The sequence below is a fragment of the Nuphar pumila genome, chromosome 5, assembly GCF_984573655.1.
Source record: "Nuphar pumila chromosome 5, dmNupPumi1.hap1.1, whole genome shotgun sequence".
Lineage (NCBI taxonomy): Eukaryota > Viridiplantae > Streptophyta > Magnoliopsida > Nymphaeales > Nymphaeaceae > Nuphar > Nuphar pumila.
The window spans coordinates 95,836,514-95,980,692 of NC_143253.1; the positions used below are offsets into that span (position 1 = coordinate 95,836,514).

The 144,179-nt window shown below is 37.3% G+C and overlaps 2 protein-coding genes across 2 annotated transcripts; one reads left to right on the plus strand and one right to left on the minus strand.

The window, feature by feature from the left end:
* Positions 1-586: 586 nt before the first annotated feature.
* On the plus strand, positions 587-3,286 carry LOC149837863 (uncharacterized). Its single transcript, XM_090008138.1, has 5 exons — positions 587-746; positions 1,740-1,942; positions 2,048-2,242; positions 2,381-2,448; positions 2,902-3,286. The coding sequence occupies exons 1-5, from the start codon at positions 587-589 to the stop codon at positions 3,284-3,286; spliced, it is 1,011 nt and encodes a 336-aa protein (XP_089864264.1).
* A 44,326-nt stretch (positions 3,287-47,612) lies between these two features.
* Positions 47,613-88,020, minus strand: LOC149837864 (uncharacterized). The gene is made up of 7 exons (XM_090008139.1): positions 87,666-88,020; positions 77,664-77,717; positions 77,548-77,630; positions 71,570-71,673; positions 48,858-48,924; positions 47,885-47,977; positions 47,613-47,795 (listed from the first exon to the last, which is right to left on the minus strand). The coding sequence occupies exons 1-7, from the start codon at positions 87,949-87,951 to the stop codon at positions 47,613-47,615; spliced, it is 870 nt and encodes a 289-aa protein (XP_089864265.1). The 5' UTR covers positions 87,952-88,020.
* Between the last annotated feature and the right edge of the window lie 56,159 nt (positions 88,021-144,179).

A 144,179-nucleotide genomic window follows, 5' to 3' on the forward strand; every position in this document is an offset into this window, starting at 1 on the left:
AACATCTCGTTCTAAGAAGATCATACCTAGTGGTCCCAAGAAGGGTGGGCTACTAGAGGTAGGCCCTACTGATGCGATTTAGAGTAAGGTTGACATGCTTGCGCATAAGTTGCATCAACTTCTACTTGGACCATCCTATCAGCAGACAATGTGTACCCTATACTCTAGTCCAACACATTATATCATTGAGTGCCCTTCGGTAGCTCAGTATCCTAAATTTGTCCAAGAACAAGTTTAGGCCACTAAGGGATTCACCAGAACCATGCATAATCCATTTTCATCTACTTATAATCCACAGTGGCGAAATCAACCCAATTTTTTATGGAAAAACCCACAGATTCTAGTCCCTCCCACTCAGCAGGTTAGACCCAACATTCTCATGCAGACATATCAGAGGCCTAGTTACCCTCAGTCATCCTCTACTTATCCCTCAATTATACCTCAGGAGCTTCCACAGTCATCATCTTTCGAGGAGAGACTTCTCCAAGTATTTCAGAAGGTGAAAATCTCCAATCAAAATGCCTTCGAGAAGTGCAATCAAGTGCTGAATACCCATACATAGTCTATTGTCAAACTTGAGACACAAATGGGTCAGTTAGCAGAGGCATTGAGTAGGAGGACTGATGGTAGCTTGCCTAGCCAGCTTGTCATGAATCCTAAGGGCAAGGAGCATAGTTCTGGAGGCCTGTACATGACCGATACATTACAGCAACATGCCAAAGCAATTATGGCTCTTAGGAGTGGACGTTAGTATCATGTCGAGCTGAGACAAAGCACAAATGAGCCAGATATGATCATACCATCTACTTCATCTCAGTCATCTCCCTCTGATGAAAACAAGGATAGAGGTGAGTCTTCTCACAACGAGAAGGAACCCCCGATGTATATTCTCAAACCACCCTATCTGAAGACCTTAGAATCTCCAGCAGGCATAGGAAAACAAGAAACTAAGGTGCAGGACATGCTTAAGATCTTTAAGCATGTACAAATCAACCTACCCTTGCTAGATGTCATTCAACAAGTACCGACATATGCCAAATTTCTCAAGGAACTATGTACATAGAAGAGGAAATCTAGAGAAAAAGTTCCTATCAAGGTCCTTCTGACTGAGCAGGTGAGTTTGGTGCTTCAACATCAGACTCCACCAAAGATCAAGGATTCTGGTGCTTCAATTATTTCATGCGTCATAGGAAATATTCAGATAAAGCATGCATTGTTAGATCTTGGGGCAAGCGTGAACATCTTGCCAAAATATTTTTATGATTCATTCAGTCTAGGAGAAATGAATTTGACCCCGATGACACTTCAACTAGCAAATCGTTCCATCAAGGTGCCGAGAAGTATCATGGAAGACATGCTAGTGAAAGTAGAGGATTTTTATTTTTTGGTTGATTTCATTATCATAGATATGAAGAGTGTGGATAGCCAGCACTAGACTCCGATCATTTTGGGTAGACCATTCTTGACAACTGTCAATGTATATATCGATTGTAGGACATGAGTCATGGACCTATCATTTGGCAATAGGAAAGTCAGATTGAACATTTTCAATGCTGCCATAGGTCCAACTGGAGATGAGGCATGCTTCTAAATTGACATTGTACATGAGATAGTGGAGCCACAACTTGAGTTATATATGACATGTGATCTATTAGAGTTGTATTGTATAGTACAAGATAGTCAGGATAGTGATAAGATAGATGTGTCTTTAGTTGTGTCAAGTACCCATCCTTGAAAAGGGTATGTTGAGCCTCTCCCACCACTTGATGAGACCCCAACCAGATCTTCCATTGAGTCTCCTTCAGAGCTTGAGTTGAAGCCCCTTCCGGACTTACTCAAGTATGCCTATTTGGGATACATAGAGACATTGTTTGTGATCATCTCTTCGCAGCTCACTGAGGAGCAGGAGATTAGATTGATTGAGGTTTTGAGAGAGCACAAGGCAACTATCGGCTAGACAATAGCGGATCTTAGAGGGATAGATCCCTCCTTCTGCATGCACTAGACTTATTGTGATGAGGATTCCAAACCGGTACGAGATATGCAGAGGAGGCTAAATCCCAATATGAAAGAAGTGGTGAAGAAGGAGGTGGTCAAGTGGTTAGATGCAGGGATAATCTACCCTATTTCAGATAGCCAGTGGGTCAATCTAGTTCAGGTGGTTCCCAAGAAGTCTGGACTCACTATTGTGGAGAATGAAAAGAGGGAGAGTATTCCGATGAGGACCACCATAGGGTGGCGAGTATGTATAGATTATAGAAAGTTGAATGTTGCAACACGAAAGGACCATTTTCCGTTGCCATTCATCGATCAGATTCTGGAGAGACGCACCGAACAGAACTTCTATTGTTTCTTAGATGAATATTATGGATATAATCAGGTAGTTGTTCATCCTAACGATCAAGAGAAAACCACATTTACTTGTCCGTATGGCACCTTTGCATTCAGGCATATGCCGTTTGGGCTATGTAATGCCTTGACAACATTTAAGTGGTGCATGATGGCTATTTTCTTTGACATGGTGAATGATGTCATGGAAATATTCATGGATGATTTTTCAGTATACAACTCTTCATTTGGAGATTGTCTTCATAAATTGACGAAAGTGCTCAAGAGATATATGGAGACCAATCTTGTGCTTAGTTAGAAAAAGAGTCATTTTATGGTCTAGGAGGGGATAGTTATCAAACATATTGTGTCCAAGAGAGGGATAAATATGGATAGAGCGAAGGTAGAGTCAATTTCATGATTGACTCCACCTACGACTGTGAGATAGGTGCGTTCATTTTTGGGGCACGCAGGATTTTATCGGCGGTTCATCAAAGATTTCAATAAAATCTCTTTACCGTTGTGTACATTATTAGCTAAGGATCAACACTTTGATTTCGATGCGGATTGTAGGAAAGCATTTGAGTTACTCAAGGATGCCTTGACCATGACACCTATTTTGAGATCTCCGGATTGGACGTTATCATTTGAGATTATGTGTGATGCCTCTGACTATGCCATGGGAGCTATATTAGGACAGAGGATTGATAGGAAACCCTATGTCATATACTACACAAGCAGAACTCTGTCAGATGCTCAGATGAATTACACTACGACAGAAAAGGAATTGCTTGTAGTAGTATTTGCATTGGACAAGTTTAGGTCCTATTTGCTTGGCTCCAAAGTGGTTGTCTATTCTAACCATACTGTATTGAAGTATCTTCTTGGCAAGAAAGACATCAAACCAAGACTCATTCGGTGGGTCTTGCTACTACAAGAGTTTGATCTCGAGATTTGAGACAAGAAGGGTAGTGAGAATGTAGTAGCTGACCATTTATCTAGACTGGTCATGGATTCTCCTGAGGAACAGAGACCGATCAATGATTCTTTCCTGGATGAGCAAATCATGGCAGTAGGAGCATCACAGTCACCATGGTTTGTTGATATTGTGAATTATTTGGTGACCAGGCAGGTTCCTACGCATTGAACTAGGAATGAGAGAGACAGATTTTTCGCGCAGGTGAGAAATTATTAATGGAATGAACCAACATTATTGAAGTATTGTGCAGACCAGATTATTAGGAGGTGCATCCTAGAGGAGGAGTATGAGTCTATTCTTTAGTTTTGTCATTCCCTATCTTGTGGAGGTCATTTTAGTAGTAGGAAGACTGCCGACAAGGTTTTGCAGTCTGGATTTTATTGGCCGGTACTCCACAAAGATGCACATGAGTTTTGTAGAAAATGTCTTCGATGCCAGCAAACAGGGAACATGTCTAAGAGGGACATGATGCCCATGCTCTAGATTTTAGTAGTTAAGATGTTTGATGTTTAGGGCATAGATTTCATGGGTCATTTCTGCCTTTATTCGACAATGTTTATATTTTAGTGGTGGTTGATTGTGTATCCAAATGGGTAGAGGCTATGACCACCAAAACCAATGATCATAGAGCGGTGCTTAAGTTTATTAAGCATAATATTTTTAGTCGATTTGGTGTACCGCGAGCAATGATTAGTGATGGCGGAAAGCATTTTAGAAACATACAAGTTGCTTCTCTTCTGAGGAAATACTCTGTACAACATAAGTTCACCACTCATTATCATCCTCAGACCAGTGGACAGGTTGAGGTTTCAAATAGGAAGATCAAAATAATTTTAGAGAAAACAGTTCGCCCAGACCGCAAGGATTGGTCCCAATGCTTGGATGATGCATTATGGTTGTATATGACTGAATTCAAAATTCTTATTGGCATGCCACCGTTTCAATTACTCTTTGGGAAAGCATGTCACATTCCTGTAGAATTAGAACATAGGGCTTATTGGGCAACTAAAAAATTTAATTTTGATATGGCCTAGGCTGGCAAAGAGTGTCGATTACAACTCAATGAGCTAGAGAAACTTAGGAATGAATCTTACGAGAGTTCACAGATTTATAAAGCTCACACCAAAGCATTTCATGATAAACTCATAAATCGAAAGGTGTTTGAGCCCAGGCAACAAGTGTGGTTGTTTAACTCCCGACTTCAATTATTTCCAAGGAAGTTGAAATCCAAATGGGATGGACCATATATAGTGAAAACTGTATTTTCTTTCAAAGCAGTGGAGATTAGAGATCCTTGCAACCACAAAGTTTTCAAAGTGAATGGGCAAAGACTAAAGCCCTACTTTTCTGGAGATGCACAAGCAGAAGAGTGCGAGGAAATTGTGTTCATTGAGAGTTTTGATTGAACCAGATGATTGTTTGCATCATAGTATAGCTAAATTAGTCATAGGATGAGTGCTTTTGTTTATTTTATTTATTTTGTGGTTATTTCTTATTTCTTATTTGTTATTTTATTAGTCATTTGATCTAATATCTTGTGCTAAAATGATGATTATTTTTTATAGGACACAAGGATGGAGAAGCAAGTAAGAAGTCAACTTCATGTCAAGTTCACAGAAAATCATACACCTGAGTGTGCACGATGGTAGTGCATGGACATGACAATGGAGTATTCAGATGAGCTTCATCACATAGTCAGATTGCATCTATCATTGTCTCAATTTATAATTGTTTTTATGGCACATTCATACATGCATATAGTTTCATATAAGCATGAGGGAGTGCTGCTGAGGACAACAACATTTATTTTTTTAGAAAATCAATTTCCAACTTTTCATGGAATGTCTCTTGTAGGATTTGACATATGCTTAGAATTTTAAACCCCATGTTCAAATTTTTTTTTTAAAATTGATCTAAAAGAAGTGATGGTTTGTATAGATTTTGATGAAATGAGAACATGTAATTGTTGGAGTCTTGATAGAATTACTTGTATGACAATGTATAGTATAATATAAATAAAAGTAGTGAAAACATATATTGTAGAGCAAATGTAGTTGTTCTAAGTCTTCTAAGTTGTTACTTGAGTAGTGGAGATAGGCACTAGTTGATGTGTTTCGTTTTTGCGAAAAGAGGCAACTGGGCGGTCCAATGCTTTGCTTAGACATCGTCAGTGAGGCCTATCAGGTTTGAGTAATTAAGTCTGAGAGGTGTTTTACACCTGATGCCCTAAAGTCGCCTGGCTTGAGAATCATCGATCTCAAGTTCGCTACATGGACCCAATAGAAAGCCTAATAAGCGATGACATTGCATACAACAAAGGCTACATACACTACAAAAGTCTAAGACCTAGTAACTCAAGTTATTAAGGCCGATAAATCTTTGTATTTGGTACCATAAGGTCATCTAGCCTGAGAGTTATCACCCCAATGCTCGTTAGAAGGGTTACGAAGTCTGATGATGGATGTAGAGCTCAATTGAAAAAACAGAGATTGAAAGAATAATTCATTGCTTAGAGTGAAAGAAAATTTTAAAATATGCAGAAATCATACAAGGAGAGAAAGATGACGACAATAAGGTGTTCAAATTTCTGAGAAGAAATATAGAATATAGATGATTGCAAATTTTAGAAAAAATATTTGTATTGTGGGGGTGCAGCTTCTTTTCATATGTTATCTCTTATACTTGCATAAAATGAAAGCTAGAATTGATTAGTAGTTAGTTAGTTTCAGTATGTTTTTAGTTTTGGTGTTGCTCGAGGACTAGCAACATTCAAGCATGGGAGAATATGATAATGCATGAAATATATTATAAATTAAGCATAATATGTAGGTCATTATCCATATTTTTAGAGTTAAAACCCATGATTAGGTTGATTCAAGTCATAGGAAGCTACATTTTAAATTTCGTCCAATTCCGAGTTAAATTGGTGAAGTTATGGGCTTTTTCGTGTAATGGAGCGAATTCTGGTATGATCCAAATCCAGACCCATATGAGAATAACAATATTTTGGATCTTGGATCACATTGAACCAACCCAAGATCCATTCACATTTTTTCAAAAGGGGCACCCAACAATTTATGAGAATTTTTGAGTGTTTCTAAAAATACTTTTTCATAAGAGTGTTTTGAAAATTTTGAAAAGTATGAAGCAAAAGGTGGGGTGCCCTGCCCCTCATTTGAGTTTTTGTCTAGACTTTGATAAAACCTCCACAGCACCAACCACCCCATTTCCGCCCTCCACCACCATTTTGTTGCACCGAGGAGTTTTCCGTGTGTCCATCAATTTATGAGAATTTTTTAGTGTTTCTGAAAATATTTTTTCATAAGAGTGTTTTGAAAATTTTGAAAAGTATGAAACAAAGGGAGAGGGGGGGGGGGCTCATTTAAGTTTTCGTCCAGACTTTGAGAAACCTTCACAGCACCAACCACCCCATTTTTGCCCACCACCACCATTTCGTCGCATCAAAGAGTTTTTCGGGTGTTGCGTCATCGAGGAGATTTTCGGGCGTCCTCCATTCCTTCTCATGTTTTTTTTTGTTTTTATTTTTTTGTCAAGTTTCCTCTAACTTTTTGATTTTTGTGTGCAGCACTACAACAACCATTGAAGGAGCTTGATCTTTGCACCGAGGAGTTTTTCGGGTGCTATCCGGTCGAGGAGATTTTTGGACCCTCAAGCGAGCTGAGGAGTTTTTCGGGCTAGCTCTTATTTTCCACCTACCATCCTTTGAACCACTGACCATCATTCTTTCCAATGAGTTGCTGGAAGTTGCATACATCAGCAAAGACTTAGAAGAAGTCGTGGGAGGCCTCAAATCTTGAACCAAGTGCAGATCATTCGGTAAGATCCACGTCTCAGTGTTTTCATCTTCCTTTTCGGTATTTTGCAAAAAATCAGCTAGACTATGTCTAGCCATTTTTTAATCTTCCAAACATTTTTTATTCTAATTTTTTTACAGTAATTGCAGTACATTAAAACCAAGTTTTCCATGTTCTAAGATCGAGTTTTGTATTATTTTAATGTGTCGATTTCTTCATTTTTCTTTTTTTAGCTAGTTCTAAAAATTGACAAGACATAGTCTATCCATTTTTGGTGTTTTGCAAAGTTTTTTTTGCAGTTCAAAATATCTGAAAATCATGTTTTTAATTTCCTAAGATCGAGTCTAGTTAGTGGTTAGTGTAAATAAAAATCTGTTTTTTCTTTGCTTCATTTTTTTAGTTAAAAATCAATTTTTGAATCTTTTGTAAAATCGAGTTTCAAAGGCTGTCATCTTCTCCAAGAGGACGACAACCATTGTTGGTTTAGTTATGCTTTCTTTTGTCTTTAGTAAATCTACTTTAATTTAGTAATTGTTTAATTGTGTACTTAGTGTGTTTAGGTTATAATTTTTTGCATTAGTCAGTAATTAGTGATTGATTATAGGCATTTCTTATTTAGTCAATTAGCATTTATGCTTTTTTTAGTCAATTCAAATTTTGCCCATGCAGTAGTTAGTTTATATGGCATATAGATTAGACTGTATTAGTTTATCTTAGTAGAATTTTAAGATTTCAAATTTTATTGAAGGGCAATTTGAGAAATTCAAGTAATAGGCATTTTTGGTGAATTTGGGTAGTTTCTAAATTTTGTGAATCCATTTGGGGAAAGTGTTGGGCCTTCTTGAAGATGCCAACCAAGCGGATCTCCTCCTCCTTGTAATTTAGGTAAGTGAACTTGAAATTCAAATCCCTTACCTAATTTCACAGTGGTTTGATTTAATAAGGAGATAACATCTTAATTAAGGAGATCATCTCCTTAATTAAGAAGCTAATCCAAAAATGTGTGGGCTCACTTGGGGCTGGCGTTTTTGGATCAACAAAGTCAAGGTTTTTCTTTTTAGGCAAAAATGTATGGACCCCATCCTAATTCTTATTTAGTCAATTAGCATTTGCATTTGTTTATCTTTTATTCTTGAATTGAATTTGAGAATCAAAATTTTGGTCATTTGCACTCATCATTTTGTGTAAAAAAATTTAGAGTTTTAAACTCAAATTGGTTTCATTCTTTGCATCCATGTGTCCTTTGAGTGGAGACCAAAAATGAACTCATTCAGAGTTGATTTGATTAGGTTTTTAAGCATTTTTCAAAAACTGGTTTGACAAGAATTTAAATTTCGGGATAGACAATTTCCAGAATTCAGGTCTTCTTTAAATGTTTATATATGGAGATTCTGAACGAATTTTTAGATTGTGTAAAAAGGGTTTGATTTCTGCACGTGTTAGGAATCCAACAAAACAAATTTCATAAATTTTGGATTCCATTTGACCCTTTAAATCATGTATTTTTTAAAGTCTGACAGAAAGTTATTCCTGCACTATAGTGTGGGCAAAACAAATATTTTAGTAGTTAATTAAATTCTTGTAGTTTTTCGTACCTTTCTGTAGCTTACATAGTTTAATTACAGAATTTAGAGTAGTCAGTATTAGAATAAATTAGTTGCTTTATTAGAATTTACATCTTAGTGTAGTTGTAATTTAAATTACAAATTAGTTATAGTAATTCTTTTTAGAATTAATTTTAGTTATCTTTCTGAATTAGTTAGTAATTTCATTAACTAACTTGTGTTTTTTATTTTTATTGGTTTGCGAGCATGCTGCAAGTCAAAAGGCGTATTTACGCCGAGAGCGTGAATGTTATAACTTAAAAAAGGATGAAAATACCCTTGTGGACTTGAAGGAGTGCTTGAGTAGCGTAGTTTAGAGTTTTATATTTTTTAGTTAATTTTTATTCATGTTTAGTGTTTGAATTAATTTGTACTTTTCGTTGTAGACATTTTAAAACATTAATAAAGTGAAGTAATTAGATTTAATATTGAATATTATCCCATTCCTTGTGGATTCGACCCATACTCACCATGCATGTGGAAGTTTGGTTTTTATATATTTGGTTGGTGATTTTCCAAAATATTTATTAAAATATCTTTTTAAAATCATCATTGCAAAAAGAACAACCATGGTCAACTACAACTTCCTTATTCTTTTTTCTTTTCTTAAATTTGTCTTTAGATGTAACTGTCAAGTAAACATTATTTGTCTTTTCTTGTTTCATCATTTTCTCTTCTTGCACACAATTTGAAATGAGCTCATTTAGAGTCCATTTTTTCTTTTGGCAGTTATACCTAACCTTAAATTGACTATATTATGCAGGTAGATATATTAGAACTAAATACACGAGCATGTTCTTAGACAACTCTAACTTTAGTGCCTTCAGTTTTGAAGAAAGATGAGACATTTTCATAATGTACTCCCTTATGTTTCATTTACCTTTATACCTCTTTGAAACAAGACTCGAAAGGAGAGTGGTTGTCATAGCTTTTTCATTTTTAGCAAAATGTTTTTCAATTTTTTCAAGGAACTTTTTGGCATTAACCTCTTCAGAAATAACGTCTTTGAAGGTTTCTAGAATTGCACATTTTATGATCATAAGACTCATGCAATTGAATCGATCACATTTCTCATAGTTCCTTTTATCCTCAGTGGAACTTCTATATGTGAGATCAATGGGTTGATCCTCTCAAAGTGCAAGGTCTAAATCCATACACTTAAGAACAATCATAATGTTCTCTTTCTAGTTTTTGAAGTTTGAGTTATTCAAAACAAGGATTAAATTGATATTTGCAAATATTGAAAAAGCAGATGAATTAATTAAATCAAGAACAAAAAAATCCACAACATACTCACAATTAATATACATATTTACATGCATTGATTTTAATTAATATGTTTCAATCAACTCATTTTAGAATATTAGACCCTTATTTTGAAAAGAATACCATAATTCAAATTTAATATGTGATTACATGCATATGAACAAAAAGAAAACGAAGCCATAATCCAAATAAGGTTGAAAAAATATATCTAAAATCAACCCTCTAAAGGGACCCAAAATGCATACTTAATGGCTTTGACCTTATAATTTTTTCTCATTTTTTTTTACATCCATAGCCATGAATTGAGGTCTGGTCCATTAGGTCGGCTCGGGTCGGGCTAGACCCGACTTGCGGGTCAGACCACAGCCGACCCGGGTTGGTCCCCGCAAACTGGATCGGGACCAAGCCCGACCGGCCATGCACCGCACCCTGGTCACCTGATGACGCCTAGGGAGAACCGAAAACCCCAGTCGCCGATTGTCGGTACCTGATCACCCGACAATGGCTGGGGTGAATCGAAATCCCTAGCCGCCATCATCGGGTGCCAGTCGGCGTCCGACGAGGGTGACCAACCGAGGGGGGGGGGGTTGCCAACACCCCTTGGATGCCTTAAAACAATGGAATGGTTGATCAGCCCTTTATCTATCCGAAACTGAAAGGGGACAAACCAATCAACCTCTCCTTCACCCAAACACATTAGTAGGAGGGCCAGATCGGCCCTCCCTCCGAGACTAGCCGAATGGCATGAGTAGGGCCATTCGGCCCTCCTCCACCTACACCCTAACGCCAAATAAGAAAAGAAGGGGGGGGGGGGAGGGATCCAGCCCCTCACCGAAATTGATGAGAGACCAGGGAGGACTGTCCGATCCTCCCCCCATCCTCAATATCTGTGCAGGCACCCGACAGTGCCTGCGCCAAAAGCCCGGATGACGTTTGGCAAATCGCTCGACGTCGTCTGGTCTCCTACGCTACCAAAAGGGTGTGCCACCCTAGAGATGCTCGTCAGTCCCAACAAAAACCCATCTTACACTGCCGACTGCGGTGAAAATAAATTTTTTTTATATTAACGACTCTTAATGCTAACGGTCAAAGGAAAAAACCGAATCTGATGGAATTTCGATGACCCAACAAAGAAACAATGGCAAAATCAAATATTTCAACGATTTAACAAGAACAAGAGACTTTGATATCAATTGTTTGGATTCCTAATTAGGGAAATCATATTTCTTGATCTCTAAATTTGTTCATGCTAAATCATTGGAAAGATCATAAATAAACAAATAAAACATAAAGTGGAAGCATACCCGAATCCATTGTTGCACTGGTAGATTTTGATGGGTTAGATCTTTCAAAATGTCTATAGGTGGCCTTTCCTTCTTCTTTAAACCTAATGAGAGAGGGACAATTTTCTTTCTTGATGGGAGGCAAAAGAGAACAATCACTATATATATATATATATATAGTTTTGGAGACCATAACCTAATTGTAATCACCCTATAGTCTTCTTTCCACTTCAGCCCATCATAAAAATCGAAAACTGACATATGAGGGCACATAAGGTATTTGCACATTATTATAACCATACTTTATAAGATGTCATATGGCCCAACCATACAATATCACTTTATATGGGCCTTCACCTTAGACAGTTTATAACGTGTGATCAATTACATATGTAGGGCCACATAAAATATCTAACAAAATGTGGATTTATTTGTTTAAAGAGCAGTTTTAGACTCGTAGTTGCAACTTGCAAGTAGGGAGCTGCATGGATTATATCCTTGAAAATAGTTTATGATTTTTTGTACTTTATGGGTTTGTTTTCTTTTCTTTTTTACACCATTACACTATTTTTGTTTCGAGCAACTTTGCAGAATTTTGCAAGGGGTGTCCCTTAGAGCTTCCACGGGGAGTTTTAGTTTCTTTGTTTTCTCAAACTGGGTAGAAATTTCAATTTTCACTCTGTGATATCTATTGGATTTTTTTTGTGTTTTTGGATTTTGACCACTAGGGCTTGTGTGATTGCAGGTTATCCCTTCATTGAGGCAATCGGTAAAGTGGGTTCTTAACCCCGTGGAAATGAATTGAGATGCAAAGGCTTCAAAAAGGACAGAAGTGGCATTTGGATGGGCTTTGAGAGATGCTTATCATGAATGATGTGAGTGGGAATTTTAGAATAAACATACTTGGGGTTGGAAGTTGAAATAATGCCTTTTAGTCTCTCCTTCTTTGTCCTTGCTTCTTGTGTAGGTTTGTGCACTTTTTAAATCATAATCGTGGGCAGTAGATTACTGCTGTAATGTACTGGTTTTTAATGGCATTGCATAAACACCAAGAATTGGTACAAGTCATTTGATTTGGCATTGTATAACTATTGTGGATATTTTGAAAACACTGATTTTTATTTTGATATTTTTAGAAGGTTAATGCAATAATGAAATAATACTTAAATACTTTATATATGGTTTTATATTTGGTACAATCAATTGTACCTATAATCTACTTTGAATCTCATGATGCAAGTTGTTTTGATACAATCTAACCTCATAGATGTGTTCAGCATGCTCGATTTAGCAGGAATCAACTCTTGGATCATGTTTTTTTGATAAAAAAATGTTTTTATGAGCCGCATTAAGGGCAAAAAACCAATTTGATATTCATATTCAGGTCAAAAATTCATATTTGGGGCAAAAAACCAATTAAATATCCATATTCGGGGAAAAAATCCAATTTAATATTCATATTTGGGGCAAAAATCCAATTTAAGATCCATATTTGAGGTAAAAAATCATATTCAAGACAAATATCCAATTCAAGATCTATATTCGGAGCAAAAATCCAATTCAAGATCCATATTCGAGGCAAAAATCTAATTTGCGATCCATATTTTGGGCAAAAATCCAATTCTACATCCATATTCAGGGCAAAAATCCATGATTTTAGACATAATTTCTTAACTGGATCTATATCCAGGCCAAAAACCATAATAAATTTGTTAAAACATGTAAAATGGTAGAAGGATCGAGTCATCGACCTATTATCCATGATTGTCCAAGTTGTCTCTACATCATCATCAAACAACAAACATTTGGAACATAGCATTTGGGTACGGTCCAAACAAATGTTGGATTTGGTACAATTGTTAGAGAGAGAATATAGAACTCACAGATCAAGTCTATCAGCTAGGAGTCGATCAAGAGTCAGATTTTTTCTTGGGGTTAACAAATAGATAGAGATGACTTTGGGAAAGTCATTACTTTTCCATTGGCAGCAATCACGCTCTCAACGGTTCTTTTTTCTTCAACCTATGTCTGGGTCAAGAAATCAGTACTAATTTTTGTTTCCCTACCGTAACACAAATCTCATGGAATTTGTGTTTTGATGTTAATTGGAAACTCGAAAGGTAAGGTGCCCACATGCAAAAAAAATAACTTTTTCTCATCATTTACAAGAGTGAAAATGTTAATGGGTGCCACGCTAACAGTAGGCTTTTGCATTTACGAAATGATCTTTTTTTTGAAAGGCAAGCTGGGGTTAGGCAGACCCCACCAGTTATTATTAAAGGTACTACTGAGGTTTGAACCTGCAACGCCCCACCACTAGGAGATGGGCACTGACAGCTGCTACCAGCCACGCGGAGCCCCCCATTGAATCCCATTGTGAAAAAGATGGTGGGAAGTTTGTTCCCGAAAAGAGGTGGAGTCGGCAAACCCCAAGATTCAGCATGTTTGTTTGACCCCCCTCAAAAAATGCTCATTTTCATATGAAACACATCTGTTTCATATGAAATTATCGTGAAACAAATGCCCCTTTGTCTAGGATTCAACCAAATGAAAAAAAAAGATGGAACAAAACATTGATTATGTTCATGTAACAATTATACTAAGTTCAATGTTTGTTTGGACAGTACTCAAATGCCGTGCTCCAAATGGCCATTATGTGATGATGATGTGCGGATAACTTGGATAATTATGGATAATGAATTGGATTATTTTGTTTTGAATCATATGACCCTATCCATCCACCATTTTACATGTTTTAACAAGTTTATTATGGATCGGGTCAACTCCTTACCATATCGTTTTCAAAACTGGCCATATCATTTCCATCAAAAACTTCCAACTCTCCACTTACACCACAACAGCACAGTCAACGAAACCCTAAATTACAAAGACGCAATTTAACCCCTGAAATCCAGATAGTCAAGATTGATTACAATGTCAGAAGAAATCAAACAAACAAAAAATCCCCCCGCTAATCAAGTTTAAACTATGGCAAATTTTATCACATACAACAAAGAAAGATCACTATCTGCAAGTCAAACCATATGAAATTAACCCATATTACCCAATAAGTCAAAAAGAGATTAACAAGGAAAAACAGAAACCAAATAGAGATAAAAAAACTTAGTGTAAACAAAACCCCAAATCCATCACCACCCAACATATTGATGGATAGATGGTGATGACAAGTAGTAGGATATGGCGAGAGAGCTAACAGTGGGCGAGTGGGAGGGCTTTGTTGAGGAGCGTGGAACAGCTATTGATCTTAAGAACGAAGAAGGGGCTGGGCAGCCATGCCTCCGCCCCTCCACCGGCCTCACGTCCCCCCGCTGCTGCACAGGAGAGAGATAGAGAGAGGCATAATTGGGTGCAATGGACATTAGACATTAGTGCTTTGTCCAAGATGGACCAGGCACGACCCAATCTCTCTGCCTGGGCCCTACACACCGGATTTAGGACTGACAATAATGCTATGCTTGGACATGGGGTGCAACATTTCAATGGACCCAGGGGCGTAGCTAGGATTCATGCAAGGGGGGGGGGGGGGGGGGGGGGGCAAACAGGCGCGTAGCAAAAAAAAAATGGTGTGACAGTCTGGGGTTCGGGGGCAGTGCCCCCCCCCCCCCCATTTTTTTTTGAGATAAAATAAAAAATGGCTACAATTATTAATAAAAATATATTTCATATGGACAAATCAAACTATTTGCTGCAGTCAGGGCTGGGCTACCAAAATGGATAAAAATCTATTTCATATGGAATCAGGGCTGGGCTTTTAAAAATTTATTTTTTTTTATCCGGGAGGCAGGACTGGGCTACAGCCCAGTTCTGCCCCCCCCCCCCCCCCCCCCACCAGCTCCGCCTATGAATGGACCTCTTATTCAAGCCTAGCGGATAGCCAGGCTGTCTTGAGCCTGAGCATGTTAGTGCTCAGCCAGACCCAACTTGGCCGAGTTTCCCTTCACCCTTGGGCAAATCAGCTTGAACGGATCCAAGCCGAACCTGTCCTGATGCCTAACGCTATTGCATACATGTAAATAACTTGGCCCACCACCAAGTGATGATTGAATACTCCATACATATTTTGTTAGAAAGGAAAAGCCAATTTTTGCATGTTACACACAAATTTTCATTGAATTAACAATCCCCAAATTGCTTGCTTGCACAAAAATTGTGAGGATCCTAAGGATGAGTGGAGCAAAATTTCTCAAGGGAAACAAGAAAAACGTTTCTGGAAACAATGAGTTAGCAGTTAAGTAGATTTGACTTTCCGTGTCGGAGGTCGGCGGAAAATACTAATGAGATCATCAAAACCCTGCAAGCGAAAAAAAAACATTAGATGATTATGTAAAAAAGTTCCTCTTGAAAAAGAGTAACTGTTTGATGCAGAAAGAAGTAAAAAATACCCTTGTGATAACGAGGCAGCAGAAAAGGAGAATCAAGTAGCATCCTACCGCAAGAAGTAAGAGCAGATCAAATGTCACACTTGCCACCTGCAATTCAGAAACAAGCTCAGCCCATCAATTTTTAGATAGCACTGCAGGTTGGACACCAAAATGAGTTTGGATGAAGCACAAAACTTTCTTCCTTCTTTGGACCGGATGAACAAAGGGCAAAGGGAATTTTGTGACTAGTAAAACATGATTTATTGCTTTTGTACTAGAATCTGCAAGTATTAGCAAGAAGAATAATGTACTTTAGGTGATGTATATTGATCATTGCCGAGCTGCAGATAGGACAATACAGTTGCAAGCATCCAAGAACCCTAAACCTAGTCCACATAGGTCAGCTGCATCACTGTCAGTGTCACATTTTCACTACCTAATTGAAACGAGGCAGGTGAATCCCAATGATTCACATTCTGAATACAAGATGCAGTAGTGTGTTCGGCATGGAAACCAGCACAAAATACCTTTCTTTCCTGAAAGTATGTCCTAACAGTCTTTATTACCTAATGGAAGATTGGTATAGAAAGGTCAGTGTACTAAAAATACATCTACGGTGCTGCAGATATGTTAATAGCCAGAGCTAGTGATAGGTTCCACTTCTCACAGATGGAAAAAAGCCAGTACCTGATATATGTGAAGTTTGGCGCTTATCAAATCATAGAAACTGAAGACCCCATCAAGCGACTCATGCTGCATGCTTACTTCAGTAATGTGATCAGAGAGTTCCTGAAAAAAAGAAAAAAAAGGCTTTTGCTTGCATAAAGACTAATTGACAGAAAACCAATAGCATCATGTCCTTATGAATGACAGAGACAGTATACAGAATAAAAAATCCATATATATTCACTGTGTTCCACAGAAGCATCAAGTTTATCTAATTTACAAACAATTGAGAAGAAGCTTTGTTTAGCTTTTGCAGCAGTATAGCCGTGTATGAAGTCAATTAACTGTTAATTCTCCTTTTGACTGTCCCTATTAAGAGCTGGTGCTGGCATTATTAAGGAGACACTCTCACCTTTCCCAATCCATCCAAGCTAAACATATCACGACAGGACACTTCAGAAAGAAGTTGGAATGAAAAGGAAGATATGTTCAAAATAAGTACTCAGAAACACAGGTTATAAACAGTGTATAGTTACATTTTCCCTCCCCAAGCTGGTAAACATTATTAGTTATATGCAATTTGGCATAGTATGAGGCCAAGTTTTATATTTGCTAGACATCAGTCTACATGAGGATTTCTTGACACCTAAATTGTGCATGGACATGTATACCTCTGTCCCAACTTATCTACAGTACTTGCATGCAGATTTGCACTCACAAGCACAATGTGGTAGCTCTTCCCTGCCCAACCTAGTCCAGCTAAATAAAAAGTTATAAAAGAAGGAGAACTGAACTTGAAAATTGGAACTGAAGAACGAATTTGTCACTGTTCCATTTATAATATGATGTCAGCATAGAATTAAAAAATATATATCATAATTACAATATTATTGGTAATACAGGTCAAAACCTGCACCTAACCCAGGTACAGAAACTTGAATGAAGCCCACCCCTACTAACAGTCATTGCAATATATTTTTAAGTTTGTACAACTCTAATTTTCATAAACAATTTTCCTAAGCTAACATCACAGGAAAGCTTGGCTTGTTTCGGTTTGAGAATTTGCTTATTATGTGCGTCTCTGCAGGAACCAATTTGTTTGGTTCTTTAATGCAAAAATTATAAATATGCCTGCAGTCCTCTAGGTATATCGCCTGCAGAGCAGTTGATATTACCTCATATTTTGTTACTCCTGCAATGCTTCTTTTGATCACTTCACCTAGGCCGCTCAAATACTAATCTCACCATTCTCTCCAACCATTTCCCAAATGTTTTCCAGTCCCCTATTGCAGAAAAGTTTGCACACAATTCACCTTTTTAACTGACACTAAAAATGGTTTGCAAAGTCTTTTATAATGCCTTTGCCAATTCTCAGCCTTGTTCAGATAACCCTATATTGGAACACTTTTTACCTATGTCACATAGGTGCGAGTGCAGATGCAGATACCGGTGCAGGTCCGGAAGGTGTGACATGGCAATTTAAAAAAACTTAGGTGCGAGGGTGCATGTGTGTGTATAGGTGTAATGTTTGCTACCCTCGTGGGTAAGGAACCCCTTAGTGAAAAAATGTAATATTTTTATTTTTTTTTTTCATTTTTTTGCACATCTGATGCTCCAGATGTGATCTACATATTAAGTTTAGTAGAAACTAGAAACTGACCTTTGGATCATGTTTTTCTGTTGTATATGTCAGCTTTTATGAGAGTTGAAAAAATCAACAGTCTACAATGTACCAAAATTTCAAACCTCAAAAACATATTTTTTACTTGGAAAATGTATGATCCAAGGGTGATTCCTACTATTTTGACCATGTTGAACACATCCATGAGGTCAGATTTGGTCAAAACAACCTCTGCCTATGAGTTCCAAATAGGGGGTTCTTTACCCACGAGGGTAGCAATATATATATATATATATATATATATATATATGCATGAAACTAATGAGCTAGAAATCATAGGTGCAAGTTGTATCGACTCAATCTAACCACATAGATATGTTCAGCATGGTTTGTTTGCCCAGGATCAAGCCTTGGATCATGCTTTTCTGATATAAAAATGTGATCTTTTGAGTTATGATTTTTTGGCACATTGTGGGCCATTGATTTTTTAGCCCCTTTAAAAACTTAATTACTTGTCATAATTACATGATTCAAAACAAGTTTCTTACTAAATAAACCATGTAGATCACATCTGTAACATTTGATCTACAAAAAAATAATTTTTTTTGAAAAAACAAGTGATTTCTAGCTCATTAGTTTTGTACCTTCATTAATAGCCAATATTAACCCATATATACGGGTTTATCTAACATTAAACTAGTTGTGTTTAACATTCTGTAACAAATATCGCGATATTTATAAAAATCTCGCGATAATATCGCAAGAAATTTCCTGAAAGTTTAAAACGGCAATTTCTCGTGAGATTTTCAATCCATGACAAATATCGTGATATTTATCATTTTAGCAGATATTTATCGCGAGATTTTCATTTTTAAATGTGTTTTGTTTATATTTTCCTATACAAATTATTTTTTTTTATATTTTTTAATTGATTTTTTATTGCCAAGATTTTGCCAAAAAATGCGAGATTTATGAAAATTTTCAAAATCTCCCAAGTTGTTTTACTCCTAAGATTTTTCTGTTTCTAACTTTTGTCACTATGGTTTAACATTAGCTACATTCAACCATACTGAAACTAACTAAAATACCCTTAAAACTATGTCACATGGGTGCGGGTGCGGGTGTGGGTGCGGGTGCGACACGGGTGCGGCGCAATTCCAAAAAATTTGGACACGGGGACTCGGCTATATATATATTAAAAAATATATATTATAAATATATATTTTTTAAATATTATAATTATATATATATAACAATAAATTAACACATAAAGATTGTAAATTTTAAAGCAAAAAAAAAGCAATTCTTAACAACACAAACTTACCAAAATATAACACATAAAGAAGCTTGTGAGTGTGATAAACAACAAAACTTATCATAAATCTGCCTCATCGTCTGAATTAGAAGGAATAACAGGATCGAGGTAGTCCATGTTGAGAGTATGTAAATTATGTTCTCCCTCCAAGTCAAAATCTTCTGGATTTACATCCCAATTCTTGGATAGTCCACAACTGCATCAAAAAATCACTATATTAGTATCTAACTTAAAACTTTGAATACAAATATGAAATATTTAAATACAAACTTTGAATACAAAGAAAAAAAGTACTTATACTCTTCTTTGGCGCGGCGAGAAATTAATCGTAGATTTGAGTGAACATATACCAAATCCTCTGCTCTTTTACTAGTGAGTTTGTTTCTTTTAATGTTGTGAATTTGAGCATATGTACTCCAATTTCTTTCACAACAAGATGATGTAGCAGGTTGGGATAACAACTTCATTGCAAGACGTTGCAGATTTGGTGTCTCTGATCCATATGTTGCCCACCAATTAAGGGGATCTTCCTCGTCCCTTGCCACAAGTGTTGCTAAAGAATCAAATCTTCCAGTAGAAAACTTGCCAAACTCACTATTTACAACCTTAAACATGTGAGGATCATTAAAAACTCTTCCCAAATATATCATTCTATTTCTTGATATCTCAGGATCTTCATTTGGAGAAACACGACCAACACCTGCTGTCAACCATTTTTTTGCATAGTATTTTGGATTGAGAGAGTGTGCCATGCAATGCAAAGGTGTATTGCTTTTATCCCATCTTCTCACTAAAACTTAATGTACATGATTGTAAAATTCTGAATCATCAAGTGCAATATCTTTCTTCTCATGTTTAAAAATGATACTTTGAACTTTTTCAATCATATTGTCCCACATTTCATAAATTCTATGAAGCATGGGTACATCTCTGTCAACTTCTCTCAGCATTTCCCAAATAGGCTCTGTAAATTCAACAAAATATGTAATTTTATCCCACCAAAAATCATCACAGATGCATTTTTTGATAGCTTGAGTCTTGACATCATCTTCAGTACGATAAAAATCCCAATCTTGATCAGCCACCATCATCATCAATGCATTCTTGAGTTGCTTAATTCTTTTTATCATAACAATTAGAGAAGCAAAACGAGTTTCAGCAACTTTCAGTAACTTGAGATCAGAATGCCTATTAAATATAGAAAGGGCATGATGATGGTTTACAACAAAATTTCTAATATTTCGAACATCATGCTCTATTTCATCAATCCATAAGCACATTTCATGTGCATGTGCATCATCTTTTGATGGATTGCATATACTCTTAAGTGCCAAATTTAAACCGTGTGCTGCACAAGGAGTCCAAAAAATATGTGAATATGTATCTTCACTTGCCAAATTCATTCCTGCACGACTGCAAACTGGAGCATTGTCAGTAATGATTTGCACCACACTTTCTTCACCCACTTCTTTTATCACTTCAACAAATAATTTCTTTAAATATTCAGCATCTTTATACTCTCCAGATGCATCAACAGTCTTCAAAAAGATTGGCCCATTTAGTGAGTAAGCAATGAAGTTTATCAGTGGTCGCCTTTGTATATCAGTCCACCCATCAGAAACAATCGACACTCCATGTCGTTTCCATGCAAATTTTTGGGTCTCTAGCAAGTCTTCATTTCTATTTTTTTCCTCTACAAGAATGATTGTTCTTAGTTTTTCTGAACTAGGAGGCACATAACCACTCAAATTGCAATTAGCCAAAGATGTAATCATATCTTTCCAGTATGGACTTCTAGCTACATTAAAAGGAATTGAGCTTGAGTAAAAGAATCGACCAATCTTTTTATCAATTTCTGCTCTTGCCATGTTTTTGAATGACGCTTGTATTGTTTTATTGCTTTCCATCTTTCTTTTCTTTAAAAGTTCTTCTTGTGTATCACTAGCAGTAGGAAAAGACAAATTAATCGAATCGCTTTTCATCTCTGCAATTTTCTTCTTTTCAGCTTCCTCTTGTTCTTTTTTTAATTGCTTTAACATGTCTTTGTCAACCCCAGAAGATGCCCTAATTCCTTGACCACGAATATGCAAAAGATGTGCTTTCACACGCGTATAAGAACCTGTGAAAACAGTCTTACATAGATTACAATGAAACTGCGCATTCCCACCACCACCCCTACTAGCTTTTATCCCTTTTGTCACAAGCCTCCAAAGTGGTTGAGAAACATCTAATTCAAGGTTAGAACTTGAACCAAATGTATTGACACTACCGCTAGAACTCGCCATTATATCTGAAAAGTGAAAACTGAAAAGAAAATAATTAAATAAGTAAATAAAATAAAGTTAATAAAATAGGGAATATTGGAGGGGCCGAGCCCCTCTTCTGCGAGCAGAGGGTGCAGGGAGGGGGGTCGAGCCCCTCCTCTGCAAGCAGAGGGTGCAGGGAGGGGCCGAGCCCCTCCCCTGCGAGCAGAAGGTGCAGGGAGGGGGGCCGAGCCCCTCCCCTGCGAGCAGAGGGTGCAGGGAGGGGGGGCGAGCCCCTCCTCTGCGAGCAGAGGGTGCAGGGAGGGGGGCCAAGCCCCTCCCCTGCGAACCGAGGGTGCAGGGAGGGGGGCCGAGCCCCTCCCCTGCGAGCAGAGGGTGCATGGAGGGGCCGAGCCCCTCCCCTGCGAGCAGAGGGTGCAGGGAGGGGTCGAGCCCCTCCCCTGCGAGCCGATGGTGCAGGGAGGGGGGCCGAGCCCCTCCCCTGCGTGCAAAGGGTGCAGGGAGGGGGGTCGAGCCCCTCTTCTGCGTGCAAAGGGTGCAGGGAGGGGGCCGAGCCCCTCCTCTGCGAGCAGAGGGTGCAGGGAGGGGCCGATCCCCTCCCCTGCGAGCAGAGGGTGCAGGGAGGGGCCGAGCCCCTCCCCTGCGAGCAGAGGGTGCAGGGAGGGGGGCCGAGCCCCTCCTCTGCGAGCAGAGGGTGCAGGGAGGGAGGCTACGAGCAGGGTCGACATACCTGACGGAGGGGGAGACGGTGGCTGCCTGTCGCCGGAGTTCGGATCGCCGGCGTGGTTGCCGGAGAAAGCTGCAGGGGCTGAGGGGGAGAGGCAAAATCGAGAGGGTAAGCCCCTCTCCCTGTCGATAAACCCCTTTTAGGGTTCGGCTGCCAAAAAAAATTTGGATCCGGGTCGGGTTTGGACCCGACCCGACCCGGATCCAAAACAAAATTTAAAACTCGAACTGGACAATTTTGGACTCGGTCAAAGTTGACCGAGTCCAAAATGTGGTCGGACTCGGCCCGGACTCGTTGACCGAGTCCGACTCGGAGTTGACCGAGTCCGGGCCGAGTCCAAAGCCGCACCCGAGTCCGTGCGTGTCGACGCGGGTGCGGCAACCCTTTAGCCGAGTCCGTGTGACATAGCCTTAAAAGAATGGTCCTTTTTAAAATGCATGGTAACTTTTTTGGGCATTATAGTTCTTTTTGAACTTAGAGAGAAATGAAAAGTCAAACACCTTTTTCAAAATAGTAACTTTATAATTTATCAAAGTTAATTTTTTACCTTAAAAAATAACCATGTATTTTAAAAAATATCATTATTTTAAAGGCATTTCAGTAAAGTTGAATCCATCTAATGTTAAATACAACTAGTTTATTGTTAGATTAACCACATATATATACATAGAGAGAGAGAGAGGGAGAGTAGAGGGTATAGCTTTCTACTCCTTTTCGTGTCTACTGCGATCAGACGGGGGGGGGGGGAGGTCTGAGTTGTTTTTCGCAAATTTGACCCCACAACATTCGGCATGGTTGACACTTGGATCATTTTTTTGTTAAAAAAAAAACATGAGTTTTTAAGACTTGGATATTTATAAAAATTTTACACTGTCGATTTTCAAACCTCATAAAAACCTACCAGTGTGTCGGAATCAAATGATGCAAGAGTTGATTCCTATAAAATCAAGCACGTAGAAAGCATATGCATGGTTAGATTTGAGAAAAACAACGTAAAAAATCCTTCAAAAGCCTTGTAGGATGCAGTAGTCAGCTACCCTCTAATATATATATATATATATATATATATATATATATATATATATATATATATATATATATATAGTGTGTGTGTGTGTGTGTGTATTCATGTATTTATCTATATAATATAGATAAAACCGGACTTGGTTAGGGTTAACCAAATCCAATTTCGGACAGAAATAGACCTCAATGCCATTGACCTCAATTGGCACAAAGGAAGTTGTGTCCAAGTGTCACACCTACATTGGTGTGGGTGCCTTACCCTTTTAGAAGTGTCAATGTTACATAGATTTTTAATGATCTTGGAAGTTGCTGGTTGTGGTGCAGGGAGAGAATAAAGTTCACTAAAACAAATCATAGACAAAAAATTTATACATACATATATATGTATATAAGGAGAGAGAGTAGGTGGTAGCTGCCTACCACTTTTCTAGCCTACCTCCAGCCTACCGGGCTTTAAATTTTTTTTTTTTAATCTGACCATACAGATGTGATCTGCATGTTTTATTTTATAGGAATCAACTCTTGGATCGTCCGATTCCGACACACAAGTAGGTTTTTAATAGATTTAAAAATCGATGGTCTACTATTTTTATAAATATTCAATGCTTAAAAGATCATGTTCTCTATTGAAAAAACATGATCCAAGTATCATTTCCTAGCAAATCGACCATGCTAAACACATCTGCAGGGTCAGATTTGCGAAACCCCCCAAAAAAACTATTCGCTGGTAGTAGGCAGCTACCATTTTTCCATTATATATATATATATATATATATATATATATATATATATATATATATATAGAGAGAGAGAGAGAGAGAGAGAGAGAGAGAGAGATGTGTGTGTGTGTGTTTTGAAGTCAAGACACGACATTAATTTACGAAGTCTAGAAAATAAGAGACATTATTAAAATGGCAACATATACACCAACCATGTCTAACATGCCATGTAATGTCCCCCAAAGACAGCTCAAAAACCATATATTCCATGTAAAACAATCAATATTAAAAAGAAAACAAGAAGGAAAAAGAACCCAGTTAACAAAATGTTCCAAATTCAAATACAACACTTTTCACAATAGCTTTTTCCATTTTCAGTAAAAAATTCATTGGAAATTTGCTAAAAGGTCGAAAAACACATTGGTTTTGGTTAAGTTTCTTGCAGAGGACAAAAGATCAGGTCATCTCTACTAGACATGGTTAATTCAGTTACCAAAATATTTTGGTAGATGTGAGAAGAACCAAAGATAAAATCAATAAATATTAGAAGGGAATGAATGTGTTGAATCATGCTTCATATGTGATTACATAAACACTCAAGTGAGTCCAGTAATCTCCAGTAAAGAACAATTTCAGACCCTAAATTGATAAAAGAACCTTTTGATGCTCTGTAAGAATACAGCATTTTTCAATAAAACCGCAGGAGATTAATTCACAGGTCCATAACTCCTATGAAAAGGCACTTGCAATTCATGACTACAACATCCATCTATTATATATTCAACCAATTTTAACATACCAAAGACTAAAAGCTGCTAGAAATTGTAGAAAAGGAAATCTGTGATGTTTAAAAAGAAATGAACATCCTTAAGCATAAGATGCAAATGCAGAAGACATGCATATACAAACATGTACACCACTGGATGTTTTAACAATCATGGAACACCCATTGTCCAAAAAAAGTGAAAGCACAAACTACATACATGATAAAACTAGCATTAGCAGGTAAATATAACAGCAGACAAATACAAATACATAATTTTAATGCTTTTGTTCATGTATGCTAGTTTTGACATCTAAATGCCACCATTATACGAGCAAATGATTCATATACCACTGGCCTCCAAGACAATGGACTTATTTTCTCTGCAATATAAAACATTCTTGCCATCGACACATATGTTAAGGTTTCTTTACCATATGTACAGTCTGCAAAAAATAGGCAATTATCAGTGTGTTTAGCAGCTTACCATCAAAATTGCCAGTTGTATGGAAAAAAACGAAAAATCATTCTTTTAAGTATTCACAGATGAAGCCATAAGCAATCCTACCAATATATGCTAACCAGCAGAAAAGACAAGCCATCAACAAATAAGAATAATTCAGATGAAAACAGTGGGTGAGAAAACCTTCTTCAATGCTAATATAAATGGATCATTCTTTGATAGAAATGGTGTTACTCGAGGTGTCCTTGACAAAAGGTCCAGCCACAAGCGTATGTAGGAAGGGTTAACAGCTAAACTACTACCATCTGCAAAAATTTGAACTTTTGATTGCTCGTGTCCATATATGTGCCTCTGGAAGGAAAAAGAAAAAAAATAAAAGGGGAAAAAGATGGCAAGAAGGTGTCAGGGCATACAAAGCAGAAAGTAGAATGATAGTGAACAAAGCAAAAGTAGACCCAACAATATAAGCAGTACTATTCATGAACCTTGTACATTTCTTCAAATCTTAAACTCCTAAGCGACAAGCAAGACCAGATACAATAGCAGAAAATTGTAGTATTAATGTCAATGATTTTAAATATCGTTCCAGTCTGCTACTAAACTTAAAACTGGTTACTGGTACAGCCAATTTCTCAAGTATGTAGGTATTGTTTAGTTTTTAACTTTTTATTAATCTCTTAAACTTTGTCATGGACCCAAATCTAAAAGGTCCCAAAAGACAGAATATCTGACATGTTATCTTTCCAAATATATTGTTAAATCGTCTCCTGATGTGCCGATAAAACTCCATTCTAGATTACCAAGTTTGTAACTTACAGAGTTACATTATCTTTGACCAACCATCAAATGAAAGAGCATTAATATTTGGAGAATTCTTCTTGAAACTCTGGAATGCATTCATTATCCAACACTCCATCAAAGGTTTGGTCCACCAGAGTAACTTTGGACTCTGGAATGAATTCATTATCCAAATCAATGCCAAAGCCATTATCCACTAGAGTAAAGATTGCAAGTGAGCAGGACAAGCCCTCCATCAAGGTTTGGTCCACAGTAACTTTGAGAAGCAGCACACTTGCACAGGATTTTCTTCATGATTGTGTGAATTCAGGCCCCCCTCCAAAAGCTTAGGTTACTATAAATGCCTGTATATGGAACTGGGTCACTCCAAGATCATACTTCAATTTGCTCTTTGAAAGCTTAAGATTTTCTTTCTTATTAAATCCACAATACATTTCTAAAATAAATAGATAGCAATTACCATGTCCAAATAATTCATATACTTATGGAAGCATCTCAATATGACAACCAAACTACTAGTCCACACTCATTACAAATAAAACACCGCTGCACACCTGCGGGGTGCGAATACAGAGCTTTCATCCCCTGCTATCTACCCTCATAGATGATTCAATTGAGAAATGAATAAGTTCAATAACTGAGACAGAGGTTGACTTTAGGAGTTCACATGATAAAGTGACACATTAAATATTTTATGATACAAAGATTCAAAATGTTAAAAAGTGTAACTATATATAATATAATAGATATTATTTCTGTATTGTATTTTCATTTTTATTTTTTTTTACTTTTCGTTTTCGTTTTTTATATTTCTTATTTTTGTCTAGTTCACATTGAACTAGATACTTGAACTAGTCAAGTTTTGACTAGTCAAATGTAGTCGTTGGAGCTAGTCCAACAGATACAATTAGAGCCTCTATAGAGAAACTAACTACGGAGGAAAATAGACTTAAGAAGAATACTCTAAAGAATGAAGAAGATTTCGTTCTAGCCATATCTAGACCGGAAAATTATGTGTGCACTTATACGTTGCCTCACTTTGGTAGACAAAATAGTGATTATGACAAAAGAAAAGTCATTTGCCACCATTGTCATAAACCGAGGCAATATAGGCATCAATGTCCTAAGTTAAAGAGAAGAAAAGAAAATAAAGTTGCACCTGTTGGTTCGGAATCAAAAGATCAAATTAATCAAGATGCACCTGTATCTATGGCACAATTAATGGAGATCCTTCAACCTCTTCTCAAAAGAGCATCCTCCTCAACCGAAGCCTCAACCGGAGCAGTTGTCTCATCCATCTCCGATTCCGGTAACTTTTCTTGGCTCTTTGACTCTAGTGCTTCTTTTTGTATGACCTCAAATATCAATAGTTTGTTCAAATGTCTTGATAATAACTCGAGTGTGTCAAAAATTTTCACAGCAGATGGTACATCTCATCAAATAAAAGAAATAAAATTTTTGAAAACCTTCAAAAATCTAAAAAATTCTTTATTCCAGAAGTTAGATATATTCCTAAACTAAATCTAAACCTTTTATCTGTTTCTCAAATATCTGACTATGGGTGTAATGTCTCTTTCTCTTCTCATGGTTGTTAGGTACATGATCGTCAGTCAGGGAAGATGATTCGGGAAGGCTATAGAGGATGACTCTATTATATAAATTCTTTAGAATTACCCAAGAATGTCTTTTGCTATAATGTTCCGAAATTAGATTTGGATTTATGGCACAAAAGACTTGGCCATCCTCGTATATCCAAAATTCAACACTTTCTAAGTTTTGAAAAATTTTGTAATTTTGGAAATTTTGCTTGCAAAGATTGTATTCTTGAAAAAATAAAAAGATTACCATTTCATGATTTCATCTAGACCATTTGAGTTAATCCATTCGAATGTTTGGGGTCCCGCACCGGTAATATCAAAAGGTGGATATGCATATTATGTAATTTTTTTTATGACTTCTCTAGGCATACTTGGATATACTTTCTTAAACATAAATCAGAGGTCTTTTCATATTTTCAAACATTTCACAAAATGGCTAAAAATAAATTTCAAAATGATATTTTTATTTTTCACGTTGATTCAGGGGGACAATTTTGTCAAAAGAATTTAAAAACTATCTCAATTTTCATGGCATTACACATCAAAGATCTTGTCTATACACACCTCAACAAAATGGTTTGGTCGAACGAAAACATCGACACATTATGGAAACCACTAGGACTTTATTAATAGCAAATCAAATTCTAAAAGATTTTTTAGCAGAAGCAACCCTAACTGCTACCTATCTCATTAACTGAATGCCATCTTTTTCTTTAAAAAATATAACTCCAATGAAAAAACTTGTCAAGTTATCTCCTGATTACTCCCGATTGAGAGTTTTTGGATGCAAATGTTTTGTCTTCACCAACAAAAATGATAAACTCTCTCATTGGGCCATTCCTTGTACCTTCTTAGGTTATGCAAATAATCAAAAAACGGTATAGATGTTATAATTTAAAAAATGAAAAATTATGTGTCGAGAAATGTATCATTCCTTAAAAAAAAAGTTTTTTTGATTTTGAAAAGACTAAGGAAGTAACCAAATATTCCTTTTTAATAGATTTGACTTTCAAATCTAATGAATATGACTATGAACACGACCTCGACGATGATCAATGTATTGTTGATTCTGAACATAATATTAATGATGAAGAGCAAACCCATAGGGACACCAGTTTACAATATCACAACATAGAGAATCCAACCTTACATGTGCATTGAAAAAATATTCTGAAGCACAAACTAGAAGGTCATCCTGAGTCTCTAAACCTAAGCCACACGAACTCGACTAAAAGGTCGACGCACCCGCGTCGACACAGGTGCGGCTTCGGACACGGTCAACGCACCGGGGCCGAGTTCCATCCACATTTTAAACTTGGTCAATTTTAACTGAGTCTATTTTTGTCCATTTATTAAAATTAATTTGGACTCAGGATCCGGACCCGACCCGGATCCAAGACAGTATCGGGGTCGGGGCCCAACCCTTAAGAGGCTACGCAGGGGGAGGGGCAGACGACAGACCCCTCCCCGTCGATCGCTCCCTCTCCCCCACTCGTCCCTCGCTCCTCGTCCCCTTCAGGCTCGCTGGCGACCGTAGCCGTCAGCCATCGGTCCTCTCAGGTATATGCCTCCTTCCTCTTCCGTTCTTCCCGCCCCCTGCCTCGTTCGTGTTTTTCGACAGGCCCCTACCTCGGATCTATTTTCCGGTAGGAGGCTCCTCCCCCTACCTCAATTTGTTTTTTCAGCAGGGGGCGAAGCCCCTTACCTCCGTTTGGTTTTTCGGCATAGTTTTTCAGCAGGGGGCGGAGGCCCCTGCCTCGGATCTGTTTTCCGGTAGGGGGCTTAGCCCCCTGCCTCAATTTGTTTTTTCGGCAAGGAGCGGAGCCCCCTACCTCCGTTTGGTTTTTCGGTAGGGGGCTTCGCCCCCTACCTCAGTCACAGTTTTTCAACAAGGGGTGGATCCCCCTGCCTCTGTTATTTTCTGTCAGACACACAGTGAGAGGGGTGGAGCTCCTGTTACTATTTTTTGAAATGTTTATTATTTTTATTTACATATTTTGGTGCGTACTGCATACGATTTTGTGTTCAGTTTTCAGTTTCACTTTTCTTTTCAGTTTTCAGATATAATGGCGAGTTCTAATGACAATGTCAATACAGTTGGTTCAGGTTCTAACTCTGAATTAGAAGTTTCTCAACCACTTTGGAGGCTTGTGACAAAAGGGATAAAAGCTAGTGGTGGTGGTGATAATATGCAGTTTCTTTGTAATCTACGTAAGATTGCTTTCACGGGTTCTTATACGTGTGTGAAAGCACATCTTTTACATATTCGTGGTCAAAAAATTAGGCCATCTTCTAGGGTTGACAAAGACTTGTTAAAGCAATTAAAGAAAGAACAAGAGGAAGCTGAAAAGAAGAAAATTGCAGATATGAGAAGCGATTCGATTAATCTGCCTTTTGCTATTGGTAGTGATGAACAAGAAGAACTTTTGAAGAAAAGAAAGATGGAAGACAATAAAACAATACAAGGGTCATTCAAAAACATGGCAAGAGCATAAATTGATAAAAAAATTGGCCGATTCTTTTACTCAAGCTCAATTCATTTTAATGTAGCTAGAAGTCCATAGTGGAAAGATATGATTAATCTTTGGCTAATTGTAATTTGAGTGGTTATGTACCTCCTAGTTTAGAAAAACTAAGAACAATCATTCCTGCAGAGGAAAAAAATAGAATTGAAGACTTGTTAGAGACCAAAAAATTTGCATGAAAACGACATGGAGTGTCTATTGTTTCTAATGAGTGGACTGATATACAAAGGCGATCACTCATCAACTTCATTGCTTACTCACTTAATGGGTCAATCTTTTTTAAGACTGTTGATGCATCTATGGAGTATAAAGATGTTGAATAATTAAAGAGATTATTTGTCGAAGTGATAAAAGAAGTAGATGAAGAAAGTGTGGTGCAAATCATTACTGGCAACGCTCCAATTTGCAGTCGTGCATGAATGAATTTGGCAAGTGAAGATATGTATTCACATATTTTTTGGACTCCTTGTGCAGCACACAGTTTAAATTTGACACTTAAAAGTATATGCAATCCATCAAAAGATGATGCACATGCACATGAAATGTGTTTATGGATTGAGGAAATAGAGTATGATGTTCGAAATATTAGAAATTTTGTTGTAAACCATCATCATGCACTTTCTATATTTAATAGGCATTCTGATCTCAAGTTACTGAAACTCGTTTTGCTTCTCTTATTGTTATGATGAAAAGAATTAAGCAACTCAAGAATGCATTGATGATGATGGTGACTAATCAAGATAGAGATTTTTATCGTACTGAAGATGATGTTAAGGCTCAAGCTATCAAAAAATGCATCTGTGATGATTTTTGGTGGGATAAAATTCCATATTTTATTGAATTTTCATAGCCTATTTGGAAAATGTTGAGAGAAGTTGACAGAGATGTACCCATCCTTCATAAAATTTATGAAATATGGGACAATATGATTGAAAAAGTTCAAAGTATCATTTTCAAACATGAGAAGAAAGATGTTGCACTTGATGATTCAGAATTTTACAATCATGTACATTCAGTTTTAGTGAAAAGATGAGATAAAAGCAATACACCTTTACATTGCATGGCAGACTCTCTTAATTCAAAATATTATGCAAAAAAATGGTTGACAGAAGGTCTTGGTTGTGTTTCTCTAAATGAAAATCCTGAGATATCAAGGAATAGAATGATATGTTTAGGAAGACTTTTTAATGATCCTCACATGTTTAAGGTTGTAAATAGTGAGTTTGAAAAGTTCTCTACTGGGAGATCTGATTCTTTAGCAGCACTTATGACAAAGGACGAGGAAGATCCCCTTATTTGATGGGCAACATATGGATCAGAGACACCAAATATGTAACGTCTTGCAATGAAGTTGTTATCCCAACCTGCTACATCATCATGTTGTAAAAGAAATTGGAGTACATATGCTCAAACTCACAAATTAAAAAAAAACAAACTCACTAGTAAAAGAGCAGAGGATTTGGTTTATGTTCACTCTAATCTACGATTAATTTCTCGTCGCACCAAAGATGAGTATAGGTACTTTTTTTTCTTTTGTATTCAAAGTTCGTATTTAAATATTTGTATTCAAAGTTTGAAGTTAGATACCAAGTCATATTTTGATGCAGTTGTGGACCATCCAAGTATTGGGATGTAAATCCAGAAGATTTTGACTTGGAGGAAAAACATGATTTGCATACTCTCAACATGGACTACTTCGATCTTGTTCTTCCCTCTAATTCAGACGATGAGGCAGATTTATGATGAGTTTTGTTGTTATCACACTCACAAGTTTTTTTATGTGTTATATTTTGATAAGTTTGTGTTACTTCAATAGAATTACTTTTTTGTTTTGCTTTAAAATTTACAATCTTATTATTGTTATATATATATATAGCCGTGTCCCTGTGTCCAAAATTTTTGAAATTGCTCTGCACCCGTGTCGCACCCGTACCCGTACCCACACCCATGTGACATAACTCTAGAGTCTAAACCTTCTGAAAAATTTGTGTCTTACTAATCTTTTTCACCCACATATAAGGCATTGCATTAATACACTCATATATAGAACCTAAATCTTATACTCAAGCCAAAAATCATACAGAGTGGGTAGAAGCCATGAAGGCAGAATTAGAAGCATTAGAAAAGGCTAACACTTGGACCATTCAAGATATTCCACAAGCAAAGAAACCTATAGGTTCTAGGCAGGTTTATAAAGTCAAAACCAAGAGTGACGAAACTCTTGAAGGATATAAAGCCAAATTAGTGGCTAAGGGGTATTCGCAGGGGTATGGCATTAATTACGAAGAAACTTTTGCTCCTGTTGCCCGGATGACCACAGTCTGGACACTGATAACCTTAACCTCTATTAGAAAATAGCTCATATTTCAAATGGATGTCAAAATTGCTTTTCTCAATGGACACTTAGTTGAATAAGTTTATATGGAAGCACTTTCAGGCATTAGTATCATAGTAACAAAAGTTTAAAACGACAATTTCTCATTTGTGAATTTCTCGGAAGATTTTCAACTTTTTGAATATTTTTCAAGTTTTTTTTCGATAAAATCTCGAGAAAATATAAAAAATCAAATAATTTCTCAAAAAATTTAAAGAAATCAAATAAAAATAAACTAATTACACAATTAATTTTATATAAAAAATATAAAATATATTTTCAATTCCACTAACCATATCATCCATTGTTACCTTAACTCTCTATCGGCAGTAAGCAAAACTAATCAACAAATGATTTCAAATAAAACATCATTAAAGCAAGCACGTCTACAAGAAACCTTAAATTTCAGAAAACCAGTGTCTTACCAATCTTATGCCCATTATATACATGCAAAAATGGATGCCCAAATGTTCAAATCGACAACCCCAAAATGCCAAAGAAGAGAAGAGGTTTCCTTCACGCCAATCAAGGAAAATAGAGTTTCCCATCTTGGCATTGAGACAAAAAAAGAACGAAGGAGCCTCTCTATTCTAATGGGTGAAGGCATAGCCGCATAGAAGACGATGGAGATATAGGCGAGGAGTGTGGTGGTGACGGAGTGACTAGCGCAATGCCGTCCCTCTGCGCTGCTTGGCTCCCACACGACAATAGCCCCAACCTGATCTCAATGGCGCACACCATGGACAACACGAGGAACACACACCCCATCACCAACCCGAAGCACCATGTTGTTGATGCGTACCCTGAATGCCTCCTCCGCATCGGCGTTGTTGAGAATGTTGATGGCCAGCTTCAACACCTGCGCCACCAAGAGGAAGAAGTTGAAGGACACAAAGACCGACAACTTCTGTGCCAAACATTGTGCCGATATATCGCGAGATTTACAAAATCTCGCGATATTTTCGCGAGATATTGTCACAAACGAAAAAATCGCGATATTTTGTAAATCTTGCAAAAAATTATCGTTTTTAACTTCTAAAATATTATTCGCGAAAAAAATGCGAGATTTTCGTAAATCTCGCGATATTTGTCACTCTGATTAGTATTCTTAAGGGTAAAGCTCTTCGTTTAGAAAAAATCCTTTATGGCCTTAAACAGACACCAGAAGTTTGGTATGACAAGTTTAGTCATGTTATGCTTGATATTGAATTTAGAACTTGTTTAACTGACACTACAGATTTTTAATGTAGAAATTATTATTCTTCTCCTTTATGTGGATGACATGATCATCACCGAAAGCGACAAACGAAGAGTTGAAAACATTAAAAAACTTCTTAACAATTATTTTGAAATGACCGATTTAGGTTTATTGAGATATTTTTTAGGAATTAAAGAGGCTTATTCTCCTCGAAGATATTTATTATCTCAATATAAGTTTGCTTTTGATATTGTTTCCAGGTCTGAAATTACAGATGATAAGAGGGTAGATACTCTAAAAGTTGTCAACATCAAAATGAGAATCGATGACGGAGAACCTCTTGATGATCCTACCCCTTACAGACAACTTATTGAAGCTCTTTTTTATCTCTCCATTACTAGACCTAATATAGCATACGCTCTACACACAACTATTTAGTTTCAGCACGCTCCCACTTCTGTTCACACGGGAGCAGTTTTGCGTATTATTAGATACATCAAGTCTTTACTGTTACAAGGCCTCTTGTCTGATTCATCCTTATTAAATTTAATTGCTTACACTGATGCTGATTGGGGAGGTTACCCCAATAACAGGCACTCAATCACTGGTTTCTGTGTTTTCTTAGGTGAATCCTTGATTTCGTGGCAGTGAAAAAAGTAACACAATGTCTCTCTTTCATCCATTGAAGCTGAATATCAAGTCATGGCCACTACAACAATAGAGGTAGTTTAGCTCAGAAGACTGCTGGATGACATGGGAGTTGACATGACACAAGCTTCACACATGTGCTGCGACAACAAGAGTGCGATCTATATTGCCAACAATCGAACATTCTATGAACGCACCAAACATATTGAAATGGATTGTCACTGTGTCAGAGAGGAGTATTGATCATGCATATTTTATTCATGTTTTTATATATCTTTTATGCATGATATTGCACATAATCAATGTTAAAAGCCCATGTCTAGTCGATTTTGATGCATTGTCCTACAGGAGAGCTTTGTGTCGCATTTCATCGAAATTAGAGCAAAAAATAAACAATTTTGAGCGAACGGATCAGGTAAAATGTTAAAACTCTAGATTGACCCACTTGTGTTTTAGAATATTTTAGTTTTTTGTTTAACATGTTTTTAGGAATAAAATTTTAAAATGAGGCTTTTTGAAAATCTTTGAAATTAGAATCTTTTTTAGAATTTTTTTAATAAAACCACTCTTAACCCTAACCCTTTATTATAAATAGTTTTTTTTAGAGAGAGGGGGGCATCTTCCCTCGTTGGAATTCATGCCCCTCTCTCTCTATCTCTCTCATATTCCCTTCTTCCTTCTTCTCCTTCCTTTTTTTCGCTTTTTTCTTCCTTCTCCTCTCTTGGATCGGAGGTGCGTGACACGTTTAGAGAAGAGGGGAGATCGCTCTTTCTCTTCCCAGTCCGTCGGGAGGTGAACCCAAGTGTTAGAAAGTGACTTGAAATACATTGGGTTCAATAATGAACCCATATCTATGCACGTGAAGTGCAAATATACCCATTAAAGGGAAACAACATAAGCACATAATGTGCTAACACATAAAACCCATAAAAAGGGAAAAATATGACATAAAGTCATAAGTTGCATATCATTGAAGAATAATGGCGAAGGGGTAAAAACCCCATTACAATGGAGCATAAGCTCCCTCAAGAAGTGAGAAAATACAAAGGGGAGAGCCCCTATTTATAAGCAAGAAAAGGAGCCACAAAGGGGGCTCCCAAGAGAGTCGTTGGGAGCCCCCAACGGTCACATATGTGACCGTTGGAGGCTCCCCAACGACTCTTTGGGGAGCCTCCCTATGTGGCACAAAAGCCGAAAATTAAAAGGAAAAAAAGAAGAAAAATAAAAAATAAAAAATGGAAAATTACAAGCAATATTCCAAAGTGGAATATGCGCAAAACAGGAATTTACAGAAATACCCTTTTGGGGAAATAAAGAATATATATTTATATTCATATATATAGATATACATATACATATATATATGTATATGTATCTATATATATATGAATATAAATATAAATATATACGAGATTACAAATGACGATAATACACATATTTTAACATCCCCCCTCAAACTTTGCGGGGGAAAACCCGAAAGTTTGGAAAATCAAAGGGAAGTCTTGAGACGAAGTCCGATTCTTCAAAAGTCTTTAAGGAAAAACTCCATCTTCATCACAGTTTGAGCTAGGTCTTCAAGTCCAATTCCCCATCGATCGAATCCATGATGCATCTAATGTTCCACATCTTTAGCGATCCTGTAGAGAATCAACAAAGAAACAAGTAAAACATATCCTTGCACTTTTACTCAAATGGACCATTTCTAACTAGCATAATTATGGATGACCTATGTTAGAAATTATGCAAATTATGCAGAAATGACATTTAAAGTTTCAAAATCATACATCATGTTAAAACAAACTGAGCGGAAGCAAATTATGCAAAACTAAATTGCAAGAATGCATAATGCATTCATAAGGTCCAACATTGGACAAATATAACCCCATAATGGGGAATAACAAAAAGATCCATGAAGGGATACCACAAGAAGCCTACGAAGAGGCATAAAATACATGTGCTTTATTGAATGAGAGCCCCAAAAAGGCCATAAAGAGCATATGCATATACTTATCATTAAATGAATTAATACTCAAAGAACTCATTAATGATCATGCTTTAAACATGTAATGAAGTCCCAAACAAGAGAAACGAAGTCTCCAAGCATACTTTAGGCAAAATAAACCCAAGAGTTCACAAGGTTTTAAAATCATTTATGAAAGTTATACTTAATTGACAAAATCCAAATTTTGCATATAAGGGTAGCAAAAACCATAAGCACTTAATATATAGATTAAATGCTAAGAAATCAACTTGATATGTATATCAAAAGGATGATTTACTTGAAAAACACAAGTCATGAATGGAATTTTGCAAATTTCAATAATAGTTTATTCATTACAAACAACTTCCTCATTAGTCGTCCAAAACCCATAAATCAAGTGTATAAGCTACTAGATCAAGAATATAAAACCATTAAAGGCAAAAGACACACACAAAGGTGTGTAAACGAACCTCTTGTCTACATATAATAATACTTGAAATAAGTGCATCTACGACAAGAGCAAGAGAATACATGCCAACATGGACTAAAAAGTATCTCTTGTCTACGTAAAAAATACACTTAAAACCAAGTATGTTCAGCTACTAGAACAAGAGTAATAAGCCAACCATGGGCTAAAACATAATACATCTCTTGTCTACATAAGATGACACTTGAAATGAGTGAAATAAGCCAACCATGGGCATACATCTAAGCGACTAGAACAAGAACACAAACGCCAACATGGACTAAGATCACACACGATGGTGTGAATCAACGTGTCTTGTCTACATATAAGATCACTCAAGACAAGTGTGTTCAGCTACTAGACCAAGAGAGCAAAAGCCAACAAAGGGCTAAAAACACACGAAGGTGTAATAAAATTCTTGTCTACATATGATGACACTTAGATAATGGGCATAAAAGGAAAGGACTTTTGAGGCAATAAAGCTTGTAATGACAACATATAAATAAAACCTCGAATGAAACAATATTCCTTTTTAAAAAAGAATACTCATAACAATAACATTTTGGAATAAATGCATGTAAAAAGTATCTTCAACAAGATACTACAATCGATAAAATAATATTCTTGAGAACAAATGTGTGAACATACACACACCAAGAACACTTGTGAAAAAACACAAGAACACATGTGCACAACAAGCACAACATACGGAATCACAAATGTGCAAGTGCACTCATAAGATTCTTAAACAAATAAAGGTTGGGCTATAATCCCAAAACACTTTGATTTTAAATATACCTTAAAACATTTAAGGTTTCAAACACCATATATCCATCACATTTACATAGAGGCATCCATAATATCAATGGCCACAAGAGAAAAAATGAGTGACACACTCATAATTAGAGATCAAATAACAAATCATTTTAGAGTCCCAAGGTGCCCATAACTCACCTCAACAACTATCTATAATATGGAAGGTGGACAATCTAAAATGATACAACACGAGGTGCCCATAACTCACCTCGACAAACATCTCTAATATAACAAAAATAAGGCCAAATAAATGATGCATTAAATAACATGTGATGGACAAATATAAGTGCCACAAAAGGGCAGTAACCACATAAGGAATCATTTTCCAAATAAAAGTTTTTACCAAGAGGACCGATTAACAAATTGAATCAAAGGTCCAATATAATCCATCAAAACAATTTTGCATAAACACGAATTATGCTTAATCTTCAAAAGAAGTCTTGTACCAAAAAAGACTTATTAAGCAACAAACACAACAACATAAAGAATTCATCAAGACAATCAAGCTTTTAATCAAAGAAATCATAAGAACCGTAATGGTTCACAAAGAAGGCTTTAACACAATACTCAAGGAAAGAATATTAAAAAAACACTTGAAAATTTATAGATTTGGAATTAAATCCCATACAACAATTTTAAAATATTCTTTGATTGTGATGAGATATGCGGACACATACAAAGTGCTATAAGCACTTACAATGATTTAACAAGAACTCAATATCTAAATTCATTATATTTTTCACAAAAGAAATGTGCATAAAGGCTCTATAATGCAAAAAATGTCTACGAAGAGACAATACACATGTAAGCACACAAGGCTTTATAAAAGATGTGCACGAAGGCACTCATACAATACTTGAACAAATACACACCAAGGTGTAAACAAACATGCACTAAGGCATGTATATCATAAAAAAAAAGGGAATGCATACAAGCGCAAAATATTTGAGAAGCAAATGTGCACAAAATACAAAAATACACAAAAGTGAGCAAGTATGCACTTTATAAAAAGAGCAATGCTTGAAATTCTCAAATTTTAATTATGTAATTACATGCTTGATAAGTGCAATTGAGGACAAAGAAAACCATATTATGGCCAATGTAGGCATCTTTAAAGATATTATTAAGAGGTTTTGAAACCTTATGAAAAATACAAACCAACAAGTTTATAAGGATGAAAAATGAAATCATTTATACCAAAAAGGATGTAATAGATGAACTATGCACTCTATGTGGGAAATTCCTTTTAAAACAATCTTTCCTAATGGTTTATCATAGATAATTTTTCAAAAAAGAAACATTGAAAAACTTTTTAGGAGTTCTTATAAGTCATCATTAACAAGAACTACTTTAGGATTCAACAAAGATTTTAGATGTGAGAGATTCTCATATAATGATTATATCAAATTTTTCAAAAATGCACTAAAATCCATAATCAAGAGGGAAACTCGAATCAAATTAGGGTTCATATGAGAGTTAAAAAATTTTAAGCAAAGATCATTATTTTAGCAAGAGATCATATATATAATTTTTTAAAAGTTAACTTATAGGTCAATCATGAAATATTTATATAAGAACTATAAATCTCACATAATTGAAGGTAATTTTTAAAAACATAAATTACTATTATATGCGATGAGTAGTTCGAGAAACACGAATTTTATATTTGGACAACAAACGATTTCACCAAATTTAAAAGGAGATATTTTCAAAATATATGAGCACACGAAATGTGAAAAGAAATAATTCAACTATCATGACCATTAAATGAACAAACTATATGCAAGAAACATATTTTCAAATACATAATACTTTTAAGAAAAGGGATACATACCTAATAACTTCAAAAGCATAATACTTTAGGAAGAGCAATGAATACTTCACCATTTCTTGAGCGACACGCTTTCCGTTGCACCAAAGGACAACCCCATCGTGACCATTGCTCTGATACCATGTTAGAAAGTGACTTGAAATACATTGGGTTCAATAATGAACCCATATCTATGCACGTGAAGTGCAAATATACCCATTAAAGGGAAACAACATAAGCACATAATGTGCTAACACATAAAACCCATAAAAAGGGAAAAATATGACATAAAGTCATAAGTTGCATATCATTGAAGAATAATGGCGAAGGGGTAAAAACCCCATTACAATGGAGCATAAGCTCCCTCAAGAAGTGAGAAAATACAAAGGGGAGAGCCCCTATTTATAAGCAAGAAAAGGAGCCACAAAGGGGGCTCCCAAGAGAGTCGTTGGGAGCCCCCAACGGTCACATATGTGACCGTTGGAGGCTCCCCAACGACTCTTTGGGGAGCCTCCCTATGTGGCACAAAAGCCGAAAATTAAAAGGAAAAAAAGAAGAAAAATAAAAAATAAAAAATGGAAAATTACAAGCAATATTCCAAAGTGGAATATGCGCAAAACAGGAATTTACAGAAATACCCTTTTGGGGAAATAAAGAATATATATTTATATTCATATATATAGATATACATATACATATATATATATGTATATGTATCTATATATATATGAATATAAATATATATATATATACGAGATTACAAATGACGATAATACACATATTTTAACACCAAGGTGTGTCTCTTCTCCCCCTTTTCTTCATATTTTTAGTTATTGTAATTTGCTGCATATAGATTAGTCTTCATTAATTTCTGCACCCATTAGTTTGTATTTTTTGTTAGTTTGCTGCATAGGTTAGTTTTTCTGATTAGATTATTTTCACATTATAGTTTAGTTTGTTTTTACTTGTTTAAATAGAAAACACAAAAAAAAGGTTGAGTTTTAATTCTAGATCTGTCACTCAGATCTGGTCGACCGATAGACTGCCAGCACAGATCGATCAGCAAACCAGATCAGGTTACCCTGATCTGCCGAGCCATATCAACCTGTTCTGCCAGCAGATCTGCCAGCAGATCAGTCGGTTGATCTGCCAGCCCCACTAGATTTGCCAGCCCAGACCAGGCCAACCTGATTGACAGTCGGATTGCCAGCCGATTAGCAAACCCAATCTGTAGTCAGATCGGGTAGGTTGATCTGCCAGCAGTCGATCTGCCAACCCGATCACCCATCTTGATTTGCTGATCAGATTTCAATAGGGCACGACTGATCCTATGTGCTCAGTATTAGATTAGCATAGTAACACATGATTTTGCTGCATATTGAATTACAAATAAAAATCATGAGGCTACTATGTTAAGATACTACAAAAAAATGAATTTCATAAACTAATACCTATCACTAAACTAAAATGAAAATGAATAATAACAAAAACTGAAGCACACAGTCCAACTCAACCGTTGCCCTGCTAAAGCATGTTCTGATTAAATCTGATCAACTGTCAGATCTAGCCGATTGATTGGCTGGACCCTGGCTCTCTCTCTCTCTTCTCTCCTCTTTCATCCTCTTCCCTTCTTCTTCCTCTTCTTCTCCTTCTTCTTCTTTCTCCTCTCTTGGATCAGAGGTGCGTGACACGTTTAGAGAAGAGGGAAGATCGCTCTTTCTCTCCCAGTCCGTCGGAGGCAAACCCAAGGTGAGTCTCTTCTCCCCCTTTTCTTTATATTTTTATTTATTGCAGTTTGCTGCATATAGATTAGTCTCCATTAATTTCTGTATGCATTAGTTTGTATTTTTTGTTAGTTTATTGCATAGGTTAGTTTTTCTTATTAGATTATTTTCACATTATAATTTAGTTTGTTTTTACTTGTTTAAATAGAAAACAATGAAAAAAAGGTAGAGTTTTAATTCTAGATCTGTCACTCAGATCTGGCCGACCGATTGCCTGCCAGCGCAAATCGATCAGCAGACCAGACCAGGCCACTCAGATCAGGTTACCTTGATCTGTCGAGCCATATCAGCTCGTTCTGCCAGCAGATCTGCCAACAAATCAGTCGGTTGATCAACCAACCCCACTAGATTTGCCAGCCCAAACCAGGCCAGCCTAACTGTCAGTCGGATTGCCAGCCGATCGGCAAACCCAATCCACATTCAGATTGGGCACACTTGATCTGCCAGCCCGATCACCCATTTTGATTTGCTGATGAGATTTTAAAAGGGCACGACTGATCCTGAGTGCGTGATTCAAAATAAATAATAATTGTTTTCGATTTTTTTTGTCCATGTATCTGTTTTATTTGATGCAACGACGCCAAAAATTTGATGCAACTTTCTTAAAAGTATTTTTCAAAAGGGATTTTCAATAAAAATAGTCAGTGTAAACCGTGCATCAAATTCTAAATAACCGGTGCATACTAGTGGTAAAGTCTAGGTCGAACTCAGGGAACGAGTTTAACACCTCGTACTCCAAACAAAACAATCTTTATTGCCTTTAAAAAGAAAGTAAACAAAGCACACTAAACCTATTATAAAGGATCCGAACATAAATAAATTTATTACAACCCAAATTAAATAAATGGCCTAAGGCCCTAAAAATAAAAAATAAAGAAAATTAAAAATCGCAGGGCTTCGTTTGCTCGCGATCTAGCTCCTGTTGTCCACGTGTGTATGGCCCTAGTATGCTTATTGCAGTTGCGTTCCAATGGAAATAAAAAAGCTCATGCCCACCCGCAAAACTCAAAACCAACACACAAAAACAACTAGACTCTCTACTCTAGTTGTGGTTACTTGCAATAAAAGAATTGAATTAAATTTAAAAAAAAATATCTATATGTATCTAAATCTAAGAAAAGAAAAAAGTCTAAACTAAAAAAATTTGTTTAGCACACGGCTTGCCAAAGCATGATCTCCAAAACCAGATTTTTATTTGTAACTCAATATGCAGCATAACCGTGAGCTACTATGCTAATCTAATATCGTAAAAAAATGAACTAATAATCTGTCACTAAACTTAACAAAAACAAGTAAAAAAAAATTTGAATCACGCACTCAAGATCAGTCATGCCCAATCGGACTGCAGATTGGGTTTGTCAATCAGCTGACAATCTGACCGTGAGAGGAGAAAGAAGAAGAAGAAGGAGAAGAATAGGAAGAAGAAGAAAGAAGAAAGGAAGAAGGGAAGAGGAAGAAAGAGTAAAGAGGAGAGGAGAGAGAGAGAGAGCACCAAGGTCCAGCCAATCAATCAGCTAGATCTAACAGTTGATCAGATTTAATCAGAACATCCTTTAGCAGGGCAACGACTGAGTTAGACTATGTGCTTCAATTTTTGTTATTATTCATTTTCATTAGTTTAGTGATAGGTATTAGTTTATTAAATTCATTTTTTTTTGTATTAGCTTAACATAGTAGCCTCACGGTTTTATTTGTAACTCAATATGCAGCAAAACCGTGAGCTACTATGCTAATCCAAAAATGAAAAAAAAAATGAACTAATAATCTGTCACTAAACTTAACAAAAACAAGTAAAAAAAATTTTGAATCACGCACACAGGATCAATTGTGCCCTATTGAAATATGATAAGCAAATCAAGATGGGTGATCAGGATGGTAGATCGACTGCTGGCAGATCAGCCTGCCCGATCTGACTGTATATTGGGTTTGTCGATCGGTTGGCAATCCGACTGGCAACCAGGCTGGCCTGGTCTGGGCTGACAAATCTAGTGGGGCTGGCAGATCAACCGATTGATCAAGTATCTACACGACACCATTGATCTGCCATATGTCACATCAGAATACCAATTATCAGACTTCTTCACCAAACCTCTCGCTACTCCCAGATATCACTTCCTCTTAAACAAACTTTCGCTCATTGTAGCGTAAGTTTGAAGGAGAGTGTTAAAAAGTATAACTATATATAATATAATATATTTAATATAATATATATTATTTTTATATTGTATTTCCATTTTTACTTATTTTTCCTTTTTTATATTTCTTATTTTTGTCTAGTTCACATTGAACTAGATACTTAAACTAGTCAAATTTTCACTAGTCAAATGTAGTCGTTGGAGTTAGTCCAACAGCTAAAATTAGAGCCATTGGACTAGCTCCAACGACTCTATGGAGCTTCTTAGAAGCGCCTTTCTCTATTTTTTTGTGTATAAATAAGGGTTGATCCCCCTCTCCATTGTAAGCATGCTTTCATGCATTTTATATGAATAAAATAAAGTGTATTATTTTATCTTGTGTTCTTCCATTTATGCCCTTTTGTGGGTTGTGATTGTAGTATCTCCAAGAGACACCTATTGTAAGCTTTTGTGCTTTTGTGGAAGATCACCATTTCATTACACAGAATCTACATAACTCATAATTGGGACTGGTTTACTCCTTAAGGATAAAACATACTTTGCACCCTACGAAGACATAAAAAACAAATGGTAGCTTTAATTGTTTTCTTTACTCTAAAAGTGAGGAAGAAGCACAATAATAATAATAGGTCACAGTGGTCACCATGAATTCCAAAAGCATGCCAAGATGTTCATGCTGGCAAACATCTCATAGGGAACGTGTGAATATTTGAAAAGGACTTCAAAGAACGATCAAAGCTTCTCTGCTTCAGACATCATGGGATTCCCAGCACTTCCACTAAGTTTGCCATTTGCACATAAGAGAAGGGCACAAATCCTCAAATTCATGAATTCCCAAAACATAAATTCATGAATGCTACTAAACTGCATCACTAATATCAAGAATATAATGCTTCCTTAAGTGTGCTTAGCTTAAGATTTGTCTTTGCCTAAACATAGGGATGTAAACGGGTTGGACTCAGATAGGATCTAGGCACTACCGAGGTTGACCTAATCCAGATTCAGATATTAGTTGGACTCAGACTTGGATTCAGATGCAAAACTCAATACTGAATCCAAATCAGATTATTAATCAGATCCAACTTTGGCTACCGGATCCAACTAATCAAATTAGAGTTCAGGTCAGATGTTGGATAATATCCGATGACATCTCTACCTAAACATCTTATTGCTTTTATCAACTAGCACATATGAAGGGACTTGTACACCTTAAAAAATTTCAAAAAATAGTTAATCATTTCACTTCTAGTGGATTTTTTTTTACCAGTAACAACTAAAATTTATGGAAGTCACTCTGATAGCAGATTGCACAGTAGTCAACTTTATATTTTTTAGCCATATAATTCACCAAACTACAAAAAGAGGAATCTTATTCACTCAAAAGTTACTTACTGCAAGACTTTCAGCAACCAGCTTGACACCTTTGATGACTGCTGTTTCATTTATTGAATGTCTGAAGCAAGCCAGGAGGGAAAAAGAAGGAAAGAAAAAGATTAAGAACATTTAGCAACTGCTGTCAAGAGAAACAAAGATATTGTCACAGAAGATATTTTTAAACCCTCACCTGGTGCCATATATGCCTCCAGTGTTCTCAAATAGATCAGGGGCAACAGTGAGTTCAGAAACAGTGACAGCGGTAATTCTTTGTCTTGAAAACTGTTCATGCTCCCATGCTACCTACATCAGCATGTTTCACAATGTTCAATAACAAGTTTAAAAACAAAACAAACATATAAAAGAATAAAACATTACTTATGAATGTTAGAATCAGGAAGAAGACCCAATTATGGCAAGATGATCTATATTTACAAATACTATGGTATTATACAGGGAGACAAAAAAATAAGTAATAGAATGAATATTATCCTATATTGTCGTAGCATTTCTATGTTTTATTTTTCCATATTCTAATGGATTGGCAGAGATAGCCATAGCGCTCCAATTTTCACAATACAACAAGAATCTCCCTATATTTTGATGCAAAGAAGTAAGATGGCTATCCATAGGATCTCGGCTAAAACTGTAGACATGCTACGATGTTCCACTTCAGTCCTCAAACATGCCACAATTATTATTTTATTGCTATGTATGTTTCTTTTCTTAAATCTCATTTTGTTCATATATTATTCCATCCTTGGTGACTACTTGTCACTGATTGCTTTTGCTTTAATAAGCATACATCTTTCATTTAAAAATACTTAACATTTAGTGGACCACATGGGAAATTAATTGACATGGAGTTTTCAAACCAATCTGCTTGACCTGATTAAAGTAACATCAGATCCAGCCTATGTCACATGGGTGCGGGTGCGGCACTTTCAAAAAAGCTTGGGTGCAGGGGTGCGGCAAAAATATAAAAAATTATATATATATATATATATATATATATATATATATATATATATATATATAAAGTCCAAAAGTTGGACATAAATGACCCTGGGTGCGTTGACTGCACCCAGGGTCAGGGTGACCGCATCGGGAGCGGGTGCGGGTGCAGGTGCGGCACCTAGTTGGAGAGTCCCTGTGACATAGGATCCAGCCCATTTGTTGTTAGCAGATTAAGGGTAGCATCAGATCCATCCCATTTGTTGCTAACAGAAAACAAAAATCAGCTTACTTCTGGTATCATTTATTTGCAAGCTGGATGCTAACGAGAAGCATTTAAGGGGGAAGCCATGTTCTCCACATTTGTTTCTCATCTGCCTTCCCAAAACCCAATAGATCATCTGCAAAGAGGACATGTATTAGGGACAGCAGAATAGCAGGCCAGGTATCTTTACTCCATTTACAAAGCCCTCTCTGTAGCTTTCCTTGATAAGCACATCTTGTGCAATATCAAAATTCAAAAGAATGGTTGAAATAGGATAGTCCTGGTGCAATTGGTGTAAACCTCTATTCATTAGGAAGTACAAACTACTCTAACCATTTATAAGCACCGAGACTGTTGCAGTAGAAAGGATATTTTGAGCAATTGACCCAAACACCAACCAACTCCAAACGTTAGATATCTTAAGGAAATTCCAGTCTACCAAATCAAAAGCCTTTTAGAGATTGACTTTCAGCATAAAAACTTTGATTTTCCTATTGCAAATGTAATGAATTGATTAATTCACATAAATTACACATTAACGAATACGCCTGAAAGGGAATAAAGGCTTGATGATTTGGTGACATTAAATAAGGCAGCATTTGTTTTAGTCTTTCAGCCAGAACCTTAGAGATCATTTTGAACCGCTATTAAGTAGGGAAACGAGACTGAATTTATCAATATTATCTGCCACAGAGCATCTAGATAGCATAATCAAGTGTGATCTGCAAATCACCTTCAGCATACTTCCATGAACAACACTCTTGAAAGACCTTCATGATGTCCCCTTTGCAAGCAAACAAAAAAACTTGGTAAAATTTAGTAAATAGTTGAAGAATCCAACTAAAAGAGCTGGATTTTTCAGGCATAGGGTGGCTGGAAAAAAGTGGGCATGCTGGCGTCTGACATGAACACACTGTTTGACCATTTCCGGCAACCCTATCGTATGTACACAACATGAAATTGTTTCAAGGAACACAATTTATGAATTACCAGGTTGCTGCCTCACCCAAATGGCAGTTCGACCTGATTCAAAAGCATAACTCGCTAAATCCCATTTGAGATGAGGTTTAGTGTGGCATCCAAATGCCCCATTAAGGAATTACTGCACATTTATTACATATGAGAATGCCAAATCTGGGATGCTACATTTTAAACATAATGCAAGAAGCATTGTGAAAAGAATCAAGAAGTTCATCACCATGGCAGAATAATAGCCATACAAAGTTACAAGAGACAATGGATGGTCATGAAATTGAAAACTTATGCTTGCATCATGCTTACTCGTGAATTTGAAATATTAATCTTTTTATGCTTGATACCGATTGTCATTCCCAATTCTTCAGCAACACTTGCAAAGCTCTGCAACATCATCATTATCAATTGAAGGGATTCCTTTACATTTAATTTCAAAAGCATTCCAATGAATGTGATGACAGCGGTACAACTTACTTCATGAACTTGCTTTATATACGCATTTTCTGGGGGCTTTGATACATGAAGCCATAATTCGTTATTCCAAGATCCAATGCTGTTCAAGCAAATAGCATAATCAATACTCTCACGTATGCGTTGGTCAAAACTCCTAAGCCACTGCATATTATGATTACAAAAGATTTAGATTAAAAGCACAAAAAATTTACTAGAAATGCTGAAATTAAACAATAAAAACTATAAGGAAAACCATGCCTTCAGGGTCCCATTGTAATTGTAAGGCCCACCAGATGTTAATCCAAAGAGTAAGTTGAACTTTCCTCTCGTCTTTCGATTTGAATAAAGGTGAGAGAACAGCCTGGCTATTTCCAGCAATGCAACTACTCCACTTCCATTACTATCACTTCCTACGGAGAGTGCCTAACATTTTTAACAATGATAAAATATATGACTACTTAATAGTAATTGGAGGTTCAAGTGAACTAACAAGTTACAAGTTGCACACTTACTGGAGCAGCACCAAATGTGTCGTATGATGCAACAATAGCAATAGTTGGGAGCTGAACAGCATCTCCCTCCCCTCTTGATCCTAGCAACCATCCCTGATACATTTTCATAATTGTCAAATGAAGTCAACAAATTAATAAATAATCGCAAACAAATGTTTTGACATGTTTCATGGCCTTAGTGCCCATTTGTGGAGATATTGACTGTAATAAGAAAAATAACCACCAGAATCCAAAAAATTCAATGATCACACTTTCATGTTCTGTAGGGATAGGAGAATATCTGAACATGAATACACAGTTTTCCTTGTCTTTGTGTGTTCTGACAGCATACAGGATTTTGCTGAACAATCAGATCCACCACCCAACTCATATGATATATCCAGCATTAAATAACGTGATTCCCATGTTCCAAGGGTTATCAAGCCTCGGATCGGATACACTTCTATAACATATCTCAGGTTGGCACTCAGCACCCAAATCCTTTGTCAAGGGAGCCAGCCAAACATGTTTTCTACATAGCACCCAAGGAAACATGGGAACACACGTGCATGTGCAGCACAGATGCTAAGACTTTCCTAAACTCCGCACCTCAACCACAAAAAATGCACTTTCAAATAAAACATTAAAAACAATTGGCCATTTTTCTGCACTAAAGAGCATTTCATTATGCTAAATCAGAAAGTTATAGAAGCTTGATGAACATAGTATCAGCCTGGAGGGCAGAATAAGCAAACAAACAAATAAAAATAAGAATGAAGCTAAAATTCATGATTAAATTTCTGCAGTAAAGGGAAGTTCACTAAGCTGGTAAAGGACAATCATACAAAGTTCCATAACATAAGGGCAAAATGAACATAATCTTCATTCCATATCAAGAAAGAAAAACTGTTGTCCTTAAGCAAACATATTTAAATGCATGTGCGCACGAGAGAGAGAGAGAGAGAGAGAGAGAGAGAGAGAGAGAGAGAGAGACCTGAATATTCGTGAGCAAAGGAGATGCGAGTCTCTTAGGGTCTGGAGCAGATAAAACAAGTTTGTATCTGCAACATTTAACATGCATAAAATGAATGCACAGAAAATAGTGTAGCAAAATTTCAAAGAAAAAATAGCCACTTGGCAGCAGTAATCAGAGCAGAATAAATTTAATTGATGTACAAATAACCAGAACCATCATGCCATGACAAATAGACTGGAATTGTCATGACCAACAACTTACAAATCACAAATGTCTCAAAAATAAAATGTGCTAAATGTATCAATTAAATCTTCAAATAGTATTTTACGGATCAAAAGAAAGTTAAAAGATAACAAGATTGAAGGAAATTGTAAACAAGCTAATCCTGTGATAATTTGTATCCTATGTCACATAGGTGCGGGTGCGGGTGGGGGTGCGGTGATACAGCACTTTAAAAAATCTTGGGTGTGGGGGTGCGTGAGGGTATATATATACGAAATCTCGAACAGACTTGGTTCTGTATACCTAGACTGATTCAAACCTGGGTTTACTTTGACCCAGGTCTGAATCCGACTGAGTCAAAGTAAACCCAACAGACCCAGGTCCAGAATCCAGATACGGTAGAAGAAAAAAGCAAAAGGTATAAACTTCAACAAAAGAAAACACTTCTTTTCCCGCTCTTCACAGCAAAATTGTTAAAAAAAAGAAAATCTGAGGTGTCAGCTGTTATTGATTTAAATTTCAAAAAGAAAAAACATTAAAGGCAGGCAGGTTACAGCAGGTTGAGGATGACAAGTGTCAGTTGATGTGACAATACAAGGGCCATGTATCTTCCTTCTTTTGACAATTTTTTTTTTTGAGATAACTCTCTCATTCTCTCTCTCTCTATTCCAGCGAGATTAAGAAGAAAGAGGAGGATGACCCAGCCCTCTCTCTCTTTGTGTGGGTAGGCATCTCTCTCTCTCTCTCTCTCTCTCTCTCTCTCTCTCTCTCTCTCTCTCTCTCTCTTGACGTGTTTGCGCACCGGGTGTGGCACCCGCGTCAACGCGGGTGCGAGGGCCCTTTGGGTGAGTCCCTATGACCGTTTGTATCACATGCCAACAAGAGCAACAAAAATAAATTTACAAAACAAAAGCTCAGAGAGAGTGTTAAAATATGTAATCTCATATGTAATCCTTTTTGTCTTTTAGTCTAGTTATGTTAGGTTAGACATTATTTTTTATGTTTTTAGACCATTTTAGAGCTGTTGGGAGCCCATCGACTCCCTCTAAAGCTCTTCTTTGTGTAGTATAAATATGGGGTTGTTCCCCCTTGTAAAGTATGTTTTTTGAAGGGTGTTTTCCCATTTGAATAAAAGACTATTTTTCTATTTTGCTTTGCATATCCTTTTTCGGCTATATTGTATGAACCCTAGTGGTTCTTGTGAATATTGCTTATGAACCATTCTTGGTTCTTATGAGAGGTCGTTTGTGTGCATGATTTGAAGATTAGATCGTTGATCTCATCTTCTTTCATGGTATCAGAGCCAGATTGTGATCAAGCTATTTTTTTGGTGCATTGAGAAGCGTGTCACTCGAATTTGGAAAGGAAGTGACGTTTTTCTTAAGGATATGTGAAATTGTGATTGTGCAAAAGCTTGGAGGAACATTCGTACCTACCATCCGTGGTGAAGTACATATTATCTTTTCTCTACTTCTCCTTTACTCCCCTTCTTTCTTGTCTTTGTTATTTCTTTATCAAAACCTTGTAAAATGGATAACAATGATAATGTCACCATTAAACTCAACGATTCAAACTATGTTACATGGGTTTCAATTATGAAGCACCTTATAAGTGAAAAAGGATTGTGGGGATTAGTGAATGAGATCGATTTGGAACCTAAGCTAATTCTTATAAATACTGAAGATGAGAAAGAAATACCTCTTACGGAGGTATCAACAACAACAACAACTACGCCTTCATCCCAAAACAATTGGGGTCAGCGATATGAACCAAAAAAGAAATTCATTTGGGGTCTTCCACATGAATCCTTTTCCTCCAATCATTTCTATCCAATGCCATGTCCTCGGTGAGGTTCAAAGCATTCATATCCTTTCCTATCATCTCCATCCAAGTCTTCCTAGGCCTACCCCAACCTCTTTTAACTAATATATTTTCACATTTCTCCAACCTTCTAACTGGAGCATCATTAGGCCTTCGCCGAATATGTCCAAACCACCGTAAACGATTCTCTCGCATCTTATTTTCAATGGGTGCAACACCTACCTTCTTACGTATCTCCTCGTTCTGAATCTTATCTTTTATTGTATTTCCACACATCCATCTAAGCATTCGCATCTCAGCTACACTCATTTTTTGAATATGATGTCTCTTGACAGCCCAACATTCCGTACCATATAGTAAAGCGGGTTTAATAGTCGTCCTATAAAACTTTCCCTTCAACCGCAATGGCATTCTACGATCGCACAGCACTCCAGTTGCACTTTTCCATTTCATCCACCCAACCTTTATCCTATGATTTACATCTCCGTCAATTTCTCCATACTTTTGAATGATGGATCCCACATATTTGAAATAATCATTCACCGGTATTTCTTGCTCACCAAGCTTCACTACACTCCCATCACTACTTCGTTGCTTACTAAACCGACATTCCATATATTCAGTCTAACTCTTACTCAACTTAAAACCTCTAGCTTCCAATGTCTGTCTCCATAATTCTAACTTAGCATTAACCCCAGCTCTAGACTCATCAATCAAAACAATATCATCAGCAAACAACATACACCACGGTACATTTTCTTGAATTGATCTCGTAAGTTCATCCATCACTATCGCAAATAGGAAAGGGCTTAAAGCAGATCCTTGATGTAACCCAACCATTATCGGAAAATTGGTTGTCACCCCTCCACAAGTGCGGACATTGGTTACTACTCCTTCATACATATCTTTAATTATACTAATGTACTTGAGATAAACACCTTTCTTCATTATTGTCCACCAGAGAACGTCCCTAGGTACTCTATCGTATGCCTTCTCTAAATCAATAAAAACCATATGCAAATCTTTGTTCCTCTCTCTATATCTTTCAATAAGTTGTCTAAGAAGATGTATAGCTTCCATAGTTGATCTTCCAGGCATAAAACCAAATTGATTCTCCGATATCATGACAACCTTCCTCAACCTAGACTCAATCACCCTCTCCCAAAGTTTCATAGTATGACTCATGAGTTTTATACCACGATAGTTTGTGCAATCTTGTATATCACCCTTATTCTTATATAAAGGCACCAAAGTACTCTTCCTCCGCTTATTAGGCATCTTATTTGTTCGCCAAATCAAGTTAAAAAGATTTGTCAACCATTCTAAACCTTTATCTCCCAAGCATTTCCAAGCCTCGATAGGTATACCATCTGGGCCAACTGCCCTTCCTGATTTCATTTTCTTCAAAGCCTCTGCAATTTCTTTCTTTTGAATCTTGCGCATGAAGTCACGATTAATCTCATGAAAAGGAATGGAGAAGTCTCCAAGATCTTGAACATGACTATCATTAAATAGCTTATCAAAATAATCTCTCCATCTCTCCTTAATCTCCTCATCTTTGACTAAAACCCTTTGTGTTTCATCTTTGATACATCTAACCATACCTAAATCCTTCGATTTCCTATCTCTCATCTTTGCAAGCTTATAAATATCCTTCTCGCCTTCTTTGGTATCCAACTTGTCATAAACCTCCTTATATACCTTAGCCCTCACGTTTCGAACAACTTTTTTAGCTTCCTTCTTTGCTATCATATACTTCTCCAAATTCTCATTATCACGACTCTTAGATTTCTATAACACTCTCTTTTAACCTTAATAGCTAATTTGACATCCTCGTTCCACCATGATGTATCCTTACCTAGTGGTGCACCGCCTTTAGACTCACCCAATACCTCCTTAGCCACTTTTCTCATGCCACCCGCTATCTTATTCCACATTGATTCTGAATCCTCCTCGAGACACCAATCAACTTCCTTAACTACCTGCTCTACAAACATTCCTTGTTTAGCTCCTTTCAGTGCCCACCACTTAATTCTAGGATCTATCCTATGTCTATCCCTTTTGCGGCATTGTCTAATTCTAAGATCTAAAATTAAGACTCTATGTTGTGTAGCTACACTTTCTCCCGGTATAACCTTACAATCGATGCAACAACCCCTATCTCTCTTTCCAAGTAGGAAAAAATTTATCTGACTCGTATTAACCCCACTTTTAAATGTTACTAGGTGAGACTCCCTCTTCCTAAACCAAGTGTTTGCTAAGATCATATCATAGGACAAACAAAAATCTAAAATCCTTTCTCCACTTTCATTTCTTTCTCCTATACCATAGCCTCCATGGATACTCTCAAATTCATCCCTACTAATGCCTACATGTCCATTAAGGTCACCGCCGATGAAAAACTTTTCTCCATAAGATATCCCTTGTACTACTCCATCTAAATCTTCCCAAAATTGATGCTTAATGGAATCATCTAAACCTACTTGAGGTGCATAAACACTAATAATATTAATACTATCTGTACCTAATAGTAATTTAATAAGTAAAATTCTATCACCCTTCCTACGAACCTCAACTACATTATCTATAAGCTGACGACTCATAACAATCCCTACGCCATTCCTATTCCTATTTATTCCTGTATACCAAATCTTATATCGCCAAGGTTCTATCACTTTAGCTTTCTCACCTACCCATTTGGTCTCTTGAAGACATAAAATATCAATCTTTCTCCTACACATAACATCTACTAACTCTACCAACTTACCAGTTAAAGACCCTATGTTCCAAGTGGCTAACCTAATTTTATGGTCTTGGACTAACTTCTTTACCCCCACCCGTCCAACAAAGTGAGGGAACCCTTGCCTATTTGACACCACACCCGGGCGCCGGTGTGACGCGTCGCTTCTGGGCGACGACCTAGCAACCCTTGCCCATTTATCACTGCCTCCGGGCCTAGAGAGTACAGCGCGTCGCTCAGTAGGGAACGCCCCAACGAAATTATAAAAAACTAAAATCATTACCACTTACAAGAAAAAGTGAAAGGAATTGAGAATGGTACACGGCAAGATTATGTCTTGGCTCATAAATAACGTGGATATCAAGAAGTGTTCAAGTCTTGCAAAATTTGAACATGCTAATGACGATTGGGACTATCTTAAGATAATGTATTCTCTTAAAGGCATTTCACATGTGTGCAATCTACAAAATCAAGTTCGAAATATAGTTCAAGCCTTGAACTTCTAGGGAACAAAAGCATTAGAGAATACTACAATAGCTTGTCTGGATTATGGGAAGAGTTGGCCCTTCTCAAACCAAAGTGACATTGCCCACAAGACATAAAACTCCGCCAAAATCAAATAAATGCGGAGCACTTTTTTCAATTTATTAATGAACTAAGATCAGAATTTGAATCTACCAAGTCCATTCTTCTTCATCAAGGAAAGGTTACCTCAATAGAAGATACTATAGAATAATTGAGCATGGAGGAGAATAGGATCAAAAATAGAATCATCAAGAGTGATGATGACTCGGTTCTAGCCGTATCTAGACCAAAAAACCATGTTCGCACATACAAACCTCCAAATTATGCGAGGACGAATGATGAGAAGCATGAAAATGAGTTTGAAAAAATGAAAGTAATTTGTTACTATTGCCGAGAACAGGGACACGTGAAAACTTATTATCCAAAATTAAAGAAATCATATGAAAAAAGGTTGCCTCTATCGAACCTCCTCAAGAATCTAGTGAACCATCCATCGAAAGTTTGTCCTTAACATAATTGGTGGAAGCACTTCAACCATTGCTCAAAGGAGCATCTTCATCCACTGAAGCCGCCATCTCTTCCGTGGGTATCTTCGATCCTGGTAAATCTCTTTGACTCATTGATTCCGGTGCTTATTTTCATATGACACCAAACATTGATATGCTATCCGAATGTCATAACTCAAATGGGTCAAATGTGTTTACCACTGATGGATCATCTCTTGAAATTAAAAAAATAGGAAATTTTAAAAAAAGATTCTCAAAAAGGTTTTGCATTTCATAAGTTAGATATATTCCTAAATTTAACTTAAATATTTTATCTGTCTCACAATTATCTGACCATGGATGTAATGTTTCTTTCTCCTCTCGTGGATGTCGAGTGCAGGATCACCAGTCAGAGAAGCTGATTGAGAAAGGCCATAGAGAAGGAGGCCTGAACTACATGGACTTTTTGGACATACCTAAGAATACATTGTGTTATAATGTTCAAAAAGTTAGACTTAGATTTATGGCACAAGAAACTTGGACATCCTAGTGTATCCAAGCTCCAGTTTTTTTCAAAGCTGAAGTTTTTTTGTAATTTTGAAACTTTTACATGTGAAAAATGTATTCTTGGAAAAATGAAAAGACTAACTTTTTAAGAAAGAACCTTTGTCTCTTCACGACCACTTGAGTTGATACATTCGGATGTATGGGAGGACTCACACCTATTATTTTAGAAGGTGGCTTTATTTACTATGTAATTTTTGTAGATGATTTCACAAGACATACTTGGATCTATTTTCTTAAACAAAAATCTAAAGTTTTTTTACACTTTCAAATATTTCATAATCTAGTTAGAAATCGATTTAAGAATGCTATTTTAATTTTTTCACTGATTCAAGGAGAGAATTTTTGTCAAAAGAATTTAAGGATTATTTGAACTTATATGATATTATATATAAAAAACCATGCCCTTATACCCCTCAACAAAATAATTTAGCAGAAAGAAAGCATAGATATATTATAGAAACAACAATAACTTATTACACATCAAGTACCAAAGGTTTTTTGGGCTGAAGCCACTCTAACTACAGTTTACCTTATCAACAGGATGTCATCTTCTTCATTAAACAATATATCTCCTATTGAAAAACTTTTTAAACAAATCCCAGATTACTCTAGGTTAAAAGTTTTTTAGTGCAAATGTTTTGTTTTCTCAAACAAAAATGACAAACTCTCCCCTCGTGCTATTTCGTGTGCCTTTTTAGGATATGCAAGTCATCAAAAAGGCTATAAATGTTTTGATCTCAAAACCAAAAAATTATACATTTCAAGGAATGTGTCCTTGGAAAAAGAAAGTTTTTTTGAAAGTGTGAATTCTAAGGAAATAGATGAATTTTTTTTCTGTTGGACCTAGTTTCAAAAATTGATGAAGATGATATAGATAAGAGTCAAGAAGAGCAACTTCATATGACAAATATAGAATCATTTAGTGATCATCCAGATTGTATTCAATACTCTAGGCGAGGTAATTTAGAAAAACCATGTGCAATCGAAAAATATACTAAAGGACAGGAACAAGTGTCCACTAGAAAGTCATCTAGAGTGCCTAAAGTTCCTGAAAATTTTGTGTCATATGAGTCTTTTTTACCAAAATATCAAGCCTATATTGCTTTAATACACTCCTATGTAGAACCTTCTAACTATGATGCAACTAAAGAACAATCTGAATGGGTCGAAGCAATGACAGCATAATTAAGAGCTTTGGAAAAGAAAAATACTTGGACTATTCAAGATCTTTCATTGGGTAAAAAGCTTATAGGTTGTCGATGGGTGTATAAAGTTAAAACCAAGAGTAACGACACTCTTGAAAGGTTTAAAGCTTGATTAGTTGTCAAAGGCTATTCTCAAGAATATGGAATAGACTATAAAGAGACCTTTGCCCCTGTTGCTAGAATGACCACAGTTAGGATCCTGATAGCTCTAGCATCATCAAATAAATGACATATATATCAAATGGATGTTAAAATTAGAGCACGCACGTGTGTATTTAATTATTAAAGTCATAGATGGATATTGGATCTGGTTTTGGATCCATTGTTATATTATATCTTAAATGTATTCCATGTTGTAAATACCCATTAGATATAAGGGTATTGCTGTAAAAGCGTATTAGGGCACTCCTTTTATTTAATAACATTGATTCACGTCCGGCACTGTGAGAACGATTTCTCCAAGGCAGTTTCATTTTCTCCTCTACTTTTTCTTCTTTCTGATTGCAGCAGGCGCTGGTGGTTTATCCCTCATTTTCTGACATGGTATCAGAGCAGATCTGATCCCAAGGACTGATTTTATTCCAGAAAGTGTATCCCAGAGACTTTCGTCCTCCAAATCATCTTTCTTTGCCCTAATCTTTCTTTTTTTTCAGTTTTCTTTTCTCCATCTCAAATCTCCTTTTTCTGTTCCTAATCTCATATTGGAAATTTGTTTCTACTTAATCTGCTCTTCTTGTTTTGTTGGCATCATCCTTTCTATACGTGCATATCTATCACACATTTCGTCTTTCTTTCTTTCTTTCTGCCTCAGACGTCAAAAAAAAAAGGAAAATGTTTAATTGATCAGATCTGAAATCCTTATGGAGTCTGCATATTGATCAGCATCTTCCTTTCTCTTTAACCTGCTACTGATAAGATCGGTTTGTTTTATTGCATTATAATCAAATCGAATCATATTCAGATCTGTGTTCTTATCTCTTTTTTGATTTACACTCTTTTCTTCCTGCGTCTGTTCCTCTTCCTTATACATTCTTTTATTGATTTTGTTGCAAGTCGACAACATCATAAAGTGTCTTCCACGCCATATTGCATTCTTTCACGCCATATTGCATTGGCTGTGTGTGCATCTCATTTTGAATCCTATTGCAGCCCTACCGTCTGAGTATGCTTATACAAATTAGATTTGATATTTTATTCCAAAAAAAAAAAGGGTATTGATATCGAGAGGGAAAGTTAAAGTCTCTTGAGAATAGGAACTGCATAGAACTATACACACAGCCTGCCTCCTTTGGTTGATTTTTCTTTACTTTATTTTTCCCCTTTTGTCAATCATGGATTCTTCCTCTCAAAACTGTCTTTCCTCTAATTTCCTTGGTCAACTTGTTTCTGAAAAACTTACCACTTCCAACTTCTTGACTTGGAAAAGACAAATTCTACATTTCATTAAGAGTCAAGGTCTCTCTGAACGCCTGAATGGATCAATCTTAGCCCCACCAGACTATGTTGCACAGAAAATTAAGGACAAAAATGGAGTTGTCACTACAAGTCAAGGGTCAAATCCTAAGTATGAGGCTTGGATGAAGTGCGACCAAGCAGTCGTTGCATATATTACCTCTACTCTCTCTCAAGAGGTGTTGGTTGCTATTCCTGATGAATGTTCAACGAAAGATTTATGGGATAAATTAGTGAAGACATATTCCCAGATATCAGATGCTAGAATATTCTTCCTTCAACGTGAGTTTCAGCTAATTACGAAGGGATCTATGTCAATCATTGAATATCTGAATCAGGTTAAAAATATCACTAATCAATTGGCGGTCGTTGGGTATGAAGTGGAAGATAAGGACAAAGTTAGACAAACATTGAATGGGCTGGGGCAGAATTCCACGTATTATCAACTTCTTTATTATGTCAGCCCAGAATGATTTTCTTTGTTGGTTCATATCGCCGACCCCAATTGTTTTGGGATGAAGGCGTAGTTGTTGTTGTTGTTGTTGTTATTATGTCAGCCAGTCCTCCCATCTTTTGAAGATTTACAAGGGAAACTACTTCAGTATGAGATGACTTTAACAGGGATGTCACATGTGATTGGTGGTCAGGTTCTTACCACAGGGGTTTCTTTTGGACGTAGTGATGGTGGCTTTGGAGGCAGAGGAAGAGGTGCTACGGGTGGTCGTGGGTTGCTGCTAACTCTAAATATTGCATCGGTCTTTAGTGCCAAGAATATTCCTACCTGCTACCTATGCAACAAGCGTGGACACATAAAAGCAAATTGTTGGCACAATCCCCAAAATAAAAGAAAGTTTCAGAAGGGAGAGAGTTCGACAGTACAAAAGGAGAATTCGTCTAAACTAGGTGGAGATGTTAAGGAACTCCTTTTGGCTACTCTATCGAAGCTTGATTTGAAGCGTGACGATTAAGGAATATGGTACATCGATTCAGGAGCAGCCACACATGTCACAAGTAATGAGGGTAAGTTCTCTGCATTGACTCCTTATTTTGGTAAAAGTAGCATTGTTACTGGAGATGGATTGTAAAATCCCATAAAAAAAAAATCTGTTTGGACCCGGGCCGGGTCGGGTCCGGACCCGACCCGGGCCCCTTTTTATGTTAGGGTTTTAAGAAAAACCCGAGCATTCGGGCGCCGCTACCCACCCCCCCTTCTCCCCCTTCTCTTGCGGGAGGATTTGGGAAACCCACCAGGGGTTTCCCCTTCCGGTGCCCCCTTCGCCTTTAAGAGAGAGGTCGGAGGGCGAGGGGAGTCTCGCCTCCCTCTCGAGCTTCCTCCCCCGCGCCGGTCTCCTTCCCTGCTGCGCCCGCCGCCGACGCCGGGAACCACCCCCCCCCAGGTACGCCGTTCTTCTCTTCTCCTCCCTCTTTTCTTCCTCAACCCCCCTCCTCGTCACCTCGCCGGGAGGCCGGCAGGCTCGCAGCCGCTGCCGCAGGCCTCCCACTGCCTCCCTGTACCATCGGGGCTCCGATAGGTGGCTTACGCAGCCCCTGTCGTCCCCTTCTCTCGATGGGGATCGCCGGCAGGGGACCTGAGGCCCCTGCGACCCCCCTCCCTGTCACCTCGCCGGGAGGCCGGCAGGTGGCTCACAGCCACTGCCGCGGCCTCCCACCGCCTCTCTGGGTCGCCATGGCCCTGACAGGTGGCCTACGCGGCCCCTGTCATCCCCGTCTCCCTCTGCGAATCGTCGGAGTGCCGGCAGGGGACCGGTGGCCCCTGCGGCACCCCTTTTTGCTGCCACATCGTGCTGTCGGCAGGGGTTGGCCCCTGCCGACCTGTGCCTTCGGCAGGGGCTGGGCCCCCTGCCGTGTGGTGCTGTCGGCAGGGGTGGCCCTTGCCGACCTGTATTGTCGGCAGGGGCTCAGCCCCTGCCACTTCGTGCTGTCGGCAGGGGTTGGCCCCTGCCGACCTGTGCCTTCGGCAGGGGCTGGGCCCCCTGCCGTCTGGTGCTGTCGGCAGGGCTGGCCCTTGCCGACCTGGGTTGTCGGCAGGGGGCTCAGCCCCTGCCACTTCGTGCTGACGGCAGGGGTTGGCCCCTGCCGACCTATGCTTTCGGCAGGGGGCTGGCCCCCTGCCATCCATGTGCTTCTGGCAGGGGTTGGCCCCCTGCCATCCTTATGCTTCCGGCAGGGGCTGGCCCCCTGCCATCCTTTGCTGTCGGCAGGGGCTCAGCCCCTGCCACTGTGTGCCGTTGGCAGGGGCTCAGCCCCTGCCACTTGGTGGTTGTCGGCAGGGGTTGGCCCCTGCCGCTACGCTATGTTTAGGCAGGGGCTTGTTCCCCCGCCGCTTGTCTGTTTTCGGCCAGCAGGGGCACACCTCTGCTGCCTCTCTTTTCCCTAGGCAAGTTTGTCTTTCTTTTGCTCCGCATTATTATTAACATAGCACTGTTGCAGACCTCGCATCGGACCCTCGCTCTGGCTCCGCGGCCCGAGCCTCGTATCATCTACACGCGTAGACGCACGCAGCTGCAAGACATCCCGAGGTAGGGGAAAGTCGCACGAATAGTGTATATGAACTAAATAAAATAAGACTTCTGAGATAGAATGATTATTTTTGCATATTTGCGTATCTGAAGAAGTATGTGTTGATCCATGTTTTACTCTGTGTGATTCTTTTGAAATTGCATAATGTAAATTCTTTGGGTAGACTCATTCTAGAAAAAATCAAGTAGTTTACTTGGCATGCCTGTTTACGTGTACAATTACTTAACTCATAATTGTCTATTATGCATGCTTGTCCCTTTGAAACTGCATACTTAAGATAGATTTTGTGAAGAGACTCAAAACCACTGCAATTGCCATTATAACCAAACCTGAAGACAGGTATGATACAAATAGTACTGGGGTCATTGAGTACCTCGAAGTGATCAAGCAACCCTTTATTGATATCAATGAGGTATTACCGGCCTCCACAGGCCCATTTGCTCTTAAGGCAATACATGCATGAACCAAAAGTATCATAGAACATTTTATGTTGCCCTCTCATCGTAGTCGTATCTCTAGGGAGGTACAACCGTACTTTTGGATAAGTACGTCCCATGTGGGTTACAACGGTTGGGGAATGAGGTTGTAGCAACCTCGATGCGTGCAATTGGCACAATGCTGAGATCACATAAATGGTGACCTTTCGCCTTCACAGGCAAGATGCTCGAGTGGGTCTAATAGACCAGAGCATGTAGGATGGGGCGGCAGTTAAGAAACCCCTGTCGTACCCATCCGATCTTCACGGTTCATCAAGGGAGAGGATGGATGGTACAAAGACTCCGATGGACAGGTTGTTAACAACCACCCCACGAGCAAAAGACTCGGTTTTCCCCAGTCATCGGAGTTAGGGGAATTGGGATTACCATAAATTATCCTAGGTGGTAACTCCCAGGCACTTCTGCAGAAGTTGGATGCATCCTTGGGCCACGAATGTCTTTGGGGATTTACTCTCTTGGTCACTGACCGTCCCCTTAGGAGCGGACTCAGTCAGTCATCCGGGTTAATGAAAACACCTGACATAATAAACCCCCGGATTGGTCTCGGCTGTTTCTACGTTTCGCGTCTGTGCGTACCCACAGGCCAGTTAATATCAGAACTTAAATAATATATTCATGAATAGATATAGATGACTGAGACTTACATTGCTTCTCTTTGCACTTATTACATTTGATAGAATAGACTACAACTGCTTTAACTGCTTAAATATCATAATTGCTTATCTTATGAATGTCCTGTTTTATTTTCATTCTACTCGTGCACCTACTAGTTTGTTATGAAACTGACCCATTTCATGGGCAGGTGAGGAGTAGGACTTCACTGGTGGCCGATGGCGTGGTGCAACGTGGATTAAGATTCATTTTCTTTCTGCTGGCGGCTTGGCTCTGGGACTTTTTGGAGTTTTTCTTAGATTTATTGAACTTTGGAATAAAAGACCCATTTTGTAATAAACTGCAGATTTTAATCGATTGCCTTATTTCTTAAATTCCTTTAAGATGTTGTACATGTGAATAATGGTTTTTCAGCTAATGTACCCAGGATTGTTGACTTGTGTCCCTTTCTAAATGTCTTCCGCTGTTGTTTTTAAATATTAAACTTTAAATCTTTGAAAGGTTTTTCGATAAGGTTTTCGAAATCACAAGTCAAAATTTTGGGGCGTTACAACTTGGTATCAGAGCCAGATCAGAAAGAAGTGAATCTTGACTATTGAGCATCCCATCGCGCTGTAAGTAAGTCTTTGATATTTCATAGCATGTTTAGACTAAATTATATTCTTGTTTTATTCGTAGTACCGTTGGATATATGGATCCGGTTACTGGTTCTAATGGTATTCGCGGTAGGAGCACGCGTAGTGTACGTGGTCGTTCCGTAAGGGGGAGGGGCGGACGTGAGATGTTCGGGGCTGGTTACTGGACTAACCGCCCTCCTCTACCCATTTTTACGGATGAGCAAGGCTTCGCACTACCGGTCGCCTACCAGATACCCTTGGCAGCAGCATGGGCTGAAGTGCATGCTCGAGAAGGTGGTTTCGTGCCTTCACACATTCGGGTGCACCATCAGACACCACAGGAGTCATCGGGAGATTTTGTTCCCCCTGAGTTATCAGAGGAGTGTGGTTTCTGCGGAAAAACAGGTCACACAATGGATGCTTGCTTCCACAAGGCTGAGCATGACGACAAGATCGCAATTTCGACTGCCGGCGAGCAACAGCCACCTCCGGCAGACCCAGTGGGCGGTGTATCACCCACATATACACCTGCGACGGATTCTTCAGATTATAGCCTTGGCTCACCGGAATATACTCCGGCGACGCCCCTTTACGGGCAGGAGCCCTCCTACGATGAGCCACTTCCCTTCACCCCTAAGCCTGCAGGCGCACAGGCAATAGAAGGGAATATTTTAGGAAGTACTCTAGTCGTCCCTAAGGGGAGGTAGCACGCACCCAGTTTTGTTGGAGTCTGTGAACTCATTTATAACTGCGGAATATAACTTTTGCTTATGTACCAGCATAGCTGGGTTCTAAATATTTGACTCTCGGAATAAAGATTTATGTTATTGCCTTTGTTTCTATACTTATGCCTACTGGTATGTCTTCAGTATTTTTTATTTTTATCTTGGTTGCTTTTAAGGATGGCGGGAAACTCAAGCCACAGCATGGCCGATGAGTTGCGTGAACAGAGGGGATTCATGATGGATACCCTCAACTCCTTAGCTGAGGCGATTCGTAACCAGGGTCGTCCCCATCAGGATCCGGGTTCCCTTGCTGGGAATGCACCAACCGCCACATATGAAAAATTTCTGAAGCTGGACCCTCCTACTTTCTCTGGCAAGGTTGATCCTGACTTGGCGGAGAGTTGGGTTAAAGAGGTGGAACGGGTGTTCCAAGTGTTGTCCGTTCCTGATGATAAGAAGACGATGTTCGGGTCCTTTCGTTTGAAGGACGATGCTCGCGAATGGTGGGACACTACGCGGGAGGTGCAGTTTCCGGGTGCTGAGGTGATTCCGTGGGAGGCCTTCCGAAGGGTTTTCCTCGGAAACTATTTCCCTCCTCATGCGAGGGAAAAGAAGAAGGTGGAATTTCTGGAGCTGTGCCAGGGCAGCTTAAGTTTGAACGATTATATCGCCAAATTTCAACGGTTGGAGCGCTATTGTCCTCACCTATTCGAGGATGATCATGAGCGGGCCAGGAAGTTTATTCGCGGACTGAAGGAAGGACTCAGGCATAGGGTTCTCACCAGCATGCCCGCGACTTTTTCTGCGGCAGTAGCAGCAGCCACCCTACTGAACGAGGATTGGGAGCGTTCAAAAAGTGTGCAAGCCAAGAAGTCAACCGCGTCAGGTGGTGAGCAGAAGAAGACATTTTCCGGCGGCCCAGGGCAACGACCACCTTTCCCAGAGAAGACTGAAGCAGGGAAGAAACAGTTTCCTCCAGCAAAATGCCAGCGACAACAGGGCCCTCCACCACCCAGGCAACCGTCGAGTGATAACTGCCCCAGGTGCAAGAGGCCTCATGTGGGACAATCTTGTCCGCGGGACACTGGCGGATGCCTGTACTGTGGCAAGATGGGCCATTTCATACGCGACTGCCGGAAGAAAGCAGCAGATGACCTCAAGCGAACCGGCAACGTATCTCAGCCTCCTCGACCACCTCATCAGCAACAACAGCGAACACAACCAAGCAGTGGCAGAGAGCCGGGTCGAGTTTATGCAGCCACGGTCGATCAATTGACCAAAGGGGATCTCGTTCAAGGTACCATTCTTGTTGCTGATCAAGCAGCTTTTGCACTCTTTGATTGTGGTGCCACACATTCGTTTGTTTCAGTAAAATTCGTAAAACAATTGCATATAACGGTAAAAACGCTTGATAATGCATTAGACGTGTATAACCCCGTTGGGAAGAACACGGTTTGCACCACTTTCATACCTGAATTGGACGTAGTTGTGGCAGAGCGGCACTTGCCTGCTTGTGCTATCCTGCTGGAGATGACTGAATTTGACGTCATCCTAGGCATGGATTGGTTGCACAAGTATCATGCCAAGATCTTTTGCCGTGATGGCAAGATCGTTTTATCACCTCCAGGCTCATCGAGAGTAGAATTCAGAATTCCCAGACCTGTTCGAGCAAGCCAGATGATCTCGGCACTTAAGGCACAGAACTTCTTGCGGAAGGGATGCACTGCCTTTTTGGTTAGTGTTATCCAGTCAGATCCAATGCTCATTCCCATCAGTGAGCTTGATATTGTTCGCGATTACCCCGACATTTTTCCTAAAGAGCTGTCGGGACTTCCACCGTCTCGTGAGGTAGAATTCAGTATTGAATTGCTACCAGGTACGACACCAATCTCCAAAGCACCCTACAGAATGGCGCCAGCTGAGCTTGAGGAGCTCAAGAAGCAGTTGCAGGAGTTGTTGGATCAAGGATTCATTCGCCCCAGCGTTTCTCCTTGGGGAGCTCCTGTGCTCTTCGTGAAGAAGAAGGATGGGACTTTGCGATTGTGCATCGACTATCGAATGCTCAACCAGGCCACAATTAAAAACAAGTACCCATTGCCGCGTATCGAAGACTTGTTCGATCAGTTGCAGAAGGCTAAGGTTTTCTCGAAAATCGATCTTAGGTCTGGATATCATCAGCTCAGGATTAGGAATGAGGATATTCCTAAGACGGCCTTTCGGACGAGATACGGACATTACGAGTTCACAGTCATGCCGTTCGGACTGACCAATGCCCCCGCAGCTTTCATGGACTTGATGAATAGGGTGTTCAAGCCATTTTTGGACACCTTCGTGATAGTGTTCATCGACGACATCTTGGTGTACTCAGAAAGTCGAGAGCAACATCGAGAGCACCTAACAGTTGTGTTGGAGACCTTGCGAAAGGAACGTTTGTATGCCAAGTTCTCTAAATGTGAATTCTGGCTCGAGGAAGTCATGTTTTTGGGACACGTTATTTCTAAGGAAGGAGTGTCCGTGGACCCTGCAAAGGTGGAGGCTGTACTTGGTTGGCAGCAACCAAAGAACGCGCGTGATATCAGGAGTTTCCTTGGACTAGCGGGTTACTACAGAAGATTCATTCAGGATTTTTCTAAAATTGCGTTACCCCTGACAAAGTTACTGAAGAAAGAGACTAAATTCTTATGGGACGAGAAGTGCGAGGCGAGTTTTCAGTTGTTGAAGGAACGACTTACCAGTGCTCCTATTTTGACCTTACCTTCTGGTAAGGGCGGGTTCGTGATTTATACCGATGCCTCTGGGTCAGGCCTAGGGGCCGTGCTGATGCAGAATGGGAAGGTGATCGCTTACGCTTCTCGACAACTTAAAATTCACGAGAAGAACTACCCAACTTACGATTTAGAGTTAGCTGCAGTGGTGTTCGCACTGAAGATATGGCGACATTACTTGTATGGGGAGCAGTTTGAAGCATTCACCGATCATAAGAGCCTTAAGTACCTATTTTCACAGAAGGAATTGAATATGAGACAACGGCGTTGGCTTGAATTCCTCAAGGATTACGACTTCACCCTCTCCTACCACCCAGGAAAGGTGAACGTCGTGGCTGACGCCCTCAGCCGCAAAGCACCGGAAGTTTCGATTAATGCTTTATTTGCTGGATGGAGGTTGGTCGAAGACCTAGCCTCATGGGAACCTTTCGCAATCACTCAAGGTTCAATCGGCTTATCTCACCTTGTTGCTCAACCTGAGCTGCTTGCGAGGATCATCAATGGACAGAAAACGGATGCACGCTACGAGAAGTTGAAGGCTCAAGCGATATTGGCAGATACACCTTTTCGTCTGAAGGAGGATGGAAGTATATGGTTAAGGGAGCGCCTTTGGGTTCCTGATGACCCAGTTCTTCGAGATGAAGTTCTTGCGGAAGCCCACAAGTCTAGGTACACAATTCACCCGGGTAGCACGAAGATGTTCAAGGACCTGCAACGCAGTTATTGGTGGAACGGTTTGAAGCGAGACGTGGCTGAGTATGTCTCGAAGTGTTTAACGTGTCAGCAAATCAAGATCGAGCACCAGAGACCCGGTGGGGTCATGCAGCAGATAGAGATCCCTCTTTGGAAGTGGGAAGATGTTACCATGGACTTTATAGTCGGTCTTCCGAGGACGCGGAGGAAGCATGACGCGATTTGGGTGATCGTAGATAGACTCACCAAGTCGGCTCACTTCCTACCTATCCGTCTCAACCAATCGTTAGATAGTCTCGCTGATCTTTATGTTAGAGAGATTGTGAGATTGCACGGTGTTCCAGTCTCGATTATCTCCGATCGTGATCCTAGATTCACTTCAAGGTTTTGGGGACAACTTCAGTTGGCGTTGGGCACAAAATTAAAGTTTAGTACTGCATTTCACCCTCAGACGGACGGGTAGTCGGAGCGTACGATTCAAACCTTGGAAGACATGCTTCGAGCCTGTATGATGGACTGGAAGGGAGAGTGGGATTCCCACATCAGTTTGGCGGAGTTCACGTATAACAACAGCTATCATGCGAGCATCGGGATGGCCCCATACGAGGCTTTGTATGGGAGGCCATGTCGATCACCTGTTTACTGGGACGAGGTTGGCGAGCGAAAATTGGAGGCACCTATAGTCTTGCAACACTATACTCAACAAGTGCAGATGATTCGGGAACGACTCCGTACCGCTCAGAGTCGGCAGAAGAGCTATGCAGATAGACGCCGACGAGAGCTTACCTTCGATATTGGTGAGATGGTTTTTGTTAAGGTATCTCCGACGAAGAGCGTATTTCGGTTCGGGAAGAAGGGAAAGCTGAGTCCTAGATACGTCGGAACGTTCGAAATCCTGGAGCGAATTGGAGAAGCAGCTTATCGCGTGGCGTTACCTCCGCAGTATGCTCAGATCCATAATGTTTTTCACGTATCCATGTTGAGGAAGTATGTTCACGATCCATCGCATATCATTCATTATGATGATGTGGACATTAGAGGGGACTTGACTTTCGAAGAAAGACCAGTGGAGATCATCGACCGTCGTGACCAAGTGCTTAGATCAAAGACCATATCATTTGTAAAGGTTCGGTGGCAACATCATGGGATTGACGAATGTACTTGGGAACCTGAGAACGATATCAGGGAAAAATATCCTGACCTGTATTTTGATTCTTCAAGGTAATAGATATTTCGCGGACGAAATTCTTTTAAGAGGGGTAGGATGTAAAATCCCATAAAAAAAAAATCTGTTTGGACCCGGGCCGGGTCGGGTCCGGACCCGACCCGGGCCCCTTTTTATGTTAGGGTTTTAAGAAAAACCTGAGCATTCGGGCGCCGCTACCCACCCCCCCTTCTCCCCCTTCTCTTGCGGGAGGATTTGGGAAACCCACCAGGGGTTTCCCCTTCCGGTGCCCCCTTCGCCTTTAAGAGAGAGGTCGGAGGGCGAGGGGAGTCTCGCCTCCCTCTCGCAGCCCTCTCGAGCTTCCTCCCCCGCGCCGGTCTCCTTCCCTGCTGCGCCCGCCGCCGACGCCGGGAACCACCCCCCCCAGGTACGTCGTTCTTCTCTTCTCCTCCCTCTTTTCTTCCTCACCCCCCCTCCTCGTCACCTCGCCGGGAGGCCGGGAGGCCGGCAGGCTCGCAGCCGCTGCCGCAGGCCTCCCACTGCCTCCCTGTACCATCGGGGCTCCGATAGGTGGCTTACGCAGCCCCTGTCGTCCCCTTCTCTCGATGGGGATCGCCGGCAGGGGACCTGAGGCCCCTGCGACCCCCCTCCCTGTCACCTCGCCGGGAGGCCGGCAGGTGGCTCACAGCCACTGCCGCGGCCTCCCACCGCCTCTCTGGGTCGCCATGGCCCTGACAGGTGGCCTACGCGGCCCCTGTCATCCCCGTCTCCCTCTGCGAATCGCCGGAGTGCCGGCAGGGGACCGGTGGCCCCTGCGGCACCCCTTTTTGCTGCCACATCGTGCTGTCGGCAGGGGTTGGCCCCTGCCGACCTGTGCCTTCGGCAGGGGCTGGGCCCCCTGCCGTCTGGTGCTGTCGGCAGGGGTGGCCCTTGCCGACCTGTATTGTCGGCAGGGGCTCAGCCCCTGCCACTTCGTGCTGTCGGCAGGGGTTGGCCCCTGCCGACCTGTGCCTTCGGCAGGGGCTGGGCCCCCTGCCGTCTGGTGCTGTCGGCAGGGCTGGCCCTTGCCGACCTGGGTTGTCGGCAGGGGGCTCAGCCCCTGCCACTTCGTGCTGACGGCAGGGGTTGGCCCCTGCCGACCTGTGCTTTCGGCAGGGGGCTGGCCCCCTGCCATCCATGTGCTTCTGGCAGGGGTTGGCCCCCTGCCATCCTTATGCTTCCGGCAGGGGCTGGCCCCCTGCCATCCTTTGCTGTCGGCAGGGGCTCAGCCCCTGCCACTGTGTGCCGTTGGCAGGGGCTCAGCCCCTGCCACTTGGTGGTTGTCGGCAGGGGTTGGCCCCTGCCGCTACGCTATGTTTAGGCAGGGGCTTGTTCCCCCGCCGCTTGTCTGTTTTCGGCCAGCAGGGGCACACCTCTGCTGCCTCTCTTTTCCCTAGGCAGGTTTGTCTTTCTTTTGCTCCGCATTATTATTAACATAGCACTGTTGCAGACCTCGCATCGGACCCTCGCTCTGGCTCCGCGGCCCGAGCCTCGTATCATCTACACGCGTAGACGCACGCAGCTGCAAGACATCCCGAGGTAGGGGAAAGTCGCACGAATAGTGTATATGAACTAAATAAAATAAGACTTCTGAGATAGAATGATTATTTTTGCATATTTGCGTATCTGAAGAAGTATGTGTTGATCCATGTTTTACTCTGTGTGATTCTTTTGAAATTGCATAATGTAAATTCTTTGGGTAGACTCATTCTAGAAAAAATCAAGTAGTTTACTTGGCATGCCTGTTTACGTGTACAATTACTTAACTCATAATTGTCTATTATGCATGCTTGTCCCTTTGAAACTGCATACTTAAGATAGATTTTGTGAAGAGACTCAAAACCACTGCAATTGCCATTATAACCAAACCTGAAGACAGGTATGATACAAATAGTACTGGGGTCATTGAGTACCTCGAAGTGATCAAGCAACCCTTTATTGATATCAATGAGGTATTACCGGCCTCCACAGGCCCATTTGCTCATAAGGCAATACATGCATGAACCAAAAGTAAAAGTTGGCGTGGGAAAGAAAAAGTTGGCGTGATATGGGAATGAAACTGAAAAGAAATCTCAGCGAAAGAAAATAGAAGAAACAGAAGATGACGTTGACAGAAATGAAGTATTTCAGCAGTAGAAGGAACAAGAGGACTCGGCTGCTGTTGAAGAACAAAGGGCTCGGCTGAAGGGGGGAAAGAGATAAAACAGACGTGACCTGTTTGTAAACTCGACTAAAGGTCGGCTCGTCTGCGAACCCGGTTGTCTGAAGAGGAGAAATAGCAGGTACGATAGGTCGTGGAGCAAGCCCTTTCACGATCCCTGATGAAGAAACAGGCTCGACTGAAATAGGCCCCTTTCACGTTCCCAATGAGGAGAAAGACTCGACAGAAGGCTTGGCAGATCGTCACCAATGGGGCAGACTCTTTCCCAATGAGAAAGACTCGGCAGAAGGCTCTGATACCATGTTAAAACTGCTTTGCGTTTGTTGTTTTATCGTGAATACCGAGAAGGAGGAGGGGAGAAGAGAGGAGAGAGGAGGAGGGATTTTCCTTTGGAATCGGCAGCCACCTATTTTCTGTATGCTGCACTAAACATCATTAGAATAAAATAGGTTTACAATCACTTTTTACAATGGCAAGATTGCCCCTGGTTAGTAATGTAAAATACATTATAATGGTAGCATACACGTGCATATGTTCTATATGGATATGGATCCAGAACTGGATCCATATCCGATCTATATTCTAATACTTATGAACCATTTGTGGTTCTTATGAGAGGTCTTTTGTGTGTATGATTTGAAGATTCGATCGTTGATCTCATCTTCTTTCAAGAACAACAATAAAAGAAAACTTATAAAACAAATGTATAGATAGACTTCAAAGCATTTAGCTCAGATAGATTTCAAATCTTGATATCCAGTTCAGATAATTTTCTTTTCATTTTCCAATGACAGTAGCCACGCAATATGAAAAATCAAAAGTCCAAAGGCACAAACTTTTGACTTGTTTGACTTGAATTGTTGTCAAAATCTTTCAGCCGTAATTGTTAAAGGGGGGGAAACAATTCTTACACTATGCCTTCTTATGAAGTGCCGAAAATAATCACATTTTCCTAGCCCGGAAAAGGCCACAAAAAGGAAAGGAAAAAAACGAGCCTATTATACTCCTGAGATATCATAAATAGAACGTATATTGCCTGTGCTTCCAAACGTACAAACATATAGCAGATTCCACCTGATGTTATCTAAGGATTCCCATACTTTCAGCTGTCATTGTTAAAGGGCGGAAACAATTCTTACACTATGCCTTCTTATGAAGTGCCGAAAAATTCACATTTTCTTAACCCGAAAAAGGCCACAAAAAGGAAAGGGAAAAAAAGTGGGTGGGTGGGTGGATGGAAGTTGTGGAGAAGTGCTCAGAGCTTTCAGAAATAAAAACAAGCTTATTATACTCCTGAGATCTCATAAACAGTAAACATATTGCCTGTGCTTCCAAAAGTACAAACATATATCCGCTTCCACCTGATGTTATCTAAGGATTCCCATACTTTCACCATTTGATTCACACATGCATGTGCAGCCAGATGCTATCTAAGGATTCCCATATTTTCATGATTCAATACATGCACACACATGCATACATACACAGATATATGAATCAGGAAAGAATCAGGAAAGTAGTCAGTTCTTTGAAGCATCAAAATAAAGACAGCACGCCAAAATTTTAAAGCTTACATGACAAGAAAAGAGAAAGCAATATTCACGTGATAAAGTAACCTTCTATAGCAAACAACAGAAAAGGAAAAAAGACCAATAAAGACAACAAAATTTTGTTCTACAACCAACACGTGACACTAGAAGGGAAAAGCATTGCTTGAGCAAATTATTGCACAAACTAATATTATTGGAAGTCCCATATTGGTGATTGGGCCATCCCCTTCCTACTTGTAAGATCAGAAAAAAGTTGTAAGGTTGACTGATGCATAAAGTGGTACAGCATACAACTTTCTGAAGTCATCACAACAATGAATAAATGTGAACAATAAAATAAACACTCACCCGCCAGTGGTTGCAGTAGAAGGCTGACCAGTAGCATCGTTCTTTCTAACATCTGCCAATATGCCACTAATTTTCTCTTCCTCAAATGCAAAATATACTGGATACTGCAATAATTTAAAAACAATAATCAGAATTCCTTATTTAATGGAAGAAAATCTGCATGTACAATAATAGCTTGAATAATAATAAATGTAAAAAGTAAAAAATCCAATGGTATCAATAGAAAAATGAAACAAAATGTACATTATTTAATGCATGTGCAAGAATAATGCAGCACAGTTGAACAAAATGAAATTTCAGCAATAAACTAAACCTAAAAGTACTTTTAAGATTTCCATATATGATCATCTCCAACAACAAGCAGTTCAAGACCTCTTTCCTTAAAGCTCTCTTTCAACTTTCAATAGCCTAATAAGCCAAGATGAGCAGACTGTTGATGCCAATCTGTGCAGGAAGCAAATAGAGACAGTTGGTATGAAAACCAAGAAACTACAGCTCTACAGTTCCTTATATTAGTTTTTATCAGCAGAACCAGATACTTGTATGGAAGAAAATCCAAATCACCAGAAAAAAAATGAGCATCATAATTATCACTATGCAACTCTGTGAACAAGATCTAACCTTCTCCCAGTATTCAGGAAGAATTAACTCAATATATACTAGAATCCTCTTGAAAGCAGCCACAATATGAAAAGATTCATATGTTGTAACGACCCCAATCCAGACCCTTTAAAAATGTGGAATATTTTTTTTTAAGAGTTGTGGAAAACTTCCCAGAGACCTGGGGTCCCTACAGTTCCAATCTGAGTTGGATAACCACACACCACAAACAACTTACATTTATCACTCATAACCAATCCACTGAACTCTTTTATTAATGAATCAATAAAAATCATATGTTCAATGTCAACATAGAAATAACAACTTGCAGTAATTAAGAAGACTAAAAGTAAATAACAGTAGAGCCACTTTGTCCGCAAGTGAAGCCGTCTGAAACAAATGTGACCCTCGTATCCCCTCAGAAGCAAGTCGTCTTCACTGATCACCTGGGTCTGGGAAAAACCAAGAAAATAAAAGGGTCAGAAATCCGAGGAATTCTGCGTACAGGTTTCCCTAATGAATCAAATAAGAAAAAGAGCATAAATAAGATCCATGTAATATTTTAGAAGGATACAATTATAACCAAATTATAAGGCAATTAACCAGTTATGCCACAATAAAATAAACATTAAACATGAGGGAAACTAAGTGAATAACAGTGATTATAATTTAATCAATAAAGGCATTTGAATGTAAGGGAGACCAACATCATGCAATGATCAATGTATAACAACCAAGTGAACAGGTAAACATGCATGAACTAATGCAGAGCAAGAATATGCATGATTTATGTATAATGCATGAACCCATATTATCTTTCATTTAAGCTCCCCTCTTTCCATATGCATGTCCTATTAAATGCACACAGTTTTTAAGTTCCTCTTTTTAATTTACCATTGCCCGCGGATACACCAAACGGGTACAGTCTCCGAGGTCAAGTAGGGTTCCCGGGGTAGCTTAACACACAATTTGTATTTTATTACCGGGTTCCACACTTAGCCCTCGACCGATATCAGGAAATAGCACCATCCATCGGAACCTTGGAAAACAGCATCCAAAGTCGGGGACACCAGGGAAAACAACATCCACTGGCGCCACTTTCTTGGTATACCAAAACAAACTCACAATTGTGACTAACACACCACTCCCGGGTAAAGTGGCGGATTCTCCCTAAAACCGTAGCCAAAAAAAGAACCTCAATATCGGGTTCAGGGGCAACAAAACGCACACGGAGTTTTTGTATCCTCACGGTTTCCCCTAAACCGTAATATCCAAGATTCTCACGCTAAAGCAGGGACATCAAGGAGAAAGTGAATTACACTGTTCTTTACTTTCTTTTATTTGGTTATTAATTCATTTCTTTTACACTTGCAAATTTACATGCGAAATTAATAACATAAGCTTGCACATCAGCATGCTAAGCTTTTCACGGGACCACCGCCCATGACAACATAGAACAGTGCGGTAAAACATTAATATCACCTTTGATTTGTTGTAATGCATCAAAATAACTAAATCAGAGAACAACTGGTTCTCGAGGCTCACCCAGCCCCTGATGATCCAATTTACCATCAATGCATTCATAAGCAAAAATCATCAATCGCATGCCTCCACGCATTATTTTTCACATGCTTTTCAGTGCTCATTCGTGTATACAAATTTTTGGTGCATAAAACAATAAATTTATAAACATATGCATGAGTTCGCACATGTACAAGTTAAAGATGCATGCTTCCATTAAATGCTTTCATTCCATACACATGCTCATATCCCATGTATGATTTTATTTAGACTATGCATTCATGTCAATGCATGCTTTAACATACATGTTCATGTCACATACACACTTTGATGGAATTACACATCTTAATCAGCATGTGAACCTTCAAGTGGTGGTGCACGTGTCAATACATCAAGTTAGTGTGCGATATGCATAAGATGTAGCTTTGCAGCAAATACTTTGATTTTAGCTTAATGTGTGAGATGCAGGGAAACAAAACATGTCATGCTCTTACAGACATAGGTCTAAATATCAGGTAAGCATAAATATGAAAATTTCAAGAACTGAACCTTACACAAGCTAATCTAACTCAGCCTAAAATATTTTAGTTTAAGCCTTGGCAAACAGCCTGTATGATAACAACCGAAAACATTTACATGTTTAGCTAAATTATGATAACACCCCTAACGTTTGTGTCATACAGATTACATGGGTGTATTCCTAACAATCTTTGCACGTCCATATACCTCTTAATCACCTTGTAAATAGGTATGACAGGATGTATGACATAAATCCATTATGCTACTAAGAAATTTAACAATTATGAAGCAAATGACCACTTACACATGAATATATATAAAAAAACAATATAACCATGCAAAGCTGGACTAACGCAGGTATAATGTAGTCTTATTTGAGAAGCAATGACCCAGCCAATGCACTTGGATGAGGCTCCACAACCACCAGGCTCGGCCTGTCAGGCCAGCCAAATTCGGCTGGGCTGACAGCCAGCCCACCTTAACAAAACCTGTCATATGTATATATATATTGTTACAGATGGGGGCTGCCAACACTTTGGCAAGTGCTGCCAGACCTCACAAGGACTGGGTATTGCCCAGCCGACCCAATTTGATTTGGTTTAAGTCTAGTTGTCAAATACAGTAACCCAAGTTTTGTAAATGAGAACTCAGATAAATATGTATTTCAAGTTCTAGTTCTAATAAAATAAAATCTCAGGTTCAGCGAGTATCAAAACTATAGATGTAATACGCCTCCGAGCTTAGCCTGTATGCACTATAAGTATTACTCATATAAGAGAACTAGTTCAACCCTGAAAACGAAATGGGGGCAACAAACATAGTAAAATAAAAGAAACCTAATGCTAACAGGTAAGTAGAGTTGAAACTCTCCTCTGAACACTACAAACCAAATGTGAATCTGGGTTTGGGCAGATTCTGGATTCAATTCTGAAACTCAACAACAAGTAAAAAGAAGCATAAACAACCAAAAACAGAGTGGAAACATGTAGGATCCAAAAACCTATTTACATATTAACAATTAAAATTTGCTTTTATAGTTGATATCTGATTACAGGAGGGTACCATTCAGCATGTCTGCACTTTATCTTAGTTTGCATTAACCTCATAACACAAAAGAATATGCACTTTCAGAAATTAGTCCATAAAATTTCCAGTCTTCGGTATATAGCAAGCGTTAAGCCTATTCCAATACTTATTAAGACTGCAAAGGTTTCACAGCAACCTCGATCGACTATTAAACATGCAAAGCTTTATCTAGATGGAATTTACCAGAAGACATAATACCTACGCCAATTAATAAACAGAGGCTTATTCAAAAGGACCGTGTATGGGTATATCTCCCTTCAAAAGGACTCAGAGTCATAGTTCAACAACCCAAAACTCCATCAATCAGCGGACTGAAATCCCTAAAATTGTCGATTTGGGGTCTCCGGCACATCAAACCCCCAAATCTGCCTCTCCCTAATGAGTACCCTAAAAATATTCCATGGAAAGCAAATCTACACTCTCGTTCTCACTCGAAATCAAGAGGAAAACCCGTACCTCTAATTTTCCGGCGATCGGAGGCTGGAGGCATGTATGCACGGTCGGCTGGGGCTGCTTCTTGCTGCTGCCGTGATGGGGAGCTCGCTGGAAGTCGGCAATGGTGGATGTGGGCTGTCGCAGCTCGCCGGCGACCTCCTCTCACCCAACTCGACAGAGAGAGATAGAGGGAGAGAGAGATCGAGGGAGACGAGGGAAGAGGGTGAGACCCCCTCTTCCACCTCCCATTTATCGTCGAACCCCCCCCCCTTCTTGCCGAGATGGGTGGGGTTTCGGTTACGCCTGCGTAACCCCCACCCTCTCGCCCCTTTCTTGATTTGCTGAAGACCTAACGGGCAACCCTTATCGGGTTGCCCCTTTCTTTAAAAGGGGTTACACAGGGGGCGCGGCTCGGGTCCGGACCCGAGGCCCGTAACCCGACCCCCAAACTATATGGATCCACCAGTTGGATCCGAATGGATCCAACTGTGGATCCTCGGATAAATAATAATAAAAATTTAAATTTTTATTTATTTCTTATTACTATTATTATTATTATTAGCTTTTATTTAAAATTTACCCTATCCATACCAATTGACCCCCATCAATATGGATCTGCAAGTCGGATCCATGTGGGTCCAAATGTGGATCCTCGAATTTGCTTAATATATATATACATATATATATATATGTATATTTCTATTTTATTACTAATATTAATATTATTTTAGTATAACGCAAATATTTAAGCGTAAATACCCCTTTATGGGTCCTGGATCCGCGACTTGGATCCCAGGCCCAAATCACACAAGTTTTAAAAAAATCGTGGTCATTACATATGCTGTTGATTAAGTTCAATTGGTTTTCCAAAAAACACCTCCACTTTCTCTACTATTATCTAATGTTAATATGAAAAACAAAACTTTGCGGTTAGAAGCCTCAAATTATGGCAAATCCTGTTGCTCACAGACTTTTCCACACCCTTGGAAGCCAGTTATAACCTATCCTAGAGGTACTTGCAAGGATCACAAGTTAGAAACAGAAAACTACAAATTTCTTTCGTATTCCCACCCAATTATTTCAACTTTTCATTAACAGGTATTCATTTTTTCAGCAATTTGAATGTTTCCTTCACTTAGTTTCTCTGAAATAAGATGGCTTCCTTCTTTTTCACTATCTAATTCATGTAAATATCCATTTTTTCTGAAATTTAAAGTATTCCATTCTCTAATTTGAGAGTTCCTAAGACGTAAAGTATGTTCATGACTTTTGCAATCAGGAATGACACTGCCATAGACATTGTGAGAAATTAAAGAAGTTATTTTGACAGCACTGCTTGCAAATAGTAGGAAACTTCAGTTTCCATTACTTCAAAATTAAACAATAAAGTCTCCTTGCTTGTTATTGAATGGGTGATGAAAACTTTCTTTATCAGCACAAAGAACAATCATCATGTTAAAAACCAGAAAAATGGCAATTAAAATAACCAACTTATAATGAGCAAAATCAATATCTCACAAAGATGCCCAAAGCCGTGATGTGTTGCATGGATATAACTTGGTAAAACTCAACAAAAGAAAACTAATTTCCAACGTTTGAGTGGTATCCTATAAGCATCATCAATACAAGAAGGTAAAAAACATCCTTAAAAGAAAATAAACTGCAAACTTAAAACAATTAAAACTAAAAGAAACTAAATGATAAAAATGTACAAGATAACCATGGGGAGCAATATGCCCTGTAATAAAAAAGAATAACAAAGTAGCAACTAACATGAACATCAAAGGCAAGTAAGGAGACATTTGATCTGCACTCACAGGAATATTAACATGTATAAGAATTTTTTCCATCTCTGTCAGTGTTCTTCTCAAATGCCCATTTTCATGTATTTGACCATCTTCTTCAGTGTTTTTTTCTTTTTCACCTGTTGAACTTTGAGGAAGGAGAAGTAGCAAACCCCCCAAGGGTTGCTGCTTGGTCAGATACTCTGCAGATAAAAGGATATGTCAATAGAACCATGACATTTAAATATGAAAAGAAAATAGCAAATGTTAAAATAATGTTTAGTATGAAAGCAAATTATTCTTAAGATTCATGCATGAACCAATAAAGAACATGAAGCATGAAAATCTTCAAATTTAAGCAGGTTGTTAGTAATACAAAATCAAGTCATGCACAATGAAACCATTCTTGTACTAAAAAGTCAATAAAACGAAGAAAAAAAATTAATAATAAGATCCAAAACCAAACCTGAGCAGGTTATTTTCGTGTCTGTGTGTGTTACCATGATACACACCTGAGTGTATTACAGATGTCTGGATGGACACAATGGGCTTCCAGCCAATCAAGTGACAAAAGGATGTTGGTCAAATAGGGTCTGTTTCATTCAGCAACTGACATCAAGGGTATCCATGCAAAAGGACATGTGACTGCTGATTATTGGCAACAAGGCCAGATATTGGTGGAGGAAGCCTAATCCTTTGAGATTTCACCAACTCTAGTTGTCCAATCATTGCCATAGCAAGAAATCTTTAGTGTATTGGACATCTCAATACACCTCAAGAATCTTGCTTCCTTCTCATACCATGAAAATTCAGAATTAATGGGGTTTAACTAGACATGGGGCATTCAATTCATATTTTTAACAGTGTTTAACTATGACATCAATTTGACCCATATTAGTAAACTTTTACCTAGTCATTTTTCTACATCTTGTCTGACTAAGAATGACAAAACATTAATTGAATACCACTACCTTGAATGGCTAGCCTGACTCGAGTACATTTCACAGACCTTTTTGAGATGTTATTGTATGAGAAGGAATATTTATAAGGAGTCGTGCAAGAAATATGGAATTCGATCACCTAGTTGTCCTAAAAAGTTCCAGATGCCAAAAACAGAAATCAGTTTTTTAAGTCCACATCAAAAGTACAAATATTCAAATCCAACCCCATGTAATTGATTGTTGATGTTTCTGACCAGTTGGTTGACAGGTTACATTGTCAGAAATTTCTTATCGTCTCAACTATGTCAAAGGACTCAGTTATAAGAAAAAGTGGAAAAAGACAGGAATGAAAACAAGGACAGGTTCCAGCAGAATCTGATTGCTACAAAAGAATTTCAAAAATCAAAGAAAGAAGTCCAGAACCTTCCAGACTTAGAACCTGCTTTTGAAGGTGTAGAAGATGAACCGAACCTGGAAGAGAGAGAGAGAGAGAGAGAGAGAGAGAGAGAGAGAGATACGGCTGAACAAAGAAAACAGAAAAAACTCGATACCTCATTAGGGCTTCTCTCTATATTAAATAGAGAGAGGCAAAACAAAGAAATTACATCTAACACCTTATGAAAAAAGTATTTCAGAAAACCTCTAATAAAGAACAACTTAACCTAAAAACCACATATTCTCAACACTCCCCCTCAAGCTGGAGCATAGATATCTATCATGCTCAGCTTGTCACAGCATCTGGAGAAATTAGGCCTAGCAAGAGGCTTTGTAAACATATCTGCATCTTGGTCTTCAGACTTTAGGTATTTTGTAGTGATATGACCAGCTTGAATCATATCTCTTACATAGTGACAATCAACCTCAATGTGATTTGTTCTCTCATGAAAAACAGGATTGTTTGCTATATATGTTGCCGTTTTGTTATCACACATCATGGTCATTGGAGAAGAAACCTTCACCTGGAGATCATTAAGAACAGTGCGAACCCATATCAATTCAGCAGTTGTTTGGGCCATAGCCCGATATTCTGATTCTGCACTCGACCTGGAAACCACATTTTGTTTCTTACTTCTCCATGAAATCAAGTTGTCTCCCAGAAACACACAGAATCCTGTGGTAGACTTTCTATCTACTACAGATCCAGCATAGTCAGCATCAGAATAAGCTACTATCTCCAGAGTTCCACCTTTCTTGAACAGTAACCCCTTTCCAGGAGAGGATTTTAGATATCTGAGAATCATTATGGCTGCATTCCAGTGTACCTCAGTTGGTTTGTCCATGAACTGGCTAACTTTGCTTACTGCTAAAGCAATATCTGGTCTGGTCACAGTTACATATAGTAACTTCCCTACTAGGGAGCGATAGCGTTTGCTATCAACAGGTTTTGACCCTTCTTCAACCAACTGAACTTTATGGTCCATGAGAATATTTGCTGGTTTAGCTTCCAACATGCCTGTTTCCTTTAATAAGTCAAGAACATACTTCCGTTGAGACAAAACCATCCATTCACGGCTTCTAGCAACTTCTATACCCAGAAAATACCTGAGTGAACCAAGGTCTTTTGTAACAAAGTGTTTGTGAAGATGAGCTTTTGTGGCTTCAATAGCTTTCACATCATCTCCTGTAAGAATGATGTCATCCACATATACTACCATAACAACTATGCCAGAGCTAGTTTTCTTTATAAAAAGAGTATGATCTGCTGCTGATCTGTTAAAACCAAAGCTTGACATCACTTCAAACAACTTTTGAAACCATGCACGAGGACTTTGTTTCAAGCCATAAATCGCCTTTCTCAATTTGCACACCTTATGACACTCCCCCTCAACCTCAAAACCTGGAGGTTGTTGCATGTAAACGGTCTCAGAGAGATCCCCATAAAGAAAGACATTTTTCACATCTAATTGACACAAGTTCCAGCCATGCTGAACAGCTACTGAGAGAACAAGACGGATGGTACCCATCCGTGCAACAGGAGAAAACGTTTCAAAGAAGTCAATTCCATATGTCTGGGTATATCCTTTCGCGACTAATCTGGCCTTGTACCTTTCAATAGAACCATCAGATTTGTACTTTATTGTATATACCCATTTACAACCAACAATGTCAGCATCTGCTGGGGAATCAACTAGATCCCAGGTATGCTGAGATACCAAAGCTGTCATTTCTTCTTGCATAGCCATCTTCCAGCGAGTATCAAGTGCTGCCTGCTGATAGTTCAAAGGAATGATTTCAGCAGACAAGGCTGAAATAAAAGACTTCATCTTATGTCCAATTCTGGCATGGGAGACAAAATGAGCTATGGGATATAAGGTGCATTGTCTTGTCCCTTTTCGTAGAGCAATAGGCCTGTTATCATCATCCTGAAGAACACTATTGTCAGTAGAACTTACCTCAGGAGAAGAAGAAGATGAAGGCTCTTACGGAAGTGGAGCTCTACGCACATATACCAATGGAGGATTATTAAATCTGGAAGAGGATGAAGTTTGGTTCGGTAAGGAGGGCACAGATTCCAAAGGAAAATGAGGTATAGGTAATGGAAAAGACTCAGCTGAATCAATCTGCAGTGGAGAACCGGAACTAGAGTAATATGGAGAGGATTCCAGGAAAGATACGTCCGCACTGACATACTCTCGGCGAGAAATAGGATCATAACATCGATAGCCCTTCTGATTTTTCGGATAACCAATAAATATGCATTTTGTAGCTTGAGCTGCTAATTTATCACGGTCAGGGCCAAGTTTATGAACAAAACAGACACATCCAAATATTTTTGGTGAGAAAGAAAAAAGTGGGGCATTAGGTTTTAGGATATGTAATGGAATTTGATCACCCACAGAAGACGAAGGCATGCGGTTGATCAGATAGCAAGCAGTGGTAATCGCATCACCCCAGTATGACGCAGGAACATTGGATTGAATCATAATGGTCCTTGCAACATCAAGGAGGTGCCGATGTTTTCGCTCAGCCACCCCATTTTGTTGAGATGTATAGGCACAGGAAGTTTGGGGTTGGATGCCATGATCTTGGTAAAATTGTAACAGATCTTTTGATTTAAACTCAAGAGCATTATCAGTGCGAACAATCTTGACAATAGATTCAAACTGAGTTTTTATTTCAAGAATTAGGGATTTGATAATACTTGGAACTTCAGATCGTTCTTTTATTAAAAATACCCATGATAACTTAGAGAAATCATCAACAATAACAAGATAATACCGACACTGAGTCCTAGTAGGAATCTTACTAGGACCCCATACATCTGCATGAAGAAGTTCAAAAACTTTATTACTCGACTGACTCTGACTCAACGGGAACGAACTTCGATGATGCTTGCCCAACTGACATGCTTCACACTGAAATGATGTGGTGGAAGGAATCTGAGGAAAGACCGACCGAAGCTTTGACAATGAAGGATGACCAAGACGACGATGCCACTGAACAGAGCTGAATGAATGGTCCACTGCATCATGAACAGAACCCATTGGATAATGTAGGTAGTAAATTCCATTTTCTTCATAGCCTCCACCAATCTTCTTCCCTGTCAGCAAATCCTGAAAATGACAACCCATTGGATCAAATATTATTCTACAATTTTGTTCTTTTATAAGGCAACTAACAGAAAGTAAACTTTGAGGAAAGTTTGGAGCATGAAGAGCATTTTTCAACTGTAATGAGGAGGATATAGAAATATTTCCCTGACCAACAACCGGGGAGGAGCTCCCATCGGCTAATGAGACTCCAAGTTGAGCCTTAATGACCTTTAGATCTGAAAAAACACGAGAATTTCCACACAAATGTCTGGATGCACCAGAGTCAATAACCCACTTACTATCATTCGGATGGAGATAATTCCCGGTTGAATAGGCAATACCAGCTACAGGAGAACTGGAACTCAAAGGTCGGAGAGCAATCAACTCATCATATTCCGCACGACTAAGGGTGATGCTACTTTCATTTGCAGTGATATTCTTTTGTGCATTAGTTGCCTCAATAGTAGTAACATGAGCTTTAGGATTATATGACTTTGATGCAGAAGAGATTGGCCGACCATGCTTATCCCAACAACGATCTTCTAAATGTCCAGATTTTCCACAGAATGTACATTGAAGCTTTCCTCTGCCTCCCATACCACGTCCACGTCCTCGTCCTCTGATATTCTGAATATTTCCACGGCCATAACTAGATGGGGCAACAAGAGCAGATGTCTGAGTCACAGGCTGAGATTGTGGCAGAGATATCGCAAGTCTACTCAGACGATTGTAAGCGTCAGCAAGAGTGGGAACATCTGAACCAGTCAACATTTGAACTTTTGCAACAGAAAAATCTGAAGAGAGACCTGTAAGAAAACGAGCAACCATGGTTTGTTCTTGATGATCCTTTTGCTTCGAGCAACACAAAGGCCGGTGAGCATTAAGTCTTTCAAACGCAGCTTTGACAGAGGCATAGTACTGGGTCAAGGTCTGATCTCCCTGTTGCAAGTTATATATTTCCTGTTCGACTTGTAGGACACGACTCACATTCGTTTCTTGTGAGTATGTATCACGAAGATTGTCCCACATTAGTTTGGCTGTATTATAGTAGATCAACCCATCTGCAATATGGGGTTCGACACTGTTCATGATCCATGACATAACTATGTCATTATCTTCATCCCAAGTAACATATTTTCCCAATTTCTCAATGGGTTCGCCTTCCAACAAAATATGTTTTCGACGATGTCCAGATACCGACATCATAAAAGTTCTGGACCACCTGGCATAGTTGGTTTCATTCAACCTAACATAAGAGCCATACGAGAAGGGGTTGGCAAACGCCTTATACTCCCCAATATGTTCCATTTTGGAATCACCTTTCGACGTTTCAGCCATACCAAAAAAAAACTCACTTGAACAACAAGTGTTCAAGGAAAAAAAAATTCTTCAACTCAGCAGGAAACCACTCCTGCTGTTCCACAAAATAACGATCAATCCAGCAGGAAATCACATTTGCTATTTTCCATGACAGAAGAGTAACTTCAACACTCGACACAACAGGGAGTTAAAAATTAATTCCAGTTGCTGTAGTTACCACAGAAATCCCGATCCTTGCTGCACCCAAACACATCACCACACATGATAGAATGCAGTCGCAAGACACAATGTTAACTAAACCTGCTGTTCTCCAACATATACGACATGACATCCAGTAAATATCACACAAAATCAGCTTCTGCAAGAACTCAACACTTACGGCCACACAAAAAAAAATTTGTTGCTCCCAAACAGCAGGAACACACCTCGACGAGGATTCAGCACTCACGACAACAGAAAAAAATTTTGTTATTTCCACCCATCAGGAATATCCTTCGACAACTTATGAACCAAAACACAACTCGTCATAGCAGCAGCAAGACTCGGCACCACCAGGTCGCAGCAAACTCCCAACAGCGTAGGTAGTCACGAGGAGAGAAAACAAAAAAAAACGAGGAGATACGACACCCACAACAGGCATCCACGACGAGCACGAGGAGATACGACCCCCACAGCAGGCATCCACGACCAGCAGATGATACGACACCCACAGCAGATGATACGACACCCACAGCAGGCATCCACGACCAGCAGAATGCCAAAAAAAATATTTAAAGTGCTGACCTGATTAGAACATTACTCAGCGTGATCGAAGTTTGATCATGATCATGAAAGCCTCCATGAATCGACTGAGTTCTGGTAGAGCACGATCACGCTCCCACTTCACAGTCGATCACGTTCCCACGATCGGCTGTAGCTCTGATACCATGTAGAAGATGAACCGAACCTGGAAGAGAGAGAGAGAGAGATACGGCCGAACAAAGAAAACAGAAAAAACTCGATACCTCATTAGGGCTTCTCTCTATATTAAATAGAGAGAGGCAAAACAAAGAAATTACATCTAACACCTTATGAAAAAAGTATTTCAGAAAACCTCTAATAAAGAACAACTTAACCTAAAAACCACCTATTCTCAACAGAAGGATCATCGTCTTATCCATAAATGCATCCTATACATGGCATCAAATTGTCTAAAAGATCAAAAGACCACCAAAAATATCTCTTCATGCAAGTGTATAATTCAAACAGCATGAACACGATTTATTGATCCAAGGAGAAGAAATATTAATAGCAGTTAAAGGATTGGAAAAGTTCCATCCCTATCCAATTGGACAACAATTTATACCAATGTCGTATGTATCATACCGTATCGTACAATACATATTGTTACTATTTAGAACATCGCTATGATATGCACTCATATCGTGATACAAGTGCGTAAAGTAGTTGTATCATATGTATCGTACGATACATGCCCGTATCGTATGATTCAGGGTCAACACTCTTAAAAAACGACTCATAATTTTTTAGTTTTGGGTTCTAAAGACATTTTTAGGGCCGACTCCCTCATTTGTGTAGAAGCCATTAAACAGGTATCCACGCACCCAAGGACTCGTGAGAGCGATTTAGGGGTTGATCCGTGCACAAGGAAGAAGGATTTTGCGGTTCGCTAAAGTAAAAGTGCATTTCTAATTTTCCACCATTTTTCCACTCAAGGAAGTGGGTTAAGGTAAAAAATCTTTATTATGAGTAAAATTACAAAGTTACCCTCCAAAAAAATTTGCCTTGGGAGGCGCTGCCCCCGTACAACCCCCGCCAACTTGCCGCAAAGTTGGATCCGTGGAAATTAGAGATTTATATCAAGGTAGAAATCAGGCTCCACACTCCAAACAAAGATTGCATAAGATGATCCGGCATGACAATCATGCACTTAAGTAATGAGTGAAAACCAATTGAAAATCGAGTGCAACTATTGCCATAATATTTTTGTTTATGTAATATGAAAGTATGAGTCTTGTAGCATGTTCTTAATTGCAAGATATTTAATATTTTACATTGTTCTTGTGAGATATGCATGCAATATTATCTATGATTCTATATTAGTTGATGTTTGATGATGTCTTATGCATCTCATAGAGACATAAATGCTTCATATGTGATTTTATGGTTGTATTTTGTGAAATTCATCATTGTTTCATGTGATATAATTTTTTTAGATTTTTTGTTAATTTTTTTCTCATTTTTTTTTATTTTTTGAAAAAATTATTTAAAAATTTATGACAATTTACGTTACGATACGTCTTAATTTTGGCCCGACCGATATGGGTAACGATACCATACTTACAACCTTGATTTATACAACTCAACAGATTTTCAAAAATCATCAATTCTCTTAAAAAGAAAATCTACAAACAGCCCAAAACTCCAAGGTTTCTATGGTGGTGGCAGGTCCATCTCCTATCTTCCATTTTCTCTGTTTTCTGTTTTATCAAGGCTAACTTGTTGTTTCTTCATAAACTGCATTATGCTCTTCATCTGGGTTCTCTTTTTTATCTACTTTTCTCCCTTTTCACCATATCGATATTCTCACATTCCATTTCTATTTTTCTCCAAAGTTAAATCCAGTCTGCTACATCTTGTTTTTCTCTTTCTTTAAGTCTGAGAACATCTCTCTTGGTGTCTCTCTTGTTGACTTCAAAGCTTTGTTTGTTTTCTTTAGCTGGATTTAATCAAAACCTCATTACCTTAGTTTCTGTTTGGACATAAAAAGCTCAAATTACGAATAATTGCATTATCAAAAGAGTCCATGCAACCCACAATAGTTTCTAATTGGGTGGGCTGCAGCACAGCACGCTCAAAATGCAGTTTCATCTCAGCATTCAACCAGGTATTAGAAACAAAAATAGCAGAACCATATAGTTGCTCAAACTAACGCAAAAGAGAGAGAGAGAGATCATTCTCTCAAAAAGCAATTCTTCTTTCTACACTCAATCTACTGTTTGCAACGCTACATATAACTTCATCACTTGGGGAAATCAAATCCTTCCTTTTATTTTCAGTTAGGAACTTAGGATTAAATCAGGCACCCAGATAGTTCTAATCTAGTGTCTTTGGAATCCATTGCCAAGGAAATGGAATTAAAAAAGAACAAAGGAATGCATCATTTAGGTACATATTTAGAAGTTATATCATGGTGAAATTGAGGATATTATATCATAGCATCTAATTGAGAGCAAGATTTCGAGCAAGCACACGTTGCCCTAAAGGAGCATCCTGTAAAATTCAAAGACAACAAAATGGTAGGCATACCTGTGCTCCATTAAGAAGATAGGCGGCGAAAAATGGATAGCTAATTTGGATGAAGGAAAGCTATTTTACAAATGTATGGATCAGTAAGCATAAAACATGATGACTTGTCAAAGCAGCGGTAAACACAATGGAGCGCAAACTACTAACGAGACCACCAGCTAAGAAGGTGCATTAACTTTTTTAACACATCATAGATGCACCCAGCATTTTGCAAATCTTGACACTTTCTGAAAACCACAATACAGGGAGATAAAACCAAAAAAAAAGATCCCAGCAAATTTCCCTCAGTACAAGGTATCGTAAAGCAAAACCACATCTAAAAGAAAGTTCTATTCCAAATACCAAAAAAAAAAAAAAAACTTAAGCTTTACCTCCTCAATCTTGAGCTCATAGATGGTTGTTCTCAAGCCCCTCTAGGCAAAAGCGAGGCAGTAATCACCTCATAGTTTAGCACATGATCCATAAGAAAATGAAATATAAGTACTTTTACATTTTTTGCATATATTTCATTGTACTCAAGGAATCCCAACATTTTACACTCTTTATTCCTAATGGGTGTTCCTGAACTAATGTTCCTCTGTCAAAATGTTCACTATTCCCGTCAAATTATCGGAGTGTTGTCATTCGGTTTCCTAGACACTAACTCGTAAATCCAACAAAAAAAAGTAACTTTCCGTAATTGCTCCTCATGTCCTGCTTACTATGAGAAGCTACAGAATGCTTTATAAGTAACCAAAGCACAAGAGCGAACCACGAAATGCAATGAGCAAACTAGGAACGAACAATTCAAACAACACTCCGATGATCAACTGCTCGATAGGAAATAAATTACAAAAATGTTACAAACTGAGCTCTAAAGAGCGATCCAGTACCTAAACGACCAAAACGAAGGCGAAATCAAGGAATTCAAACAAACGATGTAAACAAACCCAAAACTACCCGAATTTCGAACTACGGAACGCGAACTCAACAACGACACTCAATTAGAACAGAACGAAGAACAAACAAAGACAGACAAAGAGAGGAGAGGGAGAGGACCGAGGCTCGCCTTGCAAGAAAGTGAGATTGAGGTGACGGACGGGGACGATGACGACGGTGCGCGAGAGATCGACGCCGGAGGCATCGAGCGAGGAGCCGGCGTGGTGGTTGAGGGACGCGCGGCGGGATCCGAAGGGCGCGCTGGAGAGGTCGTACTGGATGAGGCGGTAGACGTCGACGACAGCGGCGGCGCCACAGAGCTCGACGCAGGCGAGGAGGACGAGGGCCATGGAGAGCACGGAACAAACGGACTCCAGGACGTCCCCCTCCCGCCCCCTCGCCCCGCCCACCGCCATCGCCAGAATGGAGCAGAAGAGAGAATGAAAGAGGAAGGAGAAGAAGGGATTCTAGTGTTTGGAATAGATGGTCGCAGAGAGAGAGAGAGAGAGAGAGAGAGAGAGTGTGGCGATCTGAAGCGGGGAAGTGTCCAGGATCGATAATAAATGCCGGCTCTCGGTGGAAGCGTTTATGGCACCGCTCGCTGGCCCTCCGATTGCGGGATGTACGGCCCTCGCGAATCCGCACGTGGGAGGTGGCGCGGTAGAGAGACGGTGGCGGAGGGACCGGCGACGGCGACAATGGGTACCGCGAAGGAGGAGAGACCGCGAAAGCTTCTTTCAAAAATTATTGTCTTAAAAATTTTGAATCTGAAAAGTAAGTTCTGCATGTTATTTGCTTCCACGTATCCAAGAAAGTGGGACTTCAAAAGGGTAAAACTGGCGGTATGGATAACTGTACTTGACTCTTGGGTTATTTACTAAGTTACGATGTATCACTATTCTTTGAGTTGAAGGGTAGTGAGCGTTTGGACCTTGGAGACCTGACCCGCCTGATAAGAGCCCGACGTGCTCAATCCATACTCAGGCCCGAGCCCTGCCCGACACGGTTATAATTGACCTTTGGATGAGCCCATGTTCATTTTGCAAATGGGCTGGGTCTATTTCAAGCATAATTACTTTGCTAAGTTAGCAATCCTTAGAGATGTAAATGGTTTGAATCGGGAGCAGTTAAATACATTGGGAAGTCGGATCCTATCGAATCCGAAACAACCAAAATTTGCAAAACCTTCATCTTGGACCCATTTGCATCCCCTGTAGTTATGTAGCCAGTTGTGTGCAACGCAACAAAAATCTCAAAATTTTTAAAAATTATTACAAAAAAGATTATGATACTTCATTAGCACAGTTAAAACTAGGGTTGGACAATGGGCGGGCCCAGCCCAATTAGTGCACTGGCTTGACAAGGCCATTGATGTTATGGGCTTGGTCAAGCCCAACCCTTTGACCAACCGGGTTAGGCCGGGGTATAATACAAAGTCCATGTCCCGTTCTATTGGCCCATGGGCCTAATCGGGCTGGCTCACAAGTCACGTTGTATTCATGATATTCCACATTTATTTTTTAAATGAATATGTTTTCTTTGTAAAAAATGCAAAAAAAAAAGATCCAAGATGAATCCATTTTTAAATTATATACTTGATCTGACATATACAAGCCCAAATTGGGTTGAGCCTTCGTTCAAAAACTAGGCCCAAGCCCGACCCATTCATACTAGCTGGACACCTAGGCCAGGTTGGTTTGGGATCTAACGCGTACTTCAAAGGCTAGCTTAATAAAAATTGGGATCTGACGGGTATATATATATATATATATATATGTGTGTGTGTGTGTGTGTGTTTATAACATAATTTATACTCTAAAACACGCTCTGACTAAGCAAATTATACAGTGCATATCCACAATGCTTGGTTCACCAAAAAACTAATAAAATATGAAGAAACGTGGTCATTTCTATTACAAGAAATGTTTGTACTGTTTTTGTAAAATGGTGGGTTTCTCGAAATACCTAACAATTTGACAAAGCTTCTCGCATATCTAAAATCGTTGATTCCTGGCTTTTTTAGGATATTTTTGCCCTTCGTACATTTGAAACTATTGAGGTTCGCGAAATATATAGCTACTTTGTAGGAAGTTTGCAACCCATTAATAAAAAAAAGATTTTGCGAACATTCACAAATACGATACGATCTTCACAAACATATCACAAACTTCACGAATATAACATGTGAACCTCACTTAAGTAAATACTCTAAGAAAAGATATGCAAATGCCTAACGGCATTCGCAAATACAGTTGTGAATGTCCTCAACCTTCGCACTTTGATGAGACCTTTGTAAATATAGTACGACAATCACAAATACAATACAAACTTCGTAAATATAACATGTGAAGCTCATTTAAGTAAATACTCTTCAAGTAGATCCGCAAATGTCAGTTGACAATCCCAAATACTTGTTGCGAATGTCTCCCAATTTCGCACTTTAATGAGACCTCCTCAAATACAGTACGGCCTTCGTAATTATAGATGAACATTGCAAATATAACCTACGAACCTCCTTTAAGTAAATACTCTCGAGAAGGTCTGCAAATGTCTTTTTATATTCGCAAATGCATGTATATGCTGATCTTGTGTCTCATTTGTAGACTTTTTGAACATTCGAACATTGGACATGAGATTCACAAATTTTCTTAAGACTTAAAATGCGAATTTACCTATTATTTTGTGAATGTCTATACTAGCATTAAATGTGACACAGTGATATTTAAAAATGAGATGATTCATATTTTAGGGTTTTTTTTTCATTTCAGTGCTTTGTTTGTGGTCCCCAACCCCTTTTTTCCCGTCGTATTTTTTCTACCAAATATTTTTAACAACTATTTTCGACGACACTTCATCAATGTCTTTTTGAGTGTTTGGGACATCATCAATGGCGATATATTCTGGTAAGCACACCTTTAATGGCTGAAATGATTTTTTTTTTGAAATGTGTGACATGAATCTGTTATTTTTACTAAACATTGGCATTAATCAACTATTTTGGCATTCTCGTTTCCTATTAAATGAATAGCTAAATGTACAACTCTAAAAAATGGCTTCATATTTTACCTTTTATGTTATTTTGGCATTCTCTTTTTCGGTAAGCACATATTTTTGGCATTCTCTGATTCTAAATACTTTTTGACTTTTAGACATGCATATTTATCCTATGCATTTAATTTTAAATTGATCATAAATTTATGTATGTTTGCATGTATTTTATTTAATATTTGGCACCAAATTTTTCATTTAGAGTTTACTATTTTTAGGATTATATATATATATATATTGGTATTGTAGATGATTTATGTTTATTTTTTATCCTTTATTTAATAAGTGGTGGTTCTCTCTTGGGTAATGGGGTTAGAGTTGACTATGCAAAAGTATTCAATTAGTGTGATGGACTTGGGGTTGACTATGCACAAGCATTCAATAGGGGTTAAGGTTTTTGTTGTTAATCATATATATGGCATTTTTGTTATATGTTGGTTTTCATTAGATAAATGATATGTTGTGTGGTTGATATAAATAGTTGATGATGACATTTGAAAGGGCTAAAGTACATTATCGTAAGTTTGATTATCCTAATTAGAGATCTATAGTGGTCTTAAAAAATAATAGCTTTAAAGAATTTGTGATTTTGATTTCTCGTAAAACCAAATATGCAAAAGAGTTATCGAGCCTCTGGTATAGTTATTCTTCAAACGTAGACAACCAATAAATATGGATAGATATTTTGGACGATAATGATATAGAATCAATTTTATTTAGTGTTGATATTTACTTTGAGGCTCACAAAGTTAAACAATGAGCATTGCTGAAGAAAATGAGGGAAATCCTATTGAGAATGTGCATTTTTCTCAAACACTATCTATTGAGCGCACTCATTTGGTGAGCATCTAATTTTCTCAAATAGTAAGCGACATTGGTGTTTCATGAATGCAGAGGGCATGTAGTTGCTCAAACCAATTAGGAATATAGATGTTCAACGTGCAGGCAATGAAGAACCTCCATGAATAATTGATGTTGTACATAATCAGAGAATCATTGTAGATGATGCATATAACATAACTAGATACAACATGGACTTTGTAATTTATGACTGAATTATAAGTGTAATGATGAAGGTGTTATTTTTATTGTCAAATATAAAATTTGAAAATGCTGGAATGTTGCATGCATGAAAGCAAATGAAGTAATAAATAATATGATGACTTGATTTAGTTTATGTATTTGATAAATCAATTAGTCGTAACAAAATCACATTGATAGTGAAGAGTTAATGATGATGATTACTATACCATGTCAGATGAGGATGACTCATAAAGGATAAGAGAAGACAAAAACACTGATGACATGAGATAATTAATGGCATTTGCAAATGATGCATAAATAACAATTGAAAAGTTTGAGCATTTATTAGATCATAAAATTATTTTATGTTTTTATATTAATTAGATACAGTTTAATAAGTTCTTTTTTAATAGATTCTAATACAATGAAGAGCAATTGAAAATTATAAAAAAAAACATCTCAATTGATTGGCGAGTTGCATAACGAAAAAACTTATAATCGAGATTTATAACCCTTTTTAATCGCTAACAACAAACTCAAATGATAAAAACATTATTGACAGACAAAAGTTTGATAATTTAAAGCACCACCGTGAGTTATTGAAAGATTATGTGATCCGGAATAACTATAAATCAAAATTCAGGATGAGTGATAGTAATAGAGTGATTGTTGTATGCATAACAAAAAACCCATAAACTATGGGTGATTGCCCCTGAAAGATCCATTCCATAAAGTTGCACAGAGCAATGTTCTTTTAAGTAAAAAAGTATAAAAGAAAGCATATATGCGGTGGATCATTGGGCAACCTTAGAGTGAAAAAAATATTTGTCGCATGAATTGTATGTATTCTTTGCAAATGCCTGCAGGATAATCCAAAGATGTCTTCAAGAGAAATTATCAATGACACCAGTTGCCAGGAATGTGGAGATTAGTTATAAACAAGTATAGCATGGACGTGAACACACAAAAGAATAACTATATGGTTCATATGAAGACTCCTTCAACAAGCTTCATGTCTATTTGGATTATTCGATAAAGAGAAACTAAAAAAGATAGAGTTTATTAAGACTGTTAGTAAAGATTGATTTAAATATATGTTCTGTTACAAACCGTCCCAGATCTGACCCCCAAAAAGTTGTTCTGAATCAAGAGGCCCAATCTAATAGGGACTCGAAGACCCCCTAGTTTCTATATGAATAGATTCTATAAATAAGTGTTATTATTTATAAATGACATTAGTGAAGTTTATTTAGAGAATTTTATTCTTCGCTTTGTGATTCATGTTTTGCCTGAGGGAATGTGGAAGAGACAAATTTTAAGTCATAAATTCAGGTCCTCTCTAATAAGAGGTTGTATGAGAGAGGCACATCCACCACATGAAAAAGTATCTTTTAGACAATGAGACCTATTGCCACATCCAATAGCATGGTCTCCATTGTGGTTGTAGCATTGCCATCATACCCGTTGATTTGGATCATGTGTTTTCCCAATTCTACGCTTGGAATGTCTAATCTTTTGGCAGTAATGGTCGGGCATATGTTCATTCCATTGCCACTGTCCACCAAACAGTTAGTGACTGACATCCCCTTGATTTTCACAATAATGTATAATGCCTTGGTATGGGGTGTCAAGGTTTTTGGGACATTTTCATTCAAGAAGGTGACTGGCATCTGAGCCATGACTTGTAAGATTAGTGTTGCCAATCATTCTAGTTGGGTGTTGAGGAGAATTTTGACCCTTCTGAGAATCTCTTCTACTATCTCTCTGTGTTCATCAGAAACCCTGATTAGTTTCAATATTGAGATGTTGGTAGGTGTCTTAGACAAATGGGTCTCAATATTGTATTTTCCTTTTTTTTGTCTCCTTGGATTTCTCAAGGGCTTCCTTATTGGACTAGGGCAAAGAAGTGATTTGGTGAGGCATTAAGGGCAATGCTTTCCTTAGGACTTTGGGTCAAAAGACCTTTCCTGAATGTATGATTTGATTTACAATACTCTTTGACTGACTATTTTTAAGAGAGAGTGCAAAGAGTATACTTTTTTGTGATTGTGTCCTTGTCATAAGACGTTGGGGAAGGAACCTTGGTGGGTCTAGACGAATCACACTTATTTGAGAAAATTCTCTTGAGATTTCTTGCATTTTCTATGGAATATGCTTTCCTTATACCCTCATCCATCCTTGTGTAAACACCCCAAATTTTCACCCTTATCCAGTGTTTATATATTTCATGTGTCATTGCATATCATTGCATGCATTCTGCATACCATTTCATTGCATTGCATAGCATTGCATGTCATTACATCTCATTTTCGAGATCCAGCACTCCTGTTTTCAAAATATTTAATCCAGATTCGAGTTTTAAAACTTTTCTTTCAAAATCAATTTTAAAACCTGGGTTTTTAATCAACATTCTGTCATTTGCCAACCCCCAGGATCTTATATTTTGAAATGTTTTCTCAGAAAACAATCTGGATTCGTTTTAAACTTAATTTTTAAATGATTTCAATTCTCAGATGAGGCCCACTTAGGTGGTGTCACTTCTGGATTCCTTTATTTATCAAAAATCTAAAAAAACTTTGAGTCCTAGTTGGACCAGGATTCTTTTTCCAGAGTCCCAGTCGGATCAAAACTCTACTTTTTACTACCTTTTCTACCTGTTTTGGAAAAAACCTTTCAAAATCTTCCGTTTTGGCCAAAATCCCAGAGTCCTAGTTGGATTAGAACTCTTCTTTAAGAATCCCAGCCGGATTAGAACTCTTCTTCAGAGTTCCAGTCGGATTAGGACTCTGTCTCTTGTCACTATTTTTACCTGTTTTAACCAAATCTTTCAAAATGAGTAAAAAACTCAGAGTTTTAGTTAAAACAAGACTCTGCTCAGAGAGTCCTAGTTGGATCAAGACTCTGATCCTGATTTCAATTTTGAGAGAATCTTTCAAAATTCTTTTCATCTATCAAAATTGTTACACTTTTATCAAAGAATTTCAAAATTCTGGGATTTTATCCTAGAGTCCTGATAGAATCAGGACTATGCCCCGGAGTCCTGATCGAATCAGGACTCTATCCAAACTTTGTTTTCTCACTTCATTTTCACTGGTTTTCAAAAGCTTTGTTTAAATCTCATCATTTATTTCTCAGAAAAACAAAAATTTTCAGAGTCCTAGTCGAATTAGGACTCTACTTCAGAGTCCTAATCAGATCAGGACTCTGAACCAAACTTCAATTATATCCTGCTTTTAACTGTTTTTCAAAATTCTTTCATTTGTTTTATCAGAAAATCCAAAAATCTGAGAGTCCTAGTCCAATTAGGACTCTGTCCTCAGAGTCCCAGTTGGATCAGAACTCTATTTTATTTCAATATTTGTTATTGTTTTCACTATTTTTATAAGTTCTTTCGTTTGTTCTTCAGAAAATGCCAAAAAAAATATAGAGTTTCAGTTCGATCAGGACTCTGTTTTAAAGTCCCAATCCAATCAGGAGGTTGTTTTGAAGTATATTTTTACTTCCATTTTTATTCATTTTTATTTGTTTTTCAAAATTTAGGTCATTTTATAGAGTCCAGTTAATTCAGGACTCTATTTCAGAGTTTCGGTTGAATTAGGACTCTAACCTTGACTGCATTTTTTGTATTATTTTACCATTTTTTTTGTAAAATCTTTCAAAAACTCCTTCATTTGACTTTTAAAATCTCAGAGTCCTAAAAATTTAGGACTCTAGCCTAGAGTTCCAGTTCGATTAAGACTCAATTTCCATGTCTTTGAATCTCATTTATTGATTTTAACCCCTTTTCAAAACCATTTTCAGTCTTTACTTCAAATTTTCAAAACTTCGATGTGGGGCCCACCCAGTTGGCGCCATATCCAGAGGAGTTCTGAATCAATCAAGACTCTGTACCATTTCAAAAATTTCAATCTCAAAATCTACTTTTGAATATCTTTTGAAAAATCTCTCATTTTCAACTTTTAAAATCGTTTTGAAAATTCAAGTGGGGCCCACTCGGGGTGGTGCCACATTTGAAGAAGTCAAGATTAGACTAAGGTTAGTCAATGTCCTAGTTAGGTTAGGGGTTTAGAGGAATCAAAAGAAATTTTAAAAATCCATTTTATTTAAGTTTTAAACCATTAGTTTTTAAAGGTTTTAAATTCAAGTTTTAAAAACCAAATGTGGGTCCATACTAGGTGGTGCCACATTTGGACTTTCTAGGGTTTAATTAGGGATTAATTAGAGTCTATTTAGGTTAGAATTCTTTAAAAAAATCGTCCTACCCATGTGGTTTATCAAAAATAATTAAAAAGAGTCCAAAAAATCAAAACTCTTCCTAAACAAATCCAAAAAGAAAAAAAATCTATAAATAGGGGACCTAAAGGGAGTCAAAGGGAGCTATTTTTTCTCTCCCAATTTCATGGTCTCTCTCTCCTCTCCTGCCCTTCCTCCTTCCTCCATTGCAGCTGCAACCTCAAGGTAAGGTTTTTCATATTTTTTTTACTTTATTTAATATTTTTTTCATGTTTTTAATATGGATTTAACCATTGGTATCATCTCTTTCATGATTTTAACCATGAATTCAACTTCAAGAACCTCAAGCTCCATCCAAAAAGATGATCTAACCTTATTATACTGTTTTTCCAGAGATTCTAATCCGTTAGAATCGATTATTACATTATTTTTTATGTTCTTAACCAAGAAAACATGAGATTTACCTGTTAAATGGGTTAAATCCATGATTTTAATGGTGAAAATAAATTTCAGCCATGGATTCTCTGTGTTTTATTTATTTATTTACTTATTCATGTTTATTACATGTATTCCAGCATATAAATTAATTTTGTTTTACTGTTTAAGTATTTTTTTTATTGTTTTCATTGATTAAAGCATGTTTTATTGAGCTTTATTAAATTTCTGTGTGTTTTAAGCTTAGATCAGTAAAGAGCATGTTAGTTCGTATTAAAGTACTCACTCTAAATTTCTGATTTTTTTATATGTGATACACGGATATGTCAGTAAACTACTGTAAAAAATTCAAATGTTTTAGGATTCGGAAAATTTGTTAATAAAATACAAAGTCAAATCGGGATTTCTGTTGATTAAAACCCTTGTTTAATTTCAAGCCTAACTTGTAGATGTGTTATTTCTCTCATCCGATATCCGATTTGAAATCCGTAAAGTAAAGTGGCTTCATGTTGATGTGAAATATTTACTGTGAAATTTTTATAATTTTTTGCTTCTATTTGATATTTTTCTTCTGACAGAAAGTCGGATTCATCTTTTAAAACTCATTATGATTTATTAAAACCTTAATCCGACTTGTACTAATCATAGATCTCAAACCGTAGATTTGATTCATGATTTATAAAAAAAGAAGTTCATTATTTTTATGTCTAATGTTCACTGCAGAAATTTCAGAAATTTTTGATGAAAGCTGCTATTTATTTCTGTATTTTCAACCGGAAGTACCTGTTTTAACCAATGTTAGATTCATTAAATTTTAGTCCAGATTATCGGAAAGGTTTGTCCCTAACCGAAGATGATTTTTTCAATATTTAAATAAGAGATTCTTTGTTTTTATGTCTAATTTACCTCTATAAAATTTCAAAAATTTCTATGGTGGATTGGCCCCTGATTAGGGTCTAACTCTGAAATTGGTCTGTGACCATGGGTAAAAATAGATTATTTTAGGGTTTTAATGCAATTTTTGAATTGGAATAATGCCAAAAATATATTTTTATGATTCCAATCTGGTTTTAGGGTGATAACAAGTGCAGGTGCCTATTTTTATGAATTTTGGAATCCATTTGATGCATGAATCTATCAAATTACAAAACAGGGTGCCCGCAAGATCCCGAAACACTGCTAAAATCATGATTTTCATGATATTTCTTGATTTTTGTGTATAAGTTCATGTTTTTAGGATTTGTTCATGTTAAAAATCATATTAGGATGTTTCATGTTTGATTTTATGTTTATTTCAATCCTGAATCCCAAGTTTTTACCAAAATTCATTTAAAAAAGTCCTGATTTCAAAGCCATAGTCTTGCTATCAAAAACATTTTGGTCATTTGACCTCAATTTCGAAAGTATAAACCCTAATTTTCATATTTTTAATCATGTTATATCATATTTAGTTTAATTTATTTTCATTTGAATTCCCCATTTTTACAAAATATCTTTCTGAAAACATTGCTTTCAAGGCCATAGTCTTCTATAAGGGGTATTTTGGTCATTTTGACCCCAATTTCGAAATTTCAAATCTCATCTTTATTATTTATTTAGTTTTATTTTATATTTTATTAAGTTCATATAAGAGAATCATGGAAAAAGGCTTCTATTTAGCAAAATCCAGCAATTTCCAGATATTGCTGGATAAACCTAGAAAAGCCAACATATCTTCACTAACAAGTTTTTTAGTTTTGCAAGGACATTGAAGACTTTATTTTTCTATATTTAAATTCAATTAGTGATGTAAATTGTAATTAAATTTGGAATAAGAATTTCAATTCCTACATAGAATAGGATGCATTGCATATTATTTTAAACTTTGATATATAACTGCAATGTATGCCAATTCATACATATTCTTTACAAATCCACTATGGTCTACACGAATGACACGTGCACAAGCTCTTATGGAGTTGACAAACTCGGTGGAATTTGTATTTATGGCCATAGTCAGAATATAAATGAGACCCAGATTTATGATCATCGTATTAGCCACATTCAACCTACACTCTTAGGCTAACTTCAAAAATGCATTGCATTTCTCAAAAATACAAAAAGATTTTCTCAATTCCTCAAAAAAAAGTCTTTCAAATCCATATTCATTCATTTCATTCCAATTCCAGCCCAGAGAAATTGATTTTCTCAAAACTTTGAGTTTCAAATGATATTTCAAGTATTTCTCAAGTTCAAATCACGATTTTCCAAGGTATATCTTCAATTTCCAAGTTCTAATTCAAAGAAATCAAGTTTTTCAAAGTTACCTGAAATTCATCAGAAATCGATTTTCCTAAAAACACTTGGATTCTTCATAAATCGATTCTTATTTTCTCAGAAACATTCTATCAATCATGATTCACGATTTTCAAAGGCCTCCTTTTCAAGTATTTTCCCAACTCTGAAGCAAACATCATGTTTTCAAATCTGCATTTTTAGAAAATTCATAGCACATGCCTGATTCTTTGTGCATTTAGGAAATAGAACACGATTTAGACAAGTTGAGCAAAGCTAAGCACACAATTGATCCTTGGTTCGATTACCTCTGGTAAAGGCGCCAGGAATGGTTGAACCTCATATCGACATGCGAGTCCCATTCTTCGAAATTATCCTGCATTTTAAAACAGAGACGAGTTATTTTCAAAATCTTTTTCAAAGGTCAGTTTGACTTGCAAAAGTAAAATTTTGTGATGATAACAGGTTTGGCGACCGTGATGGGACCTGTCTTCGCCTGATCAATCGTGTGCTTGACTTAGTTCAAATTGTCAAAATCGTGTTCCATGGAATGTCAACTTTTACTTTATGTTATCATGTGAACCTAGGTGCCTAGACTTAAATCCAGCTGACATGGATTGCATGTAGACTAGGCATGGTTTGGTAGGACCATATTGAGGAGAATTATTCATGCTCACATAGACTTAGGTCTAATACAATACTCCTCAATCTAGGAATTGTATGAAAACAATGTTTGCTTCTTCAAATATTTTAAAATTCTATCTCTTCAAGACTTAGAGTCATCTGTTTGCTTGCATGTGATCATGTTTTCAAAAACCACCCCACCTATCTTTACCTGGTTTTCACGTTGCTAAGCTTTCTTCCAGAACCATAGTTTGGGACAAAGCCTCACAACTGGGCCACCTATTTGGGTGAAACTCCCCCTGCCACGTACCAAGGGCCATAGTCCAACGTATATCGGCAGGTGCTCAAGGATGTTGGAAAACTTGAACCTAGAACCAGAGAAATTACTTTTATGCCACGTACATCGGGCATTGGCCTAAGTATATCAGCATAGTATGATTGGACACAAATGATCTTAACCTTAGAGTTAGGATTAAGATCCTAAAGCTATTTCACAACTGGTGCATCTAGAGTCAGCTTTTAGTGAATGTTGTATGTGCATACTTGTTTGTACAAGATGTGATTGAATGTTTCGTTTATTCCATTTTATTACATTTACCACAAGTTTTCTAAAATACTGGACATTTTTCAAAAAATCCCCAATTTTTCCCATCTGTTTCCATATACTAGCTAAAAATTCCTATTTTATTCAAACCCTGAATGATTTTTCAAATTCTCCTTTATTTTCTTCAAAACTCCAGGTGATTTTCCATCCTTTTATCCTTCTGGATCTCGAATTTTCCAGCTTTATTTTCATCCTGCCTATAATTTTTCAAAATTCTTGTATTTTTCTGAGTTTTATTCCAAATTTTCATGTTTTTCAGTCTGATGACATCCAGTCAACTTGATTCAGTCTTTCCTGAGGGTCACATCTCCTACGAGGTGCGACAAGGTCTTCCTGAACATCGAGTCCTTAGCACCGAATCCTTCCTTCCCCGATGGTATTATTCATGGCTCAAGAACTTCTCTCATATGTTTCCAAGCCATTTAAACGATTGTGGATTGGAACTGGCATCCTCAGTGGGAAAGCAAACAGTCAATGGCAATTTGATCCACGCATTGGCAGAGCGGTGGAATCCGAGCACTAGTACATTCTGGTTCCCATGGGGGGAAATGACTTTATTGATGGACGAATTCTCGAAGATTATGAGATTACCTGAACCAGTTGGTCAGCCTGGAGATCCATTGGAGAAAAAATTTTTGATCAATGTCAAGGGTTTGGATCCCTGAGACACTTTAGCCCGCATGACAGGACACAAGTCTTGGTCATTGATTGAGGAGAATGGAAATGAATATGTAAACCTGCTCGAAATCTACAGACAATATGGGGCATTTGTGGAAGTCAGTTCTTTATCTCGAACAGCTCGAGAAAGAATCCAACATGCAATGGTCTTGTGCACTGTGGGATTAGCTCTCTTTCCAGATAGACGGAACTACATGGATATCAAGATAGTTCAACTTCTGCAGAGATGGGAAAGTCGACAGACCTGCCGCCTCTCCATAGCCATGGTCGCACTCACTTTTTTATACTGAGGGTTGACTCGTTTCACACTCGGAGAATCAATTCTAGTCGAAGGGTGCACCTATGCATTGCAATCTTGGTTCCTTCGACATGTGTCAGCCCGAGCCAGTTCATTCAGATATAATGGTGAAAAGCTTCTACCAGTTGCGCGATACCGGTTCTTGATCGATAACCTTCAGGAGTAAGAAGTCGTGTGGGACTACTTTGATCGTCAGGAATCACCTCCCAGATATACTTACGCATACGACAAGCGGTTTAGGCTACTTGGCCCATTCTTCTACGCATACTACCATCCAGAGCAGTGTGTCAGGCAGTTCTCTCAAAGACAGAAGCACATAGAAATTCGTCTACTATCAGGGATCTTGCCAGAATTTGATCTCACATCAGATCAGTGGTCTGGAGCATACCATTTTGCCAGACATGGCTGAGATTCTTTTGTTACTCTCACTATTTTTCCTGGTTCTTGAGTGTCCTCTGATTATCAGGAGTGGTGAAAAATTAGAGCACTTGCATCCTTACATGGTTCAGACAAGGTCTAGAAAGAAAACCGCGCCAGTCCAGATTATCAGTTCTCCATCAGCTTCAATGCAAGAAATGGCCTCTTCACAACCCGCTGGAAATGAAAGTCAGCGAGCTAATGAAGACATCGACCCACAAATGTATTCATTGTTCCAGAGAATGCTGAGTAAGTTATTGACTGAAGAAACAGGAGCTAGCTCGGGAAAAGCCCACAATAAGAAAAAGGTCAAAGGCCGAACAGTGAAAAAGAATGTGAAGATCACTAGGAAGCAGAATCGTCACGAAGAAATATCTGATGAGGCAGAATCAACAAAAGATACTGATGAGGAATATGAAACTCACCAAGCAGTTAGAAAGTCTACTCAAAGGCAGAGGTCAACTTATAAATCTGGGAATCAGTCTGTCAATGACCCTACTCAGCCACAACTACGAGATGTGATGAAGATGGTCAAGCATCTGCAGGGCCGTGACAAGGGCAAAAGGCTCTTCACAAGTGAAGATTTCTATGACGGACTGGATGGGGATGATGATCTCGATAATCTCGATAATTTCCCTAAGAAATTTATCAAATTCGATAGTTTGGGTGACCCAAAGGCACACCTCGCCCTTTTCTTTGCAGAGTGTTCCAAGTTTAGAAGGAATAATCGAGCTTTGTTCCTTTGTTTTCCCCGCAGTTTGGAGGGTATTGCAGCGAAATGGTATTCAGAACACATTAACCCTATAGAGCTGAAAGAGTTTGACAAAGTGGTCAATTTATTCATCGAGCGTTTCTTATTCAATGCTGAGGCACTCCCGACTCTCAGCCACCTCTGCAGTCTAAAGCAGAAAGAAAATGAGAAAGCCAGGAATTTTATTCATAGGTGGAGATCCGCTTGTAACAAGATGCGTGATCCAATATCAGAGGAACACACACTATCTTTGATCTTGAGTAACTTCTCGCAACTCCTAAGGGGACTAATTTTCACCTCTGCATCAAAGACCTTCATAGAATTGACAGAACGAGCCGAATGACTTGAGTTGAGTATGAAAAATGGATCTTATGAGGGCTTCATGTTCACCAGGAATAACAGTCAGCAAGAATCTAATAAGAAAATCCATTTTACCTACTCTACCAGCAACAACAAGAAACATCATAAGGAAAATATGAAAAATCATAGCTCTGGTTCAGGGGGACCAAAACTCAGCAAAAATGAGCAAAAAGGTAAGTCGATTTTCCAACAAACTTTTGAGCAAGGATCGAGACCTCAAGAAAAGTCAAAGCATGACAACTGAACTTTTAAACGTGACTTTACTCTTCTAGATCAGTCACGTGAAGAAATCCTTGAGTATATATTGGCCAAGGAGATGATTAAGCTCCGAAGAGTCGATGATCCTCCTATCATTAGAGGAAGATTTAAAGATCAATTCTGCAAGTTTTATCGGGCCATGGAGCATGATACCGAGTACTGCTTTGTTCTCAGGAATATTATCCAAGACTATATCGATAAAAATGTCCTTGTGGAAGGCAAAGAAGAAAATAAAGCAGCCAACTCATCAACACCCTAAGAACGACAAGACCAACACTCTTTCATTCTTGCATTTTGCTTTTGTCATTTTATATGGATGGCATGGTCCCATCTCCTTCATCAATAAAATTATCAATCTTCCTCATAACTTGGCGTCATCTTTTGTATTTTTCCTTCTTTACAAAATATCTTTTTACAAGGAGTAACCTCTTTCAAAGTGCCTCCCGAATCCATCAAGAAGCACATCGTCAATCTTTTCATTGTTATCTTCAAAAAACGTTCCTTAAATATCAATTATTTATCTTTTCGTCCAATATCTTACTCCCCATTACACTGGGCATTATTTTGAAAATTGTTCTCAAAACATCCTATATGCAGGCAGGATCAAACCAATCTCCCATTTTGCACGCATGTGCACCCATTTATATCATTTTGCATTCATTTGCATACATTTGCATTTGCATACATTCATTTGCATTAAATTCACTTCCTCTTCAGGTTAAGGGATAAGCCTGAGCTACCCATTCAGGATAAGGGATAAATTCTGAGACTCGTGGCATTTGTCTAGGTCATCGTGAGGGTGAAGATTGAAAATCTCACATCACAATCATCAAGCACTTTCTAAACACAAATCTTTTTCAAATTCGACCTTCGAGTTGAGCCTTTTATCGAAACCGTTTTTACCGGTCAACCTTCGGGTGATGCCTACTTCCTAAATCCAGTTTTCACTGGTCGAACTTCCTAAATCCAGTTTTCACTGGTCAAACTTCATAAATTCAGTTTTCACTGGTTGAACTTCCTAAATCCGGTTTTTACTGGTTGAACTTCCTAAGTCTAGTTTTTACTGGTCGAACCCTCTAAATTCAGTTTTCATTGGTCAGACTTTTCCAAAAACCCAGTGTTCGTGCTGGTAAATCTTCAAAATCCAGTGCCCGTGTGGGTAATTCTTCCCAAAATAGTATTCGTACTGGTCCAGTACTTATACTGGTTCATTTCCAAAATCCGGTATTCACACTGGTACATCTTTCAAAATCCAATTGTTATTGGTCGGACTTTCAAAATTCAATCTTTATTGGTCAAACTTTCTAAATCTAGTTTATTGGCTAATGTTTTCAAACCTAATCCATGCTGGTCTAGTTTTCCTTCTGGATTCGAGTTCCGACTCAGATTTTCTTTCCCCCTAACCGGTTTAGTTTTTCTTCGGGATTTGGGTTCCGACTTGAATTTCCTTTCCTCCTAACCGGTCTAGTTTTTCTTCGGGATTCGAGTTCCGACTCGAATTTTCTTTCCTTCTAACCGGTCTAGTTTTCCTTCGGGATTCGGGTTTCGACTCAAATTTTCTTTCCTCCCAACCGGTCTAGTTTTTCTTCGGGATTCGAGTTCCGACTTGAATTCTCTTTCCTTTTAATTGGTCTATTTTTTCTTCGGGATTCGAGTTCCGACTCGAATTTTCTTTCCTTCTAACCGGTCTAGTTTCCCTTCGGGATTCGAGTTCCGACTCGAAATTTTTTTCTTCCAAATTGATCTATTTTTTTTCTTGAGGATTCGAGTTCCGACTCGGGTTTCTTTTCCTTCCAAATTCATCTACTTTTCCTCCAGAATTCGAGTTCTGACTCAAATTTCTTTTCCTTCCACAATGAATCTAGTTTTCTTTCGAAGATTTGAGTTTCGACGCGAGTTTTCTTTTCCTTCTAAATTGGTCTAGAAGATTAGAGTTCTGACTCAAATTTTCTTCCAAATCCAATTCAAATGTCTAAAATTGGTCTAGAAAATCAGAGTTCAAACTCAAATTTTCTTCCAAATCCAATTCAGAATTGGTCTAGAAAATCAGAGTTCCAACTCAAATTTTCTTTCAAATCCAATTCGCTTAGCTTTCCTTTAAAAATTTGAACTTCTACTCGAACTTTCCTGTAAATTTAGCAATTGGTCTAGAAGATCCGAGTTCCGACTCGAATTATCTTTCAAAATCCAATTCGTCTAGTCTTTCCTTAAAGATTTGAATTCCGATTCAAAGCTTTTGACCAAACCCAGTTTTCCATCGGTTCGGTTAAATCCAATTTTCAAATTGGTCCTATTATAAAATCCAACCTCGTCTTGGTTGCTTTACCAAATCTTGTATTTATATTGATAATCTTTCAAAAATCCAGCGCTCGTACTCGTAATCTTTTAAAATTCAGTGCTCGTACTGGTAACCTTTTAAAATTCAGTGCTCGTACGGGTAATCTTTCCAAATCCAGTGCTCGTACTGGTAATCTTTCAAAATCCAGTGCTCGTACTGGTAGTCTTTTAAAATCCAGTGCTCGTATTGGTATCCTTTAAAAATCCAGTGCTCGTACTGGTAATTTTTTAAAATTCAATGCTCGTACTGGTACTTTGTCAAAGTTCGATCTTCATACTGGTCACAACATAAATCTCACATTGAGGTTCAGACTCAATCTTCAGATCTGCGAACCAAACAATCTTTATCAGACCTTTGAGTCACTCTATTCTGTTGATCTGACCTTCGGGTCACCAATTTTGTCAGACCTCTGGTCATCCATTTTACCAAGCAAACCTTTGGGTTATCAAATCTTATCAATGTCAATCATATTTGTCCGACCTTTGAGTCGTATTCTGCAATCATAGTCTTTCAGGATTCAACTTTTATGTCGAATCCGTCTGCCAGTTAATTTAGAATCAATCATCAATCCTTTTCTCTTGCGAGGGACCCTTTTTCCAGGGAGAGTTCGAGAGAGCTTGTTCTTTTCGCATGTCTTTATTGTTCGTTCGTTGAACCCCTTTTTCTAGAGAGAGTTTGAAGGGACTCGTGCTTCACGAACAGTTTGCAAAACATTCTTTATTGTCATACAAGGAACCCTTTTTCCAGGGAGAGTTTCGACGGAAGCTCGTCCTCCTTGTAACCCTAAATGTCTTTTGTTAGGCTACCCCCGTCGTCGAGGACCTTTTTTCTAGGGAGAGTGCGATGGACTCGTTCCTCTATGATATCCTTCCAACCTTTGTTAGCGGCCCCCTTTCCATAAGAGAAGCCTAGAAGTAGGAAGTTTTGACGAAAACTTTATTTCTCTTCGAAAGTTCATTTTGCAAACACCTCCTCTTTAGGGAAGAGAGAAGCATCTTTTGTTACCCGTTCAGGTAAGGGTCAAGCCTGAGACTCTCATTTGGGGAAAGGAGAGGAGAATCTAGCCACGGATGTGTCATTTAGACCTCAAGTGATTTCTTTCACCAAGGATTCCAAGAATATTTTGCCAAGTTGTTATAAAAAATAGTTGTTGATTCCAAAAAGCCTTTTATTGCACAAAAGAATTACCTCAAGTTACCCTTAGTATTACTTCCAAAAGAGCGAAGCTTTTGCGAAGAAGGATTCAAAATCCAAATTCTTTCTATTGACCAACCAAAGGGAGAAATAATAAATCCTCGATATGGCCAACAAAGAAAATTCAATGTTGTCACAAAGCCATAAGTGATCGATATTGATCGTAGTCAATGAGACATTTTTAAAGATCATTCTTGTAAAAATAAGGTAGTCAAAATATCTTGGGTGATACAAAAAAATCCATTCAATTTTCATATCTCCTCAATCACCCAAGCTGCAATTAAATATCTGCAAAAGAGATCTCTCAATTGTCGTCAAGATAAAGACGAATTATGCGAGTTAGACCCCCGAGACCAAAGAAGATTTGGATCATCTCCAAGATGAAAGAGTTTGTGACAGATCCTTCCAGAGAAAGTTCAGAGCACCGTCAAGATAAAGGCGACTGCGATGAGCCTCCCGACAAACCCTAAAAGATATTTAATTTCAGCTATCATCAAGAAACCACCAACCAATGAGCCAATATCGTCAATATAATCCCTGATAGAAAGAAGGATCCGAACATCTCCAAGATGAAGGAGTTTGTGATGTACCCTTCCAAGAAAAGAGAGAGAGAGAGAGAGAGAGAGAGAGAGAGAGAGAGAGAGAGAGAGAGAGAGAGAGAGAGAGAGAGAGAGCTATAACATCTCCAAAATGAAGGATGATATAATGAATTCCCCAGAAACCCAAAAAGCTATAATTTCGTCGAAAAAAAGAGAGTACATGCAGAAAGACCATTCTGAGAAAAGAATCCCAGGATATCAAACTGCCGAATCTGCCAAGAATCTTCTTTAATTTTGCGAAATTCTTTTATCAATATCCTTTCACCAATTGTTTTTACAATGAGAATTCTTTCATTTTTGTTCATATCAAGGAAATTGATAGCCTCCTTGAAAGAAAGTCAATGGCAAGCAATTTGAACTTGAACTTTAATTCTACGAAGTTTAGTCCAATTGGAGGTAATACTTCAGGTAGAAAAGAGGGAATATTTTTCATATAAATATACTTACATTTCAATCATCTTTCAATCAACTATAATTTTTTTTATCTTATTGGCAAACTTTTTAAGTTATCCTAACATGAAGTGAGATCTTGACGTCTATTTTGATGTATCCAGGCGTTGTTGTTATCCCTTTTAGGATCGGATGATGGGAGTTGCCCAAGATCCTTCCCTTCTTGTTTTGATCTGAGTGCCTGGGCTCTCAGATTCGCACACTTCCCTGTACTCTCCACTGTCCCACCATAGATAGTTCCCGTTCAAGGTAAGGGTTAAACCTGATTTTTTTTGCAAAATGTCATCTGTTTTAAAAGTCATTCAGTCTTAGTAATTAGACGTCCAAGATCAATCCATTTTCAAGCTTTAGGGAACCTTCTTTCTTCCTTTTGCAAACCCCTCTCAGATTTATTGTGCAAAATTTGAAGGTCCCATCATGGTTTCTTCATTTGAGGATTTCGTTTATTGTCCTCTTTCAGGTTAAGGGTTAAGCCCGAGCCTCATTTTTCATGAGGTATCGTCCCCAATCAGGTCAAGGGGTTAAACCTGAGCCTAACTCTGATGAGGTATTTCATTTCTCGTCCCATCAAGGTTAAGGGCTAAGCCTGAGCCTTCCTTCGATAAGGTGAATCTTCTTATTTATTCTCCATTCCATATCTACGATCATCATTTGAATTAATTCTTTCACACCCAGTCAGATTCTCCTAACTGGGGCATTTTTTTATATATATAGTCCAAATTTGGTGTGTTTTTCTTTGCCACTAAGCTCGGCCCTATACCGGCTTAGTAGCAAAGAGGGGCATATGTAAACACCTCAAATTTTCACCCTTATCCAATGTTTATATATTTCATGTGTCATTGCATATCATTGCATGCATTCTGCATACCATTTCATTGCATTGCATAGCATTGCATGTCATTACATCTCATTTTTGAGATCCAACACTCCTGTTTTCAAAATATTTAATCCAGATTCGAGTTTTAAAACTTTTCTTTCAAAATCAATTTTAAAACCTGGGTTTTTAATCAACATTCTGTCATTTGCCAACCCCCAGGATCTTATATTTTGAAATGTTTTCTCAGAAAACAATCTGGATTCGTTTTAAACTTAATTTTTAAATGATTTCAATTCTCAGATGAGGCCCACTTAGGTGGTGTCACTTCTGGATTCCTTTATTTATCAAAAATCTAAAAAATCTTAGAGTCCTAGTTGGACCAGGATTCTTTTTCCAGAGTCCCAGTCGGATCAAAACTCTACTTTTTACTACCTTTTCTACCTGTTTTGGAAAAAACCTTTCAAAATCTTCCATTTTGGCCAAAATCCCAGAGTCCTAGTTGGATTAGAACTCTTCTTTAAGAATCCCAGCCGGATTAGAACTCTTCTTCAGAGTTCCAGTCGGATTAGGACTCTGTCTCTTGTCACTATTTTTACCTGTTTTAACCAAATCTTTCAAAATGAGTAAAAAACTCAGAGTTTTAGTTAAAACAAGACTCTGCTCAGAGAGTCCTAGTTGGATCAAGACTCTGATCCTGATTTCAATTTTGAGAGAATCTTTCAAAATTCTTTTCATCTATCAAAATTGTTACACTTTTATCAAAGAATTTCAAAATTCTGGGATTTTATCCTAGAGTCCTGATAGAATCAGGACTATGCCCCGGAGTCCTGATCGAATCAGGACTCTATCCAAACTTTGTTTTCTCACTTCATTTTCACTGGTTTTCAAAAGCTTTGTTTAAATCTCATCATTTATTTCTCAGAAAAACAAAAATTTTCAGAGTCCTAGTCGAATTAGGACTCTTCTTCAGAGTCCTAATCAGATCAGGACTCTGAACCAAGCTTCAATTATATCCTGTTTTTAACTATTTTTCAAAATTCTCTCATTTGTTTTATCAGAAAATCCAAAAATCTGAGAGTCCTAGTCCAATTAGGACTCTGTCCTTAGAGTCCCAGTTGAATCATAATTCTATTTTATTTCAATATTTGTTATTGTTTTCACTATTTTTACAAGTTCTTTCGTATGTTCTTCAGAAAATACCAAAAAAAATGTAGAGTTTCAGTTCGATCAGGACTCTGTTCTAAAGTCCTAATCCAATCAGGAGGTTGTTTTGAAGTCTTTTTTTACTTCCATTTTCATTCATTTCTATTTGTTTTTCAAAATTTAGGTCATTTTATAGAGTCCAGTTAATTCAGGACTCTATTTCAGAGTTTAAGTTGAATTATGACTCTAACCTTGACTACATTTTCTGCCTTATTTTACCATTTTTTTTATAAAATCTTTCAAAAACTCCTTCATTTGGCTTTTAAAATCCTAAAATCTCAAAGTCCTAAAAATTTAGGACTCTAGCCCAAAGTTCCAGTTCGATTAAAACTCAATTTCCAAGTCTTTGAATCTCATTTATTGATTTTAACCCCTTTTCAAAACCATTTTCAGTCTTTATTTCAAATTTTCAAAACTTCGATGTGGGGCCCACCCAGTTGGCGCCATATCCAGAGGAGTTCTGAATCAGTCAAGACTTTGTACCATTTCAAAAATTTCAATCTCAAAATCTACTTTTGAATATCTTTTGAAAAATCTCTCATTTTCAAGTTTTAAAATCGTTTTGAAAATTCAAGTGGGGCCCACTCGCGGTGGTGCCACATTTGAAGAAGTCAAGGTTGGACTAGGGTTAGTCAATGTCCTAGTTAGGTTTGGGGTTTAGAGGAATCAAAAGCAATTTTAAAAATCCATTTTATTTAAGTTTTAAACCATTAGTTTTTAAAGGTTTTAAATTCAAGTTTTAAAAACCAAATGTGGGTCCATACTAGGTGGTGCCACATTTGGACTTTCTAGGGTTTAATTAGGTGTTAATTAGGGATTAATTAGAGTCTATTTAGGTTAGAGTTCTTTAAAAAAATCGTCCTACCCATGTGGTTTATAAAAAATAATTAAAAAGAGTCCAAAAAATCAAAACTCTTCCTAAACAAATCCAGAAAGAAAAAAAAAATCTATAAATAGGGGACCTAAAGGGAGTCAAAGGGAACTCTTTTTTCTCTCCCAATTTCATGGTCTCTCTCTCCTCTCCAGCCCTTCCTCCTTCCTTCATTGCAGCTGCAACCTCAAGGTAAGGTTTTTCATATTTTTTTTACTTTATTTAATATTTTTTTCATGTTTTTAATATGGATTTAACCATTGGTATCATCTCTTTCATGATTTTAACCATGGATTCAACTTCAAGAACCTCAAGCTCCATCCAAAAAGATGATCTAACCTTATTTTACTGTTTTTCTAGAGATTCTAATCCGTTAGAATCGATTATTACATTATTTTTTATGTTCTTAACCAAGAAAACATGAGATTTACCTGTTAAATGGGTTAAATCCATGATTTTAATGATTAAAATAAATTTCAGCCATGGATTCTCTGTGTTTTATTTATTTATTTACTTATTCATGTTTATTACATGTATTCCAGCATAGAAATTAATTTTGTTTTACTGTTTAAGTATTTTTTTATTGTTTTCATTGATTAAAGCATATTTTATTGAGCTTTATTAAATTTCTGTATGTTTTAAGCTTAGATCAGTAAAGAGCTTGTTAGTTCGTATTAAAGTACTCACTCTAAATTTCTGATGTTTTTATATGTGATACACGGATATGTCAGTAAACTACTGTAAAAAATTCAGATGTTTTGGGATTCAGGAACTTTGTTAATAAAATACAAAGTCAAATCGGGATTTCTGTTGATTAAAACCGTTGTTTAATTTCAAGCCTAACTTGTAGATGTGTTATTTCTCTCATCCGATATCCGATTTAAAATCCGTAAAGTGAAGTGGCTTCATGTTGATGTTTAATATTTACTGTGAAATTTGTATAATTTTTTGCTTCTATTTGATATTTTTCTTCTGTCAGAAAGTCGGATTCATCTTTTAAAACTCATTATGATTTATTAAAACCCTAATCCAACTTGTAATGATCATAGATTTCAAACCGTACATCCGATTCATGATTTATAAAAAAAGTTCATTATTTTTATTTCTAATGTTCACTTCAGAAATTTCAGAAAATTTTGATGAAAGCTGCTATTTATTTATGTATTTCAACCGGAAGTACCTATTTTAACCAATGTTAGATTCATTAAATTTTAGTACAGATTGCCGGAAAGGTTTCTCCCTAACCGAAGATGATTTTTCCGATCTTTAAATAGGATATTCTTTGTTTTTATGTCTAGTTTTCCTCTATAAACTTTCAAAAATTTCTATGGTGGATTGGCCTTTGATTAGGCTCTAACTCTGAAATTGGTCTGTGACCATGGGTAAAAATAGATTATTTTAGAGTTTTAATGCAATTTTTGAATTAGAATAATGTCAAAAATATATTTGTATGATTCCAATCTGGTTTTAGGGTGATAACAAGTGCAGGTGCCAATTTTTATGAATTTTGGAATCCATTTGATGCATGAATCTATCAAATTGCAAAATAGGGTGCCCGCAAGATCCCGAAACACTGCTAAAATCATGATTTTCTTGATATTTCTTGATTTTTGTGTATAAGTTCATATTTTTAGGGTTTGTTCATGTTTATAATCATATTAGGATGTTTCATGTTTGATTTTATGTTTATTTCAATCCTAAATCCCAAGTTTTTACCAAAATTCATTTAAAAAAGCCCTGATTTCATGGCCATAGTCTTGCTATCAGGGGCATTTTGGTCATTTGAGCTTAATTTCGAAAGTCTAAACCCTAATTTTCATATTTTTAATCATGTTATATCATATTGAGTTTAGTTTATTTTCATTTGAATTTCAAAACCCCATTTTTACAAAATATCTTTCTGAAAACACTGGTTTCAAGGCCATAGTCTTGCTATAAGGGCTATTTTGGTCATTTTGACCCCAATTTCGAATTTTCAAATCTCATATTTATTATTTATTTAGTTTTATTTTATATTTTATTAAGTTCATATAAGAGAATCATGGAAAAAGGCTTCTATTTAGCAAAATCCAACAATTTCTAGATATCGCTGGATAAACCTAGAAAAGCCAACATATCTTCACTAACAAGTTTTTTAGTTTTGTAAGGACATTGAAGACTTTATTTTCCTGTATTTAAATTCAATTAGTGATGTAAATTGTAATTAAATTTGGAATAAGAATTTCAATTCCTACATAGAATAGGATGCATTGCATATTATTTTAAACTTTGATATCTAACTGCAATGTATGCCAATTCATACATATTCTTTACAAATCCACTATGGTCTACACGAATGGCACGTGCACAAGCTCTTATGGAGTTGACAAACTCGGTGGAATTTGTATTTATGGCCATAGTCAGAATACGAATGAGACCCAGATTTATGATCATCGTATTAGCCACATTCAACCTACACTCTAAGGCTAACTTCAAAAATGCACTGCATTTCTCAAAAATACAAAAAGATTTTCTCAATTCTTCAAAATCAAGTCTTTCAAATCCATATTCATTCATTTTATTCATTTGCAAATTCTAATTCCAGCCTAGAGAAATCGATTTTCTCAAAATTTCTCAAGTCTTACTCAGAAATTGATTTTCTCAAAACTTTGAGTTTTCAAATGATATTTCAAGTATTTCTCAAGTTCAAATCACCATTTTTCAAGGTATATCTTCAATTTCTAAGTTCTAATTCAAAGAAATCAAGTTTTTCAAAGTTACCTGAAATTCTTTAGAAATCGATTTTCCTAAAAACACTTGGATTCTTCAGAAATCGATTCTTATTTTCTCAGAAACATTCTATCAATCATGATTCACGATTTTCAAAGGGCTCCTTTTCAAGTATTTTCCCAACTCTGAAGCAAACATCATGTTTTCAAATATGCATTTTCAGAAAATTCATAGCACATGCCTGATTCTTTGTGCATTTAGGAAATGGAACACGATTTAGATAAGTTAAGCAAAGCTAAGCACACAATTGATCCTTGGTTCGATTACCTCTGGTAAAGGGGTCAGGAACAGTTGAACCTCGTACCGACAGGCGAGTCCAATTCTTCAGAATTATCCTGTATTTTAAAACAGAGGCGAGTTATTTTCAAAATCTTTTTCAAAGGTCAGTTTGACTTGCAAAAGTAAAATTTTGCGATGAGAACACCTTGGTAGTAGACTTGATGAACTGCAAGCGACTGATAAGAACTCACATTGCATGTGAGGGCTCAAAGTATGCATATCACTGAGTTGGCAGGTATTTCTTGCCCAATGGCCTTTTCTTGAAACCAATTCTCCTTTTATTCCCAAGCTTGGATCTCCTATTCTGAGTTGTGGTTGGGGAATAACTCTTTAAAGATGCCATGCTATTATTTTCCTATTGTTGTTTCTCATTAACTAATAATTCACCACTCTCGATGTTGTCTTGTATGATGTGCCCGGGAACAATGCATTGTTCAGTATCATGGCCTACCGCCCTATGATATCGATAGTATTTAGATGAGTCTTTACCCTTTATCTGTGGTGGGTCTGACACTTCTGATAACTTCACTAGGTCATCTTGTAACAGAAGATCTAGGACCTTTGATCAAGATTATTTGAACTTTGTAAACCTATGCTCTCTAGTCCATTTTGGGTTTCCATCATACCCAATTTCATTAGAGTTTGGCTTCTTTGAGGTGGTTTTCTGGTTACTCGCCTTCTGACCCTAATAGCTTTGCTTTAGGTGGCCTTGTCTGGAAGTTCGAACATCATTTACCTGACCCTTGGATGAGTCTAACTTCTTATAGACATTGTTGTTCTTGTTGTGCTTTAGGAGCCCATCATGCACTCCTCTTCTGATGCCTACCTCAAAGGCGGTAGCCTTCTTGATGAGTTTGACATAAATTTTTGACTTGAGTCATGCCAATTAGGCTTCTTAGAGGTTGGGAAAAGTTTTCATAACTATGACCAGTGCATGAGTCAGAGATTGACTCCTTCATTTTGTTGACTGTAGATCTTTATTCATTGATGACCACATGGGCACTCTCATCCTTTTTCTGTTTCAAGACATACAACTGGCTTATGGAAGGGAGGGCCTCAACATTAAAGTGGAACCTCTCTATGACAAGTTAATGACATGCTTGAATTCTTTGTTATTTTAGAGGTTCAGGGTGTCAAACTATTCAAATGCTTCTTCCTTCGGACTCTTGGAAAATCAGTCAATTAGCCTCCTATTATTGTTTTGATATTTGACCATACTTTCCATAAATAGGGACATGTGAGTCCTTGGGTCTCCCTTTCCACTGAATTTTAGAAACTTTGGAGAGTGTCATTATCATCATCATCATCATCCCACCTCTTAGGTAGAAAGTCCTCTATGAAATATTTGAATTTCCTGCACTGCTATTGTTGTGTTTACTCATGGGGAAGGTGACAGGTGCCTCTCCTTCGGTGGGAGTTTTTCCGCAACTGGCTTCAGCTTGCTCGGATAATATCTCAACCATCATTTTTTTGAATAACCGATATATACTGGGATCAATCTCACTTTTGATGTCATGAACTCCCTCTCTGACAAACTTTTGAGAATCCATTCCTTACTTTCTGCTTGTAACCAGGATGTTAGAACAGTGCAATCTTTGATCTTGACTGAGTTAACTGATAATGTCAATGCTCTCTCTCTGAAGAGCAAAATGGGGTTTTTAGAAAAGATCTTGGAAAAAATTTTAACAAAGGAAAAAGTCACAATCTGACAACAAAATATCTTATTAGGAGGGATAGGGTTGTCACCAAATTTGACAATCGCTTTGAGAAAAAATAATCATCTAGAATATGAACAAATGTTAATTTTTGAAAAAGACATCTTTTGATGAAGGAGATTTTATTTACAAATGAGGGTAAGGAATAAAATTTAGAAGATATATTAAAGGATAGAAAAGAATTTTGAAAATAGATGACAAAGATTTAGAATTTGAGGAATTGCAGGCAGGATCAAAGAATTTGAAGAAAGAAGAAAAGGAAAAATACACCTGGGCTTTGAAAACAACAAAGAAATTTTGAATAATATACCCAGGGTTTCAGAAAGTATAAGGTAATATAGAAGAAATATCACAGAATCATAGTTGTACAAATAAAGATGCACAAACAACACTCCCTAGAGGTTGACTCTAAATGCAATGTTTTGAAATGGCTTGTAGGACCTTAATCTTAACTCTAAGATTTAGATCATCTGATTCCAATCAAGGTATGCCGATATACTCAAGTCGAAGCTTGAAGTACGTGGCATATAAATATTTCTCTGGTTCTAAGGTAATGGCTTCCCAACATCCTTGAGCACCAACCGCTATACCTCAGACTATGGCCCTTAGGTACGTGGTAGGGGGGCGAAAACCCAAATAAGTGGTCCAGTTGTAAGGCTCTCTCCCGAACTATGGTTCAGTGAGACAACCCAGCAGCGTGAAGACCGAAACAATATAGGTAGGGAGGTTTTTAAAAACATGTTCAACATGCAAGAAATCAGATGTCTCTAATTCAAGTCCTAAAGAGATAGATTTAAATGAAAAGAAGCATACACCTCCATATATTGTTTTGCATTCAATCCCTAGAATTGAGGAGAGTTGTATTTCAGACCTAAATCTAATGTGAACATGAAATAATCTCCTCAATATGGTCCTACCAAACCATACTTAAATCCTATATGTAATGATGTCAGCTTAGGACATAGTCTAGGCTCTTAAGGTTTGCATGGAAATGAAGCTGACATTTAAAGAATAAAGACTTAGATAATATCAAAGCAAAGCAATGACATAGATTCAACCGGACGAAGATGGGTCCCATCTCGGTCGCCAAATACTGTAATCATCGCAAAATTTTTCCTCTCGTTCATCTTTTCCTTTCTCTTCGCCTTTCTAACCTCTGCTTCCCTTTTGAAGGGGAATAAAAGATAGAAAAGAAGAGAGAATGAGAAAAGGAAGAAGAAGGATGAACTCTTTTGCAAGGTCTCACTTGACCTTAATTATTGAAAATATTTAGGAAAATAACTCATATCCGTTTTGAAATATTTGAGGAAAAAATTGGGAGACGGGATTCACTCGTCGGTACGAGGTTCGACCGTTCCTGGTGCCTTTACCAGGGGTAATCGAACCAAGGGTCGAATTTATGCCTTCTTTGCTTTGCTAAAATATCATCTAAGAATTTATTCTAAGTCTAAATGCACAACGAATCATGCTTGTGCAATGCAAGGATGTATGCTCTTTTTGAAAAATGATTTGAAAATCCCTAAGTGTTTCTGAGATGAATTTGATAATAGAGTGAAAAAATGGTTTTTGAAAGGTTGAATCTAACTTAGAACTTGAGATAGATCAGGAAAGGTTTTTTGAAGTTCTAAGTCTTAGATAATAATCAGAGTTTGGGAGAATAAATCTAGACTTTGAAAAGAATGATTTGAGTTTTTTTTTGAGATAAAAGGAAAAGAAAGGAAGTTTCAAAGTCAGAAATTGGACTTCGAATCTGGCTTTAGGAGAGGAGATGAGTTTTGGAGTGGAATTAAATTCTGGATTTGAAGTTTAAAATCAGGATGAAAATTTGGATTTAAGAAATCAAAATGGAATTTAAAGTCTGGATGGGATCTGAAAATGAATTTGGATTTGAAATCCAGAAATCAAGATAGAATTTGAATCCAAAGTCTGAATCCTAAAACGGAATTGGATCCAAAGTTTGGGATCCAAAATGGAATTGGATCTGAAATCTGAGATCCAAGATGAAGTTGAATTCTGGATCTAGAATCCTAAATGGGAATTGGATCCGAAGTCTGGGATCCAAGATGAGATTGAATTCTGGATCCTAAATGGAATTGGATCCAAGATGTAATTTGGATCTAAGGTTTGAGATCCGAGATGAAGTTGAGTTCTGGACCCTAAATGAAATTGGATCTGAAGTCTGGGATAAAAAATGGAGTTGAGTTCTGAAATCTGGATTCCTAAATGGAGTTGGACCTAAAGTCTGAGATCCAAAAGTGGAGATTGCATTTGGAAATCTGGGTCCAAGTTGGGATTGGGTTTTAACTTTGGATTTGGTTTTTGAAAGTCCAAATGAGACTTTCGGAGATGGGTCTGAGTTTTGAAAACCTAGATTGAATTCAAAATTTAGGAAGAGTCAAATTTTGAGATTCAGAATTAATCTCAAAGCATTTTGAAGATAAAGAATAATTTTGAATTTTGAAATCAGAAGATGAATCAGAAATTTCAAAGTTTTAAATTGAACTTTGAAATTGATTTTGGGATATTGATTTGAGTTTGGATTTGAATCTTTGAGAATGAATTTGAAATTTTCAAAGTTGATTGGGACTTTGAAATTTTGGATTTTAATTAAAATTTTTGGAGTTTGAATACAAAAGAAATGATTTTGAATTTTCAAAGTCAAATTGGACTTTGAAATTAAATTTTTGAATCTTTGAATTGAGATAGAATTTGAATTTGAACCTATAAATAAGGATTGACTTGAAGAAGATACTCAAAATCACTTGGATTTTTTGAATTTTTTTTTTGAAAAATATGATGCAATTCTATCCTAAATGATGAATGAATTTAAAGAATTTGAAATTGGATTTAAAATTTCTATTTTATTCTTTAAGTGAATTAAAATAAGATTGAAGATATAATAGATCTCTGACTATGGTCATTGAATGTATTATATAATAGTCATATTTAAATTCAAGTGAAGAACAAAATATATTTTGGTGTTTTTATAGAGTTTAAAATGAAATTAACTCTCAATATATCCTGACTATGGCCATTGATATATATTTTGAATTAATTTTAAGTTAAATTCTGATAAAAGAAGAAAAATATTTGAAAATATGATGATTTTTGAAAGGGGATCTAGTGTGGATCCAATGTTATTCCATAAAAGATGAAAAACCTAAATTTTGTTTACATCCTGACTATGGTGATTGATGCAAATCATCAACTTAGGATTTAATCACCTTTTATTAGAATGGTGCACGTGCCATTCGTGTTCCCATTCATGGATTTAAAAAAATAAAAGGAAAAATAATATGAAACAAGTATTTTCAGAAGATATATGCTTATGCATTCTAATCTAAGCCTGAAAATGTAAATTTCTCATTTATAATATAGCTATTATAATCTTGAAATAATAAATTTCTAATCTAAGAAGAATTTTGATAGATTTTCATATTTCCTACAAAATAGAGGTTAGCACAAAATAGCAAAAGTATAAAATATAAATAAGAATTGAAAGCATTGCATCTAATACTAAAGACCGCCTTGAAAAATGCCTATCTTAATGAAGAGAATAAAAAAATGCAATGCCTAAATTAAGTGAAAAAGTACATCAAGATATATATGTCAAGGGCTGTATATATGCCAGTTGGTGAAATGTTCATGTTGATGCCTAGCTGGTGTATGTACAGCAGGGGTAATGGAGTGCAGGGGTGAACACAGGGAGTGACTAGTAGATGAGGCACGTATGCTATGTGCACGTGAATGAAGGTGTTGGGCGGTTGTGAAGTGCTGAAAGCAGCTCTAGCAGGTATAGATAAATGAGATGGCAGGGATGCAGCCATGCTGTGGCAGGTAAGATGTATATGGACCATCTGTAATGGTGAGGTGCAATAGGTGGGTTAAAGATATGATAACCACGCGATGGGTGAAAGGTGGCTGGAGGTGAGAGTGGTGGGAGTATATACAGTGCCTACATTAGGTGTTATGTGCATGTATTATAGATGGGCAGTGATATGCAATGCAGAGACTTCAACAATGGATAGTGCGTGAAGATATGGAGGTGGCTGCTACTATGAGCAATGATGAAAAGTACTGAAATAAGCAACAGGGGTGTGGTTGTTGGAGCAGGAAATACATGTGAGGTAGTGGTGTGGCTGGTGGTAGTGAGCACAGAAAGTGTATCTAACATAATAGATGGTCTAATGCTGCTTAAAGGCAATGGATGAACAGGGGATATGTTATATATATAGTGGATGGTATGCAGCGAGTGTTGAAGATGTTGCAGTGGTATGGTGGATGGTAGGTGTGCAAGGTGTGGCATGTGAAAGGCTGTGCAATAATGCTGTGAGTGGAGGAATGCACACTAATAGACAAGTGTATGTGGGTGAATGGAGTGAGATGCTGCTGTAGGAAGTGATGTGTAAGGAAAAGATAATAGTGAGAAAAGTGGTACGGTAAGTGAGGTAACAGTAGGTAATGCTGTAAATGGAATGATGCTGATATGTATGATAATGTAACATATATTTTGAAACTACCATGTATATATTAATGTAGGATGCGAAGAAATAGATGGGATATAAAATGCGAGGATATTATAATGAACTAAAAAGACTCTTGTGAAAGCATTAATGCAGTGAAACAAGAAACACATGAATGGATGGAAACGAGAAATGCAAGGATATAATATGAGAATATTGTGAAACCAACGGATAGGTCCTGAGTAGGATCCTCGATCACCAATTTTCTTGGGTTGCATGAACAGGAGGATTACCACTCGATGTGCATTTAGAGAATCAAGACCAAACATTTATAAAGTGGGAAATACAACATATACAGTGTATACGTTGTTTTTGCACACAATTTCGCAGAACTGTATCTTCCAAATTACAAAATGCTTTTCAACGAAAATTGACATAGAAACTCACTATATATTGATAAGTGCGCACACAGAAGATAGTCCAAAATTCATGAATGGATATTGATATATTCAAATGAGAACATGGCTCAAAATCAAGACTGCACCTCTGCAAAAGGAACATTTTACCCATTCTGTAGTTTTACCAAAGTTTGTCAATTATGCCCATTTCTTTTTAATTTCTAATGGCAAATCTTTGTTCACGCCTGCCTTCAAATATCTGAGAGCCAAAGTTTTAGCTCTTGAGCCTACATGATTTATCCAAGGTTGTCCTCCAAAAGTAACGATTCTTGATGTGCAAAACAAAACAAACAAACAAACGGTGAATGGGGATGACAAGGAATGAGCAATGGATGCTATGCTGAATGCAGTGAAGCTGTTATAAAAAAAAGGTGATGTGTAAACGTGAAGTTTAGAGGAAAATATGAAAGTGCTGTGGGGTGAGTAAGCATGATGGAACATGGGATTTTGCAGTAACAGTGCAACAGTGCAGATATACTGTGAATCATATGGAAGGTTGGGTTATACTTAACATGGCTGGAGTATAGGTGGGTAGGCGATACATATAGTGAAGTTACTGACGTCACACATACAGAAATGAAAGAGCGCCTAGCTTCAGACTGGCACTTATCCAAAAGGGTGGCAGTTTGAGTGGATGGTGGCAACGTGCATGGGTATGTAGTGTAGCGAGGTTGCTTTTTGTTTCGGAGTTGGGCTCCAGTTACATCGTTCTCGGAATTCACCATCTCCAGAATTTCTGTGCTTAATTTCCCAGAGATGGTCAGAATCCTTCAGTTTATCCATTTTCACACTTGCCTGGCTTATTACCCACTATGAACTCGTTAAAAATTTGAAAGCATCTTAGTTTTTCCATACCTGTCGTCAGGGATTTTAATGAGATGTTGCCCTTGGTTTGGGGATGCTTTCGGCAGAGCAGTTTGATCACTCCTTGAGGTAGCTGCCCTAGTCGAGTGCACTTTGCAAGGTTTTATGCCTGCAAATTACTGAAAGAATCAATAGAGTATGGTAAATCTTTGATACAAACATCAACAAGGAGGAGATGTCTTAGTTGCTTTAGCTTCTCCAACTGGATCGGGCAAACAGAGAACCCTGCATCCGTCTGTACTCTCAAACATTTTGAGTAGTAGAGTAACCATCCTAAGCCACCAATTCCCGATTCATGATGTGTAATTATTCCTCATACCTGCCTTTATCTGAATTTTGAAACCATGATTTGAGTACCAAGTCATTTAAATATCCAGTAGCTATTGCTAAGTCCTCATTCATTTCCCTGGCTCTGAGTGAACTTTCCAAGCATCCATAAGCTTTTTAACTCAAGCTTAGAGACGTGGTGATCCTTGAGGAGTATGGAACGATATGCAAAATATCTTCTCAGTGGTGGTTTTGTAGAGAATCGATGATGACACAAAGACTTTGTGCAACAATTCGGTCATAACAGCAACAGGCTCATCGAGAGACATCACAAAGGATATGACATATTGGTGGGGACGTTACTAATAATGGATATTGAAGGCCCAAGCATGTGTTTATGCTATAATAGAGCATAAACACAGGCTTATATCAAGATTTTAAGAAACATAGATACACATTCATGCTATAACCAGACATGAAAATCTGCTACATGTGACGCATAAAAGGAACATTAAAGGAAGTCAATACAAAACTACAGAAAATACTAATGACGCATAGGATTAGAAACAAATCAGAAGGGATTTTACAAAAATAAATCAAAGCTTCAAAGCAAGTAAACAAAACATTGAAAGAAAAAAAAAATTAATATGATGAAGGCATAGGCTGAGGGTCTTCCTGATGATCTATGTGTGGCTGCTATGATAACATGCAGTGTAGGGACAAAGACAAAGGAGAGACCGATGTGCAGGGGAAGGGGATTTATTGATGTGAATGCGCGAACTGAATGCACTAAACCAGTTGCAGATCACAAGCATAATCGATAACTCCAGATGATGATTCAAAACAAATTATATAAAACAAATGAAAAAACAAGAAGAAATAAATGAAAGACGATAGCATGAACATAAGTAAAAAAAATTCAAAATAAAGTATGAAAGAGAAAAAAAAAAGGAAAGAGTTGTAGGAATATTGATTATTCCATTGATGTCGCAATATGTGGATCGACACTGCCCTAAGCAGGTCAATCCTACAAATTATGCTTAGAATGAATAACAGGGAGATGAGAAAGAAAAACAAAATTAACAAAGGATGCCGTAAATGGGATTTTGATAGGAAAGGAGCAAGGGAATTCTTACATGCTTTCACTGATTAACACCGTCTCCTTATACACAGGTATAATTTGATGCCCCTTTCATCTATCAGAAAACAAGCAGCAAAAGGGGAAAGGAAAGGAAGAAGGGAATAGGGGAAGAGGAAAGGAGACAGGGAAGGAGAAGGGTGGAGGGGTAGAAGATGGATGCTCGAAATGAAGAAGTGGATGCTCGATCATGAAGGTGAGAGAAAGAAAAAATGGATGCCTAAGCCAGGAGAGTTAGGAGATGGATGCCCCAAAGAAGCTTGGAGGCCTCTTCTTAAAGAGGAAATGGAAGGCTCGAGAGGGGGAAGGTTCGGGAGTCAGTCTGTTAAGGATGAACGATGGAGGGAGATCCCAGGGTGATCGAAGGTGGAGAGCATGAGAGGGAGTATGCGGGAGAGAGGCCATTGCATATTTCTGATTTTTCCAAAAAGAGGATCCCCTTTAAAATAATTTTTTCATAAAATGGTTTTAAAAGAATTTTTTAGTAAAACTAATTCTAAAAAAGGTTTAAAACCACTTGTTCTTCGCATAGTTTTTCCGATCTTTTTGATTTTCGTGTTGTCCTTCATTATTTTTGTATTTTTAGAATAAAACCCTAAAATTTATGAAAAAATAAAGATTTAAAACTATTTTTTTTTTGTATTTTTGAGAAATATTTATAAAAGAGGGGTTTTTCTAAGAATCTGAGGCTATTCTTTTGAAAAATTCTTCAGAAAGCAAATTTGGACTCGGAATTTGAGGTGATATTCGAGTTTCGGACCTCGAATCGAGAAAATATAAAATGGTGGATCGCAATGGATACGAGAAGAGCTATTTGAGCCAGTCAGAAAATATTTTTGGCATTTTTATAATTTCGATTTGTAAATTGAATAACGAGGCTCAAATTTGGATTTTAAACACTGGGTCCAGATCCGAAATCAAATTTGAATATATCAACATGGAATTTACTCCAAAAAATCTGAAGAACAACTGAAATTTGGCTTTGAAATTGCTTTGATTTTCCCAGAAGATGGGGCCAGAGGCAAAAAGGGAATATTTACAAATTTTTAAAAAATTTGGGGTGTTCACAGTGATATACAAGATTGCACAAACTATTGTGGTATAAAACTCATGAGTTATACTATGAAACTTTGGGAGAGGGTGATTGAGTCTAGGTTGAGGAAGGTTGTCATGATATCGGAGAATCAATTTGGTTTTATGCCTGAAAGATCAACTATAAAAGCTATACATATTCTTAGATAACTTATTGAGAGAAATAGAGAGAGGAACAAAGATTTGCATATGGTTTTTATTGATTTGGAGAAGGCATACGATAGAGTACCTAAGGACGTTCTCTGATGGACAATGATGAAGAAAGGTGTTTCTCTCAAGTACATTAGTATAATTAAGGATATGTATGAAGGAGTAGTAACCAATGTCCGCACTTGTGGAGGGGTGACAACCAATTTTCCTATAACGGTTGGGTTACATCAAGGATCTGCTTTAAGCCCTTTCCTATTTGCTATAGTGATGGATGAGCTTACGAGATCAATTCAAGACAATGTGCCGTGGTGTATGTTGTTTGCTGATGATATTGTTTTGATTGATGAGTCTAGAGCTGGGGTTAATGCTAAGTTAGAATTATGGAGGCAGACTTTGGAAGCAAGAGGTTTTAAGTTGAGTAAGAGTAAGACAAAATATATGGAATGTCGGTTTAGTAAGCAACGAAGTAGTGATGGGAGTGTAGTGAAGTTTGGTGAGCAAGAAATACCGGTGGATGACTATTTCAAATATTTGGGATCTATCATTTAGAAGGATGGAGAAATTGATGGAGATGTAAATCATAGGATAAAGGTTGGGTGGATGAAATGGAAAAGTGCAACTGAAGTGTTGTGCGATCGTAGAATGCCATTGCGGTTGAAGGGAAGTTTTATAGGACGACTATTAGGCCCACTTTACTATATGGTATGGATTGTTGAGTTGCCAAGAGACATCATATTCAAAAAATGAGTGTAGCTGAGATGCGTATGCTTAGATGGATGTGTGGAAATACAATAAAAGTTAAGATTCAAAACGAGGAGATACGTAAGAAGGTAGGCGTTGCACCCATTGAAAATAAGATGAAAGAGAATCGTTTACGGTGGTTTGAACATATTCGGCGAAGGCCTAATGATGCTCCAGTTAGAAGGATGGAGAAATGGGAAAATATATTAGTTAAAAGAGGTTGGGGTAGGCCTAGGAAGACTTGGATGGAGATGATAAGAAAGGATATGAATGCTTTGAACCTCACCGAGGACATGGCATTGGATAAAAATGATTGGAGGAGAATGATTCATGTGGAAGACCCATAATGATTTTCTTTGTTGGTTCATATTGCCGACCCTAATTGTTTTGGGATGAAGGCATAGTAGTAGTAGTTGTTGTTGTACTGTAATCATTACTTTGTAGGAGTCATACGAGTAATAGATGGTAGAGCGATATGGCGATGACTCCACTCAATATCTGTCTTTTGATCCTGCTGCATGGGTGACTGCAACCGATGAACCCAAAAAAGGTCATGTGTTTGGGTTTAGAAGTAATATGAACATCACAACAGTCATTGCTTCCTGCAGCCAAAGCTCTCAGAGTTCTCCCGCCAGCATCAACACCCAGTGTCTGATTGACCCTGCTATTTCTTGGGATTCTGTCTGCCAGCTTCTTCAAGACAGAATGCGCGGCTTTTTACATGAAGCCATTCCCAACCTTTTTCATAATGAGTTATGCAACTTTTTTCAGGGCAGGAAAACTTCGTCTGCCTTCAACATGCGCTCTGGTGCCCGTCGGGTATGCATAACATTTATTTAAATATATATCTATAGTTTCATGTCGTTAGATTTCAATACCTATATGCATGATTGAATCACTATGAAATTTTATTGATAGCATTAGAACACATTTGTGTATGATTGAATCACTATGAAAGTTCTTTGACAACTTTAGAACACATATAAGCGTGATTTCATCACTATAATTTTTTTTGACAACCTTAGAACAAATATATGCATGATTGAATCACTATATTTTTTTTGACAGCATTAGAACATATATATGTATGACTGAATCACTATAATTTTTTTTGACAGCCTTAGAACATATATGCATGATTGTATCACTGTGATTTTTTTTGGCACCCTTAGAACAAATATATGCATGATTGAATCACTATGAAATTTTTTTGACAACCTTAGACCACATATATGCATGATTGAATCACTATAAATTTTATTTGACAACCTTAGAATATATATATGCATGATTGAATCACTTTAAATTTTTTGACACCTTTAGAACACATATATGCATGATTGAATCACTATACAATTTTTTATGACAGCCTTAGAACACATATATGCATGATTGAATCACTATAGATTTTATTTGACAACCGTAGAACACATATATGCATGATTGAATCACTATTAAATTTTTTTGACAACCTTAGAACACATATATGCATGATTGAATCACTATACATTTTTTTGACACCTTTTGAACACATATATGGATGATTGAATCACTATGATTTTTTTATGACACCCTTAAAACACATATATGCATGATTAAATCACTATGCCTTTTTTTTGCAACCTTAGACCACATATATGCTTGATTGAATCACTATAATTTCTTTTGACAACCTTAGAACACATAAATGCATGATTGATTCACTATAAATTTTTTTGACACATTTAGAATACATATATGCATGATTGAATCACTATACAATTTTTATGACAGCTTTAGAACATATATATGCATGATTGAATCACTATGAATTTTTTTTGACAACCTTAGACCACATATATGTATGATTGAATCACTATAAATTTTATTTGACAACCTTGGAACACATATATGCATGATTGGATCACTATAAATTTTTTTGACACCTTTTGAACACATATATGCATGATTGAATCACTATACAATTTTTATGACAGCCTTAGAACACATATATGCATGATTGAATCACTATGGATTTTATTTGACAACCTTATAACACATATATGCATGATTGAATCACTATTTTTTTTGACAACCTTAGAACACATATATGCATGATTGATTCACTATAATGTTTTTTGACACCTTTCAAACACATATATGCATGATTGAACCACTGTAAAATTTTTATGACACCCTTAGAACACATATATGCATGATTGAATCACTATGATTTTTTTTTGACAACCTTAGAACACATATATGTATGATTGAATCACTATAATTTTTTTTTGACAACTTTAGAACACATATATGCATGATTGAATCACTATAATTTTTTTTGACACCTTTAGAACACATATATGCATGATTGAATCACTATACAATTTTTATGACAGCCTTAGAACACATATATGCATGATTGAATCACTATAAATTTTTTTTGACAACATTAGACCACATATATGTATGATTGAATCACTATAAATTTATTTAACAACCTTAGAACACAATTATGCATGATTGAATCACTATAATTTTTTTGACACCTTTTGAACACATATATGAATGATCGAATCACTATATAATTTTTGTGACAGCCTTAGAATACATATATGCATGATTGAATCACTATGAATTTTAGTTGACAACCTTAGAACATATATATGTATGATTGAATATATGCATGATTAAATCACTATGAATTTTTTTTGACAACCGTAGAACACATATATGCATGATTGAATCACTATAAATTTTTTTGACACCTTTTGAACACATATATGCATGATTGAATCATTATAAATTTTTATGACACCCGTAGAACACATATATGCATTATTGAATCACTATGATTTTTTTTTACAACCTTAGACCACATATATGTATGATTGGATCACTATAAATTTTATTTGACAACCTTAGAACACATATATGCATGATTGAATCACTATAAAATTTTTTGACACCTTTAAAACACATATATGCATGATTAAATCACTACACATTTTTTATGACAGCCTTAGAACACATATATGCATGATTGAATCACTATAGATTTTGTTTGACAACCTTAGAACACATATGCATGATTGAATCACTATAAATATTTTTTGACAACCTTAGAACACATATATGCATTATTGAATCACTATGGATTTTATTTGACAACCTTAGAACACATACATAATTAAATAATATGATTTTTTTTGACAACCTTAGAACACATATATGCATGATTAAATCACTATAGTTTTTTTGACACCTTTTGAACATATATATGCATGATTGAATCAATATAAAATTTTTATGACACCCTTAGAACACATATATGCATGATTGAATCACTATGATTTTTTTTTGATGACCTTAGAACAATATATGCATGCTTGAATCACTATGTAATTTTTTTAACACCTTTTGAACACATATATGCATGATTGAATCACTATAAAATTTTTATTACACCCTTAGAACACATATATGCATGATTGAATGACTATGATTTTTTTTTGACAACCTTAGAACACATATATGCATGCTTGAATCACTATGACATTTTTTTGACAATCTTAGAACACATATCTGCATAATTGAATCACTATGAATTTTTTTTGTCAGTTTTAGAACAAATATATAAATGATCAAATCAGAATGAAAATTTGTTGACAACCTTAGAACACATATATGCATGATTGGATCACTATAAATTTTTTTTGACAACCTTAGAACACATATATGCATGATTGAATTACTATAAAATTTTTTTGGACTGCCTTATAATACATATATGTATGATTGAATCACTATGAAAGTTTTTTGACAACCTTAGAACACATATAAGCATGATTTCATTACTATGATTTTTTTTTGACAACCTCTGAAATCTGTTAATGTCCTTCACTTTATTGCTAGTCTATGTGTCATTCAGCCATGTTACTTTGATTGTCTTAGATTAGTTGCATTGCATATAATTTATTTCATTATATTTTGTTTATCAGTACTAGCTTTTTGGTTTTATTGTAGGATGCTGGAGATGATGAGTGTAGAGGAGCTGATGGAGGCATGGATGGAGGGGCAGATCGAGACAATAAAGAGGATGGTGCTCTAAATCTTGGCGAGGATTAGCTTCATATGTTGAATTTGTTTCACGTACTTGTTGTTTCAAATAAAACTCTTTGTATATGTTCACTTGTAACTAATTAGAACTTGGCAAAGATTATACCGAGTTGTTAAATTTGTTTCACTTATAACTTGTGTTAAATTTGTTTCACCTACTTTGTATATGTGTTTTTTATGTGTACTTTATTTTTATACAAGGTTATATAAATTGTATAACGAGAATTTTTTCTCAATATTTATATTTTAATCAAAATTGTTTATTTTTTTTAAAATTTTATGACGGATTAGCGACGGATATTATCCGTCGCTAATATTCAGTGATGGATTTTTTGAAGAAAATCAATTACAAAATGACGACGGTATTTGGCGATGAATAATATCCATAGCAAATTTAGCGATGGATCAGGGACGAATATTTATGTGTCTCAAAAACTGAATCAATCGATATTTTGCAACATAATGTAATCCATCGCTAAATTAGCGATAAATATTAGAGATAGATACATATTCATCATTAAATTATAGCGACATATATGTATCTGTCGCAGAACTAAATCAATGCTTATTTAACGATAGATTAGAGATGGATCATGACATTCACTAATCTATCGTGAATTAGCGACAGATCAATTCTGTCGCTAATTAGCGACCAAGAAATTGCGATGAATGTTATCCATCGTTAAGCCATCGCCAATCCATCGCTAAACCGTTCAGTGATGGATTAGTGTTAGATAGCGTTTGTCGCTAATGCACAAAATTCTTGTAGTGGTATTGCTCTATAGTTAGTTGCGGTACACTGTTGCTCATCGAGCCATCTTCTCTTTGAGCAACATGAGCTTTGGGAGGTTACCCATGCACCTCATAACACCTGCCTTTGGTGTGACCTAGTTTTCCACAATGGTCACACTTCGGTCGTTCCCTAAAAGTTCTGCCTCATCTTTATCTTTCCCTGTTGAACTGGTTCAGACACCCATCGACAACAGCAGCCAGATTCGAAAGACCATCACCAACAATAATCATGGTTGTTTCTTTCATAGATCAGCTTAGATGACCATTGACAATGACAACCACATTTACTTCAAGATTTAGCAAAATTTGAAGTTTCCTTTGATGGTCTTCTTTAAGTAGCAAGTTGTAAGCTTTACTTACGGTCGTCATTGGGTCCATAATTTAGAATTGACTTCGAATAGCATCATAAGATTCATTCAACCCCATAAAAAATTGTATCAATTTCTCTTGTTGGTACAATTTGGAAACAGCTTTGTTGGCACCATATGTGCAAAAAGGTAAAACTATGTGAGTTGCCGATTCGTCTCAAAGACCTTCATTTTCGTGTAATAAGTAGCTATCGAAAGGTTCTTTCGGTGAAACATCACAATGACACGGTTGATCTGAAAACTGCATAGTCCATTGGATTGGGAAAACCGTTCCTTTAGATCAGCCCAAACGTCTACTGCTGTTTCACCAAATATGATGCTCTTAGACAACTCTTGTGATAGGGAGTTTAACAACTATGAGAGGACCATATTATTACACCTGCTCCATGCGGCCAATTTGGGTGAGGATGCGATGAAACCTATTTTATTATTGGCCGACAATGCCTCCATCACAACACGACTCCAAGATGGGTAATTGTCGCCAGTTAAAGGGCTTGACATGAGCACTTCGCCTGGGTTGTCAGAATGATCAAGAAAGAATGGGTTGTCACTCTATTCCCTATTACAAGAACCGTGGGGTGTGTAGTCGATATGCTCGTTTGACATGGTGAAGTAAAAAAACACTGACAAAAAAATCTCACGGATTACCGGCCAGAAGGATTTCACGCATCACCTTCACAAGCCACCAACAGAGAGAACTAGCAGAAGGTAGCACAAATCAACACAAATCTGCAGCAGAAATCATCTCTCTAGTGCAGCACGAAAACAACAGTAGAAGTCGTTTCTCTAATGCTGCACGGATTAGCAGGCCAGTGGATCAGATCACTGCTTCGATACCATATTGATCTGAGATCTCGTATTGATATATTTTAGAAATTATATAGGGTTCCAGAGATACAAAAGGAATATAAAGGTATAACGGTTCCTTGATTGTAGGGATCCAGAAGAGAAACAAAATTAGTAGCAGAAAATAAGGAAAAATATATTCTTCCTTGATTCAAGAAGGTTGGTGTGGTTGACAATCTTCTCTTTCTACCAATTTGACAAAGGGGACTTGACGGCGGAGTATGCGGAGGGACGTTGAAAGGCATCCAGGAGAAGAGCCCTACTGCAGACGGCAGATGGCTACAGCCAGCTAGACAGCTGACTCTACAAAGACGGCAGAGTATGTCAGGCAAAGAAAGGCGTCTTGCTGCCCGCGCCTACTCCTAAAGGCGGAGTTGGTCTTTGTTTGGAGATTCAAATGATGGATATGCAGGCATTCTTTCCTTATATGTTATATATATCCATTCATCTCTGACTTTTGCTTGCATTGTTTCATTTTGTCCACGTACCGGAAGTGAGAACATTCGGGATTATGGAGGATTATAAAGGCCTTTTTTGGCTCTCTCTTCAGTCCTATATCTCCTATCCCTAGGGTGTCTGGCAGGTTCTTTCAATCAACCCTATGGTTTGGATGACATGAGCTGTTCATTTGGATGATGTTCAACATGTATGTTATCAATGTTTACTGTATATCAAATATCTCATGTACTCACAATGTTTCTGTTATTCATGTCAATGTACGCTATGCTTTCCTTTCTATGTGATGTTTTGGTGCACTTTTTATTTTTGTTGACGTCAGATGTTTTGGTTCACATATTGAACTTGATGTGTTCATTTGTCAATTTGAGATAATGTGCAGTTGACAGAAAAATCAATAGTGTTCTTTCTCTCAACAATTGCTTTCCCCGAGTGTGCATAATTTTAGATGCTCATGCAGAAAGGAAATCAACTGAAGTCCTAAGCGGCTATGATGTCTCACCTCAAAGAGGTGGCCGGTTCAAATCCCCTTCTCTGTTTTCGATTCAAAGTGTTTAAAAAACTATTTCCCCATATAGTTGGGATGAGGCTTCATGATGTAGAAAATGTATCTCATAGATGGAAGGCGAAGCTGTTAATGTAACATCGAAGGGATAACTTTCTGGATGCTCATGTTAATTTGCAGGTGAGTATAGAGACAGGTATCTTGCTTGAATCTGCAATTCATAATTCCCTTCAAAACAGCTTAGTGGAAAAAACGAGAAGTACCACTCTTTTATAGCCATCTGAATCGCGTCTGCAGTTCTTATTCTCAAAAGGTGTATCCAAGAGATTTTGTACTTTTGAAGACATCTTCAGAATTTGAATATGGACCAACATGCAGCATCCGATTGATTTTTTTTTTTTGACAGAATAGTTATTTTTTTATTAAAGATGCAGAGAAACAAGTGCTGGTGATGACTGAGTAATCACGCCCCGTAATAAGGCAGTGGACAACCAATAGGGACAGTAATTCTTGTGATTAATGGGGCACTAATTTTTTGTTGTATTATGTGAAGCCTACTTATCCACATAAATGGGATAGCTTTGGAAGGTGCTTTGTGCTAAAAAACGCAACTTTCCAACTTGTTCCACTATGTTTACAGACGAACTTAAAGTCAGGAATGACTGTTAATTATGAGATTTGACTTGAATGCAGACTTGGAACCAGATCCATTATGCAGAATTTGGGTTCAATATCAGGTTAACCATAAGCCTGTCGATCTTTCCCTAACTGTGCTCCGTTTTGAATTATAAAGCCATCTTTAAATAAACCGTTATTTATAATTTTTCTGCACGTGCAATTTTAATTGTGTAAATATGGTACTTTTATAATCAACTCTTTTTACCTTTTAAATTTTTTCCAAGATTTTGGTATAAATTAATTGGCTTTTAATTTTTGCCAAGAGTTTACTGATACAAACCTGAGAAAATAAAAAATTTGAAATATCACAAGAAATTGACAGCGGAGAAACTACCGTTCTAAACTTTTGTCATTATGCTGTTAGGTGCCTAACTAATATACTAAAAGTTCTTAAAGTGCGTAAAGTCAAGCCCTTTAACCACAAAGATCCTAACACACGTGTGTGTATATATTTGAAAGGCAAGCTGGGTTTAGGCAAACCCTTACCAGTTATACAACTATACCCTTGGGTTTTGAACCTGCCACTTCCCAACACAAGGTGACGCGTTATATGTTCCCCCCGGAACAGGCAGGTGCATGTTCTCGGGTCTGAATGAGTGCCATGCATGTAAGCACGTGGGGCTTGTTTCCCCGTGCGTGTCTGCATCACTTAGCATCGAAGTTCGGTGCATTTGCAAAGACTTAAGTATTCTTTCCCGCCATTAGCACCATGAAACGATGTTTCGAGTAATGTACCAAAATGTCCTCCAGCCAGAAAATGGAGGATAACCTTTTGTTTTCGCCCTAAGCAATAAACACCTATGCTTGAAGAGTCTCAACCTCGAAATATGTCACCCTCTCCATTCCGGATCACCCTTACACCTCCGAAGGAGCACCCTTTGCCGTCGTCTACTGCCGCGGGAGTACCCTTTGTCGTCGTCTGTTGCCGAAGCACCTTTTACCATCGTCTATTATCGAACCACCCTTTGTCGTGCAACTGAGGATCTATCGGATATTAAATCAACAAGAGCAGATTCAAAAGTATACTCTACAGCTGGTAGCTCCATATTCTTCTGCAAAAGTTCTGACAACTCTATATCAGGGGTCAGATCCCACATATCCTTTGCAAGTAAACAAGCTCATTCGTAATGGTTGTACATACTCATCGAAGAGAAATAATTGGAGATCTTTACAAAGAATGGGTTGACCCTGCCAAAGAAAAGGTGGTTGGAAGCATGACAAAGCATGATAAGGTGGTTGGAAGCATGATAAGATATCACTCGTGAGGAGTGTAATAAATTAGAATTTATTAACTTAGTATACAAACTTTGTAAACTTTGTTCAACATTCAATTATTTGTAATGATCTTCAAGTTATTATTTACCATGCCAATAAAACTAACGATTTATAGTATTAGCATGTTTTGACGCGATTCATAGGAAAAATATCATAATAATTGACACTAGCAAACACATAATATCTATTTACAATGATTCATACATCAAATAATGTGCAACGATTTTAATAGAAATCGTTAAATGAGCAACGATTTGAACACACAAATCGATGTACATATCACATAATATACTACAAATTGATATTATAATTCAGCATAATTACTTATTCATATTACAAATTGATACGATAAACATAAGTATAATAGCTTACAAATTGATATTTTGGTAACAAAGCCAAATCGACACGATTTATGATTTATGATTTATGATTTATACATTTAAAGCAACAACGATTTATATATTTAACGCAATAGAGATTTATGATATATAAATTTACCAAGATTTGTAAGTTTGCTAAATCGTACAACGAGGTTTACTATTGAAGCCCAAACGTTACAACGATATGTACTTATGAAGGGTGCAATTTCTACATCGATTTGTAAGTTTGAAGCAATGATTTTACGTTTAAAATAGGAAAATTTATACGTTTGATTCAATAGCAATTTATACTAACCTTAAATGAGCAACAATTTGAACATGCAAATGGACACCTCATGTCGCTACACTTGTTATTCTTCACGCACAGGTTTCAATTACATACTATAAATATCTAACACTAAACCTAAACCCTATACGCTCACCGTAAACCCTAAACCCAAACACTAAACCCTAAACCCTAAACCTAAACCCTAAACCCTAACCCTAACCCTAAACCCTAAATCCTAAATATCTTACTAAACCTTAACAGCAAACACTAAACCCTTAATATATTACTAAACCCTAAGCCTTAAACCCTAAACCCTAAACACTAACCCTAAACCCTAAACCCCAATCCCTATAACATAAACCTGAAACCCTAAACTCTAAACCCTAGATCCTAAACCCCAAACCCTAAACATCATGTCGATTTGTTCTTTAGTAAGTCTAAGCATTGTGTTGATTTGTTTATTGTTTTTCCTTTCCGCCTTTTATGAATCAGTATCAAGTAAATTGCTATACGACATATCGTTCATGTAGAAAATGCTCATAAAAGCAAATCATGATAGTTATAAAGTTGTAAATCGATTTGTACTTTACTAAGTCTAAACGTCGTGTCAATTTGTTACTAAACCCTAAACCTAAACCCTAAACCTAAACTCTAAACCCTAAACCCTAAACCCTTAATATCTTACTAAACCCTAACCCTAAACCCTAAACCTAAACTCTAAACCCTAAACCCTTAATATCTTACTAAACCCTAACGCTAAACCCTTAATAAATTACTAAACCCTTAACCTTAAACCCTAAACCCTAAAACCTAGACCATAACTCCGAACCTCGAAACTCTAAACCCTAAATCCTAAACCCTAAACATCGTGTCAATTTGTTCTTTAGTAAGTCTAAACATTGTATCAATTTGTTTACAACTATTTCCTTTCTGCCTTTTATGAATCAATCATTAGGTACATCATGATACGACATATCATTCATGTAGAAAACACTCGTAAAATCAAATCGCTATAGGATATCGTTCACATAGACAAAGCTTGTAAACGCAAATCGCGATAGGACAAATTGTTTCCGATTTAGGTCCGTTACTGTACAGATCTTGATAGAATACTTCTTCTATAAAATAGTGATAATGATTTGCAACTTTAACTTAATATCTATTGCTGTACAGATCTTGATAAAACACTTCTTCTATAAAACAATGATAACGATTTGCAACTTTAACTTAATGTCTGTTGCTGTACAGATCGTGATAGAACACTTCTATATAACAGTGATAGTGATTTGCAAGTTTTTAATAGTTATCAAGTTGTAAATCGATTTGTACTTTACTAAGTCTAAACGCCGTGTTGATTTGTATACACGTGCGTAAAACCCTATTCTATGTAAAACCCTAATATAGATCTGTGTAAAACCCTAATTTATGTAAAACCCTACTCGACCCAACCTGACCTGACCTGACCCGACCTGACCCGACCTGTTGTCCTTGTCTAAAACCCTAATCTATTTATCCTTTTTTCTGCGGTAGCGCAACTTCTTCTTCTTCTTTTTTCTCTTCTACCTTCTTCTTCTTCTTCTCTCTTGTATTTTTCTTTCTTCTTCTGTGTTCCTTCTACCTGTGCTTAATAGATGGGTTTTGATGTTGATAACGTAGTTGTTTTACGCCGCAAGGAAAGATCTGTATAATATTCGATGATGATTATGGTTGTTATCTTCTGTGTATACATTGATATATTCATGACATATACGACTATGGCGTGATTGTCATAAAGTATATCGAAGCTTACGCAGAATATAACAACCATAATCATCTTCAATCGTTGCCGCCATACCAGAGCAAGTATAGATATTCTGTATGATAGACAAGGGGTGATGTTGATGTTCATCTATTTGATCTATTCCTATTGTCGGACCCTCTATTGTTCGTAAACCATAATTCATAGTTAAAAAAATATCTGTCTACCTTCAATATACTTCATGACAAATATGCACATAGAATTGGTTCCTTCTAGCGGTGAGTGCCTGAGCTGAAGTTTGTGAAGCATATTCTCAAGAGTGCGCTCATTTCTTGCCAGGAGTGATAACATTGAAGGATCTCTGAAAATAAAGAATGTGCAGCACTCTGAAAGCAAAGAATGTTTAACTGAGGATATTTGCATGAGAAGCTAAGAATGTGTAGCACTCATATATTTTGTAATGAATGTGGTTGCAATGTATCATTAAAGTGAACTCGATTTATAGTTTACTATGCCTAAACATCGTGTCAATTTGTTTATTGTATTTTTCTTTCCACCTTTTATGAATCAGTCATTGTATAAATTACAGTAGGACATGTTGTTCACATATACAAAGCTCATAAAATTAATTCACGAAAGGACAATCAGTATCAAGCAAATCGTTATATCAATTATCGCACAACGATATCAATTTGCTACTAAGTCAGGATTTGTAGTTTACTAAGTATAAACATCATATCAATTTGTTTATTGTTTTTTTTTCCTTCTTTTATGAGTCAGTCAGTGTGTAAATCGTGGTAGGACATATCGTTCACATGGACATTGCTCGTAAAAGCAAATCACGATTTGTTTAGTTTTCTTTCCGCCATTTATGAATTAGTTATTTTGTAAATCGTGATGGAACATATCATTCGCTTAGACAAAGCTCTTAAAGGCAAATCACGATAGTTCATAGTCTTTATACGTACAAATCGTTTATACATTTAAAGCAGCAACGATTTTTATATTTAATGATTTATGATTTATACATTTAAAGCAACAATGATTTATGATTTATATAATGAGGATTGAGAATGATAAAGAAAGGGATTTACAAATTGTGTCATATCTTACTAAACCCTAACACTAAGCCCTAAGCCCTAAACCTAAATCCTAAACATTATACCTAAACTCTAAACCTTAAACGAGGTGTAAATTTGAAGGCTAGATGAGGCAACAATTTGTCCATGCAATTGTATCGTGATTTGTACTCATGCCAATAGCGATTTCCATTCAGTTGTGGCAGACATAGATGTCATTGTGTAGGTCGCGATATGACAATACATGGTATAACATCTTAAAAATTGATAATAGAAAATATCTAATATCTTACACATCAATATACATATCGCATAATATATTAATTATTGATACGACAATTCAACATAATATGTTTAAGATATCAATAGGAATTTTCAAATTGATTTAAGATATTGTTTTGAATCTTAATATCAATTTCTATGTTGATTCTTAATATGGATTTAAGATATTGTTTTATTCTTAATATCGATTTATAAGCTATCAACATTAATTTTTGTATCGATTTGTATGATATTTGAATATCCGATTGCGTTATACTATGACAATATTTTTGCAACAAAGGCAGATCTGCGTAAAGAGCTCACTCAAACTTGTTAAATAAACTCGGCAAGCCGAAGTTGCGAACACAAAAAACAAGTGTTCAGACTATAGGTTTGTTAACGAGTAATAAATATATTTTACATATACTTTATATCATAAACTGTAGATAGTTGAAGTGTTAACAATCAATAAGTTTAAGAGTTAAATCCTATAACATAGAGCTTCAGAGCGTTGTATATGTTTTGTAAACAAGCCAGTTTGAGCTTGGCTTGGCTCACTACGAGAGCCGAGCTTGAACACCCTCTGTTCAATTTGTTAGGCTTGTTTACTCATGCTTGGATGATTTACGAAGGGAAAGATAAAAGATTGTAATCCATGCATGGTCAAGAATACATGAAAAAAAAATCTTTGAAAAAGTGAAGATGCCAAACTCTATAAAACCCTGTTTCAACCATGAGATTTCTCCAGGGTCTCTGAATGCAAGAATGGAGAGAAAGGTCTATTGTCGTGGACATATATCTGTTTTAGACCGAACCACATAAGACCAGTTTTCAGTATAAACAATATTTTGAAAATATTGTGATTTTTTTGAATTATATTGGTTTTGAAAAATAGAAAAAATTCAAAATATCGCAGATATCTGTTACTATGTTCAGAAGCTACATGACTCATATATCACAGATGTTCCAGAAATATCATAATCTTAACACGATATATTCAATGACCAATATTATACAGAAAAACATGATATTTTGGAAAATGTTTATATGTGGGTTAATATTTGGTGCTACTGACGGAATTATATAGAACTATTGAGCTGAAAATCATAGATTTTAGATTTCTTTTGTAGATTAAATCTTATGGATGAGATCTACAAGTTTTGTTTAGTGATAAATGAGTTTTGAATCATATGACTGCAACACATAAGTAGATTTTTTAAGGGCTTCAAAAATTAATGGTGCACAATGCCCTAAAATTTCATGGCTCAAAAAAATCTTGTTTTGGATCGAAATAACATGAACCAAGATTTGATCCTTAGCAAACAAACCATCATGAACACATCTATGTAGTCAGATTGAGTCAATAAAACTTAAATCTATGATTTCCAGCTTGATAATTTTATACAATTATGCGCCTTTAATAGCACCAAATATTAACCTCTCTCTCTCTCTCTCTCTCTCTCTCTCTATATATATATATATATATATATATATATATATATATATATATATATATATATATATATCAAGGGCCACCATTCCCGAAATTAGCAAAAACTAAGCTGGCTCCCTTCTCTTGTTGGATGATAGCAAACGTAAAGGTTACAATTGGTAGTAAATGTATAAATTAAAAATGTTAATCTGCTTTGCCACTCAAATTGATTCATTTTGTTCCTTATTTTTGGTTGAAAAATGATCAAAATGTTTACCAGTGAAATTCATCCACAACCAAGTTCACGTCTCCTCGACTCCTGTTAAATACAAAAGCTAATTCTCTTCGCCACCCAAACTTTATAGCAATCAAACGCCACAGCCATACACGTGTTCTGTTTTTGTCATAATACCATGAATAACCTAGAAAATCATCATTCTCAAAACATGCAACTTGTGGCATAATACCATATGTGATTTAAACAGGAAAATATTTAATGGTAAAATTTGAAAAATTGAAAATATATGCAGAAAATAATAGTACTGTGCGATGAAAATAACATATTTTATAAAATGCCCCACAATTTATGAAATCCACCGAATGGACAATATCACAAGTTCTCAATTTTTTCTTGTCGCTTTTATCCCTTGCAGGTGCAAATTTTCAATTTTTGCACGTCATGACGCCACCCACGAAACTCCTCAACAAATTGCATCTAAGGTTGCAAAATTCTAAAAAGAATGCAAAAATCCAAAAAAATTGTGAAACTCATCACGAGTTCTGCAATGCACATTGCAAAAATCCTTTCTAGTGTTGCAGTTTGTATTTTGCGAAATTCAGAACAATTATCTCAATGGTATTGCAAAATTCCTTTTTGTTGCAAAATTTTTTACGAACTATATAAAAGCATAGTTAGGGTTTCACACAAAGGCGGAGCTGGGGGGGGGCAGGGTGCCTCCCGAAACAGTTAATTTTTTTTTTAAAGCCCAGTCCTAGCCCAGCCTGGCCCTGACTGCAGCAAATAGTTTGATTTGTCCATATGAAATAGATTTTTATTAATAATTATAGCCATTTTTTATTTTATCTCAAAAAAAAAAATCAGAGGCGCTGCCCCCGAACCCCCGACTATCACACCAAACTTTTTTTTTTCACTACACCCCTGTTTGCCCCCCCCCCCTCACATGAATCCTAGCTACGCCACTGGTTTCACATAAACTAGGTTTTTTATTGTATCCAACTAGTGAGAAATTATAACCATTTTCTCACAGCCAAGCATTGACGATGAGAAGATCAACAACGCTTTATTGGTGAAAAATCATCGATGGCAAGAAGATCAATGAAAAATCATCGATGATGAGAAGATTAGCAAAAAAACATCGATGGTGAGAAGATCGACATCACTTTCAGAAAGGGCATCATCTTATTATACATGTGAGATAGAAAATAAAATCCACAACCAGTGTTCAATCACGTGGTATGGGTGGGATATCCAATATTCTTGAGGCCATCTGCTCTAATAAATTGTGATAGCTCAATAGATGTATTTTTTCCTATCAACACAAAGTTAATGTATCTCACAGTCAACGTTCGATCATGTGGTATGGGTGAGATACTTTGTTTTCTCACAATTAAAGACGCAATGAGAATCAACATTCTTGTGAAAGAATGAAATGAATGCAATGTATAAGTAACTTCATTTTTTGAAAGAATGAAATGAATGCAATGTATGAGCAACTTTATTTTGTGAAAGAATAAAATGAATGCAATGTATGAGCGCCTTCATTTTGTAAAAAATAAAATAAATGCAATGTATGAGCGACTTCATTTTGTTAAAGTGCATGCTTTATTTATCAAGCATTTTTTGCATCATAATGCTCTTTTTTTGCAAACCCCGAATTTCAACCCCTCCAACGATTTTTTCAGTGAATCTTTTAATTTTTTTTTTTAGATTTTTAAAGATTTTTTTTTGCAATACCGATGAGATATGATTAAGAAATTTCACAATATTGGACCCAATTTTTTTTTTGATTTAAAAAAAGTAAAGTAAAATTTGCATATACCTTACAAAATTCCTTTGTGATTTAAAAAAAAATAAACTAAAATTCTCTAGTACCTTGCAAAATCCCTTCCTGATGCGAAAATCACTAGTTACATAGCATGTTCATTCCCTGCTATATACACATTATACACAATTGATTCTAATAAACAAAACAACGACCTGCTATATAAACAACACATATAAAAAAAAAAAAACGAAATCAAACAATTTCATTCCCTGTTGCATATAAAATTCATTCTCTTTTTATATAAATAATTCATTTTACTCAGAAAAGAAAAATCAAATAACTTCATTCCCAATTATACACATACACAATTCATTCTCTTCAAAAAACAAAAACAAAACAACTTTAACTTTCATTACTGCAAGCACAATGGTCGCCTTTATCAACTTTCATCCACAAGCGCAAGTGCATCCTCCAGCTTAGACTCTTCATTACCGCAAATAAACTTGCAACACAACATTGAATCGAAAGAGTACTTGAACAAAAAAAAGTATCATATTAAAAAAATATTATGTAAACTACAAAGAAGCATATCATCGACTACTTTATAAATGCATCGAATACTCACACATTACTTTCTGAACGTGTTTTCACCTGTTATGGCCAAGCTTGTAACATACACTGCACTTGTATGACACCACCTTTTTATGTTTCGTTCTCCGTCTCTTCACTTTATGTTGCCCTACTTTTTAAATTGGTGCTGCTAGTAAGACGAGAATAAGAGACAGAGGAGCGATGCGTGAGACATTAATGGACATAAGATGAAATAGATAAATACCATATGTAGCTCGATATGATTCAATTGTTTAAAACTTGTCACAATAATCATCTGAAAGATTGTCCTTATATAAAATGCATGCGATGACATGATCGCAAGAAATCCTGCTAACCAGCCACTCTTCACAAGAGCATTGCATACTCTCAAGATCAGCATAGTAGTCGTACTTTCGATCATCAGTTTTGAAACAATGGTAGAGGAAATATACTATTACCACTCATAAGTTTTGTTCTTCTATCTGCCGCTCTCACTACAAGAAAATCGTGAATTAGCGATGGACGATATTCGTCGCTAAACTGTTTAGCGATGGATTAACGATGGATATCGTCCATCGCAAAATTTTGCTCGCTAATTAGTGCCAAAATTATCTGTCGTTACTTCCGTCGTTAATTTGCGATAGATTTGCGACATAGATTATCCAACACTAATCCATCGCTAAATTAAAAAATAAAATAAAAAAATTGCTCTCTATCGGGCAGTATTCTGGCAACAATAAGCCAGACTTGTACCGCACCCAACAGGCATTGCAAAGGGACTACCCGTCCTTCGATATCTGCAATGCCGTCCTCCGTGAATCGGCGCACTCTCTGGCGTCGCCGTCCTCCAGCAACTAGATGCTCTGCCTCGTCGTCGTCCTCTGTGAATCAGTGCACTCTTCGGCGTCACCGTCCTACAACAACCGAACGCTCTACCTCGTCGCCGTCCTCTGTGAACCGGCATGCTCTCTGGCGTCGTCGTCCTCCAGCAACCGGACGGTCTGCCTCGTTGTCATCCTCCGTGAATCGATACGCTCTCTGGCGTTATCGTCCTCCAGCAACCCGCCGCTCTGCCTCATCACCGTCCTCTGTGAACCGACACACTCTCCGACATCACCGTCTTCCAGCAACCGTCCGCTCTGCCTCATCGCCGTCCTTCGATATCATTCCTTCGAAAGTCGGTTTAAATTGCTCGGTCGGTTTAAATTTCAAATGGGGAGAGAGGGAAAATTTCGCGCTCTTGATGGGCTGTTTAAATAAAAAATTAGCGACAAATTAGCGAGGAAAAAATTTCCTCGCTAAATTCGTCGCTAATTTGTTTTTCTTCTATTGACAAGTAGCGATGAAAAATTGGAGTCACTATTCCGTCGCTAAGTAGCGACAGATTAGCGATAACATTTTTGCATCGCTACTTAGCGACAGATTCAGGATGAAAGTTTTTTCTAGCTAATCTGTCGCAAATTTGCGATGAAAAAAATCTGTCGCAAATTTTCGTCTCTAATTAACATTTTTCTTGTAGTGTCTTTAATCTTTATAATTACCTCAAGTACCACAATGTCAGTTATTTTCTCCCTGTTAGTCATTTTCTAGTAAAGTTTCATCAATATTAAATGAAGCTTCTCAATAAGTGGGATTAAGAGCTTGTCACGTATAAGAAAAATCTATGAATTAAAGCACTCTGCTATATTAGAGGTTAATTCTAATGAGAAATTTTGCAATATTGGACTTTCATAAATATTTTATAATTTTACAATACTTTATGCGATACTCGTCAACAATTTTGCAATTATCAAACTTTCACAAATTTTATGATTTTTGCGGGTTTTCACACGAAACTCGTGACAAGTTTCATATTTTTTTTGGATTTTTGTATTCTTTTTCAAAATTTCACAACCTCAGATACAATTTTGTTAAGGAGTTTCCTGAGTGTATTACTTTAGCATCACACTGTGAAGGGTAAAAGCGATAAAAATAATTAGAAACCCGCGATACGTCATTTTTGGAAACACGTCATTTTCGCCATTCAATAAATTTGGTAAATTATGGGGCATTTTAGGAAACATGTCATTTTTGCCATACAATATAATTATTTTCCAAAATACATAAGGCGAAGGATAATTCCCATCACCACTCAAACTCACCAATTTTGTTCCTTCACTATTGGCTGGAAAAATGCGTAAAATGTTAATAATATTTACTAAACAAATTGAGCCACTACCATCCATGCACATGGCATATTCCATCCTAATCTAATAGTTAACATGGAAAACCTTCGATCGGTTTCAAGCATGAAACTATTGACATACTACCATTTGTGCCTCATCTATTTTAAACGTGAAAATATTCAATATTAGAAATTATCTACATCCTAGAGATTTTAAAAACAAATATTTATTGAAGCACCGAATTGTGTTTACCTTAATCAAAAGTAGTTTAGTAAAAAAAAAAATACTATTTGCCAGCAAAGAGTCATGATCATTTAACCTGAAGAATATAGGTGAGAAGTTCTGGAATAGGATATTTGGTGGCTTGGTAAATTTCAGGTTTTGGAGTACCATCTTCAAACTGAGTAATCATGGGATGAGATCAAATATGAACAACTGGTTGGATATTTAGTTCTTGGTTTGGTTGACTATAGGCACTAGGACTCAGAAAACTTGTAGGCGAACTCTGTGGGGAGGAATAACTTTGGCTGTCTTCATTTCTGGTCTCATGGGTCAAGGATTCAACTGGAACATGTTCACAGTTTTGGAGATCTGTAGGTGGTCAGGTGAATGCAAGAAGGATAGTTTTTTTTTTTTATAGGCAAGCTGGGGTTAGGCAGACCCTTACCAGATATCTCTTAAGCCCCATGTGGCAGAGGGATTCTAATCTGAGCCTTCAGCTTAGCACAGGACCCTGCTTACTACATGGGATACCACCTTGGTACAAGAAGGATAGTTGGGCTCTTCATTAAGTTCTTTTAGGGCACCTATGACCTTAGGTTCAATGAATGTGGCAGGCTGGTTTTTAAAAGGAAAGGTTTGTTCATCAAACACAACATTCCTGGATATGAAGACACACACGGTTTAAGGGTTAAAACATAATAACCATGAGAAGCATTGAGACACAATTTGATGCGTTAGAAAGAGAGCATCCTCAAATTTAATTTATATTTTAAGTATAAAATCTAATTAGAGATAGTTTTAGTAATAAAAAATGTGCTCAAAGTGAGCCTTACCTGAAAACATAATTTTTACTAAACAAGTCACCATGTTTTGGTCATAACTTTCTACTTAGATGTCGTATTGCCTTGATTTTTAGCTCGTTGAAAAGTTAAGATCCTTTAGTTTAATTGATATTTTTGATAAAATCCTGAAATTGTCATTTTGGAGGATAAAAATAAAGTTGAAATAAATATAATTATAAAATGAACCAAAAACACTAGATTTTGGGTATGTGACTCCCGGCATAAAATGAA

Coding starts and splice junctions, on each gene's coding strand:
- LOC149837863 (XM_090008138.1), top strand. CDS start 587: ATGGGTCAGTTAGCAGAGGCATTGAGTAGGAGGACTGATGGTAGCTTG. Junction 747..1,739: donor TATGGCTCTTAGGAGTGGAC/GTTAGTATCATG, acceptor ATCCTTGAAAAG/GGTATGTTGAGCCTCTCCCA. Junction 1,943..2,047: donor AGGTTTTGAGAGAGCACAAG/GCAACTATCGGC, acceptor CGAGATATGCAG/AGGAGGCTAAATCCCAATAT.
- LOC149837864 (XM_090008139.1), bottom strand. CDS start 87,951: ATGGCGGTGGGCGGGGCGAGGGGGCGGGAGGGGGACGTCCTGGAGTCC. Junction 71,674..77,547: donor TTATACATGTTAATATTCCT/GTGAGTGCAGAT, acceptor AAATTATTGCAG/TATCCAGTATATTTTGCATT. Junction 47,978..48,857: donor CTTTGCTCACGAATATTCAG/GTCTCTCTCTCT, acceptor AAAATGTATCAG/GGATGGTTGCTAGGATCAAG.